This window comes from Mirounga leonina, unplaced genomic scaffold, assembly GCF_011800145.1.
Source record: "Mirounga leonina isolate KUSES-001 unplaced genomic scaffold, KU_Mleo_1.0 Mir_201, whole genome shotgun sequence".
Classification (NCBI taxonomy): Eukaryota; Metazoa; Chordata; class Mammalia; order Carnivora; family Phocidae; genus Mirounga; species Mirounga leonina.
The window spans coordinates 13,074,123-13,218,301 of NW_023270504.1; the positions used below are offsets into that span (position 1 = coordinate 13,074,123).

General features: G+C 36.2%; 2 protein-coding genes and 1 pseudogene across 2 annotated transcripts in view; 1 reads left to right on the forward strand and 2 right to left on the reverse strand.

The window, feature by feature from the left end:
- Positions 1–12,140: 12,140 nt before the first annotated feature.
- On the reverse strand, positions 12,141–83,867 carry SLCO1B3 (solute carrier organic anion transporter family member 1B3). Its single transcript, XM_035028114.1, has 15 exons — positions 83,851–83,867; positions 68,902–69,050; positions 44,845–44,986; positions 39,217–39,349; positions 35,883–36,004; positions 34,455–34,601; positions 34,168–34,266; positions 32,638–32,868; positions 31,423–31,587; positions 29,568–29,763; positions 26,115–26,280; positions 23,526–23,710; positions 18,139–18,203; positions 15,226–15,343; positions 12,141–12,603 (listed from the first exon to the last, which is right to left on the reverse strand). The coding sequence occupies exons 1-15, from the start codon at positions 83,861–83,863 to the stop codon at positions 12,390–12,392; spliced, it is 2,145 nt and encodes a 714-aa protein (XP_034884005.1). The 5' UTR covers positions 83,864–83,867; the 3' UTR covers positions 12,141–12,389.
- Positions 43,741–44,124, forward strand: LOC118025601 (annotated as a pseudogene).
- A 14,578-nt stretch (positions 83,868–98,445) lies between the features above and the next one.
- Positions 98,446–144,179, reverse strand: part of SLCO1C1 (solute carrier organic anion transporter family member 1C1) — a 71,454-nt gene continuing 25,720 nt past the window's right edge. The window contains exons 9-19 of the mRNA XM_035028119.1: positions 131,593–131,717; positions 128,275–128,421; positions 126,433–126,531; positions 124,170–124,415; positions 122,988–123,152; positions 114,212–114,407; positions 109,982–110,147; positions 106,949–107,133; positions 104,133–104,197; positions 100,388–100,505; positions 98,446–98,842 (exon numbers count right to left, since the gene is read on the reverse strand). Of these exons, the coding sequence (XP_034884010.1) occupies positions 98,620–98,842; positions 100,388–100,505; positions 104,133–104,197; positions 106,949–107,133; positions 109,982–110,147; positions 114,212–114,407; positions 122,988–123,152; positions 124,170–124,415; positions 126,433–126,531; positions 128,275–128,421; positions 131,593–131,717 (1,735 nt within the window). The 3' untranslated portion in view covers positions 98,446–98,619. The remainder of the gene's footprint in view (positions 98,843–100,387; positions 100,506–104,132; positions 104,198–106,948; positions 107,134–109,981; positions 110,148–114,211; positions 114,408–122,987; positions 123,153–124,169; positions 124,416–126,432; positions 126,532–128,274; positions 128,422–131,592; positions 131,718–144,179) is intronic.

The following is a 144,179-nucleotide window of genomic DNA, read 5'->3' on the forward strand; positions in this document are numbered from 1 at the left end:
TGTTTCTCCCTGGGCTTCTCTTTCTCTCTCTGTCTCTCATGAATAAATAAATAAAATCTTAAAAAAAATAAAAAAATAAATGTACTCCTATTATTATTTTGTCATTTATGGATACAGTAAAAGGATGAAAGAATTTTAAAAGACAAGAGGCCCTATTGATGATATGGGGTTTCTGGTTCAAGGGAGTAGAATAAGGAACCATATTTATCTAATTCTTATTTTCTCTCCATACTCTCCAGCCCACTTAAATAATAGTCAATACGTAAATCATTATATAAATCCATAATGGTGAGGAGATTACAGGAATGGAGGGTGGGTGAAGTGGGTATTAATATACTATGGTTATATATGTGTAATATAAAGGGAATGTGAATTCCTCCAGGGATAGAAGAGTGGAAGAAGGTATAATCTAGAATGCAGTCACAAGGACCCTGGGATGTAGGTAGGAGCCTCTGAGTTGCAAGTTCAAACACCACCAAAAAAATTGGTAGCTGCACGGAAAATAGACCAGTTAATTGAAAGACTGCTTAAAGATATTTTGAAGACTAATACGATTTCCTGAGTGATTAGATGTGTCATATGAGAAGAAGGCAACTGAGAGGAGAAAGACTGGGTAGGTCAAGTCTATAAGAGTTAAGTTTTGGAATTGTGGAGCTTGAGATTTCATTTCTGGTTATATTAAAAATAACCATGACTCAACAGAGAAAGACATGTATCATATGATCTCACTGATATGAGGAATTCTTAATCGCAGGAAACAAACTGAGGGTTGCTGGAGTGGGGAGTGGGGTGGAAGGGATGGGGTGACTGGGTGATAGACACTGGGGAGGGTATGTGCTCTGGTAAGCGCTGTGAATTGTGCAAGACTGTTGAATCTCAGATCTGTACCTCTGAAACAAATAATGCAATATATGTTAAGAAAAAAAAAAAAAGAAGAAGAAGAAGAAGAAGGTAGCAGGAGGGGAAGAATGAAGGGGGGGAAATTGGAGGGGTAGACGAACCATGAGAGACGATGGACTCTGAAAAACAAACTGAGGGTTCTAGAGGGGTGGGAGGATGGGTTAGCCTGGTGATGGGTATTAAAGAGGGCACGTTCTGCATGGAGCACTGGGTGTTATGCACAAACAATGAATCATGGAACACTACATCTAAAACTAATGATGTAATGTATGGGGATTAACATAAGAATAAAAAATTAAAAAAAAAATAACCATGACTCAAGACAGGAGTATTGTTGAAACATGAGAGAAGAGCTAATCATTGGAAATGAGGAATGTAACTCAGGGTAGGTGTGATTGCAGCAGTGAGGTACAGTTGAGTGTTAGAGTCTGACGACAGGAAATTTGGAGTTCGTGGGGAGGAAATGGGAAGAATCACCTGGAAGGTAAAAGGAGGAACAAGGACTTACCCTATTTCCAGAGACTTGTGAGAAAAAGGAAACAGCACCACATAAGCAGCTTTTGGGGTGAGGAGAGGAAGATGGTGGCAGAGGAGGAAACCTTTGGCTCATCTTATCCCATGAACACAGCTAGATAACTAGCAAATCATCCTAAATACTCCAGAAATTGGCCTGAAGACAAATAGAACAAACTCCACAACTAAAGGTAGAGAAGAGGCCACATCAAAGAAGGTAGGAAGTGCAGAGATGGAATTTAGCGGAGAAACAGATCCCAGGTGCGGCAGAGGGATAAGGAGCCATGTTCTCAGAGAAGGGCGAGATTGAGAGGATTGAACAGGGGGATGGATGCACAAGGAAAATGTTTTCCCAAAGCCACTGGCTTGGAAAATGAGGCTAAATTCTGTGAGTTTTTGCAACCAGCAGGGCTTGAAGACTGGAGTTTTAAAGGTCAGCGGGTTTGGCTGGGATAGAGCCCTGAGGGGCACTGTACTGCTCCTGGAGAGAAGGTAGGTAAACAATACTCAGGCAGACAGTGTGGAAACAGTGATCTAAAGAGCACCTGAGGCACACAGTGGGAAAATGATTTGCTCTTCTCAGAGGTTGTCCCTGAGAGGCAACATTCATGGAGTTGCCTCTCTGGGAGCAAAGGTGTTGGCTGGCACCATTTCCCTCCCCCACCCCTCAGCATAAACACAGAACCACTGCAGGAGGCCAGTTCAGGGGGACCACTGGCTGCCTCGTGTGCTAACACCAAGTCCCACCCCCCTGCTCTCTGGCAGGACTACTTTTCTCAAACTTGCCTCAGTCCCAGGGCAGCAGGCCCCTCCCCCCAGAAGACAAGCACAAACCCCTGCCCACAACACATCCCCTGACCAGAGAGTTCTGCAGGGCCCCAGTTATTGTGGAGTTTGTGTCAGGTCTCATTTCACAAGCAGACCAGAGCACACCTAGTTAAAACTTGCCATATTCTGGCCAGGGACCAAAAACTGCCCACAATAGGCAAGGAGAACCTCTACAAACAATTGGCCTGAAGGATAGAGCAGCCAAAACACAAGAGCAGAGTATATGCAGCACATACCTGAGACACTCCCCAAAGCACAAGGCTCTGGGCACCTCATGACCTCTTCATTAGGCCATTACTTTCAGAATGAGGAGACCATAACTGGCTTTTCAAATGCAGAGAAGGTGGCAGAAACTTAGACAAAATGCAAAGACGGAGGATTTTATCCCAAATGAAAGAACAATATAAGGCCATGGTCAGAGATCTAAGTGAAACAGATATAAGTAACATGCCTGATGGAGAAATCAAAGCAATAATCATAAGGATAATCACTTGGCTTGAGAAAAGAAGAGAAGACATCAGTAAGACCCTTACAACAGAGATAAAAGAGTTAAAATAGAATCAGAGATGAAGAATGCCATAAACAAGATTGGAAACAGGCTTGAGGCAATGAACAGCAGGCTGGAAGAAACAGAGGAATAAATTAGTGACCTAGAAGACAAATTAATGGACAATATGAAGCTGAACAAAAGAGAAAAAGAAGAGTTATGGAACACGAGAATACACTTAGGGAACTCAGGGACTCCATCAAACATAATAACATTCATATTATAGGAGTCCCAGAAGAAGAAAGAGAAAAGGGTGCAGAAAATTTATTTGAGGAAATAATAGCTGAAAACTTCCCTAATCTGGGGAAGGAAACAGACATCCAGATCCAGGAAACAGAGAATTCCCATCAAAATCAACAAAAGCAGGCCAACACCAAGATGTATTGTAATTAAATTTGCAAATTATAGTAATAAAGAAATAATCTTAGGGGCGCCTGGGTGGCTCAATTGGTTAAGCGTCTGCCTTCAGCTCAGGTCATGATCCCAGGGTCCTGGCATTGAGTCCTGAATTGGGCTCCTTGCTCAGCGGGGAGCCTGCTTCTCCCTCTCCCACTGCCTGCCATTCCCCCTGCTTGTGCTCTCTCTCACTATCTCTTTCTGTGTGTGTGTCAAATAAATAAATAAAATATTTTAAAAAAGAGAGAGAGAGAAAGAAAAAAAATCCAGTCCTAATTGAGGGAAGAATAAAAGCAAACAAATGTAAGAATATGTCCTTCACTGTGAACTACAGATATATTGGCAGAAGCTTGCTAATTGGTAATCTTTTTCCAACAACAACAACAACAAAAAAAAAAGAAAGAAAGAAAGAAAGAAAGAGTTTTCTGAGAATGTATGTTCTGCTCTTTTTTCTTTCCTTCCTGAACTATGGATATTAGACCTTGAGAAGCAGCAGCCTTCTTGCAACCAAGAGGCAACAGGCATAGGAATGAAGACAACATTTGAGGAAGGTGGAGCAGAAAGATAGCTAGAGCCTGGTGACCTGATGTGGTGCTGAACACCTGCACAAGCAGGGTCAGGGCTAAGTTTTGTGGAGTATTAAGCTTCCAAAACTTGAGAGGAGAGCTTATATAAGAAAAAAAAATTCAAAATTATGAATACAAAATGAGGTTAAAAGGGGATATTTAGAATGAGAAAAAAACCACAACAAATTTGATGTCATATGCTTCAGGACACAATCATGAAAAAAAAAAACTACTGCAAACATTATAGTTAAATAAGAAATATTAAAGCTTTCCTGCTGAGGTTGGGAGTGAGAAGATAATGCTTGTTATCATCATTTCTATTTAACATTATACCCAATGTCCTTGTCAGGGAAATAGGAGGGGAAAAAAAGAATCAAAATTTGTAAGGATAAGAAAAGAAAAAATAAATCATCAGTGACAAGTTGTGTAAGCAGAAAATCCAAAAGTTACTACAGATAAACTGTCCAAACTAATAAGTGAATTTTAACAAATCTCTGGACACACAAAATCAAATGCAGCTTTTCATATATCAATTGCAGTTAGTAAATGATATTGGTAAAGCATACTATGTAGTATAGCATCCAAAAAAAACACACAGTTGAATCCTAGGAATAAATCTCACAGCAAGTATCCAAGACCTCTACCCTCAAAACTACACAAGAGTATCCAGAGAAATTAAGACTTATATCATGTTTTTGGTTAAAAGATTTAATATTATAAGGATGTCAGTTCTTCTGAAATTTATCTACAGATTCAGTGAAATCTCAAACAAAGTCCCAGCACTTTTTGAAATGAGGATATTGCCAAGATTTTTTGACCTTTACATAGAAATATAAAGGGCCAATGCAATCTTGAAGAAGAAGGGAGATGGAGAAGCTCACCACCAGATACTAAAATCTATAAAACTAAAGTAATTAAGGCAATGTGGCATTGGCCACCAATCTCCCATCCCGGGTGCCACCCACTCTTCCTGGCACTTGCTGGTGCCACTCTCTCTCTCTCCCTTGTGGATGCTTTCTTCATTCAGAATCCAATACTATGTACTGGATTGCTCTCCTACTTGGAAACACTTCTGAAGTTCCAACACCTCACATCAGACCTCTGTCCTGCTTCCTCCCACAGAGATGTCTTCCTCTCCCTGTTCAGGTTCTGACACCCATGCCAGAATGCCCCATGTGTTATTGCCCTCTTTATCCCTGTGATGGTTAATGTTATATGTCAATGTGGCTAGGCCACAGTATCCACATATTTGGCCAAACATTATTCTAGATGTTTCTGTGAAGGTATTTTTTAGATGAGATTACTATATAAACCAGTAGACTTTGAGTAAAGTAGATTTTCTTCCATAGTGTGGGTGAGCTTCATCCTACCAGTTGAAGGCTTTAATAACAAAAGACTAAACTCTTTTTAGTTTAGACTAAACTCTTAACCAGTTTTTAGAAGAGGAAATTCTGCCAGCAAACTGTCTCTGGACTCAAACTGCAGAATAAATTCTTCTTGGGTCTCAAAATTGCTTGCCTAATATCTATGCATATTCTATTGATTTTGTTCCTCTGGAGAATCCTGACCAATAATCCTTCCTTGGATTCTGGCACCCATGCTGATCTATCCCTTTTACACACATTATCTTAACACTGCTTGTGCTCTTGGGCTTTCACATGCTACTCAGTTCCCTGTATGTAGTTCCCCTCAATAGCTAACCGTTTCCCCCATCTACCTACATATCTACTTGCTTGGCCCCATCTAATGGCTCAGGATTGAATTATTCAGTTAGAAAAAAGACAAGACTAAAGAAAGAAAAGAGAAGGGAAGGGAACGGGTGGGATGGGAAGAGAAAAGGGGAAAAACACAATTGAAAATTTGATAAATTTTGAAAAGTGAATATTATATTGGAATAACATATATTTAGAGAGTAGATGCATATTGCCAATTATATTTTCACACTAAGTTTACATATGTCTAGGGTTATATTAATAAATGCTATTACAGAATATTGTGGCCTTGAAACTTATTTCATATTATCTCCTGCTCTAGATAGACACAAAGAGTTTATTTTATTGACTAAATATTTAAAATGTTTTTCATCTTGTTCAACCGTATAGCAAACACAGGAGATCCTGGAAGTGATTTTAAAATTTATGATTTGTGTATCTAATTTTTAAATTTATTACTCAAGAGATTTGTGGATCCAACAAACAACTGTCTGAATAGATTGTTTTTATGTTTTTAACCAATGCATTTACTTTACTTCTACTTTTTCTCAATGTTACAGCCCGCTAATATATGTATATACACAACGCATATAAGACACAAATTATAGAAATGGCCCAAGTAGTTAGAAAGATCTGTTAGAAACAGTGCTATTGAAGTAAAGCCTGGTGGGTGATAAAGGCTAAGTATAAAATCTTTTTGCAATTGGCCCTAAGAAAAATTTAAACAAATGTTACTTAAAAACAAAATAAAAGAAAATCACAAGACTCTTGTAGCACTGAGATGTGTATAATTCCTGTTGAAGTCAACTTCCAAATAAAATTATAATTTAACTGATCCCAATGACATGTCAAGCTTGGTACATTAAAAATTCTTTCACCAATATCATTTTTGATAAGTAAATGACAGTGACATAATTTACTTGACAGGGAGGAAAGGATGGCAGCGGGCGGGGGGTGGGGAGGAGAGAAAGAGATACATTCTTCCTATCAGTAAAGATATACCTATTGTTCTAAGTTTCTTAGAATAGGCTAATGTGTGGAAAAGATACTTAGGTGGCTTTCACATAAGTGGAAAACCTCATTGTTTTCTTAATTCTGTATGTTTCTTTTAGACATGGAAGAAAAATCACTTGCAGGCCTAGTGTAGTACACACCTAATAACTTCTAACAAGTTGACCACATTGGATATATTTGTGCACTCATTCAAAATATCAGATGTATTTGCAAGATTACACCTTTTCTTCCACCTTCATCCTTAATGGCACTTTTATTTTCCTTATCAATTGTTTAGAGACCTCCTATTAATGAAAAGATCATATTAAGAATATGGGAGATACGGCTAGGACAACATCACTAGAACTCTTTATGCATAGGTGCTAGGGGTAAATATTTGAGTTAATAAAATCAGGCCCTATTTTTTTTTTAATTCCAGTCTTTAAAAGAAAAAAAAATTAACTGAGAAGATAGAAGGAGCTCAACAGAAACAAAATAAATGCCTTATTGCCTGATGACTTGGGCTGGAATGAGTTACTTTAGAAAAGATATATCTCAGGATGGTAGATGTGCTGAGAATTGTTTACCAAGTAGATAAGTTACTAGTTATTGGAGAATCTATTGACTAGAATCACATGAAGAAAAGGAAGAGAAATACTCTCAAATAATCCAAGAGGTCTTGAAAATTCATAGTTAATTGAAACACATTTTCTTTTATGTCAAAGGAATAAAAGTGAGACTTCCAGTTTCATTTCAGGCATGCACAGAGCAGGAAAGGTGTTGTACCCACAACCGTAAAATTAGAAAATGCAAATCATAACTTTTCTCAAACCCATCAATGAACCAATATTATTGGACAAGCAGCTAACTGGAAACCTGGAGGAGAGGCTCCTTCGGGAAGAAACAGAATTTGAATATTTACTCACTTGAGGCAGAAGCCACTCAATGCCATATAAGTTAGTAAAATGATACAGCTAGAAATGTTTAATGAGTAGCTAAAGATCAAGTGTGGGTTGGCATGTGAAGGTGGCTGACAGAAGGGGGTTTACACCTCTTTCAGGTGATTCCTCCACGAGCCCCACCAGGCAGTGTCAGAAAAGATTAGAGAGAATCTTGAAAAAGCACCAATGGTGCTGGCTAGGGGAGAACAGTAGCCACTGTTCAAATTCTACCTGAGTATCCCCTTCTTCCTCTAAGTAACAACAGCCTTTCTCTCCAGTGGGGAAGGGCAACGAAAACTGTAGCTTAGGGGTACTGATGAAAACTCCTGTGTTGGGAAGGGAAGCAAGAAAGACAAGTTTCACTCCTGTGGGAGGGGCAAGTCACCCCCAAGACCCAGGTTCACAGAACCTGCCTCAGTCTCTCTCCTCACCCTCGCCCTGGTAAAAAGCATCTGGTAAAAGTAAGAGTGGAATATAGCTGGGAGACCTGCAAGAGACTGATTGTTTCGGGGTAACAGGGCAAAGGAAGAACCAGATCTATATAGGGAGTAGAACTCTAAACACAAGATTTCCCTAGAGGAATTTGAAGTCCTTTGTACATTGAGGGTAACTATAGCAACAACAAACTTCAAACCCAGCTCTTTTTTTTTTTTTTTTTAAGATTTTATTTATTTATTCATGAGAGATAGAGAGAGAGAGGCAGAGGGAGAAGCAGGCTCCCCGCGGAACAAGGAGCCCGATGCGGGACTCGATCCAGGACCCTGGGATCGTGACCTGAGCTGAAGGCAGACGCTTAACCGACTGAGCCACCCAGGCGTCCCAAACCCAGCTCCCTTTATACAAACCCCACCCTACAGTCCTACCAGAAGGAAAGATGCACTCATTTACAGATGTAGAAAATATTTACCTCAGTATTGACTGTCCTATATTACATTTATGGTCTTCAACAAAAAATTATGAGACACAACAAAACCAAACAAAACATAGTCTGAATAGACAAATCAATCTCAGAATCAAGCTCAGATATTGAACAGATTAATTAGACAAATGATTAGACAGGATTATTAAACAAATGAAGACAATTTTTAGGGGCATGTGGGTGGCTCAGTCAGTTAAGCATCCTACTCTTTATTTTGGCTCAGGTCATGATCTCAGAGTCATGAGATCAAGCCCCGCTTCTGGCTCCGTACTCAGTGTGGAGTCTGGTTGGAATTCTCTTTCCCCTTTCCCTCTGCTCCTCCCCCTGCTCACTCCCTCTCTCTTTAAAAAAAAAAAAAAAAAAAAAGATATTTTTAAATGAATGTGACTAAAAGTAAAATTTTTGCATAAAGTTTAAATGTATAGAACCATTATTAATATCAATCCTACACAGAGACAAAAGATATTTTGGTGTTTATAATCTTGCTTTCCTGTGACCTTTTCTCTTATTCTCTGAATATTCATGTTCTTCATTTCCACTATCAAAAACCTGATTCTTAAAAAAGATTGGAATTTCACTCACACTGTAAAATGACTGATAATATGTAATCTCTTCCAATTCAAAGGAGACAAAGTTTTAATTCAAAAGAATAGACTTCTAATGACAGAATTTGGGGCAACCTCGAGTTTAACATTGGAGATTGGTTTAAAGTAAAAGATCTATCTATGGGTTAGTGGTCAGGAATGCTCCACAGTGTTGCTAAAAGTACACCGCTTGCATAATGATCTTCAAATTGGATTTCTTTTATAATTAATTCTCATTAATTTTGTTTTGGTAAAATCTCCAGAAATACAGATGTTGAGATTGAAACAAGGAAATGGGGATGGTCCCTGTGGAGAGACATGGACATTTTTATTCTATAATAGTATTTATTATAGTGTATATGTTTAAATGCCTATTTTTCCACCACTTTTGTGAGATCCCAAAGAACAAAGACTCTGTTTCATAAATGCTTTTATTTCCTGTGCTTAGCACATAGATGGCAGTCAAAAGACACTTTTTAACATTTTAAAATGTGTTTTTTCATTTTAAAATAGTGAAGACAATCTTCAAAACATCTGAAGCCCTCACTGTCTATCCAATTACCTTAACGCAGCCTTAAAATGTTTGCATGCATGTTGTTTTCAGTTCTTATTTATAACATTCATAATTTTATGACTGGAATTTTTGGAGTTCACTTATTCATTCTTTCATTCATTCATTCAAAATAATTGATAAAGCATCTGCTCTGTGTCAGCCACCAAGCTGAATTCAGGGAATAAAATAGGTAAAATGTGTTGTTTCTACCTTCCTAGAGCTTATGACTGGTGGGCAAGACCAATAGTTAACAAATAATCACAAATAAATATAGAATTACTATTTTGCTAAGTGCTATGTTGCTTCAAATATAACTGGAGGATTTTTAAGCAGTGAAGAAGTCAGAGACATTGAAGGAATGGTGATTGAGCCTATATCTGAATGCTGAGAAGCAGTTAATTCAGTGGAAAAAAGAGCATTTCAGGAGGAAGAAACATCATAGTCAAAGGCCCACTGCATGAAAATGGATGGGAATATGAAGACATGGTGCAAATAGTCTTCAGGCTGTATACTCAAGTCTTTCTTCATAGCAGGAAGGCATTCTGCAACTAAATCTTTACTGCTTCTTTTCTAAATCTGATTTCCTCTTCAAAAATATCAGATTTCCTAGTTTGGTGCTTGAGCTTGTCCTCTAAATTGTCTACCTTTTTCATAATTTGTTTCTTTATCTTCTTCCTCCACATTTTCAGATTTCCAAATGTAACTTCTTTATCATTGATTTGTTTTTTTGGCCATTGTCTTCTTTTAACCTTACCCAATGTGTGTTTTAATTACACTCTTGTATTGTTTTGCATCCTTGAAAACTTTCTTTATCTTACTCATATGTCTGTTGAATCCCCACCCCCCTTTTGTTTCCCCCTAGGATTTGTATACCTGTTTAATAAATGCCATTGAATTAAGGATTAATATTTGTTCTGGATTCTTGGATTCTGAAGTAGATCAAATAATCTGAGGCATATGTTTTAATGTTCTTTTCCTTCACCATACATATCACATTTAAAAATATAAATTTATTCTTTTAATTTGTATCATTTTATAACATTTAATTATTTAATTTAATGTTCTTTCCTTTAAAGTGTAAGCTCCATGAGATAACATCCTTTGTTTTCTTTACTATATTTCATTTTGCCTGAAAGATATTTGATACTCAATAATTGTTGAATAGATAAATATTCAAGATGTTGCCTTTTTTTTTTGCAATGTTTTAAAAAACAGCTTCAAATTTTTCTCTATTTTCTGAGATAAGAGCTCATCAGACTTGTAACATAGTAACCTAGCATGTTGGTGGTTTTTCCAAATCTCTGCTTGTGGAGTAATGAATCCTTTCTCAGGGCTACAGCTTGAGAATAGTTTAATATATATAACATCTAAGCTAATTCTCAGATTCTAGCAAGCATTCATATTTTGTGACTTTGCTATACTCAATAATATCTTCTCCTATCTTGTGGCTTTCTTTTCTGTATCTCTTTATCAGGGGCACTATACAGATTTTTTTTTTTTTTAAGGAGATGTCCAGGCTGCATGACAAATGTTTTGAATCAGAATCTCTGGGTTGGGTGCACAACTGGTTTCTTTTAAAACAAAAAGTTTCACAGGTTGTTCTAATGCCAGAAAGTGTCTTTTAACCTAATGAGTATAAAAACTACAAGTTTTAGCATTCAGTATAAAGCTGTTGTTATCTAACAAATACAATATTCAAATATTTGTTCTCATCCACTCTCCTCTTGTCCTATTTGTGGGGATGTGAAAGCTGTCTCTTGGTGCACCAAAAACAACACACACACACACACACAAATATGCAATTGAGAAACAGCTGGTAAATTATCTTGTACAGACACCATGTCTTCCAGGGAGCAGACAGATGGAATGAAGACACATCTTTCAAATGGGCTTTGCTTTCTCAAGTTAATGTCAGTTTTCTTAATCCACTTCCATGGTCCTGAAAGAAACTTAACACATTCCGTAATATGTTGTTTGACAATCATAGCTTGCAAATTCTGAATTATCTCTATTTCTCCAGCAGTATTTTAACGGAAGGTTGGAAGAAGATGCATCATGGGCCTCTAGTTGAATGCAATTTCAAATTATAAATTAATAAGGTCTGTGAAAGACATGACTTAATACATGAATGACAAATGTCATCATAGTATTAAGGTTCTATCATACTAACTTCATGTTTGAGTAACATGGGCCAAACTGGCTTAAAAAAAGGTATTAGGCTTCTCTCCTTATTTAGTTTATTAATTTCTCTCCTCCCATTCCCCCTCTATTTTCTAGTCAGTGGTTTTATTGAGTTATAATTACTTGAGCAAATATTTTTTCTTTTATTATATACTGACCATAGTTCTCACTTTATTTTTTTTTATTTTTTTTATTTTATTTTATTTTTTTTTAATGGCGAATGCCCTCCTATCCTGGCTAACAGGAGGGACTGCGGTCTCTCTTTTATTTTTTTATTTATTTTTTAAAATTTATTTATTTTTTTAAAGATTTTATTTATTTATTTATTTAAGACAGAGAGAATGAGAGAGAGAGAGCACATGAGGGGGGGAGGGTCAGAGGGAGAGGCAGGCTCCCCGCCGAGCAGGGAGCCCGATGCGGGACTCGATCCAGGGACTCCAGGATCATGACCTGAGCCGAAGGCAGTCGCCCAACCAACTGAGCCACCCAGGCGCCCCATAGTTCTCACTTTAAATGTGTATGGATCATGTGTCTTAATCTTTACCTCAAATGCATAGCCATACCCTAAGCAATGTATACTGTCATTTCTTTTCATTTATAGTCTATTTCATTATTATAAATTCATAGGAGATTTACTGTACCACCATAAGTGTGGGAGAACTGTTAGTGAAAGACCAAGAACTGCTCAAAATACCATCTTACTAAATTAATACAATGTTGGTTTACAACACAACAACCTAATTTTTTTTTCTCCCCTTACATATGTGTTTCATTGTCTGTTTTGGCAGAAGGTACAAAATATCCATCATTATTTAGGGATTCTAAGTTTGCTTCATTTGTATCTTTTCTTCCATTTTCTGATGCCTTGGTATCTTTTCCTTGATATATTTTCTTCATAGTGGAAATTAATACAACAAATAAAATAAGTGCTGAAAATCTTAAGCTCTCAGTCAAGCCCGTGAAGGTATTTCTGTGAAAAGAGAAAAAACTCAATTTTCATGTTAAAGTATTTGGAACAATTTATAGTGTTGCTCTCCAGTATGCAGAAAATCTTAAAAAAAATGATGTTTGAAATTATACATAATAATATTAAGGTAGCAATTCTAATAATTTATTTTATTGACACAGAGGGGGATTTTAAATTATTTTAAAAGGAATATTAAGCCACAGAAACTAAGGGTGATTAATGATCTACCCAATGTTTTCCATAAAAGTAAGGTATATTTGGGATGTTTAGCTTTCTCAAAGGCAGATTAGTTCACGTGTAATGGAAACAGATTATAAAGGAAATGAATTGACTGTGAGATCACCAAACTGAATCCATACAGATAGGAGCCAAAGTTTAGTTTACAGGCTAAATACAGTCCACAACTTCTGTCATGTGGCCTACTGGAAGTTTTAATGAAACTATATTAAATTACCTAGCACACATGGTCAATTCTTGTGGTTCTTAGCTTTGGTTGCACATTAAAATCATCCAAGGAGATTTTAAAAATCCCATGCCCAGGCCACACAGCCCCTGAGCAATTAAATAAAAATTTCTGAAGATGGGACACAGAAATTTGTATTTTTTGCTCTTCGGGTGATTATAAAGAGCAAAAAAGATTGATAACCACTGACCCAGTAGCTTAGGAAGCACCCAATGGCCTAATGACATTGTTAACTAAATGTAAAAAAGCTTTATGCAAAACAAAACAAAACAAAACAAAAAACCTTGAACAATTATTAGATTTAATTGAAGGTGAATGGAATTATATAATTTTGAGCTGTTTAGGTTTAATTTATTAAAATTACAACATAAGGTTGTGGTGTACCAAAAATAACAAAAGAAATATTTTAAAACATCAAGTATATTTGTCTCATCCTTGGGTTATGTCAAGTAGTTCTACCCCAATGTTAAATTTTCAGAATTTCCATTGAAAATAGAAAAATTACTATGCACTTCTGGTTATGTGACTGTTGCTGAGAAAACTTGAATAAACTGGGTTTAGATTTAGGATTGATATCATAATGTAGATTTCCACTCCTTGGAGTAGGAATTGATTATATTATTTGTCTTTGTTAGATAAAATTAATGAACAACTATCTGGTTACCACAAAATATTAAATCCAAAAAAATCATAAGATGACTATTTAACTTTTTGCTGTTTCTTCATTGGGGAACACACCGCTCTTTTTAAAAATTCCACTTCAGACAATCTTGAGGCAATTACTTGCAAAGTACTTTAGACGATGAATAGAACTAACCAAAAGGAAAGTGATAAGGGCCATGAGTGAGCTTCAAAGTGTTAAGAGTTCTAAGAATGTTAGTTACTTGTAGCTGGTTGGAATGGTGCAAACTTCATGACAGAAGGTCATCTAGTTGGAATCATACAGTATATAGCTTTTTCAGACTGCTTTCCTTCATGTAGCAATGTGCATTTGAGATTCTGCCTTGTCTTTCTGTAGCTTGATAGCTCATTTCTTTTTATTGTTGAAAAACATTCTGTTGTATGAATGTATCACAGTTTGTTTTTCCATTTACCATGAAAGACCATTTTAGTTGCTTCATTTTTTTTTTGACATTTATAAATAAAGTTGCTATAAACATTCATGTGCAGATTTTTGTGTGGGCATAAGTTTTCAACTTATTTGGGTCAACACCTAGGAGCACAATTACTTGACCATATAGCAAGCCTATGTTTAGTTTTTTCAGAAACTGTCAGACTCTTCCAAAGTGACTGAATCATTTTGCATTCCCACCAGCACTGAAAATGATTTCTTGTTGTTCCACATCCTTGCCAGCATTGGTATTGTTTATTTTTTTAAGAGCTCTTTATATATTCAGGACATTCGCCTTGTGTCTCGTTATAAGTTACAAGTTCTTTTTCCAGTTTATCTTTTGTCTTTGAACTTTGCTTAAGTTTTGTGACACAGAGTTTTAAAAATATTTAATCATTTTTTTTATACCATGGTTTTAGGGGTTTGGGTCATACTGAGAAACACATTCCTACTTCCTAGATAATTAAATGTATTTCTGCCACAATTTTTTCTAATACTTGAAGTTTCATATTGTAAATTTGTGTGTTTGATTAATCTCCAATTAATTTTTTTAACATTAAGGTACCTTTGCAAGTATTTCTTTTCTAGATAACCATCCAGTTATTTCCCTATGAACAGAAAAATATAGAAACTTTTTTTTCTTTTTTTCCCATTGACCTACAACCAAAGCCCCAGCATCATTTTGTGTCTTCTTAGAGAAGCCAGAGGTCATTGAATAGTTTTTTTAGTATTAGGAGAGATTTTAGAAACAACAAAACAAATTTTGGTACAAATCCCAGATCTTTTTGTTATTAGCTATATGATTTTAAACAAGTTACTCATTCTCTTTGAGTCTTTGTTTCTTCATATTTAAGGAAAAAGGAGAAAAATATCCATCTCCTGCAGTTTCTAAGAGTATTAAAATGAGATACCATGTTGCCTGATACAATACTGAATGCAAAATTCATTAAAGGGTGACTATAATTATTATTATACTGAAAACAGCATTTCATCTTTTAAGAATATAGTCAAAGGAAAAATCAATTAATAAAATATATTTATGACAACTTACCCATATAATGGGGAATCATATATCCTGCAAGACCCTTGTTTTCCACAGCTGCTGGTTGACCATTTCATACAAGCTCTATCAATCAGAGCCCCAAAATATATAGGAGCTGGAATTCCTCCTGCAATATGAGATGAGAAAAGGTCAATCCAAGGAGTAGGTTTCAAACATAACTGGATGATATTCCACTTTGATACATTTTAGATTAAGTAAAAGTTGAAATTCCATTGTTTTGACCTAAATTTACTCAAGAATTGAGACTATTAGGAATCTTAAAGGCTCACATCACATGTAGTAGCATAGATATCTGCTATCTCCCTCACCCCGCCAACACACATAGGAAAGAGAAGAGGGGACATTAAATGCCCATATGCTCTGTTCTTCTTATAATTACCAACTTAAGCCTAAGTGGCAAAAAAGAGAACGTTGTCAGTAAAACACAGAAGTCATGTTGGTTCATATATACTTTTCCTAGGCAAGGAGAGCTGGAAGTGTGGGGATAGAATTACAACTTCACAGAGAAAGGAAAAACCTCTCAGCTCAACTAATGCAAAGTCAGGAGAGTTTTCAACCCCATTTTTAAGAAAGCTAGCACTTCCTTCCCCAGAGAAATACAGGCCCAGCTTCACAGAATACTAGGGTCTTGGCAGGTTGTCCTTCTTCCTTCGCTAAGAGCTCCACTTCCACCTTGGTGTCATGAGAGCCCACAATCTTGCATTTTCTTTCCATTGATTGTGTGCATTTTTAATACTTCCTCGAAGCAGCGTGGTTTGTCCAAGCTAGGGCCTGTGGCTGAATTTTGTTTCTGTTAATGTTCTAATCACAATGATACCTGGGCATCTAGTGGTCTGTGCCTAACCAAATTTTTATCTGTAGCATATGATTTTTCAGAATGCAAGTCTTTTTAGAAACACATATGTTGCCTTATAGCGGAAGTACCCATCTGGTTACTGCTATTTTAATAAACTCTGAGATACACTCCTAGTTCTAAGCATTGGTAATTTGACCAAAACTTTAGAGACATGCTGGTAGAGATCTATATTCCATAGGGTAGATCTGAAGTGGTCATGATTTTACTTCGTTCTTTTTGTATTTCAGTGAATGACTTTCAATTTTTATTTTGTTATGTAAAAAATGGTAGTGATTCATATTTCAAAATTGTACTGATTCCATTTATTTCTAAGTCTCAATTTTTCTGAGAGTTAGAAATCTGAGATGACAAAAGACCGGTGTATGGGGCCAAAGATATCTGAGAAAAACTGGTACCAAGAAAATGGGTGAGAGATTTACAGCTTTGCACAAATCACAGTCACCCTTTGAAAAAATGAAAAATACAATACCACTGGTTTGACCAAACTTAATTCATTAAATGTTTTAGGTAGCCAACTTAAGTCATTACTAGAATTTTAAAACTTCAAATAATTTTCCAAATATCCTTTTCAGTTTAATATGCTCTATAGACCTCCCACAACTTATGCATGTGTTGTATTTGAGACAATTTTTTGGGGAATTGAAAGTCTACTAGTCAGTATGTATTATTTCCAAAAAGTAGTTAGGTTTTACTGTGCCATATATTGGACATATCAAAATAGTAAGCTCACATTTAGGATGGCAAAATTCCTTTCTTTCTCTTTTATGTCACTAGAAGAATTTCCTCTAGTCTCAGTCTTATTTCAGCATCTAAGGGGGAGTCCTAGATCCCCACATTCTATTTTCATCTGCTAGCTTCTGTGGCCTAGCTTCTAGGAGAGAGGCATCTCCATTGTATCTGGAGGCAAGGAACTGCCAGACAGACAGAGCTGCAAGATTAGAGAAGGACAGAAGAGAAGGCTGGAATGACAACTAGAGTGGAATCCTGCAGCACCTCCATCTTCTTCTCTCCAAGCCCTTCATATTTCCTCCTTTACCTTTGAGGATCTGTGGCCTTCTCCCCAAATATACTTCTTGGACAACTTCTCCAATGCACTTAGCCAAAGAGTTATGCTTCTTTCTTTTGCTTGCAAGGATCCCAGGGATTGACCCCTCCCACTTCCTTTCCCTTCTGCCATCAGTGGTTGCCTCCAAGCCATTGTCAGTCTTATACCCCAATCCCTAGGTGAGTGATGCTCTTTTCCTACTTCCCAGGAATAAGTATATTATTGTTAATAAGTCTTACAAAGGGGCATGCACAGGAGTTAGGTTAAAAGTTATTGTGCTAACAACAGAAATTTCTGTAGAATAAACAGCAAATGACAAGGGAAAAACGATGATGTCCTAAATCTTGTACTAATCACCTCATTTGAATATTTAGAAATAGAACTCTTACCTCTGAAGTCTACGGCCCTACTGTTTAACAACAAAAAGCACAGTATCCTGAGCTTTCTTTCATTCAGAACACTCCCTTAGTCCAAGATGCTCAGTTCTACAGTTTAGTTCCCATTTCCTCTTGCATTTTTAACTTCTGATAAAGATTAGCTTCCCCAGCCTTAGAGAAGTGGGCAGTGGGAAGTGGGGCAGCAAAAAGTCTGCTTGTTTCACGCAATCTCAACCTGACCGGATTCCCAGGTCTTCCAAGCTGTTTTGGGCATTACACTCTTTACGTAGAAGGCTCTCCACTCTGCCTATGGGAAGTAATATTCCTAAGTCTGAAAGTAGAAAAACTTTGGACATCACCTATCTTTGTGTTAGAAAGAGCATAAAACAAATATTATGACTTCTTGTTCTACTTAAAGATTGACTTTAACTAGAATTAATGATCAAAGTCTCTTTTAAGTTACTTAGTTTTCCTCATTATTTTTTTATTTACCACAAAAAATAGCAATTATTTTTAATTATACATTGAAAAATTTCTTATGACTGGAAATTAATTACACCCAGTCTGTGAGCTTTGGTATGAAAATTCATATCTTAAATTTTTAATCTGTATATTTAGCATACCTAATGCTCGTATAGTTAGTGAATGGAAACCCACCGCAAGGGATTTCAGTTCAGGTTGAACAGTTCTGAAATAAGATAAAGGCAAAGGCACATTAAACATCTCCAAAATACCAAACCACGTTCAATATTAAAACATTTCTCAGTGGTATTGTTCTTCATGATCAGATGAAAACCCTCAAGTGAATGCCTGACATTATTTCAAGCTTTATTTTCAGTTGTTTTAAAAGGTGAACAGCTGAGTGATAATTATTATTCTCTTATTTACTCAACATTTTGAGATTTCAAGATGGTTTAACATTTTCACATTTGATCCTTTGAAATCCTATGAGTGTGTGGTCGGAACAGACTTTATTATGACTACAAAGAAACAGATCCCATGTGACCCATTCAGTTGACACAGGCCATACACTAAGGCAGATACCTTTATTGAGGTCTTGGTATGAGGACTTTTACCATCTCATTTCTGCCATTGCTACTAACAACAAAGTTCACTAATATGATCCATGAACTATGTAATATAACCCGGAGTGTCAAAAAAGATACTTGTATTCTAGTGTCTAGTGTATTTAAATGTCATTTTAAAGGGAGCAAGCATATTTGTATCCTCTCTTAGAAATTAACTCACTCTTGCACTTAGAAATTGTTTCCATAATTCCATTTTTCTGTGTTCAATAAGATGATGACATGACCATGTCATTCTGTGATATCCCTGGGATAGCCTAATACGTATCACGTGAAATGAATTATTCAGCAGCGGTGGCAGGATGGGGAGGAGGTGACTGAGTCTCAAAACCCCTGTTTTTTTGGAAATATTTGATTAAGTGATACAAAAGTGGTGGTGGTGGTTGTTTTTTCTTGAGCTGTTTGGATGACTGTATTTGTTCATAGAAATAAGTAGATTTAGTCATTCAACAAACATTTGCTAAGTGACCCCTGGGATATTCCATGCTAGTTCTTCTTCTTGAATAAAGAGATAAATGGTGTTTCATATTGACTGCATGACTTGGAGAAGTCATACAACCTCTCAGCACCGTTTTCATATTCCTGGGTCCCTGAGCTCTCACCCCCACATGATTTAGATAATTCTTTAATCACACCCAGTCTCCTGCTCCTTTTATATCCACTCAAACTCTTCCATTTTGTCCCATTACCAAAAATCCTTAGATCTTATGTTCTTAGGAACCCCTTCACTTTCTTGTTCTAACAAAGCCTGGCTGCCCCCTGATGGTTCTCTTCCCATGCAACTCTTTCAAATAAGGGCTGTTTTTCTCTGTAGTCTTACTGGGTCTCAGTGTAGATGTCCTTCTTGCTCTTTTTTTTTTTTTTTTAAAACACCTCCAGACCCTAGTGCCTCCTCTGAAAGATTTCTAACTCCCCTCAAGTGGTGTGTCATTGTGATATACCATTCCCTAACCTCCTGGCTATAGTATCTGTAGATACTATAACTACAGATACTGGTATCTTGATCACCACTCCCATCATTCCTTGGGGATTTTAGTACTAGGCTGTCTGTCATTTTTTTCCAAAACTATATCTGCCACTTTTCCTAGTTATTATAATAATCCATGTAGACCATCCTCCAATGCTCTGGCCTCCAGGTTTCCTGACCTCTTCCCTCCTTTGGTCCTACCTCACCTACCCTTGGTCATGCTACAAAGTACACACTTCCCTAATTCTCAGTTTTGAGCACTCCCTCACCAGAAGCACCTCTCAACTTTTAAATTCACTCTCTCCAATAAACCAACTCCAACAAGCCTCAGCCGCACAGGGCTCTTCAGGCCCTTGACACTCCCCACTTTGTCCGAGGTAATCTCCATTTTCATGTCCTCACTTTTCTCACCATGCTCTCTCCTTATAATCATTCCTTTCATATTCCCTGGACTTTTCTGTTCTTCCCATCCTTTACTGTCCCAGGCAAGCAAAAATGCTTTCATCCAACCCCTGCCTTTTCTGCACCTATACCTAAAGAACTGCTGGCTGGAGGAAACCATTCAAATATTCTGACTAAGCTCATTTTAAGCACAAACCCTCAGAGCCTCCAGTACAATCCGACTGTATTTTACTAGTCTGTTTTCACAGTTTATTCTCCCAGCCTTTAAGAGGACTAGTTTCCATTTCCTGATCTCATCTCAAACCTTTTCTTTTTTTCCTCCTCCCTCTTAGCTGATTACCTTGCTTTTTATCTAACAGAAAAAGTAGAAGCAATCAGAACAGAATTTCAATACCCTTGCATGACTAAGGCTACATGTGTATCATTTTATTTTTACCCACATAGATGACATTCCCTTCCATTACAGAGTAAACTCTGTGTACTTGTTCATATCCCTTTTAATCTTCCCCTTTAATTGTTCCCCCCTCTTAACTTCACTATCAGTTTCCTTCATTGCTACTGGATAATTCTCATCAGCCCACAAGCATGCTACAATATCTAGTATAAACAGAAATCTTAAGGCCACACCCCTACTAACTTACCATACCTTTTCTCTGCTTCTTTTTATAACACTACTAATATAAAGAATTTTTCCTACTGGGTATCTGCACTTCCCTTTCTTGCATTTTCTCTTGCATCCTTTGCAAAATAGCCTTTCTTTCCCCCCATCTTTACACATTATTTTTGTTAAGGCTAGCGGTGACCAGCACATAATGAAATCCGGTGATGTCTTCCTAACTCTTAACTTCTATGACCTACCCTCTTGGTTTTTCTCCAACCTCATGGGACCTCCTTCTCAGTTTTCTTCAACGGATTCTCATCCTCCTCTTGATTTCTGGAGTTGGAATGCCTGGATCTTGGTTCTAGAATCTTGTTTCTATCTGTACTCAGTCCTTAGAAGATCTCAAAAGTGCCATGGATCCAAAATTTATGTCTCCAGCTCTAATATTTCTCCAATAGGCATCTCAGATTTACAGGGATAGAACAAAGTCTTCTCCACTTTCTCCAAACTACCCTTCCTTAGTCTTCACTAATTTGTTCAGCAGTACCACCATCTTCTCAAAGCTGGGCTAGAACCTTGGGATCATCCTTAAACTTTTTTTCTTACATGCCACATTCAATCTATCAGCAAATCCTATTGACGTTGCCTTAAAAAGAGAACAAAGACTGAGACTCATAACACTTTCTATTTCCTTTACCATCACCATCCTCAAACTCCCATCCTGTGAAGAACTATCATAGCCTTCTGTTCTCCCTGTTTCCATTCTTGCAGCCCAAAAACTTGTTCTCCACCCAAAAGCCAGAGTGATCTTCTAATTGGATAAGTCAGTTGTATAATTCCAATGTTCAAATGTCTCTGCTGGCTTCTCTATACAATTAGAATAAACTCCAAAGTTGTTACCGTGCCCCACAGGGTGTACATTTTCTGGACCATGCTCTTCACCTGTCCCCATATCAGCGTAGCTTGTACATTCACTTTTTTTCAGGTCTCTGATCAAATGACTTCCAATGCACAACATCTGAATTAGTACCATTTGCTTGCCCCCCTCTTATATTCTTAAGCTGATTTATTTTTCTTCCTAATGCTTAACACTTCTACTTTATACATTTACTTGCTTATTTATTTATTGTTCCTGCTCTTATGCCCATCCAGTCCCCCATCCCTCACTGCCCCGGTAGCTAGTGGAAGCAGGACCTTTATCACTTTGTTCACAGTTCTGTCCTTAGCACCTATAATTGTGCCTGACACACAAAATGAATAGACTGAATGAGTGAATATCATCACTCCTGCTTAGTCTAATTTTAATAACAGCCTTATGATATAAGCATTGGAAAATCACTAATAGACTGAGGTTTATATTTTTATTCTACAGTCCGTTTCACGAAAGTTTTCTTTCAATAAAATCAAAGGCTGGTGAGAGATCAGTAAATGTTTTTGCCAAATGGTAATGTTTACCTTAACCATATAAATGACATTAACGATGAAACAATGATCTCTAAAACCCTCTTTCACCCTGCAAAAGATTTTAAATTAAAAAGTTAAGACTTTTTGAGATAAAGCTAATACTTTTTTGAGGGAGGATTTTTCTGATAGTTAATGAAGCTGTACTTTGGCAATTATGTAAGACCTCTTTTTGAGTAGACAACATTTTATATTAAGGTGGAAATATAGCCGTAGAATAAATTAGGAAAAATAATTTAACAAGATTTTGGGTCAGAGTAGAATTAAACAACTGTAGACTCAGTTTACTCATGTATACTCATTTTAACAGGGCTTAACCCATTTGTTTTCTTTCCCATCCATGTCAATCTGTTGGCTGACGGTGAACTTATAGTCAACAACCTAGGTCTTAAAAATATAATTTAGATGTTAACCTAGGCCAGCATATTTACACATGCATGTCTTTAAGACCTGCCTGCAAATTTTTGTATGTTTTCGGTTTTAGGTAACTGAATAATTAACTTCACCAACAAGGCTTGTGTTATCTGCTCCCTTCCTAACTCTCCAGTCTTATCTTATGTCATAGCCCTCTCAACTCAGTATGTTCCAACCAGCCAGTTTCTTTTCACTTCTCAAACACTCCAGCTCTTTCTGGCCTTGATGCATCAGTACCTAGACCCTTTTTCTGTACAGTTCTTCATTTTGCTAATGGTAACTTCTTCTCTAGACTTTTAGATTAAATGTGGATTTTTTTTTTTTTGAGAAGTCTCTGAGTCCTCTTCCTCACAGCTCCTCACCTCAATCCTAAATTAGGTTTTCCTCTTTATTCTCTTTAATATCACTCTTTTTCCTTTCTAGTACTAATGACAATTTGTAATTATGTGTTTATTTTAGTTCTGTTTTTCTTACATCAGTCTTTCCTGTCATACTCTAAGCTGTATGAGAACAGGTACTGTATCTGTTTTATTCACCAGAGTATTCTTCAAGCATGGTTTAAGTATTTGTCTAATCAGTGAAGAAAGGAATAAATTCTGCTCATGTTATTTTTTTCTTGTCTATGAGGATATTTGAGAGACCAGGTCAAAGCTATTTTGAGGGTATATTAAAAGCTTTAGAATTTTATAGACTGGTTATATTATACAGTCTGGTTCCTAAATGTTTTCTTTCAATGAAATCAATAGTTGATTCACTCTGACAGGCCCATCCTCGTATAAGGCATCTCAAAATTAGAAGTTCTTATAGAATCACAACAGAGATTTTTTTTTTTTTCACAATTGAAGCAATTATCAATCAGTCTATGTCACAAAATTCTTAGTAAGAGGAGAAAGTATGAAATTTTATCATTAATTATGACATTGTGGTATCACAATAATCCTAAGTAAATGCATTCCTAGAAAATTAAAATGTAACAAAATACAAATTTGTGTTCCAAATATGTTATGGAAAATATGTACATTATTAGGTGTGTTTATAGTCTAATATACATAAAAACGCTTTTTAAAAAGTCATACTTACTTAAAAACCAGCAAGACAGTTGGGGTGCTTCCCAATGAAGAGAAAAAATAATTCAAGACTTGCACCACTGAATAAATATAAAATTTTTTTGTACATTGACTATCTCTTGGGCATTCACCCAAAGTCACCGAATTATTTTTGTTCTGGACACCAGTTACTTCCACACAACTACAGTTATAAAACACCTAAAAAATAGTTTTTGAAATATTGCAGAATATATTTAGAAGATATGACTGGACTATGAATACATTACATTTCATTATATTTAAAGAAGTCTCATCCATTCAAGCTAAAATATTTACAATGTTTGAAGAAAGCATTCTGAAAATACAGTTGTTTAATAGTTGAAAGGCAAAATAGTTTCCTGGATTCCTCTCTAGACAAAAAAATGCAATTCACTATTAACATTTAACTTATTCCTAAATTAAAAATTAGGAAAGGATAGAAAAAATTAATGTTTGAAACTCTGTATATAATTTCTCATTAATATAAATTCTTTTTAATAATTTTCTCCCACTCATTTTTACTTTCTATAAAAAAATCTAGTTACTCTTTTTAACAGTCTTACCAAGTGTCAGGAACAGGAAGGGAAGGGAAGGATTACTCAGAGAATCCAGAAAATATAGTTTTGTGGGGGGCAAAACTGGCACTAGAGCTACTCATTAGAATGGGGCAGAGTCTAGGGGAATAGGACCTAGGCAGGGGTACTAGAATCCTACTTTGACCCACAAACACAACATCCAAGAGCATAATGACAGATTATAAGATATATGATGTTATTACCAGAGAGGTTCAACACAACAGAATACCCTAATGGGTAGACCACAGAAGGGGAAAACTTAGGAACAAATGATTTTAGAGATTTAATTTGGCAAGCAGTTTACTTAGATAGGTGGTTTTAATAAAATCTGTTTTGAGTCTAGGCTAAACTAAGGTTTAAGGGAAGCTTAAACCTGTTAGTACTTTATTTACCGAAGGAAGTAATTTGAATCCATACTTATCTGATAATCAAACTTTACTTTTTAACTAGGAACAATATGGATGAATCCTTTATATATCAAGCCTATTGACCAATAAACCCAAGAACATTATTTTGAGCAATTAAGAAGGGATGATTTATTGCTAAGGATTTGGTAAAAGAACTCCATAGTGGTCCTCAAATGGTATAGTCATTTCCAGTATTCAGAAAAATGTACACAGAGCTCTCTTAGGATTCTAATATCATGTCTCCTCCAGGCCTTCACTAATGGGCCAAGTGGGACCATGGATTAAATGGGGCACTATCAGTGAAAGGCACTAGACCCATGAATATGAGATATGGGTTTTTAAGTACGGTCCTTGGGTCACATTTCTGCAAATTTATGGCCTGGCTTCAAAGAATCCAGGTGCTTTATTCTTCAAAGTTCTCAGTGCCCTTCAACAATACAATTAGTAGGATTATGGACCAGAAAAAGATGTTAAAGTTTGAAAATCAAAGACAGAACTGTGTGGTAGAGAGCAATGATCATAGCTGATTATACTGCTAATGTTGGTGATAGGAAAAATGGCCCAGGATATGGCTCCCCAACTTTGTGAGATATTCAGTAGATTGGAAGTGAAATAGGGAACATGATACCTGATCCCCAGTTCATGATACCTGAAATAAACTCAGGGAATTAGGAAGAACCCATAGTTTGCATGGAAGGGAATATTTTGAGTGAAGAAAGAAATGGCATTTCTATGGAAAATGTTAGGAACAGATAGGCAAAAGATGAAGTTATCCTGGATAGAAGTTCTATCCTTGGGGAAATCAAAGTTGGAAGCCAAGAACTGGGACAGTCAAGTGAGCATGAAGCCTTGATTAATTTTCTGGAAAGTTAAAAATGTAGTGAGCCTAAAGATAAACTTGTCAGAATCTATATGCAAAATTGCATATAGATTATTGTCCTGGAAATGAAGGGAGTGCTGACAAGTGGTTGGATCAGGACTTTCCCCTAATTTCTAAAGGAGTAAGTTATCTCTTACTTTTTATTTATTTATTTATTTATTTATTTATTTATTTATTTATTTATTTAAGATTTTATTTATTTATCTGAGACAGAGAGAATGAGAGACAGAGAGCATGAGAGGGAGGAGGGTCAGAGGGAGAAGCAGACTCCCTGCCGAGCAGGGAGCCCGATGCGGGACTCGATCCCGGGACTCCAGGATCATGACCTGAGCCGAAGGCAGTCGCTTAACCAACTGAGCCACCCAGGTGCCCCAAGTTATCTCTAATTTAACCTAATTAGTAAAATGCAGCGCTTCCTAAGGATTCTAAATGCATTTAAATTCCAGAAGGTCATGTTCTCATAAACTCAAGGAGGAAAAGTGGGAGTAATCTCAAATGAGATTTAAGCAACAGAAAAACCTATTTGTGTTTCAAGCAGGATTTTATGTGAGGCTTTCATTTACACAACTTCACAGCCATCACAATGACAGAGAATATTAGGAGTCTTTTTCTATTCTCTTTTTACTAGAGACCTTACTTATAGAAAGATTTGATAAGTAATTGTTAAATCAAATCTGCAATGTTGATCAAGGAGAGAAGAGAAAGTAAAAACGAATACTCACCATAGACTTTTTATTGCCATTTGAAGATTTGCATCCTGCTAGACAAGGTGACATGTAAGTTATTCCATTGTCTCCACAGACTGGTTCCCAGTGATTTTGATCACAATTGCAGTCTGAGTTGCAATAAGAAAGTGGTACATTTATATGAGATGCCACTGGATTATTTCTGGAAATATAAGGTAGACACATATCAAAAAGAGAGAGAGAGAGAAGGAGGGAAGAGAGGAGAAAAGAAAAAGAGAGGGAGGATAGGAAAGGGAAGCCAAGAGAAAGGAGGAAAAGTGGGAGGGCATTAGGAAAGGGGAGAGAAGAAGAAAGAGGGATGAGGGGAGGAGAGAAATAAGGAAAACAGTTGGGCTTTAATAAGACAGCAAAATTTGATGAGTGATGTTGTCAAAATGGCATTTTTTAATATAGTGTTTATTAACTTAACACCTCCCATCTTTACCCAAACATAAAGAAAGAGGATCCATAAGACTTATATAAGAGGTCCTTGTGATCTACCAAGAAATTACTCATTAAACAAGTCACTTCATTTTTCTGAGACTCAGTTTCTCTTCAATAAGGTGATAGACTAAAGTTCTTTCCAGCTTACTGTAAAGTCCCATGAATCTGTGTTATTTAGTTTGACTCTTTAAATCTATATTTCAACTACATAAGAATTTCAGAACTCCTAAGGATCAATTTTTTTAAAAATCAAGAATAATAAAATCAGTTGAGAAAGATTAGAAAAACTCCATACACTTTTTAAATGAAATGACAACATACTTTATAATGATTGACTGCAAAACATGGATATATTTGTAAAATATAACCTTATAATATGGTTAAAATTAAAAAATGGATTATTTGTATAATTTTCTGCTTATAGATTATTAAAATTATTCTTTTGTTTTTTGTAAAAATCTTGATAATAATTGAGAATTGATAAATTATATTTGAATAAGGAAGTAATTTACATGAAGAAGTAGATTCAGAAATTCAGAAATTCTATTACCAATAATTTTACTAAAATGCATCTAATACCTAATTCTGCTTGGGAACATACAACTGGGAGAGGTTAAACATAATGATTAATGACCAAGTCCAGACATTGCCATCAGATACTCCTGTGCTCACATTAGTTCTGCCACTTCAGAGTGTTGTGACTACTCTTCCTAAAATCAGCTCTGCCATTTGTAAGTCATAGATAATAACATCAACCGCATAGGGCTATTGGGGGAAAAAATTCATATGGCAGTTCTCAAAATTTTGTTCTCAGTAGCCCTTCATACTCTTAAAAGTATTGGGGATCTCAAACATTTTTTGTCCAAGTGGGTTATATATATTGACATTGATAGCTATATAATCAGAAATTAATACTAAGAAATTTTAATACATGGGGTGCCTGGGTGGTGCAATCATTTAAGTGTCCGACTCTTGATTTCAGTTCAGGTCATGATCTCAGGGTTGTGAGATTGAGCCCCATGTTGGGCTCCGAGCTCAGGGGGAGTCTGCTTGGGATTATCTCTCTCCCTCTGCTCCCCCCACCTCACTCATGCTGTCTCAAAAAAAATTTTTTTAATACATGAGAAGACACAAACACACATCATTAGCCATCAGACTGATGTTATCATCACATTATTGTAGCCTTAGAAAATATCGCTATACACTCATGAGAAAATAAGAATGAAAAGGCAAATACTATCCTGGTACTATTATAAAAATAGCTTAGAATGTGCTGAGCCTTCAATAAGGTCTCAGGGACCCCTATAGACCCTCAGATCACATTCTGAGAACCTCTGTACTAATTTATACTTTAAAAACTTACTCCTGTTACTAACACTTCATAAATGCTAAATACAACGATTCTGTAATTTGCTATCATTAAACTATGAGTTTCATGAAGGCAGTGATCTATCTCATAAATCTTTTTGACCTTTAAGTAGCACTCAGTAAAATTTTACTGAATGGAGAGAATCCTATACAACTCCAGCTGCTTTCTTTTGAATAGATGGCACAGTTATTATACTTGTTTTATGGAACTGGCTCTAAAGCCACTCTAAAGCATGTCTGACAACTTGGGAGCCCTTGGAACTACTGATGTGATCTTTGGAGTCATTGTGTGACTTCAGATAAGTCACAGTTCCCCTGGTTCTCAACTAATAAATGAAGAGGAAAAAAGGGGTTTGGGCTTCATGATCTTTAAGGTGCTTTTACCCCAAAAGTTCAATGTTCTAAGTATTCTGTATTTACTGGAGTGGATAATGGTGGATAGGAGTAATTACCAACAGTCAGTATTAGGAGAAAGCTGAGAGATAATTCAAGACTAGGTTGACAGGTCTCCAAAATAGGATGGTGTTTAGGTAAAGAAATGTGGGGAAAATTGACGAGTTCAAACTGACATCTCAAAGGATCCAGAGTATAAATGCTCAGAGCCAACAATAAAGAGCACTAGGTATCATAGTTATTCAACTGTAATCCAAGGATCTTTCCTTGTTGTCTGAATGTGAACCTTCCTAAGCTTAAATTATTGGCTATATTCAAGAGATGATAAGAAATCTGTACCAGAATCCTGCCCCTAATTTGGGGTAGAACTACAGTACTAGGAATACTTCACAATACTTGATAATAATACAGAGTAAAGGTTTTCTATGGTCTAACATACAATTATATATAGGATATTTATTAACTCTACTGCTAATAACAATATTAACAGAATAAATAGCATTAGCTTGCAGAAAAGGAGAATTCAGTACAATATAAGAAGTGTTTTCTTATAAAGGTACTTGTTAACCATTAAAATTAATGGCAGATAAAAATTGCTCAGTCACTTTTGGGAAATGTTATATTCCTCTTATGAAGCATCCAAAATTGTAGCAATCAAAAAAAAAAAATACTAAAAGTTTTGGAGTCTAAACCCCCCAATTTTTTTTTTTAAGATTTTATTTAGTTATTTGACAGAGAGAGAGACAGCTAGAGAGGGAACACAAGCAGGGGGAGTGGGAGAGGGAGAAGCAGGCTTCCCGCCGAGCAGGGAGCCCGATGCGGGGCTCGATCCCAGGACCCTTGGATCATGACCTGAGCCGAAGGCAGACGCTTAACGACTGAGCCACCCAGGTGCCCCTAAACCCCCCAATTAAAGTCAGAATCTTAACATTGCTAGTCAGGTAATCTGTGTATCTCTGTAAGCCCTACTTTCCCTATCTATAAAATGGGGGTAAAAGTACCTGTCTGTCATTGTAGGCACCCCATAAAGGATAACTATTATTATTACAACTTATATAGGTTTTCTTTTAGGAATAAAAGGAGAATTTTTTGAGATCTTAGGAAGTAGATGTTTTAAGATTTTGTAAATTGAAATTTCAATTAAAAGAAAGTTTAGCTAAGATTGCTATATGCCCTGTTTTCCTTATATTCTTTTACATTTGATAGTTCATACATTTTGTAACTAATATATTGATATATACAAACCCATCATAGGTCAAAGTTAGGCCAGCAACTGATCTGTTTTCACAAATTAATGCAAAATTTAATAGTTGAAATATGAAGGCCAATACATTGGTATAAAATGATAATTTGGCCATTCCAAGCAAGGTAAGTTTGAATTTTTTAACGATATATCCTCCTATAAATATTCCAGTTGCAACAGTTGGTAAGGTTAAGCTTCCTAGAAATAAGGAAGAGAAAAAAATTGTGATTATACAAATATGGTTATTCTGAAATATCTTTATAAAGGAAACACAGAATGCATCAACTAAATTCATCCCATCTTATTCCTTAAGTAGCAAGCTAACAGCTCTGGATGGAGGTAGGAAACCAGTGTACCACATGGGAGAAATGGAAATAATTTCTTGATGCCAGTGCTGAGGATTTGGGTTCCCCAATAGCAGAAGTCAGTGACTGAGGATATTTGAATGTTTTAATTGATGGTTTTTATGAGGGACTTTCTTTTTCTGGAAAACAATAAAATATCATCTTCCTGCCTATAAGGCTTGCATCCTACCATCTAAAATCCTTTACACACTGAACACTACATCAAAAACGAATGATGTACTATATGTTGGCTAACTGAACATAGTAAAAAAAAAAGAATAAAAAAAATAAAATCCTTTACATTTCCTCAAAATGAAGAGTTCTAATCCTTAAAAACTCATTCCAAATTTGCCCATCACTTTAAAATTAACTACTAGATTTAATATCTCTTCTTTATCCAAACATACCTATGCCCTGTGATGATAAACAGGCTTAAATATGGTATTAAAAATGATTGACCCCTAGTAAAATTTTCACTGTCCTACAAGAGTTATTAAAGGTAAAGATCCCTCTAACAACAACAACAAATTCAGGCTGGGAACCTGATTGGAAGTCAAACTTGACTCTCATAGTTTAAATTTTTATCTTGAGCTCAATAAAAGTATCTAACAGAATTATTATTTTCTTAACTTATGACCTACTCACATACCACTTGATAAATTCAGTTTAATTTATCAAATATTTACTGAGTTTCTACAATGTGTTGAGCACTGTACAGGGTAATGTACTGCCCTTAAGAATCTCATATTATACTGGGGGTGAGAGAAGAATGATATAAGAAAACCATTTCTTCATAAGCAAGATTTAATATGTCATTGGAAATACATAATATAACAAAGTAACTCCTAAAATATGATACTTGTGGGGGACGCCTGGGTGGCTCAGTTGTTAAGTGTCTGCCTTTGGCTCAGGTCACGATCCCAGGGTCCTGTGATCAAACCCCACATCCGGCTCTCTGCTCAGCAGGAAGCCTGCTTCCCCCTCTCCCACGACCCCTGCTTGTGTTCCTGCCCTCGCTATCTCTCTCTGTGTCAAATAAATAAATAAAATCTTTAAAAATAAATAAATAAAATAAAATATGACACTTGTCTGAATTACATAGACATCAATGATGTGTTTAAGTCAATTTTTCTTTTGTCCTATTTTTTTGTAAGTAGCTGAGTCCTGATTCAAAGTGCATGAATTAGGAAATCATAATGATTAAATTACAAAAGGATTTGTCTCAGGATCTCAACATTATAAAATCCAGTTATGCAGATACTATATCTAAATGTTCCATTCGCACACAACTTTCTTTTAGAAATTCATCTTCTCAAAAATAACATGAGATGCAACCTCAAATGCAGAGCAATGATGATATTATGAGATCAACAAATTTGATAAAACTTGCAAGAGAACAATTGGAAATTATATTTACTAAAATATAAAATTGCCTTCACAACAAAATGTCACTTGAAACTCAATTACTTGGTAGTATATGGCTTATCAAATAAATATAAATAATGTGTCTTACCAAGCAAAATGTTAGCCTCAGATGTTGAGTAACCATACTGTTGCTCTATGTATTTGGAGACATAAGTAATAACACCAATATGGCTACTGGCTAGCACTAATGACAAACACTGTAAGATAACATATAGGGGATTGGTAAGGATGCATTTCAAGGACTGGAAAAAACCTATAAAAATATAAAAATAAGATATTATAATACAGCTTAAATATATGTTAATATCTTTATTTTATAAATGTAATAAAAGTTATAGAAGACTGAAAATTACCTAAACATATAACACAGAAAGTCAGAGTACCTACAATCCTACTGTCAACAGTTTTTTATATTTTTTCCTTCATTTTTCCATATGTACATTAGTATCTACTCAGTTTATTTTACTGCAAAATGAAATCATACATACATGCTGTTTTGCAACTTGCTCAGTTCACTTCGTATTTGGTTATTCTTATCACTCTACCATACAACTACATATATCATTAATTCATTAATTCATTCATTCAACAAATATTTGGTTTTCAACTAGGTCCCAGGCAATATGCTAGGTGCTCAAGAAACCAAAGTGAATAGACATGCAATGTCTCTTATTTGTTAGCACTTAATATTGTTATGCTAATAATACAATTATTAAGTAAAAATTTACCTTGAAGACAGTATAATCCAACACAGAAATGAGAAGACTAAAGTTAAAAAAATTATAAAGTTTAATTTAGTACCAGGACTCAGATCTGTTTCCTGGTAGACTTTCTACTATAAAATACTGTATCAGCAAATCTGGCAGTATTATAAATCACTTTTCTTATGGTGCAAGGAAAGGAGGAGAATAATAATGTGTCTCAGGTGACATTATGACAATAATAGTACAACAACTTGTGCCTACAAACAGGTGTGTAAAAAATTCATAACTTCTGTTTGTGGCAAGAATTTTGTGATCTGGGTCTATAATGAGAAGGTTAACTAACTGTAATGGAAGTTAAAAGTGGAAGGAATTTCTTAGAAAAAATAGGAGTAAGTATCTGAGTCTAGCAAGACGGAACCAGATGTGGTTATTTAGAGAGGGATGACATAGACTTTGAAATATCTCTCTCTATAGATCTCTAAAGGTTTCCATCAGATATGGTCAGAACTAATCTTTCTATCCAATGGCAACTAAGAAAGAGTTTCATCTACTTTCACTAAAATTAATAATTCCAAATTGATATAAATGTGAATACTTACCACTAATATTTTCACTAACATTTTGCCCATGGTTGGTCACGTCAGCCATGTGAGTCCTTTCCTCATTTGTTTTGAGCAAATCCAAAGATGTTTCTTTCTGTGATTTATCCAGATTTTTGGGCAGGAAAAAGAATGGTATGGAAGACATAATAGATAATATTCCAGCCACAAGGAAACCAAGCCACCAAGCACCAACCCAGCGAGAGTCCTTAGGAGTTATTCTGATATTGCCTAGAATGAAGAATTAGAAGCAGTCAAAAAATCATTTTGAAATGCAATAAATTTTGAGCAATAATAATAATGATTGCTATCCTTCATAGATGAAGAAAGTAAACTATATTACATCAATTCTGAGATGCTATTTTTTTATTTTAATCACACTTCATCACACAAATAGCAAAGACTATTGAAAAAGTGAATTCTTTTTTTAATTAATTTTTATTATGTTATGTTAATCACCATACATTACATCATTAGTTTTTGATGTGGTGTTCCATGATTCAGTATTTGCATATAACACCCAGTGCTCCATGCAGAATGTGCCCTCTTTAATACCCATCACCAGGCTAACCCACCCTCCCACCTCCCTCCCCTCTAGAACCCTCAGTTTGTTTTTCAGAGTCCATCGTCTCTCATGGTTCATCTCCCCCTCCGGTTTCCCCCTCTTCATTCTTCCCCTCCTGCTATCTTCTTCTTCCTTTTTTTTTTTTTTTACATATAATGTATTATTTGTTTCAGAGGTACAGATCTGTGATTCAACAGTCCTGCACAATTCACAGTGCTCACCATAGCACATACCCTCCCCAGTGTCTATCACCCAGCCACCCCATCCCTCCCACCCCCCACCACTCCAGCAACCCTCAGTTTGCTTCCTGAGATTAAGAATGCCTCATATCAGTGAGGTCATATGATACATGTCTTTCTTTGATTGACTTATTTCGCTCAACATAACACTCTCCAGTTCTATCCACGTCATTGGAAATGGTAAGATTTCATTCCTTTTGATGGCTGCATACTATTCCATTGTGTGTGTGTGTGTGTGTGTATGTGTATATATATATATATATATATATACCACTTCTTCTTTATCCATTCATCTGTCAATGGACATCTTGGCTCTTTCCACAGTTTGGCTATTGTGGACATTGCTGCTATAAACATCGGGGTGCACGTACCCCTTTGGATCCCTATATTTGTATCTTTGGGGTAAATACCAAGTAGTGCAATTGCTGTATCATATGGTAGCTCTATTTTCAACTTTTTGAGGAACCTCCATACAGTTTTCCAGAGTGGCTGCACCAGCTTGCATTCCCACCAACAGTGTAGGAGGGTTCCCCCTTCTCCGCATCCCCGCCAACATCTGTCATTTCCTGACTTGTTAATTTTAGCCATTCTGACTGGTATGAGGTGATATCTCATTGAGGTTTGATTTGGATTTCCCTGATACTGAGTGATGAATTCAATATTTGGAAAAATGGTGTCCTATACTTGAAAAACATTATTATGTTACCTTGTTCTGATTATACTTACTGAGATCTTCATATCCAATATCCACGTATATTTTAGCAAACAGAGATGCCTGTATAAAGCCAATGATTGGACCAACCATTGATAGTGCATGCAAAGTACCTGAAAATATTATAAAACAATTTTATCAAATGCCAAGAATACATGGTTCTTTTGCAATACATTTTTAAAAGTAACATTATACATGTCTAAAAATACTTTTTAATAAATAAAAGAATGAATGTAGGAACACTATTATTTCAAGAGTGGACCCAGGAAAGTAGTCATAAAACTAATTTTCTGTTCATTACCTAAATAAAAAGAAGAATGTCCTTCTTCAGCAAAATCATCAATGTAAGAAATCCCCAAGGGTACTATGGGGGTTTCCCCAATTCCACGGAGCATATTACCCAGGAGTACATATATCCATATATATGACCCAGATTCCTTTTCACAACCTATGTAGACAAGACAGTGTTTTATTTTAAATATTAATTTTAGCATTCCTATTAGAAACTCAACTACTTCAACTCCTTAATTATTTAAGATTTTTTGCTTTTTCCTAATTATAAGAATGATTCATATTCATGTTACAAAATTTGAAAATATACAAAAGCAAAAAGTAAACAAGTAAAAATTAAATTATCTATAATCCCACCAAACACAGAGAGTTGCTCCTTGTGTTTGTTATATCTTCCACATTTTTAGTTCACATAAAAATATGCATATTTACGTACATTATATACTTAAATGTCCAGCTCATATTATAACGTACTTTTACACTTAACACCATATTATGTCAATTTCCCCATGTTTTTAAGATTTTTTTTATACCAGAATTTTAATAGTGGTGTTCTGAATAAAAGTTTTGTACTTTATTTAATCAATCCTTACTTTTTACTCATGAAATATTTTTTTTAAGACCTTATTTATTTGAGAGAAAGAGAGCAAGCATGAGTGGGATGAGAGACAGAGGGAGAAGCAGACTCCCTGCTGAGCAAGAAGCCTGCCACGCTGCTAGATTCTGGGGACTCCAGGATCATGACCTGAGCTGAAGGCAGAAGCTTAACCAAGTGAACCACCCAGGCATCCCTCATGAAATATTTCTAACTTTCCGTTCTATTAAACAGGAATGCCACAGCTATAATTGTAAATAAATCCTTGTGCACATTCCTGATTATTTTCCTAAGTCAGTAAAAGTAGAATCGCTGATTTAAGCATATATGCATATTTTTGTTCTTTACTATATTGAAAATGTACTTTCAAAGAGTTAGAAACTTATATACTCCCAGCAATGCATAAAATGTCTTTCCCTCTACGTCATTTCTTTTTATTTTTGATAAAAATAGGTAGAAAATATGTTTATTTTTAATGTTTTTCTAATAGGTAGAAACATCTAAAGGTAAAAAATATTATAATCATAATTTGTGTCTCAATAGGTAAAAAATCTTTATTTAGTGTAGTGTTTTTCATAAAATTACATTTTTTACATATTTATACCACTTCCCTAATTTAAATGCATATATTCTTAGCCAATTCCCTACTGAAATATTCTTCTTTTCTTATTGTTCTTTATATATAATATATATTAACATTATTTTTTCTTACGTACATAAGATGCAAATGATTTTCCTGTTTGTTTTTTAGTCACTTTTGCTAATAAATATCATAATCATTTTTACAGATATAATTGAGTTGACCGGTTTTAGAATATTTTTAGTGACACTATCAGTTCTTACCTTTTTCTACTACTTCAGGTGATGTTCTATTGAGTAACAAATTCTGATCAAGTGAACAGGTTGATAAGCTTGATGTTAAATTTTCTGATGGGTCAGTAAGAGTTTCTTTAGAGTACCTGTAACTGTAAGAATATCACCAGATTTAAAATTTTGCTTACCTACTGAATAGTTATGCTTTCCCAGAGATACAGAGGAATTTTCCCACTTTAATTGCATGATTTTCTTCTCTAAATGATCAGAATCCTTTTTGTCAATTTCCCAGCCTGAATTTTAGGGGACGTGATGGGTAAAAATGAAATGGGAGTGCCCACTAAGAAATATTATTCAATACTTCCCAGGAAAGGTGGATTATCATTCTAGGAGTGCTTATATTCGTTCAAGATATGAAATACCTTGGTTTCATGTTTTGTTTAAAAAATAAATAAATAAAACAACCCTGCTAACTGTGTCTATCCATCCATTTGAATTATCTTCAAAGGTGGTCACAATCTAAACTTCCTGGTTAACTTTCTGATAATACTTAATGAATTTTAGAACAGCATTTTACAAGTCAATCTACAAAGCATACCAATTCATCTACATTTTTAAAAAGATTTTATTTATTTGATAGAGAGAGCATGCATGCGGGCCCACAAGAGAGCACAAGCCAGGGGAGGGGGTGGTGAGAGGCAGAGGGAGAGGGAGAAGCAGACTCCCCGCTGAGCAAGGAACCTGATGCGGGGCTGATCCCCAAACCCTGGGATCATGACCTGAGCCAAAGGCACACAATTAACCAACTGAGTCACCCAGGTGCCCCTCATCTACATTTTTTATCAATAACCTGTCTGGTTTTCTTTCTTAGATACTCATACCCTTCTCCCTCCCACATACACTCAAATGTCTGACTCTACAAAACTTAGTTTTAAAAAATTCTAGTCCCCCAGTTCGATGAGGAAGAACTTAATAACAACAGAGATGGAGCTAGAATAGGGATAAATGCTGATCCCAAGATACTGAGGTACCCTGTGAGCTTCAAGGGCAGCCTACTGCAGACCAGGCATTATGTTCAGCTCTAGAGAACTAGAAATAAAACACACAGCTTTTGTACTTAGGGTATTATGTACTCTATAAAATAAACATATATCATAAAACATGTGATAAATTTAATATAACAGGTCCTGAGTTGTCACAAAGGAAAAGGGGATGATTAGCTTTCCTTGGAGGTGGGAAAGGGGGTGGATTACAGAATTCACAATGAGGATGACATGTGAAATAAAAATTAAAAATGGATAGGAGCAAAAACAATGGATAGGAGCTTAACAGGTAGACAAAGAAGGAAAATTATTCAAGGTTGTAGAAACACCATGTGCAAAAATAGAACGTATTATGGCACATTTGGAAAACCACAAGCCTAGAATGTGGTTCTCCACCCTGAAGAGCAGTGTTAGATGAAGCTAGAAAGACAGTGAAGATATATGTAAACGAGTTTAGATATTAATCCATAGACAAGAGGCATTCAATATTTTCAACTATGACCAACAGTAAGAAATACATTTTGCATCACACCCACAACATATACATATGCACACACATTCACAAATACATGTACAATCAAAATAAAAGTTTCACAGAACAATATTTGTTCTCACATTGTATATTCTTCTATTTTATTCTATCCTATACTCTAAAAAATTGTTGATTTCAATAATCTGAATTGATTTATTGGTCCACTCATGGTTCAGAATCTGATGCTTGAAAAAACACTATAGAAAATAGGGAGTTTTCAGCAGGAGTAAAATAATTAGATTTGTGTTTTAAAATGAATATTCTAGTATAGAATATGAATTAGAATGGAGTTGAGACTGAAGGCAAAAAGTCCAGGCCAGAGATGTGGGAAGCTTCAATGAGGTTAGGGACAATAGGATGAAAGAAGGAAACAACTTTGACAGATAGGAGGTAGAATAAGCAATATTTGGTGACCATTTGTCATGTGTGTCAAAATAATGAAAGAATCGAGAATGAGCCCCCTTGACTTTGGTTTGAGTTCCTTTGGCTAAATGAATCATTATTGAAAGAGTGAATGTGACAAATCTGAGCTGGTTTTGGCACAGTGATGAATTTAGTTTTGAACATATGGATGGGAAATTCTTATCGGATGTTATGCTGGCGATACCCATGAGGTGATTGATTATATAGATCCCGAGTGTAAGAAAAAGTCAATGTATGTGATTGCTACATTTAATGCACATACTTCATACAAATACTCTAGAATGAAGTGAAGAAGATTGGAGAGAGAGCTTAGGGGATAGTGACATTATGGTGTCAGCAGCAGAATAAAAGGGTGGGCATGACGAAGAAGCCACAAATATAGGAAATAAATCAAGGAACATAATATAATGAAAATAAGAAGCAACAGTACCAGGAAGAAGAAAGTATTTATGAGGGTCAAATAAAGGGGGGATAGGGAATTGCTATGGTAACCAAAAGGCATGACTGTTGGCTTTGGCAATGAATAAGTAATTAATATCTTTAGCAGAAACTGTTCATTGTCTCTCAATATCCATTCTTCTCTCCTTCCAATGTAATAGAAGATGGGATTCTTAGCTAGGAGCATGGCAATCTGGAATAAAGTCTAATTATTCCAATGTCTTTATATCTGAATGTGAGATGTAACAAAGTTCTGGCCAGTGTGAAGTTAGAAGTGTTATACTTCTGAAAATACTTCTTAAGCTCCAGCCAACGTGCACTGTTTCTTCTTGTTCTTCTTCCCTTCTTTTATCTTGTTGCGTGGAACAACATTGCCACAATTTGGAACGTGAGGTTGAGGCCATGCAAGGCAGAACAATACAGTAAAAAGAAGCAAGAACCTATCATGCTTGGTCTGGCTACATTAATTTTTTTATGTGGAAAATAAGCTTCTATCTTATTTAAGCCATCACTATTTCAAGTTTTCTGTCATTAGTATCCTACTCTAATTATATTATACCATGACCTTAAGAAGAATACTCTCAATGGAAATGATAGAGGGTTAGGTGATGAACTTTTATTGAATATAAATAAAATCTTGTAGGCAAAGACATGAAGTAAATGTTATACCAAAAAGTCATAAAAAGTTCATTTATTTCCCGTGAAATTGTATACTGTACTTTGTGCTAGTCATATCTCAAAGTCAATGAAAGCCATGGCTGATAAAGCAATAAGTTACTTATAACATAGAAAATATACTTCATTTCTACACATGATTAGTGGGTATTCTTCTCAAAAGATGACTGCTTATTTAAAAGAAAAAAATGAAGTTTTACCATTAATTTACAATTAAATGATAATTAATGACATAGAACTGTTTAACACTTACTATCCCATAAAGAAATGTGGTAAAGCAGTCAAAATACTTCCAGTTCCCATAATGAAGCAACCAATTCCAATTATCTTTGGTCTGTGTAGTTTGGATCCAAAGTAACTCACAAATACAATCACAAACAAATTTCCTAGAAAGAGAATAAAATTATTTTGATATGATTCACTATCAGAAACATTGCCAGTACAATTTTGTGTCCAATAGGATGGAAAGCCCCAGATGAATACAAATAAAGCATAAGATATGGTGCCTTTCCCCAAAGGTCATATAATTTAATTGAGAAGATGAAACCCACTTACATTAAACTACTCACTGTAAAGTTGTATGATGTTAAGAAGAAGAAGAACGAAATTTAGATAGGAAATAAAGCACTTGAATAAGTTGGCAATATTAGTGAAGCAAAATTTTATTGAAGAATTTGGAGTTGACTGAATTTTTATTTTATCTTATTATGTTATATTAACCACCATACATTACATCATTAGTTTTTGATGTAGTGTTCCACGATTCATTGTTTGCATATAACACCCAGTGCTCCATTCAATGCATGCCCTCTTTAGTAGCCATCACCAGCTAACCCATCTCCCTAACCCCTCCCCTCTAGAACCCTCAGTTTGTTTCTCAGAGTCCATAGTCTTTCATGGTTTGTCTCCCCCTCCGATTTCCCCCCCTTCATTTTTCCCTTCCTACTATCTTCTTCTTCTTCTTTTTTTTTTTTTTTAACATATAATGTATTATTTGTTTCAGAGGTACAGGTCTGTGATTCATCAGTCTTACACAATTCACAGCGCTCACCATAGCACATACCCTCCCCAATGTATATCACCCAGTCACCCCATCCCTCCCACCCCCCACAACTCCAGCGACCCTGTTTCTTTCCTGAGATTAAGAATTCCTCATACCAGTGAGATCATATGATACCTGTCTTTCTCTGATTGACTTATTTTGCTTAGCATAAAACCCTCTAGTTCCATCCATGTCATTGCAAATGGCAAGATTTCAGTTTTGGGGTTTTTTTTGATGGCTGCATAATATTCCATTGTGTGTGTGTGTGTGTATATATATATATATATATATATATATATATATATATATATATATATATATACCGCATCTTCTTTATCCATTCATCTGTCAATGGACATCTAGGCTCTTTCCATAGTTTAGCTATTGTGGATATTGCTGCTATAAACATTGGGGTGCATGTGCCCCTTCAGATCACGACATTTGTATCTTTGGGGTAAATACCCAGTAGTGCAATTGCTGGATCGTATAGTAGCTCTATTTTCAACCTTTTGAGGAACCTCCACACTGTTTTCCAGAGTGGCTGCACCAGCTTGCATTCCCACCAACAGTGTAGGAGGGTACCCCTTTCTCCGCACCCTCGCCAACATCTGTCATTTCCTGACTTGTTAATTTTAGCCATTCTGACTGGTGTGAGGTGGTATCTCATTGAGCTTTTGATTTGGATTTCCCTGATGCTGAGTGATGTTGAGCACTTTTTCATGTGTCTGTTAGCCATTTGGATGTCTTCTTTGGAAAAATGTCAGTTCATGTCTTCTGCCCATTTCTTGATTGGATTCTTTGTTCTTTGGGTGTTGAGTTTGATAAGTTCTTTATAGATTTTGGATACTAGCCCTTTATCTGATATGTCACTTGCAAATATCTTCTCCCATTCTGTCGGTTGTCTTTTGGTTTTGTTGACTGTTTCTTTTGCTGTGAAAAAGCTTTTTATCTTGATGAAGTCCCAATAGTTCATTTTTGCACTTGCTTCCCTTGCCTTTGGCGATGTTTCTAGGAAGAAGTTGCTGTGGCTGAGGTCGAAGAGGTTGCTGCCTGTGTTCTCCTTTAGGATCTTGATGGACTCCTGTCTCACATTTAGGTCTTTCAACCATTTGGAGTCTATTTCTGTGTGTGGTGTAAGGAAGTGGTCCAGTTTCATTCTTCTGCATGTGGCTGTCCAGTTTTCCCAACACCATTTGTTGAGGAGACTGTCTTTTTTCCATTGGACATTCTTTCCTGCTTTGTTGAAGATTAGTTGACCACAGAGTTGAGGGTCCATTTCTGGGCTCTCTATTCTGTTCCATTGATCTATGTGTCTGTTTTTGTGCCAGTACCATACTGTCTTGATGATGACAGCTTTGTAATAGAGCTTGAAGTCCAGAATTGTGATGCCACCAGCTTTGCTTTGCTTTTCCAACATTCCACTGGCTATTTGGGGTCTTTTCTGGTTCCATACAAATTTTAGGATTATTTGTTCCATTTCTTTGGAAAAATGTTGATGGTATTTTGATAGGGATTGTATTAAATGTGTAGATTGCTCTAGGTAGCATTCACATTTTCACAATATTTGTTCTTCCAATCCATGAGCATGGAACATTTTTCCATTTCTTTGTGTCTTCCTCAATTTCTTTAAGAGTATTTTATAGTTTTCTGAGTACAGATTCTTTGCCTCTTTGTTTAGATTTATTCCTATGTATCTTATGGTTTTGGGTGCAATTGTAAATGGGATCGACTCCTTAATTTCTCTTTCTTCTGTCTTGTTGTTGGTGTATATAAAAGCAACTGATTTCTGTGCACTGATTTTATATCCTGCCACCTGACTGAATTCCTGTATGAGTTCTAGCAGTTTTGGGGTGGAGTCTTTTGGGTTTTCCACATAAAGTATCATATCATCTGCAAAGAGTGAGAGTTTGACTTCTTCTTTGCTGATTCAGATGCCTTTTATTTCTTTTTGTTGTCTGATTGCTGTGGCTAGGACTTCTAGTACTATGTTGAATAGCCATGGTGATAGTGGACATCCCTGCCCTGTTCCTGACCTTAGGGGGAAAGCTCTTGACTGAATTGTTTTTGACTGGGAAAAAATGCAGAAAATCTTCCTGACCTGAGAGAAAGGTGTTCATTCAAGCACTTATTAATTCACTCCTACCATTCTTTAAATTCCTATTAAGTACCTGCCATAGTGCTAGGAGCTAGAAATATAAAAAAGAAAATAAACTAGTATTTGTCCTCCAGAAGTTTATATACCAGTGATAAAAATTAGTAGATGAACAGAGGTGCTACTAGACAACAGAAAGGAAAAGCTTAAATTAAGTAGGGGCTACAGTAAAGTTTCCTGGGGGGAAGGTCACTTGAGATGTAATGTAGAGTATAAGTTATTTAGATTAACAAGGAGCAGAAGAGCATTCCAAGTGGAAGAAGTCATGACCAATCTGACTCATCTGGAGCTACATATTTAATAACAAATAGACAACAACCAAGAATTACTGAACTTTTGATGGGGGGAAAAAAGCATGTAATAAAAGCACCAAAATGAACTGGCAGATAAAGTAACCCATGGAGAAAACATTAAATAAAGAAACTAAAAAGAGGAGAAACAAAAAAAACTAGTTAGTCTCTCTAGAGGTGAAAGGGTAGGTTGCATCCATAACATAAGAACTGGCAGACAAAAAATAATAAGAGAACAATAAAGAATTTTTGTAAATTAAAAATACTATTAAAACATGTACATCCTGAGACCTGATAAGATGGAAGGTGGTATCAGAGAAGACTGATGGAACATAAAGCAAAAAAGTAGAATTTTAGACAGAAAAAGTTAAAGGAACAAAATTGTGAGGAAATTTAATAATCATCTTATATATGTTTCAGAAGAAAACAAATAAGAAAATAGAGGGAAAGAAACAAATTTAATAATAGAAAATAAATTCCCTGAGTTAAAGAAAGACCTAAGCTTTCAGATACAAACTTCTATATTTCTCCAGCATTAAGTAATGTAAAATAAATAGTTCTGATATATGTTGGTAAAATTTCTGAAATTCAGGGATAAAGAGGAGGTGCATGACAATGACATTGACAATGATTTCTTATGTGTAACACTGAATATTGTAAATCAGGTAAATATTTTAAATGTTCTGAGGAAAAATTATTTTGAAAATTTAATGCTATAATCAGACATTATTACTTGAATATAATGATAAAGTAAATACACTTTCCAACAAGCAAGGGCTTAGAAAATATGTTATTTCAATTATTTCCATGCAAAAAATAACTACTTTGAAGATATACTCCACAAAAACTAAAGATGAGATTTGAAGTCATAAGATTCAATTAACAGTGGTAAGCAAAGAAACTAGTAAAACCTAAAACCATGTCTATGTAATTGCTGTTAAATAGCTACAAAGTTTAACAAAAATATTAAGAATCCATTCCTCAATAAAAAGAGACACATACTGAATTAGAATTTGGACTAATTAATAGTCCAAAACTAAAACTTTAGGTAGTTTCATTAAATCTTGGAGGTGGAAGAGTAAAGGATATGCAGGGCATAATAACCTCTTAATCATAAAAAGACAGAATTCATAATAAAAAAATAAATGGGTCTTCCTTTATGCAATTATTTCTTAAAATATTCAATAGCTAATATATTTTTAAATAAGTTAACAACAAACTTATTTGTAATTAATACAACAGAAATAATTTTGAGTCCCTTCAAATCATTAAAAAGTCTAAAAAGGGCCTAAGATGGCAGGTACCATGAAGAAGGGGGCTGAGAAGATGTCAATGTTATTTTTGAAGATCAACAAAAGAAAAAAAATTTGCACTGAATACAAGTAGAGCTGAAGGAAGAAAGAAGTGAAAAAGAAACAACTCTAAAATTTAGAAGATGCTTGTGAAGACATCATGCTTGCAGATAATGAGTGCTTAATGATACCTGACCAAATTGGTGATGTTTTCATTAGCCATTCTCAAGAAGAAACATAGGAAATGTTAAAAGTAACAAGAAAAATTTGTAAGAAGAAATTGATGCCTGAGAATCCAGAGTGGAATTAATCCAGGGGGTGTTAGCAGATTCAGTTATATGCAAAATTTGGGAGCAACATAAACCTTGAAGCTGATGAAAGTTAAACATTTTATAATACTTTTAAAAATTTGTTTAATAAACTTGAATATTATTTAAAAATTTAAAAAAGTCTATAAGGGGGGAGGGCAAAGGTAATGAGCTACCATTTCATGAAATAAGAGAAAATATTATCTAATAATTACATAAAACCTCACTGTTATTAGAGAAATCCAAATTAAAGACAACAAAGCAATATATTCAATGTTAAAAAAAAAAAAAGTTTCACCCCAAATTTTATACCCAGTTAAACAGTACAAACCTAACAGAGATTGCTTCAAAGCTGTTCCTCCTTCTCAAATCATTAGAATCATAATCTTCTCCCCAACCTTTAATTTTTAATTAATTAATTTATTTTTTGTACTAGGACATCTTGAGAGAGGGAAGGTACAGCCCTGCAAAGCATTAGTTTGCAAGCAGTGAGTTGGTATAGATCAAGGTCTCTCAACCTCTGCATTATTGACATTATGGGCTAGATAATTCTTTGTCGTGGGTGTTATCCTGTGCATTGTAGGATGTTTAGTGGCACCCCTAGCCTCTACTACTAGATGCCTATAACAATCTCCCTCCCCTCAGTTATGACAATCAAAAATAACATCAGATATCATTGAATTGTCCCTGGGGGGCAAATTTACTCCTGACTGAAAATCAGTGGTGTAGAGCTTGTATGAACAGTTTTTACCTCTGCAAATCTTGTTACTAATAATAAAAATAGAAATAAAAATTACCAATTTCAAAGCCTCCATCAATTAAGCCAGAAATCGAAGATGATATGTCAAATCTCCTTTCTATTTGAGTGATGGAACTTTTCATGATGACTCCACCTAGTCCCTTACACATAAAGCTCAATGACAGGGCTACTAAGAACATCTAAGAAAAAGCAGAAAGAAAGGATAAAATAATTAATAAAAAGACTATAATGCTTATATATGCAATGAATTAAAAATAACTTATCTTCTTTACTTAAAAACATTATTTTTATCATTAAAATCATACTCAACTTTCCTCTATACCAACTGGTACTTCCTAGTCCTTTTAACGTTATCATCACTACACTGATAAAGCATCATTTTCTAACTTGTTTACAACATCAGATAATTAGAGTACAACAGTCAAGGCTGTTTTTTTCATTTTATATTTTTAACTGATTTTTAAGAAGCTAGATAATGACCTGAGATGGTGATGATGATAAGCTATTCTTTATTCCCCCCATGAATCATATAGACTAACTGTGAGGGGAGTGGCTAGACATTCTCAAAGATGGCATTTCCAGGAAGTCAGCTGGAAAATGGAACTTTTTTTTAAATTTATAAAACCTCACTATTATTGGAGAAATCCAAATAAAAATGAAAAAAAAAACCAGTATATTCAACATTCTAAAAAAATACTTTAGTGGTTATAGATATTTTATTTTCAAATTCATTTTAACAAAATGTGTTGGTTCATCCTTCTTACAGCCCACATTTATACCCATAAGTGAATTCCTTTTACATCTAACATTAAAATATTATTCTGCTATGGACTATATGTTTGTGTCCCCACCAAATTCATATGTTGAAACCCTAATCCCTAATGTGATGATATTTGGAGAGAAGTCCTTTGGGAATTAGGTCATAAAGATAGAGCCCTCATGCTAGGATTAGTGTCCTTAGAAGGGCTTACTTCTCTCTCTCTCTCTGCTTTGTGAGGACACAAGAAGATAGCCATCTGAAAATGAGGAAGTGTTCTCACCAGAACCCAACTATGCTGGTACCGAGATCTCAAGACTTCCAGCCCCCAGAACCATGAGAAATAAATTTCTGTTGTTTAAGCCACCTAGTCTGTGCTATTTTCTTATAGCAACCCAAGCTGATTCAGACAGGTCTTTCTCATTACCTCCAATACCACCAGTGGTAGCCACCATCATGCATAGCCTGGAGCATCACATTAGCCTCTTATTAGATCTTTCTGCTTCTGCTCTCATTCCCCTTACAGTCTCTTCTCAACACAATAACTACAAAAACTCTTTCAAAGTAAAAATTAGATTATGCCACCACTCCCTGTTTTCCCATCTCCCTCTTAGTAATATCTAGTCTTTCCAATAGCCTACAAGGCTCTAAATGATCTGTCCTCCCCTGATTATCCCTTCCCTAAAAATATTCCATTTTACCCTTCTGATCTCATGTTCTGTTACTCTAGTTCTTGCTCATTCCTCTCCATCCACAAGAGCCTTCTTGTTTTACCTTGAGCATTCCAGGTTTATTATTTTGACACAGGTTCTTTGTTCTTGCTTTTCTTCCTTCGGGGAAAGCTCTTCCCCATAGTTATATCCTTATCACTCACTCCCTCACATCCTTGAGGCTTTTGCTCAATGTAACTTTCAGAGTGAGGCTTTCCTTACCCATCCTATTTAAAATTACCACTTTCCCCTCACAATATATTTTATGTCTGTCTGTCTGTCTGTCTGTCTGTCTGTATGTAATATATGTTGCCCTCACTATAACTTTCATTAGGGTAGGATTTTTTTTTTCATCTGTTTTGTTCACTGGTATATCTCTGGGGCGTAGAACAGTGCCTGCCACAAAGATGTTTAAAAATGTGTTGAGCTTTTGTCTAACTAGAACTTACTATGTGTCTTACATAAGGTTATGCTTGGAGAAGGAGATAAAAGGCCCAATACAGCCCTTCCATGGCTGGAAAAATGTGTGTACTTTCCTTCCCATATATGGAACTTTTAATGAAGTTGAAAGGGCTTGAGAAAAGTTGTAAATGTTACAACTTATTATAAATAACTAAGAATTCTTATATAAGATATAGGAAGTCATCTAAGAATGAAACACCAAAGGTAGAAGGGTATCAAAGCCAGTTTTGCTAAGTTGGTAAAGGGAACAACAAGACTCATAGGAAAAAGATATTAAATTTGTCCAGAGAGATTAGACAAAAATTATGAAAATTTTCTTCAAGGACAGCCCATTCTGACATATATAGTATCATTACTATCTTTACATTATAGAACAGAAAGGAAAAATTTCCAGTTCTAATCATTTTTAAAAAATCATGTATTGACACCAGAAATTAAGAAATGGAGATGGGATGGGGCACCTGGGTGGCTCAGTCGGTTAAGCATCCGACTCTTGATTTTGGCTCAGGTCATGATCTCAGGATTGTGAGATCGAGCCCCATGTCAGGCTCCATGCTGGGCGTGGAGTCTGCTTAAGATTCTCTCTCTCTCTCTCTCCCTCTGCCCCTCCCTGCACTGTCCCTCTCTCAGCAAGATGACAAAATAGGAACCCTCAATCCTCCTTCCCCCATGGATCCATAGACTTAACAACAAACTGAATATCTCTGTGAGAAATCCAGAAACCATTTAAAATATTTGTGCATCCTACACAGTGGGAAGCCAACCTCACAAGTTCAGTAGGAAAATCTGTGACACTCCAATTTTCTTGCCAAAGCCTTCCCCCAGCCAAGCATCATTGGTGCAATTGGGACAAAATCCCCAACTCCCATATTCTGTCTGGGGAGAGAAAGGAATAGAACTTATATCCAATGTTCTGACTTGTATGGAGGCAGCATGAGGGACCAGTTTGTATTCAAGTACTGACAAGAGTGGATGGCCACATTTGAGGGTCTCAGAATAAAGACAAACCATGAACCAGAATATGTAGTACCATGGATAGACACTAGATGGAGCACCAGGATTGTAATTTACTAAACCAGGGAGGGTGCAGTTATTTTAGGCACCAGGCAGAAGCCCTTAGTAGACACCAGCAAACTTCTCCAATTGCGCAAGGAGGACACACATCCAGAAGAAACTTGAGAGATCTAGACAATCTCTAGCTTGGCTACATAGTTAAACTCATCCCTGTACAAAACCACAAAGTCTGAGAGAGTTGGCTGATTTTCAAATGTCAAAGTTCCAACAACAAAAAATAATAAGACATATAAAGAAACAGGAAACCACAACACATTTAAAGGAGGAAATTAAATCTCCAGAAATTGACTCTAAAGAAATGGAGATACATGAACTGCCAGAAAAAGAATTCAAAATTACCATAAGGATATTCAATGAATTAAAACACAAAATAGATATACCTCTAAATGAAATCAGAAAAACAATACATAAACAAAGTGAGATTATTAATGAAGAAACAGAAACTTGGAAGAAGAACCAAACAGAAATTCCAGAACTGAAGAAAACATTACCTGACTTGAAAACTTCACTAGAGGAGCTCAAAATTAAACTTGACCAGACAGAAAAAGAATTAACAAACTCAAAGACTGGGCCAAGAGGGAAAAAAAAAAATGAATGAATAAATATGAAGAATGTAAAGAACCTATGGGACACCACCATCAAGCAGAACAGTATTTGCATTATAAGAATACCAGAAGAAGAAGAGAAAGGGGCAGAAAAATTATTTAAAGACTACAGCTCCAAATTTTCCAAATCTAAGTAAAGAAATGTACATGCAAATTTGATAAATTCAAAGAAGCACATCTAGGGTAAATGTAATGAGACCGACACAAAGATACATCATAATCAAACTGTCAAAAGTCACAGACAAAAAGAAAGTCTTGAAAGCAGTAGGAGAAAAGTGACTCAACACATACAAGGGAATTCCCATTAGATTATCATCAGATTTTTCAGCAAAAAAAACCTTGCAGACTAGAAAGGAATAGAATAAAATATTCAAAGTACTAAAAGAAAAAAGCTGCCAACAAAGAATATTATATCTGTCAAAACTGTCCTTTAAGAATAAGGAGAAATCAAAGACTTTCCCAGATAAGTCAAAGCTGAGGGAATTCATAACCACTAGATCTGTCATACAAGAAACAATGAAGGTTCTACAAGTTGAAGTGAAAGGATGGTGAATAGCAACACAAAACCATACCAAAATATAATATTCCCTAGTAATGGAAATATAAAATACAATACAATAATACATTTGTATTGTCTATAGAGTATACATAAAGGGAAATGAAAAGAGAATCAAAATACATCACTACAAAAAAAATTAAACACAGAGAAACATCAAGAGAGGAAAAGAGAACAAAAAATTTTAAGACAGAAAGAAAACAAATGACAAAATGGCAATAGTTCTTTCCTATCCATAATTACTTTAAATGTAACTTGATTGAGTACATTAATTAAAAGACATAGACTGCCTGAATTGATTAAAAAAACAGGATTCAACTACATCCTGTCTACAAGAGATTCATTTTAGATCTAGGCACCAAAAAGCTAAAAATGAAAGGGTATGTAATAAGCTGAATATTTCTGTCCCTTCAAAATTCATGTTGAAAACCTAATCATCAAAGAGATGGTATTAAGAAGTGGGGCTTTTGGAAGGTTATTTTGGAAGGTCTCTGTCAAGCGGACAGAGACCCCCTGAATAGGATTAGCATCCTTATAAAAGAGACCCCAGAGGGCTCTCCTGCCCTTTTTCCATCATATGAAGACACAATGAGAAAACAGCCATCTATGAATCAGGAAACAAGACATCACCAGGAACCTAATCTGCCAGCACCTTGATCTTGAATTTCCCAACCTCCAAAACTATGAGAGAGAAATATTTGTTATTTAAGCCACCCAGTCTATGGTATTTTTGTTATACCAGCTCAAATAGGTGACAAATATTTTATGCAAACAAGAACCTAAAAAGAACAGGGATGGCCATACTTTCATAGATAAAATAGTCTTTAAGACAAAAACTATCACAAGAGACCAAGAAGGACAGTACATAAAGAAAGAAGGGTCAGTTAATCAGGAAGATATAACAATTATAAACATATATATGTAACTAAAATTAGAAAACTCAAATATTTGAAGCAAACATTGACAGAACTATTAGTAGAAATAGAAACATATTAAAAATAAGAGAATCAATACCCCACTTTTAATAATGGCTAGAACAACAAGATAGGAAATCAAAAGGGAAACAGAAGACTTGAACAACACTGTAAGCCAGTTAGACCCAATTGGACATAGACATTTATAGAACACTCCATCTATCAGAATATACATTGTTCTCAAGTGCACATGAAACATTTTCCAAAACAGACCATATGTTTTTTTTTTTTTTTAAAGATTTATTTATTTATTTATTTGAGACAGAGAGAATGAGAGACAGAGAGCGCATGAGAGGGGGGAGGGTCAGAGGCAGAAGCAGGCTCCCTGCTGATCAGGGAGCCCGATGTGGGACTCGATCCCGGGACTCCAGGATCATGACCTGAGCCGAAGGCAGTCGCTTAACCAACTGAGCCACCCAGGCGCCCAAAACAGACCATATGTTATGTCACAAAACAGTCCTAACAAATCTAATAAAATTGAAATCATACAATGTATTCTCTTTGACCACAGAAAAATCCACAAATGTGTGGAAATTAACCAATACAACCAATAGATCAAAGAAGAAATCAAAAGAGAATTTAGAAACTATCTGGAGACGAATGAAAATGAAAGCACAATGTACCAAAACATATGGGATGTCATAAAAGCACTAGTAAAAGTGTATAGTGATAGATGATAACATTGAAAAAATAGATCTCAAAACAACAACCTATCCTTATACCTCAAGGTCTAGACAAAGAAGAAAAAACTCAACCCAAAGTTACCAGAATTAAGTAAATAATAAGGATTTTAGAGTAGAGATAAATGAAAAAGGGAGTAGAAAAACAATAGGAAAAAATCAATGAAACTAAGAGTTAGATTTTGAAAGAATCAACAAAATTGACAAAAACTTAGATTAAGAAAAAGAGGAGACTCATAGCTAAAATTAGAAATGAAAGAGGAAACATTATAAATAATGTCATGGAAATTAAAATAAGTTATGAACAATTATATGCCAAAATATTGGGTAACCTAGAAGAAATGGATAAATTACTAGAAACATACAACTTACCAGGAATGAATAATGAAGAAATAAAAAATCTGAACAGACCTGTATCTAGTGAGGAGATTGAAACTGTAATTAGAAACTTCCCAACAAAGAAAGTCTAGGACAGGATGGTTTCACTGGAGAATTCTACCAAATATTTAAAGAATTAATGCTAATGCTTCACAAACAGTTCCAAAGAATTGAAGAGGAGGGGATACTCCCAAATTCATTAAATGAGGCCACATGACCTGATATCAAAGCCAGACAAAGACATCACAAGGAAAGAAACTACAGACTAGTATCCTTGATGAATACTGTTGTAAAGATTCTCAACAAAATACTAGCAAACAGTAATTAACAGTGCATTAAAAGGATTATACATCATAACCAAGTGGAATTTATAACTGGAATGCAAGTCAGATTGTTGAAAATCCTACTTATGAAAATCAATCAATGTAACATATCACATTAACAAAATGAAGAATAAAACCACATAATCATCTCAATAGATGCAGAAAAAGCATTTCACAAAATTCAGCTGTCTTATGATAGAAGCACTCAACAAACTAGGAATAGAAGGAAACACTGAAAACTTTTCCTCTGAGATCAGGAACAAGGCAAGGATGCCCACTGTAGCCACTACTACTCAACAGAGTACTAGAAGTTCTAGCCAGAGTAATTAGACAAAAAAATAAAAAATAAAAAAATAAAGGCATACAAACTGGAAAAGAAGTAAAATTATATTTTACCATATTATTTATTTATAATTTATATTATTATTTGTTCACAGATGACATGAACTTATTTGTAGAAATCTGTAAGGATTCCACACAAAAAAAGCTACTAAAACTACTAAACAAGTACAGCAAAGATACAGGATAAAAAACTAACACTCAAAAATCAGTTGTGTTTCTATACACTGAAAATAAGCAATCTGAAACAGAAATTAAGAAAAGAATCCTGGAGGGGGCAGAGGAAGATGGCGGAGGAGTAGGAGACCTGGATTTCGTCTCCTCTCAGGAATTCAGCTGGATAGGGATCAAACCATTCTGAACACCTACAAACTCAACAGGAGATCAAAGAAAAGAATAGCAACAACTCTCTCATCAGAAAAGCGACCACTTTCTGGAAGGTAGGACGTGCGGAGAAGTGAACCCGAGGCGATTTTCAGGAGGATAGATGGCGGGGGAGGGGCCTCCGTCGGCCGCTTCTGGCAAGTGATAGAACCATGGAGCACAAAATCGGAACTTTTAAAAGTCTGCTCCGCTGAGGGATGTCACTCCAGTGGCTAAGTGGGGGGTGGAACCCTCGCGGGACAGTGTAGTCTCAGGACCCTCGGGGTCACAGAAAGACCATGGGTGCCTGAGTGCAGCAGAGCTCCCAGGTATAGGAGCGGGGAAGCTGGCTGCAGAGACAGAGCCGAGGAGCGGGCTCTAAGCTCGGGGTTGCCATAAACCGTGATCCGGAGCACAGTCGGGCCACTGCTCCTCCAGCAGGGACCCAACAAGCGGCAGATCCGGGGAGACTCCCCTTCCTCCCCCGGGAGGAGCCACGCGGGAGTGCACCGCAGGGATCTGCTGGGGTTGGAGACTCCACATGGGGTCGAGCACCAGAGATAGAAATGCTCAGTCACAGGCCGGGTGAGCACGGAGTGCGGCCGGAGACCAGGGAGACGTGAGTGACTCACTGCTTCTCTCTGGGGGCGCACTGAGGAGTGGGACCCCGAGTTCTCAGCTCCTCCGGGGTGGAGATTGGGAGGCCGCCATTTTCACTCTCGTCCTCCAAAGCTGTACGGAAAGCTCGCAGGGAACAAAAGCTTCCGAGAGCAAACCTGAGCAGATTACTTAGCCGGGAGAGGGCAAGGGCGGGGCAATTCCGCCTCCAGCAAAGACATTTGGGAACCACGGCAACAGGCCCCTCCCCAGAAGATCAGCGAGAACAGCCAGCCAAGACCAAGTTTACTGATCAGTGAGAACAGCAGAACTCCAGCACTAGGGGAATAATGTCATATTCTATCCCTTCATAGTAGTTACCCTTGTTATTGGCATAAATATATAAGTTGTTCTCTCTTTAAAATTTTGAGATAGTTTCTTCTAACAGATCAAAATATACCCTAAATCTCTAGTGTATGGTTTTGTTCTACTCTCCTGCCTGATCACATTCTCTCCCTTTTTTTTTTAAATCCTCTTCTTTCTTTTTTCAAACAACTTATCAATTCCTTTTATAAAATTTTTTATAATTTTCATCTTTACAGTCATATTCCATCCCTTCATCATATCAACCCTTATTTTTGTACATATATAAGTTTTTCTTTCTTTAAAATTTTGGGAGGCACTTTCTTCTAACAGACCAAAATACACCCAAAATCTAGTGTGTGGCACTGATCTATGCACCAGCCTGATCATATTTGACCATATTCTGTTTTTTCCTTTTTGTACTGTTTGTGTTTGTTTTTATCTTTTTCTCTTTTCTTTTTCTTTTTCCTTTCTTTCCCTTTCTTTTCCCCCGGCTTCAGGTCTTTTCTGATTCGTTTAAAGTATATTTTCTGGGGACATTGTTACCCTGTTAGCATTTTGTTCTCTCATTCACCTATTCTCCTCTGGACAAAATGACAAGATGGAAAAAATCACCTCAACAAAAAGAACAAGAGGTAGTACCGACTGCCAGGGACCTACTCAATATGGACATTAGTACAATGTTGGATCTAGAGTTCAGAATCATGACTTTAAAGATACTAGCTGGGCTTGAAAAAAGCATGGAAGTTATTAGAGAAACTCTGGAGAAATAAAAGAGCTAAAATCTAACCAAGTCAAAATCAAAAAGGCTATTAATGAGGTGCAATAAAAAATGGGGGCGCTAACTGCTAGGATAAATGAGGCAGAAGAATCAGTGATATAGAAGACCAACTGATGGAAAATAAAGAAGCTGAGAAAAAGAGAGATAAACAACTACTGGATCATGAGGGCAGAATTTGAGAGATAAGCGATACCATAAGATGAAACAACATTAGAATAATTGGGAGCCCAGAAGAAGAAGAAAGAGAGAGAGGGGCAGAAGGTATATTGGAGGAAATTATAGCAGAGAACTTGCCTAATTTGGGGAAGGAAACAGGCATCAAAATCCAGGAGGCACAGAGAACCCCTCTCAAAATCAATAAAAATAGGTCAACACCCTGACATCTAATAGTAAACTTACGAGTCTCAGAGACAAAGAGAAAATCCTGAAAGCAGCTCGGGAGAAGAGATCTGTAACCTACAATGGTAGAAACATTAGATTGGCAACAGACCTATCCACAGAGACCTGGCAGGTCAGAAAGGACTGCATGATATATTCAGAGCACTAAACGAGAAAAATATGCAGCCAAGAATACTATATCCAGCCAGGCTGTCATTGAAAATAGAAAGAGAGATAAATAGCTTCCAGGACAAACAAAAACTAAAGGAATTTGCAAACACGAAACCAGCCCTACAAGAAATCTTGAAAGGGGTCCTCTAAGCAAAGAGAGAGCCTAAAAGCAACATAGACCAGAAAGGAACACAGACAATATACAGTAACAGTCACTTTACAGGCAATACAATGGCACTAAATTCCTATCTTTCAATAGTTACCCTGAATGTAAATGGGCTAAATGCCCCCCATCAAAAGACACAGGCTATCAGATTGGATTAAAAAACAAGACCCATCAATATGCTGTCTGCAAGAGACTCATTTTAGACCCAAAGGCACACCCAGATTGAAAGTGAGGGGGTGGAAAACCATTTACCATGCTAATGGACACCAAAAGAAAGCTGGGGTGGCAATCCTTATATCAGACAAATTAGATTTTAAACCAAAGACTATAAAAAGAGATGAGGAATGACACTATACCCTACTTAAAGGGTCTATCCAACAAGAAGATCTAACAATTGTAAATATCTATGCCCCTAACATGGGAGCAGCCAATTATATAAAAACAGTAGAACAGATCAACGAAACTAGGAGCTGGTTCTTTGAAAGAATTAACAAGAGTGATAAACCCCTGGCCAGACTTATCAAAAAGAAAAGAGAAATGACCCTAATCAACAAAATAATGAATGAAAGAGGAGAGATCACAACCAACACCAAAGAAATACAAACAATTATAAGAATATATTATGAGCAACTCTATGCCAGCAAATTAGATAACCTGCATTCCTAGATATGTATCAACTACCAAAACTGAACCACGAAGAAATAGAAAATCTGAACAGACATATAACAACTAAGGAAATGGAAGCAGACATCAAAAATCTCCCAACAAACAAAAGCCCAGGGCCAGATGGCTTCCAAGGGGAATTCTACTAAACATTTAAAGAAATTAACACCTATTCTTCTGAAACTGTTCCAAAAAATAGAAATGGAAGGAAAACTCCCAAACTCGTTTTATGAGGCCACCATTACCTTGATCCCAAAACCAGACAAAGACCCCATCAAAAAGGAGAATTACAGACCAAATATCCTTGATGAACATGGATGCAAAAATTCTCACCAAAATACTAGCCAATAGGATCCAACAGTACATTAAAAGGATTATTCACCACAACCAAGGGGGATTTATCCCTGGGCTGCAAGGTTGGTTCAACATCCACAAATCAATCAATGTGATACAATACATTAACAAAGAAAGAACAAGAACCACATGATCCTCTCAATAGATGCAGAAAAAGCATTTGACAAAGTACAGCATCCTTTCTTGATCAAAACTCTTCAGAGTATAGGGATAGAGGGTACATACCTCAATGTCATAAAAGCCATCTATGAAAAACCTACAGTGAATATCATTCTCAATGGGGAGAGCTTTCCCCCTAAGGTCAGGAATGCAGCAGGGATGTCCACTATCACTATTCAACATAGTATTAGAAGTCTTAGCCACAGCAATCAGACAACAAAAAGAAATAAAAGGCATCCAAATCGGCAAAGAAGAAGTCAATTCTCACTCTTTGCAGATGATATGATACTTTATGTGGAAAACCCAAAAGACTCTACCCCAAAACTGCTAGAACTCATACAGGAATTCAGTAAAGTGGCAGGATATAAAATCAATGCACAGAAATCAGTGGCATTCCTATACACCAACAACAAGACAGAAGAAAGAGAAATTTACAATTGCACCCAAAACCATAAGAAACCTAGGAATAAATCTAACCAAAGAGGCAAAGGATCTGTACTCAGAAAACTATAAAATACTCATGAAACAAATTGAGGAAGACACAAAGAAACGGAAAAACGTTCCATGCTCATGGATTGGAAGAACAAATATTGTGAAGATGTCAATGCTACCTAGAGCAATCTACACATTTAATGCAATCCCCATCAAAATACCATCCACTTTTTTCAAAGAAATGGAACAAAGAATCCTAAAATTTGTATGGAACCAGAGAAGACCCCAAATAGCCAGAGGAATGTTGAAAAAGAAAAGCAAAGCTGGTGACATCACAATTCCAGACTTCCAGCTCTATTACAAAGCTGTCATCATCAAGACAGTATGGTACTGGCACAAAAACAGACACATAGATCAATGGAACAGAATAGAGAGCCCAGAAATGGACCCTCAATTCTATGGTCAACTAATCTTTAACAAAGCAAGAAAGAATGTCCAAAGCAAAAAGACAGTCTCTTCAACAAATGGTGTTGAGAAAATTGGACAGCCACATGCAGGAGAATGAAACTGGACCATTTCCTTACACCACACACAAAAGTAGACTCCAAATGGTTGAAAGACCTAAATGTGAGACAGGAGTCCATCAAAATCCTAAAGGAGAAAACAGGCAGCAACCTCTTCGACCTCAGCCACAGCAACTTCTTCCTAGAAACATCACCAAAGGCAAGGGAAGCAAGTGCAAAAATGAACTATTGGGACTTCATCAAGATAAAAAGCTTTTGGGGGTGCCTGGGTGGCTCAGTCATTAAGCATCTGTCTTCGGCTCAGGTCATGATCCCAGGGTCCTGGGATTGAGCCCCACATGGGGCTCCCTGCTCAGCGGGGAGCCTGCTTCTCCCTCTCCCACTCCCCCTGCTTGTGTTCCCTTTCTCGCTGTGTCTCTCTGTCAAATAAATAAATAAAAATCTTTAAAAAATAAATTAAAAAAAAGCTTTTGCACAGCAAAAGAAACAGTCAACAAAACTAAAAGACAACCGACAGAATGGGAGAAGATATTTGCAAGTGACATATCAGATAAAGGGCTAGTATCCAAAATCAATAAAGAACTTATCAAACTCAACACCCAAAGAACAAAGAATCCAATCAAGAAATGGGCAGAAGACATGAACAGACATTTTTCCAAAGAAGACATCCAAATGGCCAACAGACACATGAAAAAGTGCTCAACATCACTCAGCATCAGGGAATTCCAAGTCAAAAGCTCAATGAGATACCACTTCACACCAGTCAGAATGGCTAAAATTAACAAGTCAGGAAATGACAGATGTTGGCGGGGATGCGGAGAAAGGGGAACCCTCCTACACTGTTGGTGGGAATGCAAGCTGGTGCAAACACTCTGGAAAATAGTATGGAGGTTCCTCAAAAAGTTGAAAATAGAGCTACCATACAATCCAGCAATTGCACTACTGGGTATTTACCCCAAAGACACAAATGTAGGGATCCGAAGGGGTATGTGTACCCTGATGTTTATAGCAGCAATGTCCACAATAGCCAAACTGTGGAAAGAGCCAAGATGTCCATCGACAGACAAATGGATAAAGAAGAAGTGGTATATATATACAATGGAATATTATGCAGCCATTAAAAGGAATGAGATCTTGCCATTTGCAATGACGTGGATGGAACTGGAGGGTGTTATGCTGAGCGAAATAAGTCAGTCAGAGAAAGATATGTATCATATGACCTCGCTGATATGAGGAATTCTTAATCTTAGGAAGCAAACTGAGGGTTGCTGGAGTGGGGGTGGGGTGGGAGGGATGGGGTGGCTGGGGGGTAGACACTGGGGAGGGTATGTGCTATGGTGAGTGCTGTGAATTGTGCAAGACTGTTGAATCACAGATCTGTACTCTGAAACAAATAATGCAATATATGTTAAGAAAAAAAAAAAAGAAGAAGAAGAAGGTAGCAGGAGGGGAAGAATGAAGGGGGGGGAAATCGGAGGGGGAGACGAACCATGAGAGATGATGGATGCTGAAAAACAGAGTGGTCTAGAGGGGAGGAGGGTGGGAGGATGTGTTAGCCTGGTAATGGGTACTGAGGAGGGCACATTCTGCATGGAGCACTGGGTGTTATGCACAAACAATGAATCATGGAACACTACATCAAAAACTAATGATGTAATGTATGGTGATTAACATAACAATAAAAAAATTAAAAAAAAGAATCCCATTTACTATAGCATTGAAGGAATAAAATATTTAAGAATAAACTAAGGAGGTGAAAGACTTATATGCTAAAAACTACAAAACATTGCTAAAGAAATCAAAGAAGATCAAATAAATGGAAAGACATTTGTGCTAGTAGATTGGAAGATGTAATATTGTTAAAATGTCCATGTTACTCAAAGTTAAAATGTTCATACTACTAAGTGGGGGTATGCTGATGATCAAGGGAGGCATGTTAAACAAGGGAAGATGCATGTTTTCACTTATTGAGTGAGTGGGATACCCAATTAACCTCCTGTCAGTTTTCCCTGGGACCTCTCTTCATCCCCTTATCAGTGTCTTTGCCTTTGATGGACCCTTGATGGACCCTGCTTTTCAGTTTTCTTCTCTTGCACTTGTCTTGGACTAGGATTTCTTTCTAATTCCTTTTACTATTTACCTTTCAGAAAGCCCTCATGATTTTGGATTTACAGAATATATCACTTCTTGTTTTCTAGCAGAGAAATGAGTTACTTTTAATACCTTTTAGATTATTCATTAGAATTGGAGGGAGGAAGAGGTGGCTTCTGCCTTATGCTCAGTCTGCTGTGAAGAACTAGAAGGCTTCAAGTTTTGGCTCTCTTCTAATGAATAAATAGAAAAAAAATGTTATCAGGCTCTCCATCAAACTCAGATGCCTAACACGTAATGAGCAAAGACTCAATAAGTGTTTTGGGGTTGTTGGATAAATTATTATTCCCCCAATTCAGATTATAAATCTGGTACAGAGTCAACATGTAGTGAAACCTCTCATTTCTTAGTTTCCTCAGTTTTTCAATGGAGATAATTATAGTAAAGTTGTTATGAGGATTCATTTAAATAACATATCTAAAATTCTTGACACAGGGCTAGCCACACAGTAAGCACTGATAAATGTATTTTTATCATCATTATGATCTACCATCAACCAGTTTTTAGCTTTAGGTTCATTCAGATCCAAACAGGGCTTATGATCATTTAGCTAAGCACAGTTTTATGCCATATACTATTACAGGTATTGCAGAATCAGTAATGAGCATATTGACAATATGATTTATTGATTATTGAAGAAATAGAGAAGTGAACTCATCTAAATGCTGACCATCAAAGCTCTCATTTGTGAAATCAAAGAGGAGAAAACTTCAGAAAGTAATAGAATATCTCATTAAAGCAGATATAAATATAATCAAATATAAACCCTGTCCTGTATGAGAGGAAATTCCTAGAAGTTCAGAGAAAGCTTTTTCACAGTTCGTATCTTCAATCTTAAAAGGAAAATTAGCTCAATATAAGAGAGACTCAAAAAAGTAAAAATCTCACGGTATAATTCTAAACTGCTTTTTTAAAAAAGGAAAAAGTTCACTGAACTCTACCTCTGAAACTAATAGTACACTATATGTTAATTAATTGCATTTAAATAAAATAAAATTTTAAAAATAAAAATTAAATTAAAATTGAAAAAAGAAAAAGGTAATAGATGTAAACACATAGCCATAATAGAATCTCTCCAATGGACTGGGATTTTAGAAGGATATGAAATGAGTTAATATAGATAGATTTATAAATGTGCTTTCTTCTTCTTTTTTTATTCTGTTAATCCCCATACATTACATCATTAGTTTTAGATGTAGTTGTTCCATGATTCATTATTTGTGCATAATACCCAGTGCTCCATGCAGAATGTGCCCTCCTCAATACCCATTACCAGGCTAACCCATCCTCCCACCCCCCTCCCCTCTAGAACCCTCAGTTTGTTTTTCAGAGTCCATCGTCTCTCATGGTTCATCTACCCCTCCGATTTCCCCTGCTTCATTCTTCCCCTCCTGCTACCTTCTTCTTCTTCTTTTTTTTCCTTAACATATATTGCATTATTTGTTTCAGAGGTACAGATCTGAGATTCAACAGTCTTTAAATGTGCTTTCTTTTAATCAAACTATAACCCTATGAGATGGGCAATTTTAATCCTGTTCCTAATGCAGGACTGAAGTGCAGAGAAAGAATGATACGATGATTTTCTCAGAACTTAAAAAATCAAAAGGAATAAGAAAGCTGAAATCTTTAGTGAAAAACATTAAAAGGCCTATGCCATGAAGTAGAGAACTTAAGACTGAAAGATTTCAAAACAGAGATAAAAATGTTCACAATTATCAAATGGATATTAAAGTATCACAGGTAGAAGGAGATAACCCATTCAGGTAAGAGATAAAGTCTATATTTATCTACAATCATAGCAAGTAAGTCCATCATACTTTTTGGCGAGAGTTCTGGAATTGAAGTCAGAAGACAGTTCCAAGTTTCCATTTTGCCAGAGGTACAGTCATGATTAACTCAGTTAACTCATTTGAACCTCAATTCATTTACTCAGCAAACCATTTATTGAGCAACTCCAATATGGCAAATACTCTGCTACATCTTGGAATTGAGACAAGTGCAGAGTAAGAAGGGCAGTAAAAGCTGGACATAATAAGTGCCCTAAAAGAACTAATAATTTCCTGGGGCAAAAACAATAAATAATGCCAGCATAATATAATGAATACTATAAATGTATAATGTCATGAGTACATAGGAAAGATGATTAATTCTGTTTATACTGGTTAAAGTTTCTATAGGTGTGGTGACATTTGAATTAAGTCTTTAAGAGATAATAGCAACTTAGAATTTGAAGAATAAACATTTAAAACAAAATAGGAAACACATGAAAAGCCCAAGTAGTGAAAGAACACAGATAATTTGAAAAACAAAGATTATCTGTGTGGGTGGAACATAAGGATAGAAATATGCCAAACATTGGGAGATGAAATTGTGTTTTTACTTTTTTTATTTTTTATTTTTTTAAAGATTTTTATTTATTTATTGAGAGAGATAGTGATAGAGAGCATGAGAGGGGGAGAGTCAGAAGGAGAAGCAGACTCCCCGCTGAGCAGGGAGCCCGATGCGGGACTCGATCCCGGGACTCCAGGATCATGACCTGAGCCAAAGGCAGTCGCGTAACCAACTGAGCCACCCAGGCACCCCGAAATTGTGTTTTTAAATGTAACATAAGGAAATTAAATTTTAGAGGGCTGATTCCAGTATCTGTGTAAAAGATGGACTTAATAACAAAGAAATTTGTTCGAAAGCTGATTTCAGAAAAAAAAAAAAGCTAATGGCTGGAAAGAAGGAAACAAAAGATCACAGACACACTTTGGAGACGTTTAAGATGAGAATCAACAAGATGTGGGGATAAGGGAAAATGAGTTTTCTGAGTTTATTTTCTAAGTTTCTAGTTTGGATAACTGTATGTACTAATATTGTTATTTGAGTTGAGAAAAAGAGAAGTCTTGGGGTTAAAAACAATGAAATCATCTTTTCAAAAGTCAAGTTTGAGATTCCTAAAAATAAACATGCATCAAGTAGACACAAATGGCAGGCTTGGTGCTCAAGAGAGAGTTTTGTCTGGAGGCAACTGGGAAGAGTTGTATAATTAATCCATTTTCAAGTTTATTCCATTAAATAATCTCCTGCCCCACTGCACCCTCACTTTTCCATAACTCTTTCCATAACTCACAAACAAGTGAGTTGTTTACATTTGCACAAATCAAATCCTATTTTTTGCATCACTCCTCTCAAGTATCCTGAGCCGGCTTATGTTATTCTCGTTTTTCAATTTTTTTTTTCAGGGTTTTGTTTCAGACTCTCTTTTTTTACTCCACATACCCTTTACACAACCAATTGTCATTGTTTTTATTACCAGCTAGATGCTGATGATTACCAAACCTATATCTTGAGCCATGATTGCTTTTGCTGAGTTTTACATTGCTTTTACAAAGTGCTTATGTTAGAACTCCACTGAGGCTTTTGATTGCTATGTCCAGATCTCTCTCTTCTTCCTCCTTTTTCACCTCTTCTTCCTGTGTCACTACCTTCTACCTGCTGCTCAAGCTAGAAGCTGCACTATTCTGGGTTACATCCAATCAATTCCCCAGAGTTAAAAATTTAACCTTATAAATATCTCTCTTTTGAACATGCCTCACTTTATATTTCTACTTAAATGACCATCATTTCACTCAGATTACCACCTTTTCTAACCGGCATCTCTCTTTCCTCATTGTTACCCTTTTCACACTGCAGCCAGGGTGATCTTTAAATATGTATAACAATTTCCACTTCCAAAAGAGCTCAGTAAGTTCCCACGAAACTGATCCTCCAGCAAATAACAATTATAAAGTCTAAGGGGAAACCAAAAACCACCTGGAGGAAGACATGGGAGGACAAACAAAAGCAGTCAGACTCTGGATAGGCATTGATACTTAGAAGAAGAAAATGTGTAAGATTAGTTTCCCATTCTTATGGCTTTGTGGCTTTGAGGTGAGGCCACAGCACCTTCAAAGCTAAAACTCTTAGGACGACTGGGTGGCTCGTCCATTGAGTGAACTACTCTTGACCTCTACTCCAGTCATGATCTCAGAGTCGTGAGATCGAGCCTGCTTAGGATTCTCTCTCTGTCTCCCTCTCCCTCTCCTCCTACCCCCTGCACTTGTGCATATGTGCTTTCTCTCTCGGGGGTAGGAGGGAAGCAAAAACAAAAACCCCGTGGTTCTTTTAGCCTGAAAAATGAAAAAGAAGAGTTTAGGTTAACCACAGCCACCTAAAAGTTGGGGGGAGAATCTTATAAAGGAGAGATCCAGAGAAGGTAGGTGGGGAGGGGGCAGCTGGGATGATAAGAAGTCAGGCAAAATTAGAAAATAGGATGAGTATACACTAATTAAATATTTGCTGGAATTTAATCCTTCACTGTTTCCATTTTTATTCTTAGAGCTCTTATTTTTTAAAAAACTTTTTTCCATGTTAATATGATGATATGAGGCACTGTTTCAGCTAGTTTTACTGAAATGCAAAATTATCATGAATAAAAATTATTATTATTTTTAAAGATTTTATTTATTTATTTGACAGAGAGACACAGCGAGAGAGGGAACACAAGCAGGGGGAGGGGAAGAGGGAGAAGAAGGCCTCCTGCGGAACAGGAGCCCGATGTGGGGCTCGATCCCAGGACCCCGGGATCATGACCTGAGCCGAAGGCAGATGCTTAACGACCCAGGTGCCCCGAATACTACAAATTATTATTTGATCTTTTTTTGTTTTCAGTTATCTCTTGAAAACTACATCTAATGTTTTTCTTGCCTTTTAGAATCAAGGAGGGTTTTTAAATTAATCTTAATTCAATAATATTCGTAATGTAAAATTATTATGCTACTTGCTTTACTGAAATAAATTTATTTTTTTTTCTCGTCTTCAAATAGTACTGTTGCTTAGAAGAATTTCTAGTTAGGATGCCTTGTGAATGAAGAAAGTAACTGCAGATGTGGTAGAAATAGGAAGAGAACTGGAATTAGAAGTCGAGTCTGAAGATGTGACTGAATTGCTGCAATCTCCTGATAAAATTTTAATGGAAGAGGAGTTGCTTCTTATGGATAAACAAATAAAGTGGTTTCTTGAGAGGCAGTCTACTCCTGGTGAAGATGCTATGAAGATTGTTAAAATAACAATAAAGTATTTAGAATATTATATCAACTTAGCTTAAAGCAGCAACAGGGGTTGAGAGGATTGACTCCAGTTTTGAAAGAAATTTTACTATGGGTGAAATGCTATCAGATAGCTTGTGAAAGGAAGAGTTGATCGTGTGGCAAACTTCACTGCTGTCTTATTTTAAGAAACTGCCACAGCTGCCCCAAACTTCAGCAACTACCACCCTGAACAGTCAGCAGCCGTGAACTTTGAGGTGAGACCCTCCACTAGCAAAAAGATTATGAATTTCTGAAAGCTCATATGATGGTTAGCATTTTTTAGCAATATTTTTTAAAATTAAGGTATGTACATTGTTTTAGGGATAATGCTTTTGCACACTTAATAAACTACATCATAGTGTAAACGTAACTTTTGTATTCACTGAGAAACCAAAAAAAAAAAATCATTTGACTCCCTTTACTGCAATATTTGTTTTTTATGGTGGTCTGAAACTAAACAAAATATCTCTGAGGTATACTTGTACAAGATTGACAGAAAACAACACTGTAGCTATAGTAAATCTTCCCTATCAATAATAACTTGAAATGTAAATAGGTTAAACTCCCCCATCAAAAGACATAAAATGGTTGAATGGATAAAAAAGAAAAATAAGACTCAACTATGCCCTGTCTACAAGAAACTCACTTTAGATTTAAGGACACACAGAGGCTGAAAGTGAAGTGATGGAAAAAGATATTTGATGCAATTGGTAACCAAAGGAGAACAGGAATGGTTGCACTGATATCAGACAAAATAGAACTTAAGTAAAAAAGTCACAAGAAGCAAAAAAGGATATTATATAATGATAAAAGTGTCAATTGACCAGGAAGATAGAACAATTATATATGTGTGTGTATCCAACATCAGAGTGCCTAAATATATAAAGTGAACATTGACAAAACAAAACAGAAAATACATATGGCAATACAGTAGGAGCCTTTAATACCTCATTTTAAATAATGGATAGAACATCCAGATGGAAGATCAATAAAGAAATGGAGAACTCGAACAATACAATAAAGCAAATGAACCTAACAGCATACATAGAACATTCTACCTAACAACAGCAAAATACACATTTCTTTTAAGTCTACACATATCTTTCTCCAAGATATATCAGATGTTAGGTCACAAGATAAATCTTAACAAATTAAGGAGGACTGAAATCATACCAAGTACCTTTTCTCCCCAAGATAGAATGAAACCAGAAATCAACAGCAAAAGGAAAACTGGAAAATTCAAAAATACATGAAAATTAAACAACACATTCTTAAACAACAATGGGTCAAAGAAGAATTCAAAGAAGTAATTAGAAAAATACCTCAAGACAAACAAAAATGAAAACACAACATACAAAACGTTATGGAATGCAGAAAAAATAGTATTGAGAGAACTTCATAGCACCTACATTAAAAAAAAGAGGAAAGATCTCAAATAAACCATCTAACTTTACATGCCAGTGAGATAGAAAAAGAAAAAAATTAAGACCAAAGTTAGTAGAAGGAAGGAAATAACAAAAGTCAGAGCAGAAATAATAAATAAAATAGAAAAACAATAGAAAAAAAACAATAAAACTAAAAGTTGGTTATTTGAAAAATTAAAAAATTGACAAACACTTAGACTAAGAAAAAAGCACACTCAAATAAATTTTACAAAAGACATTATAATTGATGCCACAGAAAGAAAAAGGATTGGGCTCAGTCGGTTAAGGATCTGACTCTTGATTTTGGCTCTGGTCATGATCTCAGGGTTGTGAGATCAAGTCCCAAATTGGGCTCAGCACGGAGTCTGCTTAAGATTCTCTCCTTCTGCTCTTCCCACTCCCTGCCTGGTGCACCCTTTCTTTCTCTCAATCTCTCTCTCACAAAAAAAAAGAAAGAAAGAAAGAAGAGAAAGAAAAGAGAAAACAGATCATTAGAGTCTACTATGAAAAACTACTACTATGAAAGACTGTTTTTTAGAGACTACTATGCCAACAAACTGGATAACTTAATAGAAATGGATAAATTACTAGAAATATACAATGTACCAAGACTAAATATATAAATATATAAAATAATATACAAAGTGTGTATACATACATATATATATATACACACACAGTATATTTTTTCACAAGTTTTAGAGATTAGGACCTGGACATCTTCCTTTGAGGGCAGTTATTCTGCCTATCTATGAAATCATTAGGTAAATGGCAAGGAGGTATTAAGGTTGCAAATAGAGATGCTAATCAGAAGACCTTAAAGAGATTATCCTGAATTATCCTGGTTAACCCAATATGATCACAAGGGTCCTTTAAATGTGAAAGAGGGAAGCATAGAATCAGTGTTCACTTGATGCAGTTTGAGAATTACATGACTGACCACCAGCTTTGCATATGAAAGAGAGACTTGAGGCACAAACTTTGGGCACCTCCAGAAGCTGGAAAAGGCAAGGAAATGGATTGTCACCTAGAGCCTCCTGCAAGGAACATAGCCCTGCCAACACCTTGATTTTAATACACTGTGACCCATTTGGGACTTCTGAACTTCAGGACTATAAGATTATTACAGAACTGTAATAAATTAATTTTTAAGCCATTAAAGGCACACATGTGCACACACACACATATACATATGTGTGTTTGTGTGTCAGTGTCAGCTGATGATAAATGCGATGAAAAAAATAAATTTGATCAAAGAGGTATGAGTAGGAAAGGGTATTTTATATGGGGTGGTCAAGGATGAGGTAATGTTTAAACAGAAATGTGAATGAAATGAAGGAGCAAGGTATCTGGAAGTAAAACATTCAGAAGGGAAATCAGCAAGTACAAACTTCTCCAAGTCAGAAGTTTGCTCAGCATTTTTGATAAATAGCAAAAGTCCAATATGGCGAATGGCTAATATGGAAAGTGAGTAAGAGGAAACCAGCAGGATATGAATACGACTGATGCTTACATAAGGGGTCGTTATTCTGATTGTTTTTGAACGGGGAGTGGCAACGAAGGCAAAAGGGGGGGACTTTTACTTTTGCCTTATTATTTATGTTTTTTGATGATGATGCATTACTATTGCCTTGTTAAGAATTTTTATTACAACATAAAGGTACAAGAAATCTGAAGCACAGAAATGACAAATGTAAACATGAAGAATGTATCAGCAGGGTTTATATGATGTAGTTGGTTTAGTCCAAAAATTGAGGGAAGGGTAAGAAAAAAATCAAACTGTGCTGTTGTTATTTATTTAATTTTTAAAATTTAATTTACATTCAATTAATTAACATATGCTGTTGTTATTTTAAGAGGCCTATTATCTATTTGCACTTTGGTACATTTCTGAGTTTGCAATACATGTCAATAACAACATGTATAAATGTGTGTGCCCACACACATAAACAAATTTAGGAATCCTATGGTTGCTTGATATTGAATTACTTGGTCTGAAGGTGAATTTTTAAAAATACAGAATGAAGAAGATCACTGAATCCCTACCTACCAGAATATTTTGATGGTACTAATATTATAGAAACCCACAGTTACTATAGAGGTGTGGAGTAGAATTGAGAGCATGGGATTTGGAATCAGACTGCCTAAGTTCAGATCTTGGCTCCACCACCAGCTTTGGGATTGAGAAGGATTCATTTGCCCTCCCTGTATCTTAGTTTTTTTCCATCTGTAAAAGAGAGATAATAGCATCTGGCGGTGGAATTGTGGTAAGGAACAAATCCACTAAGAAGTATAATGCTAGGACAGTGTCTGGCATATAATATGTGCTCAATAAATGTTAGCTTCTATTGTTATTCTAGCTCTCCGGTCTTGATCATTAGACTGCAATTAACGTATTTTATGCATACTAACTTGCAAATATGCTACAAGGGAGCATTCTGGCAGTTTTAACTGTTTCAGCCAGATTGCTCTCACTCTACTATGTGATCATTATACTTTGAGATCACTGTAACCCTCAATGTTTAAAAGCAGAAAGAACCAAGCACACCATATTACCTTAGACTTGCATTCACCATTACCTTTTACTTGTGACTGCTATTCTGCTTAAATATTACTCAGATCTTTCATCAGAATAGACTAATCTCTGAAAACAAACATGTTCTCTGGACAAAGTTAAAAGGGACCTTATATAACATTATTGCAACTGAGTCTGATTCCTGTGGTCTTTATTCAGCAATTAAGACTACAACTTTGAGGAAAATACTTAATATATTAGTAAAAGACAGCCATAATTAATTTTTTTTTTTTACTTCTTCAAAAATTCCCTATGGGGTTTTAAAGACTTTGACTTGGGTTTAAGGGTTTTCAATTTCAAGCTGGATGACGTTAGGCAAACTTTTCAATTTTCCTGAGTCTTGGTTTCTTCAACATTGTGCTCAGGGAGTACTTCTTTCTGTCAATGAAAACCCCAATACAAACTATATCTTTTAATGTCTTACAGTTGTAAGACAAAATCAAGACACAAGATTATTACTTTTACTAACCTGCATTTGAAAAAATTAAATGGCTTTCCTAAGTCAGTAATTAGGTGTTTGGTTCATGTTTTTGATTGTTATTATAAATCTCTTTTGTACCAGCCTCTATTATTTAAATTATTAGAATAACAAATGCTGTTCTTCAAAAGAAAAAAAATTAATAGGTCAAGACCACAAAGTGATTCATAAAACTAATGAATCTGCTCTCTCTATAGGTCAATTCCAAGATTTTTTATGTATTGCTCATTATACAGTAACTTATTTTAATGAAATTAATAAATATCTTTTGGTCCATCAAGAACCAAAGAGAAGATATCAAAAGATTTCTAAATTTTTTAACATTAGTAAGCTCTTAGCCATCAGAATTATCACCAAAGAAATTCCTTTTTCAGATTTAAAGACTTTTTTAAATCAAGATATAGATCATTCTGTTAATATTTTAAGATATGCTTTAGTTGGAAACTCTAATTTGAAATACAATGTTCTTTTCCAAAACTGGTTGTTTAAAAAAAAAAAAAACCCTCCACTTATTTTAGTTTGGAAACATGAAACTATTCCTACCTTGAATCTATTGCAGCATCTAGTTTCCCTTTCCTTTGGAGGTATTGCTTCTGCTGTCTTTTTCAAATATTGATTTGAGTCCATCATGGAACTACCGATATCATGTGAGTGTTTCCAACTGTCGTTGTTGTTTGGTTTGAAATGATCACCTATTCAGGAAGAAAAAGGAGAACTTATTTCACTTTAACAATATATGATTCAAAAATTAGAAAAGCTGCAAGGTTGCCCTCAATCAATCAATAAACCCACTAATACTCATTCAGGGTCTTTGATGCCCTGAGCACAAGACTAGGTAAATGCTAGACACAAAAGGAGGGCAAACACACACACACACACACACACACACAGACACACACAGTGCTAGCTTTAGGGGGATTATATTTTAATTGGGAAGATAGATTTATGAAGAAAATTTGAAACAAGTAAATAACATAGAGTCACATACTAGATAAGAATTTTAAATCACAAAAATTTTAAATATGTTTTACGTATCTACATTATAAAATTTAGGAAGGCAAATATATGTTTAATTCATCTTTATACTTTTACAAAGTGCCGAAGAGTGCCTTGCACATAGTAGACAGTCAAAATGGGTAGAAAAACAATGTAATGAATTATAATTATAGTGGCTGAGCCCAGAAGATTTCGTGGAAGACATATCTCGAGAACCAGGTTTGAAATGCAGGTTGAGTTTGGATTTGCTAAAGAGAGCAAAGCATACTCTAAGTACCTCTCAGACTCTAGCCATACTTGACCTTACCACCATCACGATCCTACTTTATTTTAATTTTGTTCATTTATTTTTGAAGAGAAAATGTATGCAGTTGAATATATGTAAAATATATGTAGTTGAAAGTACAAAATATCAAAAAGACATATCTTAAAAATTCTTCCTCTAGCCCTTGCCCACCCAGCATCCAGTTTCTTATTCTGAGGACTAATTTGAGTTTTCGGTGACTATGATCCAGAAATATGATATGTATTTTTAATTAAATACATAATAGTTTCCTTTTTTAACACAAATGGCAGCAGACCATTAATACTGCTCTCTACCTTTTTATGCTACTTTATATACTTTATATTTTAATAAATGACTTCCTCAGTTTTCTTATGGTTGTAGTTTATCCTATTATTCATAATATATCTAGCTAGTTACATGTTGATAAACATTTAGGTTGTATCTAATTATTTCATATTAGAATATTTTCTTAATATGTCATTTTATTTATGTGTGATAATATCTGTAGGACAAATTCTTACAAGTGGAGTTTTGAGGTCAAAATGCAAGACAAATTATAATTTTGTAAGTTATTAAGCCTCTAATTTTTAATTTTTATTTTTTTAGGTTTTTATTCAAATTACAGTTAGTTAACATACAGTGTAATATGAGTGTCAGGTGTACAACATAGTGATTTAACATTTCCATACAACATCTGGTGCTCATCACAAGTGCACTCCTTAATCCCCATCACCTATTTAACCCTTCCCCCCACCCACCTCCCCTCTGGTAACCACCAGTTTGTTCTCTATAGTTAAGAGTCTGTTTCTTGGTTTGCCTCTCTCTCTTTGTTTTTTCCCTTTGCTCATTTGTTTTGTTTCTTAAATTCCACATATGAGTGAAATCATATGGTATTTGTCTTTCTCTGACTGACTTACTTCATTAAGCCTCTATTTTAAAGACTAGTAAAATTAGCAATTTGTTCCTTAGATTTGCTCTTTCATATAGAATAGTGGGTTCTTCACTGAGGTTTAGAAAATGTATTCTTATTCATACATATCTGCATAACACATACTTATGTATCTAAGATATTTATATACAGAAACACACATAAGCATAGATAGATGATAATTAACAGGGCTGTATAATTACAGTTGATTCTTATTATTTGCAGTACTTGTGTTCTATAAAGTTGCTGCAAACAATTAGCGAAACCTGAACATTGTTCTTAGGGGAAATACAGAGTTAGGTTCCGGTATATCTCTGATCACAGTATTTTCATCAACCAATCAATTTATAACCTTGCTTCATGTGTGCTTTTGTTTAAAGACATCTAATTTAAATATATTGTTGATCCATTAATTTTAAATTTGTGACTAACAGCACTGTACAGCTCATCCCTGAAGGAGGTGTCTGGAGCTCATATATTCTTTCCATCGTGCGCATCACAGCCTTCTTGCACTTAGGGACACTGGACAGCACTTTACACTATGCTTGGGAGCTGTTCAAACAGCAAAATCATCCAAAAAAAAGCACAAAAATAAAAAAATATGGCACTAACTAGACTGTAAAAAGGTCACTTGTTTACAATATGAGAGCTAAAACAAGGAGGCAGAGCCACATTTTGTCTGACCTCAACTGGGACCATGTGTGTTGGACAATTCTGATTTTTTGTCACTCTGTACAGGCATATGAATGACCACAAAAGAGCAGCATTGATTTTGGGGTTACAAATAAATTTTAGTGAGAAGGCAAATTCACAAATACTGAATCCATGAATAATGAGGATCAACTATATATTTTATGTGTTAATTTATTCAATAAGGATTGAGTCCTTATATTACATATAAAGACCATGAATATATATAATGCCAATTTAGTGGATGATATAGAATACAGAAATTATAAATATTTAAAGATATTATCACTTGTGTATATAAACATATGCATCAATGCAAAAATCCACATCTATGTACATCTAAGTAAATCCTAGTTATTCCACTTTTTTGCATGTACTCCAAACATGCCCCTACCTATTCAGTTACTGAGTGGAGTGAGGAAAAAATCACTAGCTGGGTGGTCCCAACGTCATAAGCAGTCCTTTCATAAATTTCAAGTTATTTTTTTCATGAGTACCTCTTTCTGTATCTTACCCCAGAATTTAAATGTTAGAAAGTCATTTTTTACCACTTAATTCTATGAATGCAAATCTCTCTGAATGATTGACATGGTGTGTCTATGCCCTTTAGCTTAGTTTTGTTTGTTTGTTTGGTTTTGTTTTTTGGCTACTGAACAAGAACTCTTGAAGGCCATTACCTGACCAGTCTAGTCCTGTTTACTGCAATTGATTAAATGCCAACTATCCTGTCTTTCAGCCTTCTTCCTGTTTTATATCTATCATATCCACCTTCAGAATCTTTCAGAGGTCCCCAGTAGCGAACAGAATAAAATTCTGATTTCCTATTTGAGATGCTTTGCGAACCAAACCCAGCCCTTGTTTTTAATCTTATTTCCCAACACACCCATAAGCTCTTTCAGCTGTGTGGAACCAACTCTCCCTAGAATACTCTGCCCTTTTGTATGTCCTTCTTAACCTATAATGTTCCTCCTCATCTCTTGGTTGTAATTCTGCCCCAAATCACCCTTCTTAGATATTTGTCCAGTTACTCCCAGTTGAAAAAAACCTCTCCACACTGTTGCTCCACTAGAGAATATAACTTGTAATATAGTCATTAATTTTCCCTATTATTTCCACTACTTTCCCAGACAGGTTACTATTCCACACCTCTCTCCTAGATATTGAGAAAAACTATGCTGATAAAAAGTGCGAAATGTAGGCACTTTCCCCCCTCATTTCTGAGAAAGGTTAAATGGTAATAAGTGACTCCAGAGTAATTACAAAGTTGGAGTATCAATTTAGGTTTGGCTCTAAACACCACACTTTCTATTTCATCATGGCATTTTAAGCCTGACTCGGAGATTTTAACTTATTTTTCTCTGGACATATTTTTTTTCTCAGAGTCCCAAAAAACTGACATTTAAATGAATTTTGGGGACACAATATGTTTATAAAATAGGACCACAGGCATTCAGACATAGCACTGCAATTCTTCCTTCAACAGAACAGCCCAGTTCTGCTTAGTTTCATTGGGCTGGAGAGGGAGCCAAAATCTCACCAGCCTCTCTTTACCTGTGTCAAGCTTTTACTGTTTGAGAGACCATAGAAAAGCAGTGCAAGCCAGGTGACCCAGTTTGTACTATGCATCCACGAAACCAGGAGGGAAAAAGAGAAAACAAATTTACTTACTTTTTAGACCTTTTATGGGAGGACTTTCCCCATTTTCTACCTCCCTTTGACAATAACAATTGTCTTATAAGGGTAGCCACCTTCCTGAATTGGAGAAGGGAACTAATATTTATTGAGTTCTTAGTTTGTGCCAGGAACCATGCTGAGCAATTTTTTTTTCTCATTCAATCAAAGACAGAATTATCTAGAAAACTTCTTTCTTTTTACTCACCTTGAGTCAGTCCAATGAGTTGAAACAGGAAAGTAGAGGTGGGTAAGTGACTTTGAGACACATCCCATTTCTTGATGTTTGCTAACTAACTCTCTACCCCATATTATCCAGTTAAGATGGAATAAAAAAAATAGGGAATAAATCTAATTATTCCATGTAGTTAGTGAAAATAGTTGCCTTGTGATATATTTTGAGAAGGTGGCCAGAGATCCTTTTTTTTTTTAAACTTGAAGTTCCAGTTATCTGGAAAGTAATAGGAATGGGGTTTCAAACTTTATTTTTAAATTTCAATGTCTTATTTTCTGTATTTTTAAGAGTATATAAACCTGAGGCTCATCTATCTCCAGAAGGAATACTTAATGAGCTTTAAGGGCTTACACATAAGTGTGTAGAAGACACAAAGCATAAAATGTGTAAAATTTATCATAGCCATCAAAACATTTTTCCCCTTGAAATCTATGGCAGATTCTCACATAGAAGAAACCCTGAAATTAGAGAATGTCAAAGGTTCTTACCTGGACTTAGAATCCCACAGCAGTAGCTATAAGTCCATCCTTTATCTGTTGTTAAAGCCTCTCTTTAAATAGTTAGCTGGCTTTTTTTTTTTTTTTTTTTTTTTTTTTTGCCATCAGTTCAATGATGATTAACCATCTTATTAGGTCATTGTCCTAGTCAGAAGAAAATTAACTAGCTATTCTAACAGTCTGTTCCAGATGCTGGTATTTTAAAGTTTATATATTTTGTGCTGGTCTGTCTGTTTATAACCAAAACTACAATTGGACCCCTCTGGTTGGTTCTTATTATGATTTCAAGATGCCCATCAGCAATAACCATCAGGGAACTTTGAAAAAATAAAGGTTTATTTCTTATAGGACCTGGAATTTACACAGCATACATGGGGCCACACAGCAAGGTCATGGGTAGAAGGAGAGAGTACAAAGCTTGGGGCTCTACTTTTATTGGGGTTGAGGTTAGGGGCTTAGGGTTTTACTGGGTCACTCTCACTGATGAATTTAAAACATAAGAGTCAAAACATAAAACTCAGGAAAAGAAAAACAAAAATGACCCGAATCGTCAGTTATTGAAGTCAACCAAGATTGCTAAAACAAAGATGCCTCAATGCTGGGGGCAGTGGCCTGGCTCCTTATCTATAGTCAGTGGCTGACAGTGTATTTATTTGAGATAGCCCTCTTTGAAATGAATGCTTTGGCAATCAAAGCTTAAGCCAGACACGTGTATTACAAAAAAGAAAAAAAAAAAGAGTTTACACTACATTATATTAATAATTTCTCAGAATTTATCAATTATTTTTATGTAAAAGTTTAATTATTAAGCTTTGTTGCTGAGAATAACATATTTGCTTGAGTTGGTTGCATAATATTTTTTCCTTCAAAATTAAAACAGATTATCCAAGATATTTAAAACTCCTCCAAATAGAAAAGAATTCAAAACAGTTTTTTAAATGTGTCTACAGGTTCCTTTAGCATTTAAGATAAAATATGTTCTTTTTGGGGGTGCCTGGGTGGCTCAGTTGGTTAAGCATCTGCCTTCGGCTCAGGTCCCTGAGTCCGGGCTCCCTGCTCAACGGGGAGGCTGCTTCTCCCTCTCCCTCTGCTGCTCCCCCTGCTTATGCTCTTTCTTTCTCTCTGTCAAATAAATAAAATCTTAAAAAAAAATGTTCTTTTTGCTTGACAGTTTGGTGCAATTCTAATATGGCATTGATGAGTACTGGCTATTATATAGAGAACACTGTATGTATGTGTGTATATGTATATGTATATACACACACACATGCACATACACATGCATATATAGCAATGTGAGGATGCATATATGAAAACATTACCCCTTAATCACTTCTTTTTTTAAAGGTTTTATTTATTCATTCATTCATTCATTCATTCATTCATTTATTTATTTATTTTGAGAGAGAGAGAGAGAGAGCATGAGTGCATGAGTTGGGGGAGGAGGGGGAGAAGGAGAGAGAATCTTAAGTAGGCTCCATGCTCAGCACAGAACCCAATGCAGGGCTCAACCTCATGACCCTGACATCATGACCTGAGCTGAAATCAAGAATCTGACACTTAACCGAGTGAGCCACCCAGGTGCCCCAACCTTAATCTCTTCTGTAAGACAATTGTTTGTACAGCTGTAGCAATATGTATTTAAGTTCTATATCTCAGTTATCTGATATATTTGTTCTGTCCTTGTTTATTCTTGGAAGTACTGGAATCATGGGAAGAACCAGAGATTGTGGAGAGGTAGAAGGGGTTGGGAATTCCCTAATTTCCCAAGGAAGGGGAACTGGGAAATGTAGACCTGGGGCAAAGAAAATTAAGGCCTGGGCTCCCAGGTAGTCTCTTGCTGAATCAGAATCTATAGAAGGTCAGCATGCATCCCCCACACATCCCACTACCCCATCTCAAATCTCCCCACAAGAGATTCTGATTCAGCCGACTAAAGATTATGTGGGTTTTTTTTTTTTTAAATAAGCACTTTGGCTATTTTTTTATTGAACTCTAGATTCTGAGAACCATTACAGCAGAACTAGAGAACACTGTCAGGACATTATGGCCTTCCCTATTATGCAGAGTGGAAATCTGGCTTAGGTGCTCCCACATTAGTGATTTTCTTTTCAAATTTCCATTCCACCCAAGGTTCCTCCCAAAACTTTGTTTTGGGATAGCTATATAAAAAGAATGAAGGTAAAACAGAACAAATTAACTCAGAACATTTCTAATCCCTAAGCTAAAGCCTTCTGGTGAAATCCTAAAGTGTTTCCAGAGGTCAAAGAGCATTCTCTGTGTTCTTCCTTCCGCATGATGGTTTAAATATTAATTAGACTATTTTTGTTAAACTTGCGGAGAAGTAAGGTGGTCAGAAGAAAAATGCTAAAATAGTTCTTTCAAGATCCATATTATGGTAACATCCATTGGTCAAGAAAATTGTAAAATTTGCTAAAAATAATCTAGTGATACTTATTTTAGAGATAATTGGTACAGTTCTGATGACATATCATGGTCTTGAAATCTGATAAACTTCAATGCCAATTTGTCTCTGCTACTTGCTAACAGTATGAACTTAAAGTTATTTAAACTTTCTAAGCATCAATATCCTCATCTATAAAGTACAAAGATAATACTTGGAGTAAGGATTAAATAATGTATGTAAAGTGCTTTACAGTACCTGACATCATAGTTCAATATCTATTGCCTAATAGTTCAATATCTACTGCCTAATTGTATGACATTTGTGTATTATAAATATTTAAAGCCATTAATTAATATCAAATTAATAAAAATAACATCTTAAGACATGTGCCTGCCAGTTTTTTCTGACAGTTTTTATTGCCAGAGTTCTCAGGTGGGTGCTACAGGCATGCTTCCAGAGGAAGCCTTCAGGCTCAGAGCAAACATGCTGCCACCTGTCTACCCCACTTTCCTTGACAGCAGTCAAGAGGCAGCTCTAGGAGGCTAGGTACTCCTGGAAAGAACCCAACATTTCTCTACTTACTGATGCTAAAGGCCTGGCATCATCATGATTAATCTCATCATAACCATTATCTCTGTAATGTTAGGCACCACCATAAGAAGAAAGGAATTTCCTGATTACTCTCATCACCTCCTGTCTAATCCCCTTTTGGCTCTGCACATCCCTGTTTTTGCCTCTCCCAGTCCTGAACTGAGACCCTTCTCTTGAGCCTCTTGGAACTTAGTGGTTAATCACAAGTAGAATTCCCTTTACTTCAGCCTCTTTGAAATTTTTGTTGTTGTTGTTCATCTCTTGCTCTAAATTAAACCTGGCCCCTTCCCTGAAGCCTGCTTCTCCTGCTGCTGTGATCAATGGGGGCTGCGCTATTCTCCATTTTGCTCCCTACCAGATGGAACTAGTTTTCAAGTTGCCTTACGTTGCTACTTCTTTTCTGTGTTGATACCTGCTTCCCTCAGAATCTATATTTTTGAATCTCATATCAGTGGAATCATCTACCAATCCTTAAATCACTCCCCCTTATTCTATGACCATTTTAGCTCTTGGTTCAAAGCCAATCTCTCAAAATATTAATGTCATTATAATTATTGGTGATTTCCATGATTGTGAAGATAATCCTTTTAGTTCTCTGGCTTCTTGGTTTTTTTAACCTTCTCTTGTCCAGTGATCTTTCTTCTATTTAGTGGATATATCCTAGACCTTGTCACATGAAAAACTTCAACTTCCCCGTGAGATTAGTTTCAAGGATTGGTTTACCACTGTCTATCTTTCCAGCATATTCTCTGTAATACCCCAGATGCAACCATGTTTCACTAATCAGGATCTATATAATCCACTGGTTGATTCTACCACAGATTTCACTGCTCCTTGTTTCCTGTCCTCATTTTCATGCATATCTGGGTTAAATTTAGTGGTCATGGTAATCACTTTTTTTCCATATATCTTCAAGTCATTAGTAACTTTTGCATCATTTTAATTGCTTGACAAAACTACAACCTTGATGAACCCCATCTCTCAGACTACCCTGTCCATTCATCCATGCTACTGACTGGGGTTGAAGAAAAGCCTCAACATGTTAACTTTAAATTTATGATTAAGAAACTCAAATGAGCCTTTCATTTTGCATAGGTATTATGCTGCATTTTCCTAATTCATGTCACCTTGTTTTCTGACTATTTTATAACTTCACATCTCTCCTCAAAACTCTAACATATCCTCTCCTATCTTTACCTTCTGCTGATGACTATTTCACGGACAGAAAATGAAGAACAAAACTTCCAAAAGCTCCTTCTGTCACATTTATCTACCTATAGCATCAGCACCACATATTTTGCTTTGATGAACTGTCCATGCTAAAGCTAAGACCATCCTCCATTTGTGCACACAGATCGTCTCTCTTGTGTTCCCAAGGTTATCAATTTTCCTTCTCTAAAGAAATGTTCCCATCAGTTTATAAACATGTTCTCACTTTCCCACCTTCAAAAATCCCTCTTTTGATACCATTCCAAGTATTGTCCTATTTCTATACTATTTTTATTCAAAAAAAACCCCCAAAAAACAAACCCAAAAACTTCTCAAAAGTCTTATCTAGAATATTGCTGTCTATTCATTTTCTCACATTCTTTCTTGAGTACACTCAATCAAGTTTATACCCCCAACTCCATTCAAACTACTCTTGCCTAAGTCATAAATTACCTAAATGCGGTAAGGTAATGGCCTTTATCTGACTTGAACTGTTAGCCATTTTTCAGAGCTGAATATTCCCTTCTCCTGGAAACAGTTTTCAGGACACTATCCTTTGTGGTTAACTCATTGGTTATTCCATTTCCACCTCATTTATTAAATATTTTATATACCTTTGGTCTCTTAATGGCAATGTTTCAGGATTTAATTCCTACTTATTCCATGACGGTTTTATGAGTCACTCCCAGTTTTTCCATGACAACCTCAGGATTCAACCATTGTATTTTCGTGATCTCATCTATTCTCATATCTTTAATGCTCTCTATATGTTGATAATTCTAAAGTTTTTACCCCTGGTCAAAACTTTACTCTTGAGATTTTTCCTCAGGATTTTACATTTTTCCATTGCCTGTTCACCATCTCCTTTCAGATAGATAATAGACTTGTGATACTTAAAATTTTTAAAGCTCTTCCCCTCATCTTCCCTTCCCAAATCTCACTCCTCCTATGATATTCCTCATTTCAGTCAATTGTAATTCTATCCTTCTAATTGTGCTCGCATGCATTCATGCACGTGCACACACACTCACACACACAATATTGGAATCATTCTTGACTCCTCTCTTACACAAAACATATCAAGCTTTAATTTCAAAATATACCTAGAATCTAACTGTTTCCACCACTACCACTACCTGAATTATTGTGACACTCTCTAATCTGTATCTCAGCTATCTCCTTAAACTCAGCAATTCCACTCCCCCATGTAAACTTCACCACAGAAGTCAGAATCATCATTGTAAAAACAGGTCATATCATGACACTGCTCTGCTCAAATCCTCCAATGGCTTCCTACATCACTCACCGTATAGTCCAAAGAATGGCCTTAAGGCTTATAAGATACAAACCCCATATTCAGAGTATTTGTACTTGCTGTTCTTCCTATTTTTCCCCAGATATCTGCATAGATCACTCCATCACCATCTTTTAGTACCCACAGAAATGATACCTTTGGTCTGACTTCTTTTATTCAACCTAATTATTGTGAAATTCAACCATATTGTTATATATGTCAATAGTTCATTCCTTTTTATGCTAATTAGTATTCCATTATATAAATACATTACTGGGGCACCTGAGTGGCTCAGTTGGTTAAGCATCTGCGTTCAGCTTGGGTCATGATCTCAGGGTCCTAGAATCGAGCCCCGAATCTGGCTCTCTGCTCAGCAGCAAGTCTGTTTTCCCACCCCCTCTCCCTCTGTGATCTCTCTTGCTCTCTCTCAAATGAATAAATAAAATCTTAAAAATATATATATTATAATTTCTTTATCTACTCTACTGTTTATAGGAATTTGAGTTGTTTCCAGTTTTTGGCTATTACAAATAAAAGTGTTATGAACATTTGTTTATAAGTTTTGTGTGGACATATGCCTTCATTTCTCTTGAAAAATGCCTCATAGTGGAATGCCTGGGTCGTATGGGAGGTATGTATTTAAGTTTTTAAGGAATTGCTATACTGTTTTCTAACATAGCTATCATTTTACATTCTCAACAGCAGTACATGAGTTTTGTTCCTCAACCTCTTCACCAACAATTGATATGAATAGTCTTTTTAATTTTATTCCTTCTTGTAGATATGTAGTAGTATCTAATTCTGATTTTAAATTTGCATTTACCTCATGACTAATGATGTTGAGTAACTTGTCATGTGCTTAGTTGCTATCCCCATCTCTCTTTTGGTGATATGTCTGCTCAAACTTTTTGCCAGTATTTACTGGGATGTTTGTCTTATTACTGAGTTGTAAGAGTTATTTAGATGTCTTCAAACAAGATCTGTGTTGGATATACGTTTACAAAGATTTTCAAGTCAGAACTTGAAAACTTTGATGAAGTCTAATTTATTAATTTTTTCTTTACCTTTGTGCTTTTTGTGTTCTATGTGAAAAATCTTCACCAAAATCAAAGTCAATAAGGTTTTCTCATCTTGTTCTAGAGGTTTTATGCTTTTAGATATTACATTTAATTCTTTACTGCATTACTGAATTACTGTTGGTATAAGACGTGAGACAAGGGTCAAGATTTGTTATTTTGCCCATTGTTATCCAATTTATTTAGGATCATTTATTAAAAAGATTATTATTTCTCTACTAACTTGATTGGAATCTTTATAAAATATTGGTTAAACATAAATGTGTGGAGCTATTTCTAGACTTTTTATTCTGTTCAGTTTATCTTTATATTAATACCATACTATCATGTTTGCTATCACTTCATAATAAGTCTTGAAATCAGATAATATAAGTCTTCCTGCTTTGTACTTCTTTTTCAAGAATGTTGTGGCTATTCTAGGTCCTTGACACTTTCATATACATTTTTCAATATGCTTGTCAATTTCTGAAAAAAGCTCTGCTGAAATTTTGGTAGGGATTGCAGCAACGCTATAGATCAGTTTTGGTATAATTTTTATCTTAGCAATAATGAGTCATACAATCCATACACATGATATATCTCCCCTTTGCTTAAGTTTTCTTTAATGTCTCATGACAGTTATGAATTTTCAGTGACAAGTCTTTCACATATTTTGTCAAACTTGTTAAGCATTTACTATTTTTATACTATTATAAATTATACTATTTTCACTTCCATTTCTGATTGTTTAATGTTAGTATATAAAAATAAAACTTCTGTATGTATATTGAAATTATATCCTGCAACCTTACTAAACTCACTTGGTAGTTCTACTGGATTTTAAAATATATATATTTCTTAGAATTTTTTTTTTTGAGAGAGAGAGAGCATGAGCAGGGGCAGAGGGAGAGAGAATCTTAAGCAGGCTCCAAGCCTAATGAAGGGCTTGCTTTCATGACCCTGAGATCATGACCTGAGCCAAAATCAAAAGCCAAACACCTAATCGACTGAGCCACCAGGTCCCCCTATTTCTTAGAACTTTTAATGTAGATTACTATGTTGTATGCAAACAAAGACAGTTGCACTTCTTCCTTTCCACTTTGGATGCTTTTCCCCCTGCCTTATTGTACGTCTAAGACCTGCAGTGTTATTTCTGGACTACCATATCACAAAAAACAAAAAGTGACAGCAGGGCCTTGCCTTTTTCCCAATATTAGGGGGGAGGTTTTCAGTCTTTCACAATTAAGAATAATGCTAGCGGGCACCTGTGTGGCTCAGTTGGTCAAGTGTCCAACTCTTTATTTCAGTGCAGGTCATGACCTCGGGGTGGTGAGATTGAGCCCTGCGTTGGGCTGTGTAGAAAGTGCAGAATCTGCTTGAGATGCTCCCTCTCCCTTTCCCTTTGCCCCTCCTCCTGCTCTCTAAATAAATAAATAAATACATAAACAAATACTTATTTTTTAAAAAAAGAATGATGTTAGCTGTAGCTTTCTGCACATACAGGCTAAAGAAATTCTCTTCTATTTCTAGTTTGCTGAGATTTTAAAATCACTAATAGCTTAACATTCAAAAGTCAATCAAGGTAATTCATTGCATCCGTAGAATAAAGAGGAAAAAAACCCTAAATTTATATTATCATCTTAAAAGATGCAAAAAAAATGCATTTGATAAAATTCTTCATTACTCATGATAAATTCTTGATAAATTCTTGATAAATTCTTGATAAAATTCTTGATAAAAATCAGATAAATTCTTCATTACTCATGATAAAAACTTTGCAAACCATAACTAGAATTTCCTTGAAGTAATGGAGAGTGTTAATCAGAGTACCTATCATCTATATATCTACTATATCTAATCTATATAGTATCATCTATATATCATCTATATATCTAATAAAAATATAATACTTCATTATATTTTTATTAGACATCAATGTACCAGTGGATAAAGAGAAAAGAGGGGGGCCAATAAATTGAAAGTCCAATGAGTTAGGAAGAAGGGTATATGGAGAGTAATTGAGGGAATGAGAGGAGGAGGAAAAGTAGAAATCTACATTTATTATTTTTAAGCAGTTCCAGGTGATGATAAATACCAGCTACAAGATGGGGTGACTGACGTGAAATGGAATAGATTTTTCCCACTGCTCAGCAAGGCATAGAACTTTTACTCACAGTTATTTATCTGTGTTGAGTCTTCAGGGTAGTGCTATGTAAAAGCACTTTCTCTGACGATGAAAATGTCCTATACGTGTGCTCTCAGGTGTAGTAGCAACTAGCTATGTGTGGTTAGTGAGCACTTCAGACGTGGCTCATGTGACCAAGAAACTGAATTTCTTATTTTCTTTAATTTAGATATAAGGAGCCACATGTAGCTAGTGTCTGCCTTACTGGATAGCATAACTTCAGGCTATCAGTCTGTAACATGGCTGAGGCGCAGCAGAGGGAAAAATGATCTTTTCCTACGAGTGTCACGGAATCTTGTTTACACCATTTCTAAGGCTTCTACCTTTAATCTAACTCTTTCCAAGACCTGAAATACCAAATCATTAGGCTATTAGGAAACATAGGGGATAGGCAATGCCCTATTACTTCTGTGTTCTTATATGATTCCTCTCTTCTTCTCTTTTCTCTCCCTTTACTTTCCTGCTGTCTCTCAAGATCAAGGATCAAGCACAATATCAGAAACATTATAATCACTAAATATGTGGTAGCTATATAATAGACCTTTTCTGATTTTAAACAATACTATAAGGAATATATTTTTATGTAAATATTTAAACATTATGATTACTTCTATGGTGCATACCCTAGAATCAAAATGACCAAATCAGAATACAGGCTTTCCAAAGGTCACTTTTCAAACTGCCTTCCAGAATGATTCTATCAGCAACACTGCCTCCAAATATACGGTGTCTCTTAATTCTTATCCACCAATCATATATTCCTTCAATCTTGGACAATTAATTGCAAAATGAAATCTCACTGTTTCATTTTTGCACTTATTTGATTATAGATTACACTCATGCTAATTCTGTAATACTTTATGACAGAGTCCGCTAATATATTTCATATGATACAAATCTTCTTTCCCTCAACTCTTTCTAGGTCTCTTTGGCTCAAACTCAGAATAATATTTTTCACACTCAAATGGCAAAACCAGTATAATATTTGGTTTTCTTTTTTTTTTTTTTAAGATTTTATTTACTTATTTGAGACAGAGAGAATGAGAGACAGAGAACATGAGAGGGAGGAGGGTCAGAGGGAGAAGCAGACTCCCTGCAGAGCAGGGAGCCCGATGCGGGACTTGATCCCGGGACTCCAGGATCATGACCTGAGCCGAAGGCAGTCACTTAACCAACTGAGCCACCCAGGTGCCCTAATATTTGGTTTTCTGTAATAGAAATCCTAATTAACCTTGTTTTCTGAAAGATTCTAACATTTCTGACAGTAAAATAAATATTTTTCTTCCCCTGGAAATTACAACTTTCCTAGAGAATTCTCAAGCTGTTTGCTCTCACATGATGTAACAAAGACTAGTCACAATCCCAAGACTGTCTTTAGAGCAACAGAATTCTCCTGTCCTCAACTACTGCTAACCCTGAGTCCCCTGAAATTCCAGTCATGCCCTTACCTCCTTGGATCATCTTGTTCCTTTTCCTCAGGCCTCTCTAAGTGGGTTCTGTATCCCATGGACTTCCTCCTGGATTCAGATGTCCTCTGAGATACCTTGGTTATCTGTAGCTACCTAACAATTTTCATAAGACAACACACTTATTAGTTTAATCACCCACTCTAGAAGGTAGGACCAGAAAGAGCTGGTTAGTTTCGGAGTAAAGAAGGCCTAGGTAGGCAGGAGCAGACATTATGCATGTAAATCAGAAACAAATACAAAAATCCAAGTAGAAATTACCTGTGTGGTCCTGATTATGAAATTCTCCAGCCAGTAGATAGAAGTAGACTCCTATCGGTAAAGATGAATACTATAAACAGTTCGTTCACACATCCGAGTAGTCAGCACTTTACAGTAAAAGCAGCCCTCATTCTCCAAGGATCAGCTCTTTCTTGAGCAATATTTATACAGTCACTAATCCCTATTCAAAGGAGATTAGGGTCCTTCACAAATTTAACCCATGCCTGGGATATTACATTTCCACATAACTTCAGGTTAGGTGAAGTAAACATAATAACTAAAGAGGAAAACATCATCTGAGGTTTCTAATGCTAATAGGCTAATCATGTTTAAATGAAGTCTGTTCTTGTCCTATCCTCTAAGAAAGGCAGTGCTACCTGGTTTAGTGTCAGGAAGGCAGGACTGGACAAAGAAGGGCAAATTCACAGAAGCAAGAAAAGGAGTAAGGGGAAGGGTGTACATGATTTAGTAGAGGGGATAATGTGACCTGTGAGCTCCATGAGGGCAGGAATATATCTCCGTTGGGCTAACACAGTTCTGGATACCTAGTGGATATTCATCAAATATCTGTTGAATGAAACAGTGAGTGATTAAATAGAAGTTCAAATGGTGTCTCTTCTCGGGATTTGCTATCTCAGCTGTGTCCCTTGTGAAATTCATGTAATGTATAAAAGAAACTTGAAAGGCAGTGGAGAATGATGATGGGGGAGGCTGAATAATGGCCTCCAAAGATATCTGTGTCCTCCTCTCCAGAACCTGTAAATGCTTACTTATGTGGCAAAAGGGACTGTGCAAATGTGATTAAGGATCTTAACACGGGGAGAGTATCCTGGATAATCCAGATTGGCCCTAAATGCAATCAGAAGTGTTCTTTAAGAAGGGAGTAGAGGTAGGTTTGACTGCACTCAGAGGAGAAGGTGATGTGGTGCTAGAAGCAGAGACTGGAGCTATACATTTTGAACATGGAGAAAGAGGCCAGAAGCCAAGGAATATAATAAGTCACTAGAAGCTGCAAAAAGCAAGAAAACACTCTCCTCTCAGAATTCCAAAGGAGCTAGCCTTGCCAACACCTTATCCCAGTGAAACTGATTTCAGACATGTGACTTCAACAGCCAAAAGAGAATAAATTTGTGCTGGGGCAAACCACTAAGTTTGTGATACTTTGTATAGTAGCAATAGGAAAAGAACACAGGTGGTAACTGCCTTCTTCATCCCTCATCTCTCTTTCTCTGCTGTCCTCCACTTATCTACTCCTTCAAGAGACTATCAATAGTGAAATGTTCAATTAAGGGTTCTTGAATGTTGTACACACAAATCTCTCATGAGTGGGGTTTGTGGTAAGTGTTGCTGTACTATCTGCAGGAGTCAAGGCTCGTGGGTGGGGTCCAGGTACCATCCAATGGGCTGGCATTTCTACTGTTAACAAATACTCTAATATCTTTCCACTTTCCACTTGGATTGTGATAGTAAATTACTTTATTTTCTCTTGGTCTTGGTGCCTAAAAGGATGCAGCTCACGTATCTCCAACTACACGAACACAATTGACCAATGGTTTCATGAAATTTAATCTTATTTTGTTATTTCCTTCTTGGAGGACAAATACATGTGATATCCTGAACATATTCTCATTCCTTTTCTTTATCATGCTCCACTTTAGAAATGATCCTAGTTGTCTAGACCATTGACCATAGTTCCAATTAGCCCATTCTTTTCCAAGCAGTTGAATCTGCTTCGTTTACTATCACCACAGATCCTTCGAGATCCTTCTCCATATTTGTCATGCCAGCTTAAACATAGTATCACTCACTCAACCATAGATATTCTATTTTCCCCATGGACTCCAACTGTTATTCTGCCCATCCTTGATCACTCTGGAGATAAAGTTTGATCAAGCTCCTTGAAGGAGAAACTCAAGTTATAGTTGAGCTCACAGACTGAATACAGACTGCCTAGGCTTCAAGTCCAGCTTACCCACTTAGGAACCCTGTGACCCAGTTAAGTTACTAAACCATGTCTCACTTTTCCTTATCTGTTAAATAATAATAATGCCTGCCTTATAGGTTGTTGGGAAGATTAAATAAGAGAAATACTTGAAGTATTTAAAACAGTTTTGGCCACAAAAGGTCACATTTTTTCATATTTCCAGTTATATGAGAGGTCCAGATTAGACAAATTCATAAAGACAGAAAGTAGATTAGTGGTTGACGGGGCAGCAGTAGGGGAGAAAAGAGTGAGGAGTGACTGCTAATGAGTAATGAATATTTTTTTGGGGGGGGCGATAATGTTCTAAAATGAGTCAGTGATGATGTTTGCATGATTCATTCAATATATTTAAAAACCCACCGAATTGTAGACTTTAAAATAAGGAATTTTATGGTATGTAAATTTTATCCCAATTTAAAAAACAATGTGGGCACATTGTGTTGGCTGTTACTTTAAATTATTATTGTGGTCAGTGTGTCTGGTCATTCTCTCTTACATTAAAAAGAGGTGCTGCCCCAAAATGCATAGATTGAAGCCCTAACACTCAGTGTAACTGCTTTGCGAGATTATGCTCTTAGGAAGTAATAAAGGTTAAATGAGATCATAAGGATAGGCTCCTAATCCAATAGGACTGGTGGCTGTATAGGAAAGGAAGATAAGAATGTCATATAATTTTAAGAAAGCAATCAGAAGGCAGATTTGAACCCAGGGTTGGCTCTGTAGACTCTTTGTGACTTTGTGAAAATTAGTTAACCTCTCTAAGCCTCGGTGTCCCCCTCATCTGTCACACAGGGATCATTGTATACATATCTAGATTGTTCAGATCATTAATTGAAGTTATATATTTATGGGAGCACAATGCCTGTACTTAGTGATTGATGAAAAATAACTATTAATAGGGGCACCTGGGTGGCTCAGTCGTTAAGCGTCTGCCTTCGGCTCAGGTCATGATCCCAGGGTCCTGGGATCGAGCCCCACATTTGGCTCCCTGCTCGGCGGGAAGCCTGCTTCTCCCTCTGCCACTCCCCCTGCTTGTGTTCCCTCTCTTGCTGTGTCTCTCTCTGTCAAATAAATAAATAAAATATTTTAAAAACAACTATTAATATTCTACAGAATATTTTTGGGAACTAGGGTATAATAAAAGAAGAGCGATAAAATAGTAACTAGGGGGAGCTCTAAGATCAAGAGGAGTTGTTTCTCTTTGTCCCGTCTTTTTTTTTTTTTTTTTTTTCCTTTAATAGCTGGAGAAAAAGGAACTTACCATCTAGTCGGAAGGCAATATAAGATTAAAAGGCTGGAAACTGAAGCAGCACTTTATTTCAGACCCATCCTGTGTACAGAAGTCAAGTGCTTTAGCTACCTTGTCCCTCCAAGCTGGAGTAATAAGAGGCACAGAAATAACAGGTAGGAGGAAGCATTCAGGAGCAGGGCCACAAGAGCCGCCACTAATACCCGTGGCTATCTGACAAATTCCTAGGGACTGTAGAATGTTTTGATGAAGGCAAAGAATCAGGGCGGCCCTGTTGTGAGAGTGACCGCATTCCCTGAGGTATGGTGGAGTGGACAGGAGAGTAGGTGATGTGATGTCCATGTGTAGATATGGCATTTTGCCAGCTCCCAGGCAATCCAGACCCAGATTTCTAAAGGCAAATACTCCATTTACAAATGTACAATAAACACTCATCACATGCAGAATTGCAGTAAACTACTTTCAAAATGGCCAGGGTTCTGGCAGGTTTGTTGGTTGTTGTTTTTTTTTTTAAATATGCTTTTCTGAATAAGGCAAAACAGATGCACTTGTTAGCCTCCTGAATACTTTTCTGTTTTGGAATTGGAATATTTCACTACTTTGGATTTTGCTTATGAAGCATGGAGTATGTTCCAATCACACTGGCCTTAGGCATGAAATAAATCAATGCCTGAATTTTTAAAATATGGATTTAATCCAAGCCAGACCTGGCCTTAAGCACTATATAACCTAAGATTGGGTTGTACTGATGTGGGAGACTGAATGTTAGAAAATGCAATCTGTTAAAGGGTCTTATGTGTAGGTGCACCTGAATAACCTCAGTAGTAAAGCCCAATTAGTTATAAATAATACCTTAATAAATAAAACCTTTCTATAAAAATTCATCATGTAAAACTTTTGGGTCGAAAGTTTGTTAGCTTTCAGTATGTGGTATCTATTTACACATTTTTTTTTAAGGGACAAACTGTTTTTTTTAATGGAGAAGAAGTCTTCTACACCTCCAGACTTTTACTCAGTTATCCCACTTCTCTCAATTCTGAATGTTTTATTCTTTCAGTCACAGTCTGTGCCAAGATCATTACAGCGGGGGACAACTATTTCTTGACACATTGTGGAACTTGCAGGCAATAAACAAGTTAGCAAGAGGATATATATATGGAGGAATAACTGCTATAAAGAGAAATAAGTAAGATTAATGGAATAGAAAGGAATAGCACATCCTATTTTAGATAGGGTTTTCGGGAAGGTCTCCAAGGGGCTGATGTTTGAACAAAGAGTGAGGGGTCAAGTCATCGGGGGCAAAATGTTCCAGAGAGAGGACTCAGGAAATGCAAAACCCTGGTATACAGAGGCTGCTTGACGTGCTGGAGGAACATGAGGGAGGCCTGAGTGGAGCAGAGTGAGTGGAGAGGAGAGGAGGAAATGAGAGATGAAAGGTGTCTGTGCTTAAGTTATATAGGGCCTGGGAAGGCCATGGTCACATGAAATATATATATAATGCCAAAAATTATATGCTGGATCAGTGTGGGTGCTCTATTTATAAAGTTATCAGGGTTTCTCATGCCAGTTTTTATCCCAGGTTAGTCTCCTTTGAACTTCAGCGGTCTTGAATCTCAACTCAGTTCAGCCAATGACAGGTATTGGTGGTGAGTCAGGGTGCCCAGCTAGCAACCCCACACTGCTAGTAGGTAACGTGACTTTGTGGACCATGAGAACTTTCACTTCTGTGGTCCTCATCCTCCTATCTGTTAACTGATGACTTCCGAAACCACTTGCAGTGCCAACACTCTGATTACTATGCTAGTATGCATTCTGTGTTCCTTGGTCAGCCCTACTACCATTGTGGGGTTCTCTGCAGTACGTGAACTACCAGATATAAATACATATATATTTTCACAAGTCAACCGCTTTAGCCAGCCTAGAAATCTATGCTAGAGAGAAAAAGGAAAAATGAAAACAACAACATAGGCAAACTAATTTTGTGGTTAAGAAAGAGGCAAACACTGAGGACCAGAGTTGAAAACTTGATTTTATCAAAATCAAAACTGAACATCCTGGATATATGGTACCCTGTATCATACCACTATTTCTGCTGCTTTGGGGCTTTGAAGAAATTTCAGCCACATATGGTGAATGTCAAGAGCACTAGATGAAGCATCGGAAGATGTGGGTTTAAGCTCCTGCTCTTTAAAACCTGACACTACAACCTTAGCAAGTCAGGTAAACTCATATAATCCTCTTGTAGGCTCAGATTTTTTTATAATGGAAAGAAACACTAATCTTTATGTGGAATTAAAAAATGCATATACTAAAATGCTTTGTAGACTCAGAAGAAATATGCATTTTATATAAATGCAATATATATAAGGATTATATATAAATGGTCTCTTAGGTCTCAATTGGATATTTTTGGGAGCTGACAAAATAATCTTGAATTTATCTAGAAGAAAAAAATGAAAATATTTAAGAAAACTTGAAAATGAATCATATGAAGGAAGGCATGAATTGTCAGAAATTAAAATGTATTTTATGTATTTTCATACTTTATGTAATTCTTATACAATGTGATCCTGAACAGAAATAGGCATCTAATGAGATTAGAAAATCCTCAGACACTCATAATTTAATAATTTGTAAAGTTGGAGAATATGGACTACCGAACACATAGTATTAGGACAAGTGGCTAAAAGTCTGTCAAAATAATTAGGTTATTTATCTCAAAATACCATATCAAGGGGCACCTGGCTGGCTCAGCCACTACACTGTGGAACTCTTGATCTTGGAGTTGTGAGTTCAAGCCCCACGTTGGGTGTAGAGACTACTTAGAATAAAAAAATAAAATCTTAAAAAAAAATACATCAAAATAAATCCAGATATATTAAATATTTTTAGAAACTAAATCATAAAACATAGATCAATGCAGGTCATCATATCACCATAAGGTAAGAAAATTATTTTAAGCACATATATATGTAGAATCTATAAAGGCGTATATGATTGTAAATTTTTTTAAATATTAAAGTCAAAAATCACATTAAACAAAATTTAAAATTAAGCTCCTGTTACTGATTGGACTATGTTCCCCCAGAATTCACATGTTGAAGCTCTAACCCCAGTATCCCAGAATGTGACTGTATTTGGAGATAGAACCTTCCAAGAGGTGACTAAGTTAAAACGAGGCCAGTAGGGTGGGCCCAAATCTAATCTGATGATGTCCTTATAAAAGCAGGATATTAGGAGAGAGGAAGATACACCAGGGATGCACATGTATGGAAAAAAAGACCACGTGAAGACATTAAGAAGGCAACTCCCTGCAATCCAAAAAGGGAGCCCTCCTGGAGAAAGCAACCTGCCAACACTTTGATCATGGGACTTCTAGTCTCCAGAACTGTTGGAAGATTAATTTCTGTTGTTCAAGCCACCCAGTCTGTGTTATTTTATTGTGGCAGCTTTAGCAAACTAATACAGCCCCCAAATTAGAAAAATTAGTACACATGGAATACATTCATGGTTAGTATCATTAATAAAATAACTACCAAAATCAATAATATGCAAGGCTGTGAACACAACCTGTAAGAGATGTGACCAGTAGACATACAAGTTTTAACACACTAGCAAAAAAAAAAAAAAAATGAAAATGAAAATCAAAACACTGAAATGCCATTTTTAATTTATAAAATTGATAAATTGGTGAAGATTAGGACAGCTAATTTTTCAAATGCTGTTTGTCTTTCCCTTTTGGAATGCCACTGGTTAGTATATTTGAGACATTCTATCTCTAGGAATCTATTTTAAAGAAATAAATAAAGATAGCCAAAAGGGTGCATGCTTGAAATTCTCCCTGTGGATTTGTTTATATAGCAAAGGCAAGACACATAAAAACAATTTATTAATAATTTAGGTCTTAAATCTTTGGTTACATTAGTAAAACAATCTTGGGATTGTGAGTAGGAGATGGAAAGTAAAAACAATTTTGTGTAGTTTTATTTTTAAAGTCAAACTGTAGCTCTATTGAGGTAAAATTGACATATAAAATAGTAAGATATCCAAAGTATACATAATGGTGATTATTAGATATAAATATATACTGTGAAAGAATCCCCCGTTTAGATAATTAACACATCCATAACCTCACTTTTGTGTGTGAGAACATTTAAGTGCTACTGTCTTCGCAATTTCAATTATACAATACAGTGTTACCAATGATAGTCACCATGTTTATAAGCTCCTCAGATCTTATTCATCTTATAGCTTAAAGTCCGTACCCTTTTATCAACCTCTTCCTATCTCATCCACCCTCTAGCCCCTGGCAACCACTCTTCTGTTCTCTGATTCTGTGAATTTTTTGGGGGGGCGGATTTCACATGTAAGTGATACCATGTAGTATTGGTCTTTCTCTATCTGGCTTATTTCACTTAGCATAATGCCCTCAAAGTCCATCCATGGTGTCACAAATGGCAGGATTTCCTTCTTTCTCATGGCAGAATTGTATTCCATCATATAGTAGATATATACATCTTCTTTACCCATTCATCCAATGATGGACATTTGGGTTATTTCTAAATATTGTCTGTATGAATAATGCTGTGACGAACATGAACATGGAAGTGCAGATATCTTTTCAATATCCTGTTTTCGTCTCCTTCGAACATATACCTAGAAGTGGAATTACTGGATCATAGTTGTATTTTTAAATTCTTGAGGAACTTCCATACTGTTTTCTGTCGTGGCTCCATGAATTTATATTCTCACCAATAGTTCACAAGGGTTTCCTTTTCTACACATTCCTGTTATGCCTGTTACCTCTTGTCTTTTGATGATATCCATTCTAACAAGTGTGAAGTGATATCTCATTTGGTTTTGATTTTCATTTCCCTGATGATTAGTGATATTGAACACCTTTTCATTTGCTTGTTGGAAATCTGCATGTCTTCTTTGGAAAAATGTCTACTCAGTTCTTCTGACCATTTTTTAATTGGATTGTTTATTTTGTTGCTGTTGAGTATATGAATTCTTCATATATTTTGACTATTAACCCCTTACTAGGTATATTATTTACAAATATTTTCTCCCATTTTGTAGGTTGCCTTTTCATTTTGTTGTGGGTTTCATTTGCTGTGCAGAAGCTTTCCAGTTTGATGTCATCTCACTTGCTTATTTTTTGCTTTACTTGCCTTTGCTTTTGGTGTCAAATGCAAAAAATCACTGCCCAGATTAGTGTCAAGAAGCTTACCTCCTATGTTTTATGATTTCAGGTCTTAAATTTAAATCTTTTTAAAATAAAATTTAAGTCTTTTAAATTTAACATTTTATTTATTTTATTTTTAAAAGATTTGTTTATATGAGAAAGAGAGAGAGCGAGCATAAGCAGGGGAGACAGAAAAGCAGACTCCCCGCTGAGCTGGGAGCTTGATGTGGGGCTTGATATGGGGCTTGCTGTGGGGATTGCTGTGGGGCTCGATCCCAGGACAAAGGCAGATGCTTAACCATCTGAGCCACCCAGGCGCCCCTAAATTTAACATTTTAAATGCTTAACCTTACACAAGGAGAGTCAATAGAAAGCATTTATTATTTGATTTTTTGCATTTTTAAGAAGACAAAAATAGTATTAATGCATATTTTTATAATTTTTGGATAACTTTTGGATAACCAACTGTAAAATACTTTTCACATTGTTAAAGAAGTGGCTATAACTTCCATATTGTTAGTAGGAATTAAAAGCAAAAATATAGCACAGATAGCATTTGGAAGGATAACAGAAAATACAAGGAAGGAACCATAAAACAAAATGGAATAAATAATATAAAAGAAGGAAAACCAAACATCAAGTGTGACAATTAAATATATTTGCAAATAGACAAAATTTTAGATAAAGTAAAAAGAAAATCCAATTTTATACTGTTAATAAATTTCTAACCTTAAACAGAACACAAAAAATTAAAAAAAAAAATACAGGCAGGGCCAAAAGTACATCAAGTAAACATAATCAATAATGACAGAAGTGGCAATATTATTATTATAATAACATTAAAAAATTATTAACTATGATAACAAATTTTTAAAAATCAAGTCTATACATTATAAAGACATAATAGCTATAAAACACATTAAGTTCTATAAATGAAAACTTTTGGAAAAAATGGAAGCAATTCACAAAACTCATTCAATTATGTTGAAAGATTATGATATACAATTAGTCTCAAGCTTTAAAAAACAGGAAAGAAAATAAGTATCAAAAGATGTGAATGGTATAATTAATTGGTTTGCTTTGGTAAATATCTATTTAATATTGTCTTTTATAATCAATGAACATACTTTATTTTCAAAACCTGAACTTAATATTCATAAATCAATTTCTTTGGTTTATGTCCTCAATAAATTTCCAAAAGGATAAATTGAATAGGCTACATTCCCTAATTATAAATGTGATTAATCTGAAAAATAAAAGACAAATTTAAATTAAAATATCCAAACAGAGAAATTTTAAATCATTTTCTTTTCAGAGCAAATAGGAATTTTGAATCAAATAGAAAATCCAGAATGTATTTGTAAACAATTGAGGAAACATCTTTGGTACGGCAGCATGGCAAACCTTTTAATTATATACAAATTTTTACATTAAGAGATATTAACGTTTTCATTACTAAGCTAGAGCATATTGTTATAAACCTACAAATCAAGAATTTAGGTAAAGATTTTTTTAAACATGCCTAAAGAAAGCAGAAGGAAAGTAAGAAATAAATATTAATTAAAAATAAATAAATGTTAATTAGGTAGCAGAGAAACAGAATCCAAAAGCCATTTCTTTGAGAATTCAATAAAGTAAGACCCTGTCAAGCAAAATTCACACACACACACACAAAAACCCCAAGTATAAAACTAGGAATGAGAAAAGAATATAAGCTTACTTGCTCTAATTTTACAAAATTAAAAAATCTTTAAAGAATCTGGAAGATTTTTCTAGAAAAAAACACAAATTTTCAAAGTTGAATCAGTAAGCAGATATTTTTTAAAAAGCTACAATAACCAAACAAAACTTTTCAAAGTATTATTTCTTTAGAAGGCTAAAAACATTCTTTCAAGTGTAAAAGGAACAGATACTTCCTATGCTATAAAATCTGTTCCAGAACTTTAAAAACAAAATAGCTTTCTAGTTAATTTTATAAAACTGCATAAGCCTGATACCAGAAGCTGACATATAAGATAGCAAGAGATTTATAAAGGAGGAGGATAAAATTGTGTTTTCCTAATATACTGCATTGAAAATTACCTAGGTCCAAGACTTGTTAATAAAAAGTGGATTTAATGCCAAATAAGTCTGCCAAATAAAGATACACATCCTCTTGAAGAGATCAGCAATGCACATCATCACATTAAAGATTCTGCACTTGTGTGAGAGTTATCATTAACTCAGCATATTCCAAAATTATTCAAACATAAACACTTTTTTACATTATACTTAATATTTAAATGTGTTAATGTACCTCTAATGCTTGATTCATAGTAGGTCCTTAATATATGTTTTTATTCCTTTTTCTTTTTTCCTAATTGTGAGATTTTGTGGCTTCACCAGTAGATGGCATCGATCTTAATCATAATCATTCAGGCTTTTCCTGTTGGAATGTTCACAGAGCTGATGAAATATGTTATCATTCTCAACAATGTAAAAGTAAAGGTACAGGGAACAGAAAGGAGATGAGAGTTTGGAGACATCAAGAGAAGGGAGGAAGCTCTAGGGTCTTCATTTTGCAAAAGGTGGGGAAACATGGTTTGTGTTTATTGAATGAGAAATGGAGGTATTGAGGTGACATTTGAGGAACTCAGAATAGTGACCCCACTATGTACTAATTACAGGGGATGAGAGGCATAACTCCTAATCTATCAGAGTAGACAGTCAATAGACCCTGTCCAAAGTTGATGAGTCAAGAAGTGGTATTTGCATATTATTATTTAAAGATGTGGAAGTGACCATCAGAAAAACCAACAACCCAAACTTGCAAGAAGTAATTGCCTTTGAGGAACAGAAGTGAAGTTGGGGTGCAGGACTGTTACTTTTCATTTTAAATCATTCTGCATCATTTGATTTTCTTTAACCATGTGCATATTTTGGTATGTTAAAACTTTTCCAATGTAGATATCCAAAATTATTTTTAGCAAAATTAGTGGGAGATAACAATTTAGGGTATAGATTAATACAGGCATAACGTGGCTGTCCAAATCTGATAAAACTCAATGTAAATCTTGGCTCAACCAATTACTGAGACTTGTTAGCTTCGAATAAGTCACTAAAATTCTCTAAATTTCAGTTTCTTCCTCTAAAAATATCAGTAATTATACCTAACACAAAGTTATTTTGATATTTGAAATTGAGATAATGTGTCTAAAGCACTCAGCACACATATAGAGGGTGCTTAATATTGTCATACTTACTAGTTGTTATAAAATTATTAAAAATGATTATTGTTCTCAAGGATATGTTATAGTCGCTGTATTCTATCAATCACCCTTTATGTATGACTGTATAAATCTGTAGTATGTAAGTGGAGATTTCTTAAATGCTAATGGTCACAAAAGTTCTTCTAGTTGTTTTTCAGAATTTTAGAGTGCTTGTTTTTATTACCTGCTTCAGAGGCATCATGATGTAATGGAAGAAACCAACATCAGTTTGCCCACCTCTACCTTGGCTAAGTCATTTAATCCAATTTCAGTCACTCCATTTGTAAGATGACATTGCTGGAGATTCACCTGTCTGAAACTTAGAGTGAATCAGATGCTCATTTGAGGTGCTGGTCACTCTAGAGGCCATGGCTGTGGAACAAGAGAAGAAAGTGGCCTATTGAATGTGGGGCAATTGCGGGATCCCACATGTCGGTTAAGGTCTTACCTCTAAATGTCTTGCCCTGGGGCTGAGGGAATTTTTTTGACCTTTGAAATGAAGTTTGGTTTGTTAGAAAAAAAAATTATTCATGTGCTTTCTGAGGCATAAAAAGCCTGCTTACTTCTGTCAGATGAATTTACTCATCCAAAATATCAGGGTTCCTCTTAGTAAATTCAATTCCCCACTAAATGATACCCTCATATGCCATATTACTGAGTTTAGAATATATAATTTCACTGTCAAATTAATGGCAATGCATTAAAAAAATGCTTCCTTTTCACTGGCATCCAGTACTTTTATGAAAAAAGATCAATCAACTTTCATGCCAATTTTTCTTTATTTTTCAAGTTACTCAAGAGTAAATTGGATAGGATTCTGTTTAGAAATTTACTTGCAAAAAAGCTATTTTTCAGGACATTGCTACAGAAAGCTTTGAAAAATAAAGAGGATGTGGGAGACAGGATGAGGACCTTGAATTTTAATTTCATCTCTACAAAGAAAATTCTTGACAAGCATAGTCACTCTTGCACTCGGTAAGTATTTGTTGTGGGTAAGACTGATATTGAGATGACAAAAAGAATTCCTGCTCTCAAGTTAACACAGCAGCCGCAGGTCTGATGTAGGCCTGCTGGAAACAAAACACGTTGATTTTCATTTTCAAAAATAGTACAATATGGGATAATCTTGCATCACTAACTCAAATAAAATGACAAAATTAATCTACATTTAAAGGAAATGTCCTCTGCTCTCCATCCCCAAACTTTCCATCTCCAGTTTTTTCCATTCATATTTACAGGATGGGTATATAATGGAAAAATGAAAAGACAGTAAACTATTTTGTTTGTACTATTTGAGCCTTCCACCGATGAAGACTATTATTGCATTTTTGAGCTGGACCTTCTTGTTGGACTTGGGCTCCTAGACACTCCTCAAACAAACTTTTTGTTGGGAGTGTCCTGATTGCGTGCTCTGTTTGTTGTAGAGGCTGCTACGAATTGTGGTACAATTTCGAGACTCCACTGGGGTGGTCTCTACCTTAAGTCGGCTTTTCTTAGGAGGCCCAAGCTCCTGTTACCCAGCTGTTGGAGGAAGAAAAATGTAGTAGATAATAGAGCTAACGATGGAGGACTGCTGAACTTATTAGAGCTCCTCAGAGGAGCTCCAGGAAGCCATCAGAGAGGAAATGCCCAGAAATGAAGAGCTATCTGGCAGGCTGTAGCAGTGTCAGCCCCCTGCCCAGAAGCCCTTCGACCCTGTGATGGGTGCCAGAACCACACCAGAGCACCCAAGAACCACACCATCACTCAACCCGTCACCTCCTCATTCCTGTTACAACACCTAAGCTTACTGCAGACTTTCAGAAATTCAACTTCCAAATGCATTTTAGGATCACGTCATGTGCAATGTCTAGAGCAGCTTACATACATTAAAATACGGGCAGTGTTGGGCGCCTGGGTGGCTCAGTTGGTTAAGTGACTGCCTTCGGCTCAGGTCATGATCGTGGAGTCCCGGGATCGAGTCCCGCATCGGGCTCCCTGCTCAGCGGGGGGTCTGCTTCTCCCTCTGACCCTCCTCCCTCTCATGCTCTCTGTCTTTCATTCTCTCTCTCAAAATAAATAAATAAATAAAATCTTAAAAAAAAATACGGGCAGTGTTGTATAAACAGTATTTTTTAATCCACTGGATTTATAGAAGGACAATGACACATGTTAATAATAATTTTATTACTTTACCACCATGGTCACTTCAAGTGTCACACACGATGTACACGTAATGGATGGCAGAAGAGCTAATAATCCAAAATTTGAATCCTCCAAGATCATTTGCCCCTATACATTTCTGTATCAATTACTGTAGTCCATAAGAAAGGAAGAGTGTGAAATTAAATCTTTCTCCACCTATTCTGGCTCTATCCCAACATCTTCATTAAGGTCATATTTGAAGGAGGACAAGATATAATTTGATTTTTTAACAGGACTCTCTTCCCCTTGACAAGTATTTTAGTTTAGAAATTACTTTATATATAGCCATTAGACTATTAGAACAATTGTTCTAGGAATACAGCTAATATATCAATGGGCACAAGGCAAAATCAGGCAGAATGAGTAAATAATATAAGGGATTTGTATAAATAATATAAGGAAGATTTAAAAGGTTTGGGTTAACTTTATTATCCACATTTTCTGTATTATCCACATTTTCTGTAATATGTTTAATTATATTTGTTATTAGGTACATTATCTAATACCTAGGGTCAAAAACAAAGACATTTTTTTTGAAAGGAGAAAAACAAGACACATTTAAAACCCCTTTGATTGAAATCTATTTGTTTGCACGATTTCCAGAAATTAGAAAACATGACTTCAAGTCATCATTTTTCTAAAGCTGTGTTTCCTTGCCTGGCCAGTTGTTGGGTTGTAGCAAATGATCACTTGTAGTACAGTTTTCCTTCCTGATTCTTGTAGACACCATTGTTCCTTCTGTCTTGGTTCTGAAGCTTCTATGTTTTGAAACACAATTTTTCTTTAAAGTGAAAAGTACTGCAATACTTAGGAAAATGGACACTGTGCCCAGCATCACAGTTAGTCCCAGATATATGTGTCTAAAAGAAGAGAGAAACTCAGTCATAATTAGTGCAACTATCCAACTCTAAAATGGGAAAGGAAGGTAATAGTATCATTCCATAAATAGCAATACCAAGAAAATCAATCTGTCAATGAAACCAGCACGAGGATGTTTTTTCTTAAGAATGCAAATTCAGTGGCCATAAAAGACCTTCTGTGAACATCTGGCAGACTATTGAAGGCAGCATGCTAATATAAAGCGACCTCTTAGTGGTGCCATAATTTTTAGTTACTACTAATTACATAATCAGTTCCATCCTCTCTGTAAATTATTCCCTTAGACCAGATGACCATATGCCTATTTGCCCAGAACAGTCCTAGCTTATGCTGGTGTTGTCCCAGTGTACTTTTTAATAGTGCCCCTTTTCACTCTCAAAAGTGTCCATGTTGAATGATAAATTATGTGGTTACCCTATCCTTGAAACTTGCCCAAATGCATGTCTACAAAAAAACTGCAAGAAGCAATGTTAAGGGAGACCCAGAGCTCTTAGTAGAGCAGAATGACTTAAGAATTAACCAAAGGTTTAAATCACTTTCTTAATGAGAAGCCTTTAGTTCTTAATTCTATCATAAAACAGGAAGGTATGGAAGGACAGGATGAATGATTTATTCTGGTCATCTTGTATACATACTCAGCCTCTGATTGAAATACATTGTCTTTACATTAAAGTAAATGCCGCCTTAGCAAATTGAGCAAAGCATAAATTCTACTCATAGGTCAAGTCCCTTTCAAAGACCAAAATAAATTTCTCACATAACATCAAAGTTTATTAAATCAAACAAACTTATTTGAGATGGTTGGCTCAATTCACATCCAACTTCCAACTTACACAGTTCAGTACCAAGCTTATTTCTCCAGAAAATGCTCAGATTGTAGGAAAAAAAAAAAAATCCTTCCTGCTTTTAAGCCACTGAAGCATTGCTTTAAGCAATAAGGGGACTAAATGTTTGATGAAATGAACTGAATGATGCCATAGTGAAAAAGCCATGCCCCTCAGCCCCATACACACTCATACACACAGAAAAAGCCTTTTACTTTTATGCATCTCAAGTACTGGAATAATTGAACATCAGTTTGGCAATAAAAGCTGGACAGATTTAGAGCCAAATCCAATCCTTGCCCAGGGGGATTATATCTGACGTAAATGGGACAGTTTGGCTCAGTTTGAAAAAGAATAGAATTAAACCCAAAATGTGACCTAAATTTAAATGCTTTGGAGCTTCAGAGAATTACCCACTTGTGTGCATAAACTTGCAAAATTCTACTGTATTCTGGAATCTTTTGTGAATTTTATTTAAAAAATGATTACTCATTTAAAATGGGAGTTAAGATTAGGAATGGGGAAAAACTGAAAGATATAGCCAAATACATAATAATAAAATTATTCTATAAAATAGAACTCATTTCTTGGTTAGATGATCCTTTTGCAGTGAAACTCCATGAGGAATGATTACTGCCCACTTCATTGTGCAAACCTGTAACGTTTTAGCAGGGAGATGCAGGAACCAGTTTGATACAGTACCTGAAAGCATTTGAATCATATAATCGGCAGGAGCCTCTACGTCCACACCTTTTAAATCCCCATTTGAGGCATGAAGTGTCAATTAAAATTCCAAAATACACGGGAGCTGGGATTCCTGCTGTGAGAAAAACAAACAATTGCTGCTAAAAATATATACCCATCTTTTTGATTATCCTATAATGAATGAGTCTCTGGAACCACCTACTTTCAAACTAAAAACAAACTGCTTTGGGGAAAACAGGTACCTGTAGAAGACCAGAATATGCTTCCTCATTGTATTTCTCTGGCATAAACGTTATTTTGAGAAACAGAAGGCACAGAAGAAGCTGTGAAGACAGAGCCTAAGTTTCCTTTTTGTAAGGGAAACTAAGATTTATAACAGAGGTCTCCATTTGTAAGGGTGTCTACCTCTCTGTACCAAGAGAAGGATTCCTAATCCCAAGAGGCTTTTATCAAAGGAGAAGGCACCCACCTAAATCTCCATAACAATTCTAACCCTTGTTTACCTTACTTTTCCTGGTCACCTTCCCATTACTTAAGAATGGGTTTTACTTATTTTATGCTATTATCACTTTTTTATTGTGCTGAAAACACTGACTTCTAATGATATTGACATAATCTCTTATTTGCTTTATTTTAAAATACGTAATAGTTTCAACATAACTATACCAATGTTAGTATTAAAGATACGACTACACAATGCAGTGAAGTTATGTGGCTTTGGTAATGATTCTGCCCTTTTAAATCTGTTTTTCTTTGTGGTTATGCCTCTTATATGATATATAGCTAATTTCAGTTTGTTTTAAGAATGTCTTAGTTTCTTTTCATTGTTTTTTTTTTTTTTAAGATTTTATTTATTTATTTGACACAGAGAGAGGGAATACAAGCAGGGAGAGTGGGAGAGGGAGAAGCAGAACTCCTGCTGAGCAGGGCTCCTGGGATCATGACCCCAGCCGAAGGCAGACACTTAACAACTGAGCCACCCAGGTGCCCCATATTGTTTTTTAATTACATAAAAACTTCATGATTTCAGTTTTTAAAAAATATTTATTTATTTATTTAAAAGAGAGAGAGAGAGAGAGAGCTCCTGAGCGTGGGTGGGTGGGGGGGAAGTGGAGGGGTGGCAGAGAGAGAGGGGAAGAGAATCTTAAGCACCCTCTCCACTGAGTGCAGAGTCTGACACAGGGCTCAATCCCAGGACCCTGAGATCAAGACCTGAAAAAACTTTGCATGATTTCAAATTAAAAAGTAAATCAGAGTTACATTTACAAATTCTACTTTCCATTCTGTCTTCTCTTACTTTTTTCCTTCCTTCCCTTATACGTAACTACCACCACCACCATCAACATCTTTTTAGTTTATACTTCCATTGTTTCTTTTTTTAAATGTTAGCAAATACCTTTGCATACGTGTATAATATTTCTACCTTTCCATACTTCTTACACCAAATGCATCATAGTATGAACATCGTTCTACATTTTACTTCACTTCACTTAAGGGCATAGTCTGGAGATCCCTTGGTAATATAGACTATTGTGTCCCTCCAAAATTCATATGCTGAAGCCCTAGCCCTAATATAACTGCACTTGGAGATAGAGTTATTAAGGAGATAAAGGTTAAGTGAAGTCATAAAGGACTTTAATTTGCTAGGACTGGTGTCCTAATCAGAAGAGGAAAAGATACCAAAACTCCGTCCCTCTCCATATGTACACAGGGGAAATCCTTGTGAGGACACAGTGAGAGGGCAGCTGTCTACAAACCAGGAAAAATGGTCTCAGGGATCTCACCAGACAACAGGGCTGTTGGTACCTTGATCTTGGACTTCCCAGCCTTCAGAAATGTGAGAAAATAAATTTCTGATGTTAAAGTCCTTCAGTCTGTGGTATTTTGTTATGGCAGCCAGAGCTGACTAATAAACTTGTGAACATTAGAGGGAGATTTTTCCCTATTCATCCTTACAGCTGCATAGGAATCCATTATGTGGGTTCACTAGTTTATTCAAATATGTCATATTGATGGACAACTAGACTGTTTACAGTCTTGCTATTATACATAATGCCACAGTAATTAGACATCCATAAAATTTTACTTATTTCATAGTTTTGCTAGCAAGTTTTTGGTATTAATTTTTAGAAGTGAGATTGCTAGGTCAAAAAATAAATCTAATCTTAGTTTTGTTAGTTACTGCCACATAACTCTCCATTGAGGGCTGAGACCATTGAGAAATTTTCTCAACAGCAGTGTGTAAGCATATCTATTTTTCCATACATTGCAAACAACATTTGGTAATTTGCAAATCTGATAAGCAAAAAAAATTCTCTCAGTATAATTTTAATTTGTGCTCTCCTTACTATGAGCGAGTTTGACCATCTTTTCATATATTAAGAGGCATTTACATTTTTTTCCATGAGATGGCTGTTCATACCTGTTACGCATTTTTCCATTTGGGTGTTGGTCTTTTTGTTCTCAATACTTACGGGCTCTCTTTATAATAGGGGTATTATAAATAGTCTTTGCATAAATTGCAAAAAATAATTGTTCCCAGTTTATCATTTGCCTTTTGACTTTGCTTAAGATAATTTTGCCATTTTCAAGTATATTTTTAGTTTTATGGAATCAATTTTATGAATCATTTATTTTTTAACACTTTATTTTCTTATTTTTTAAATAGGCTCCATGCCCAACATGGGGCTTGAACTCACAACCTGGAGGTCAAGAGTCATGTGTTCTACTGACTGAACCAGCCAGGGGCCCCAGTGAAACATTTCTTTTACTTGAAATCTTTTTCTAGTGTAGGTTATATCTTTATCTCCAAAAGGAGGTAGATATAGGAACCAATTCCAGCCAGAGATATACTTCAGGCTCAATAATCTGACATTTTTCTAAGTAATCTCTGTTTTCACATTGTAGAATTAGAGCCAGCCATAATGGGATAAACTTCCATATTTGCTGCTTCCCCAGTTTCATCAGGATTATACTGTATCTTCGTATATACCCATTTTATATCAAGATCTATTTATTTTCAGATTTTTTTTAAAGATCTGAGTTTGTTTTTCTCCCTGGCAGTTCTTTTCTGTTAAACTACAGAGGAACATTTGTGATTGTTTTGCTTTATTCCTTAGAATATAAACTTTGTAGGAACAGAAAACTTACCTGCCCATTAACTCTATTTTCTATGGGTTCTAACTAATGCATATTGAAAAATCTATTAGTCAGAAAGAAACATTCCAATTACATTTAAAAAATTGTCAACTCATAGTCATACTGTTTTGATTGTATGAATGAACTGATCTTTCTACCAAATGATATATCCCAGCATTGAGAGTAGCTCAAAAGAATTCCTTCCATTTTAACAACTGAAGAAATTATATTAAGGCTTCAGCCTTTCTTACTGATTTCATTTCTTGCTTTCCTCTCAGAGGGCTCCTTCATAACAAGAATAAACTTTTTGACAATAGACCAGTGCTGGAAGAGACAAGACTGTCAGACAAAAAATGTCACTATTCTCACAAAATCACTTCATAATATCACAGGCCCAGCATTGGCTCTCAATTTCTAGAACAAAGGAAGGGAGAAGTTGAGAGTGGGAGGGAGGGAATAAAGAAATGAAGGGAGGAAGAAAATAAATAGGGACCTAACCACCTATATTATTTAGTTATGCGTGATAATTCTGTAAAAATACTTAGAAAAGTATTCAAAACACATTTGTCATGGCTACCATAATTAAAACATAGATTATACTTACCAAGAACTCTTATTGCTAAGGTGTAGATACCCAGGGCAAAAGACTTAAATTGTGGCTTAATGCACCTAAAAACAACAAAAGCACTATAAAGAGAATATAGTCCATTAAAGCAAATAGTAATGTTAGTGATAATCTGCTTATCACATATGAAATGTTAGAATTCAAATAGCATTTATGGAAAACCCATAGTGTCCTAGCATAGGGCGGGCAAATTATGTAAATCCATGTGCTATTAGATGCAATGCATCAAAGAGTTTATAGTTAATATTTCCAAAATGTAAATCACCTCTACAGGATATATTCAGATGGTATCGGATAAAGTAAAATTGTAAGTTTAATTGGCAAAACAACAAAGATTCACAGAAAAAAAATTCTAAGAAATTTGAGGCAACAATAAGGGATCAATAAACTATAACTAATTTTTGTAGCTCTTAGTCTAAAAGCACAGGACCATGTTGACCCGAGTTGATACAATTATAATTGCTGTGGCATGCTAAGTGTTTCTGCTAAATAGTGGGGACCTGAATCTAGCAGGCAAGTGCAAGAATACCTAAAATAACAAGGGCATCCTTAATATGACTGTATAGCTTTAACTAAGTGGCCTGTCGATTTTAATGGTAATAATCATGATCATATTATAATAACTATTGAGTGTTAACCAGGGTACTAATTTCTTCATGTGTATAATATCATTTAATCTCTACTTTAAAAGAGGCAAAAATCACAACTTTTCTCCTTCAATCTAAGGACATCTCCTTCTGACATCAAAACACAGCATGGTTCATTTGAAGGGCTGGTGGTGAAGATAATTCTTCATCTAGGACCCTGAATAAGCACTTGGCCCAGGCGACTACTTGACCCAGTATAAGATGTGGAAGAAATAGACACCCATGAAGAACAATCCTGGTTTGAGAACTCTGGTGCAATGCTCTCCATATCATACTCCCATTTGAAAACATAATATCTCATGTTTTCCTTAAGCCCTTTTGTGGATGTTAGGTCCTATTTTCTGTTTATTTTTCCTAATCATTTTCCATAATATACTATGGGAAACCATAGATGTATAGAATACTTTTGATTAGCTTCATTTTAGAATAATGTGATATTCATCCTTCAATATATGAATTAATTTAAAAATCACCTAATCATCTCATAAAATATTAGTTTCCAATAAAATTTGACTTTTTAGGTTTAATAATTTTACTAAAATTTGTAATATTTTTAGATTATTTTATCAATTGTATAATAGTAATATTTGCATGGTTAATACCATTAGGAAGAAAATTTTATCACTGACAATACTAGTTACAAAACTACTATTTTAAAATTTGAATTTATGTGCTTTTTTATAGAGATCTATGATAGGAGAGTCAATAAAAAATGTTCAAACATAAATTATATTACAATAGAAGAGAAGCCTACAGGGAAGTTGAATTAAGATATAAGCACAAGAAGAAAAAAATATGTAACATACTTACTGTAAAAGATTTTTTATGTAATTTTAAATTAGGTGATATTGGTTATCTAATCTGTTTCCTAAATTCTCACTGATTACATTTAAGAGTGATCTACATTTAAAATTATTATATTTCTGGGGCGCCTGGGTGGCTCAGTTGGTTGAGCGACTGCCTTTGGCTCAGGTCATGATCCTGGAGTCCCTGCATCGAGTCCCGCATCGGGCTCCCTGCTCGGCGAGGAGCCTGCTTCTCCCTCTAACCCTCCCCCCCTCATGTACTTTCTCGCTCTCTCAAATAAATAAATCTTTAAAAAAAATAAAATAAAATAATTATATTTTTAAATGTAAATATTTATAATATACCGGAAATCAATGCTTACTTACTATAAAACTTAAGATAAATTTTTAGATGTCCACTTAACAATATGCCAAAGGGGTACACAGTTTTAAAAATTCTTTTAGAGTTTTATAAGCAAAAACACTTGGAATCATTAACATATATTCATGGATTAGAGAACTCAATTGATTCAAAAGTTATGAACAACCCCCCCCACACACTCATATAGATAATTCTAGTCAGAACAAGAAAAATAACCTACATAATAAAATAATAAATGTGAAGCATTGTGATATTAGATGAGTCTTTAAGCTATCTTAAAATTTTATCACTCATAATTCAGTGAAACCATGCTTAATCTAAAACACAATTAGCCTAAGGGCACCTGGCTGGCTCAGTTGGTAGAGCATGTGACTCTTGATCTTGGGGTTGTAAGTTTGAGCCCCACGTTGGGTGTAGAGACTACTTAAAAAAATTTTTTTTAAAGATTTTTATTTATTTATTTGACAGAGAGAGACACAGCGAGAGAGGGAACACAAGCAGGGGGAGCAGGAGAGGGAGAAGCAGGCTTCCTGCGGAGCAGGGAGCCCAACGTGGGGCTCGATCCCAGGACCTGGGATCATGACCTGAGCCAAAGGCAGACACTTAACGACAGGCGCCCCAGAGCTACTTAAAATTAAAATCTTAAAAAATAATAAAAAACACATTTAGTCTTCACTGGATAGTATTATCACCATAATTAGAAATAGCATATTGTATTTTTTGAGGGGCTATAGTGTGATACAGGCTCTCTAGACCAATGATTTACAAAAAGATTTTAACTAGAAAAACTTCTATTCAACCATATTTTTGCATAAAAACCCAAAAATGGGAAGAGTATAAAACTAGAACAAGGACATGGGTCAAGTTCCCTGAGAGAGCTATAAGGAATCACAATTCTCTAGAACAGAATTTGAAATCAATGTTTTAAATGATTATAATATGTCTTGCATTAAAACTGGGGCAGGGAGGATCAGTGCTCACCTCAGAAGCAGTATGTATCCAGGTATGCCGCCTAGAGATAAAGTATAGGATGTGATGACTGAAATGACAAGGAAATACAGAAACATTTTGGGACATCCATTATCTTTCTGACACCTGCCCACCATGCCTGAGGAATTTCCTGACTTTGAGGCTGCAATCCCCACACAGGTACAGTTATAAAATATCTGTAACACAATAGAAAAAATTCCAATTATTGAGGTAACCTCTAAATACAACTGAAAATACGTATTTGTTTAAATAGACTTTACAATATAGTATACGTGCAACATATAAACAATAAGGTAAATATTCTTTTATTTCTCTGTGTTAAGGTATAGTGAGCAAAGTGAAATCTATACAGATAACATTTTTTTTTAATCCAAACAGCAGATGGTCAAACTACCGACCCTACCAAACAATCTCCCAGTAAATCCTAGTAAATCCAAACATACCTTATCTCCTTCTCTGCCATTTCCAAGCTTAAGCCACCATTATTTCTTGCCTTGGTTATTGCTGTCATCTCTTTATGCTCAACTTATTTCCACTCTTATCCAGCTATCATTTGTTACCCACACAGTAACCAAAGTGAGCCTTTAAAAATGGCAGTCACTATTCTCAGCCTTCCAATAGCTGCTTATTATGCTTATACAAAATCCAAAATCCTTATAGAGGCTTACACACTATGATGGAACTCCTGGATCCCCCTCTGATCTCACGGCTCAATCATCTTCCCCTCTCCCTCTGCTTCAGTGGCACACGTGGGTTTCCACTGTGCCCTTGCCAACCCTCAAACATGGTAAGTTTACCCATGCCTTATAGCCTAGCTGTTTTCTCTGCTGGGTAGCTCTTCTAGATAGCTGTAAGGCTGGTGCACACACCTCAGGTCTCTGCTCAGTTCGTTAAAGAGGACTTCCATGATGATCCATTCAAAAAAATACCCCCATCTCTCCATCCTTTATTCTAACTTACCTTTTCCTTACAGTGCTTATCATTACCCATTAGAGTATTATATAATCATTTGTTTTTAAACTATATATCCCCACTAGAATGAAACCTCTGGCAGAAACTGTCTGCTTTCTCATCATTGTACATGTAGAGCCTAAAGTGGGTCCTCTTTTTAGGCACTCAATAAAAATTTGTTAAATAAATGCACATAATTTGAGGATATGACTTTTTAATGGTAACTAGGAAAAAAACCCTGAATAATAAACCTCAACTAAATCTTGGACAGAGAGGCAAATTTTATAATCCCTCATTAGTTTATTTTTGTAAATATCACAAAAGAGTTTGTGAATTTTTAGTTAAACAGTGAAATGAAGCTGGCATTTCCTTTCCAAGGAGCAATGTTGATCTTTTTTTTTTTTTTAATGAATGTCAGATAAAAAGCTTTTGAACCTTGACCTTGCCTCTTATTAGATACATGAGTTTAGGCACATCAGTGCCTCATTTCTCACATGAGGAAAATAAAGTAATAACCAGTCACTTGAAGACCATGATATTTAAATCCCCCCCTTTTTTTAAGCACCTCTCTTAGTTCCTGGCATGAATGCCTTCGGTAAGTGAAGTTCCAGGTAAGGAAAACTTTCAAGCAGTTTAGACAAAAGAGTAGAGGCTGAAAGAAAAGGAAGGAGGAGGAGGAGCAGGGGAAAAGGGAGGGGAAAGGGATGGGAAAGGGAGGGAAGGAGAGGGGAGGAGAGAGGAGGGGAGGGGAGGGAAAGGGAGGGGAGGGAAGGGAAGGGGGAAAGAGAGAGAAAGAAAAGAGAGAAAGAGAAAGAAAGAAAGAAAGAAAGAAAGAAAGAAAGAAAGAAAGAAAGAAAGAAAGAAAGAAAGAAAGAGAGAGAGAGAAAGAAAGAAAGAAAGAAAGAGAAAGAAAGAAAGAAAGAAAGAAAGAAAGAAGGAAAGAAAGAGAAAGAAAGAAAGAAAGAAAGAAAGAAAAAGAAAGAAAGAAAAGAAAGAAAGAAAGAAAGAAAGAAAGAAAGAAAGAAAAAGGAAGGAAGGAGAAGAGAAAAGAAAGAAAAGAAAAAAAAAGAAAAAAGAGGGAGGGAGAGGGGAGGGAAAGGGGAATGAAGGTCAAAAACTCAGTTTCAGTTGGGTGGGTAGTCCTCTTCACTGTTGCTGGAAGCCAGTCCTTTCTACTCTGAATAAAATGTCAAAGTAACAATAAACAGAGAGAAAATCAACTTGTTACTCTACATCTACAGAAGTCTTTGCCTAAGCATTCTTATCTAGTTGATAAGCATATGTAAATAGATGTGTGGGTTAATTTTCAGCCCTCTAGGACTGTCAAATACAGACAGATTTCATCAGCACAAGTAGACAGCAGTCTGACCACTAGCCATGAAAACAGAGTCCAAGAGGTATGTTTGGTGCAGAAATGTAAAGGTGTGACTGGAGAAATGAGTCTAATGATTTAAGTACATAATATCTTCCACAACTGATTTCTTACCTTTATTTCCAACCTCATCTCTGTCATCCACCCTATAGAACTCCTTCATTCCAGCCACCTACTCTTTTCATTACTGCACACACAAGCTTGATTTCTCAGGCAGAGTATCTGGAACTATCAATCTCCTCAAAATCGAGCTCATGATCCCTGGGTCTAAACCTCTTGGGCTAGACTTTCTAACACTGGCCTCTATTTGTCCTGTCCCTAAAACCTCCCAGTACCACTGGCCTTGGGGTCAGAAGAAATGGATCCCAATGCAGATCTTATCATATGATCTTATGACTGAGACTGTCTCATCTGAGGCTAATATTCCTCACAAGCAAAATGAGAGAACTTCACTACATCATTGCAAGTCTCTTCCAGCATGTTTCATGATCCTAATTCTTAGCCTAATTGTTTAAACAATTCTAGTCCACTAGCGACGGAGATGTTTCCTATATCCATATAAAAGAACAAGGGTAGAGTAAGAGCCAGAGCTGCTACCAGTGTGGTCTGCTTCTGGGTTGGTCCCTGAGCTCCCAGAGAGCTGTGCAGTTAGTTACGTGGTAGAGAAGACACCACAGGCACACACATTAGGGATTCCTTACAAGAGTTTTTCCACTCCTGGTGGAGGTTTGACAACCAGCAAGACATGCCGATGCGTATGTGATTCCATTTTCACCACACACAGGTTCCCATTTTGTCTCTGAACATTTGCATCTTGAGTTGCAATCTGAAAAGAGAGCTCGTTCATGATAAGAGACAGGTTTGGTTCTGAAAAGAAATGTAACAGTATAAAATATTACCTCTTAGCAAGCAGCACCCTAATATCTTCAAAAATCAGTGTTCTTGAGTAATATAAATGGCAGTGCCAACGGAGTTTGCCTTTTGGAAACACAAGTGTCATCAGAAATGCCAGTTTCTGATTATCAAATGTGAGTCTACTATTAAGAAGCTTTCTCTTGAAAGTTATCTTTAGAGGTTTACACCTTCACATAATATCCAGTTCTTGGTTTATGGTTTTTACTAAAATCGACGATCTCTAGGATCTTCTAATACATTTCTATGCAAAGATGTAGGAAAGTGGCTAACAAAGCGGAAAAGTAAACTTCTAGAGCAACTAATGACATTACTTAAATGCATTGCAGGCAGTGTGTGCATGAGCATGCGTGCTTGCGTGTAAATTTCCTTCACAATTGTCTCGGCATCAGTAGAATGGGCATTGCTGATGGTGCAGTAAAAGAAAGAAAACAGTCAAGTAGTCAACATTATGTCAACAGACTTCAGTTTGGAAGAGCTACACATCCTATTTGTGTCTTACTAATAAATGCATTGCCAGTTCATCTAACTTTTCTCTGTCTCAAAATCTCCCACTCTATGCAGCTCTTCCATATCTCAGGTAATTCTTTCTGATTCTCTTGCACATGCTTTTTCAATGACTTACCCATTCATTTGTTCATGTGTTCAAAAATTTTGTGGAAGCCTTCTAAGTGCTAGCTTTGGGAGGAGAGAAGATAGTTACAAATATGAATGAGACAATATTTGCCCTTAAGGAGCTGGCTTTCTGCTCTAACAGTTAACTTTACATAATTTTGATGGTCTTCTCTCTTTTCTCTCCCTGTCATTCTGTCTTACCTTCCCCCTTTATCTCTCCCAGAATTCCTTCTCTTTCACTTCTATTTCTTCCCCTCACTTGAATGACCTCATCCTTCTACTTTTATTCTCCTTGTTCCTTTCATATTCCTTTATTCTCTTCAGGGCATACTCATGCAATGGTATTTCTCTTCTACCTGTACTTTATTTTTCATCCCTTGGCACTCCATCATTCTTTTTTTTTTTCTCTATTATTTCAAATTTATTTACTTGATTATTCTCCTCCTCTCTCTCTCTTTTTTTTTTACAAAAGCATTTGAGGGACTTAAAACTGAAACAACAGCAACAAACCCCACGTGCATTGTCATGTACACTCAGTGAGGGCAGGAAGTATTTGTTTTATTCACTCCTGGGTCTCCAGCACCAAGAACAATTTGGGACATACTAGGTTAAGAAACAAGATTTCTGGTAAGTCAATCAAAGTAAAACACTATTTTATTCTGGAGGAAAATAAATGTCATTTTGGCTCCTCCTTCTAAGAGGTATGTCCTATAATGATTGCAATTATAATTTCTTAATTGATGGAATATTCCATCTAGTAGAACTGCTATGCATTTGGTTACCTCAAACATAAAAGCCACTGAGATGTCTCCAGACAGAATAAAAGGATATAACTAGGCCTCCTGAGAAGTCATATAGGAGTATTTCATTCTGTTCTCTTCTATAAGGCATTAATTGTTAAATTAATTGAGACTGTTTGGTAGTATCTGAAAGTATAAGTAAGTGCCTTTGAAAGCCTAGAATCAGGCCACTATGGATAGTGTAGGACTGGGATCTCAGAAGGTTACTGTTGAAAGAATTTCGGGGGAGATCTAGGCCAACTTCTCATTCGGCAGATCAGGAAAGTCAGGTCCAAAGTGGGCAAATTACTGGCTCAAATTCACAAGGTTTATTAGCAACAAACTTCAAAATGAGAATTCTTCCAGGCCCCTGGATTCTAAATTTCTTGTCTCACATCAAACTTACTCTCATTATCCAGAAGAAAGGTTTCTTCCATTACCATATCTAAAGCTGTCTACAGGGTTCCTGTTGAATGTCCAGAATCAAAACAGCCTTGTGGAACAAAGCAACTCAGGATAATCCCCGGGGAGCATATTGTATTCTATAAAGCCAATTATTTTATATTACTAAAAGTATGTTAAATTTATCATCTAGGACTATCTTGAAGCAGAAATTAATTGCATATATGTTTTACAAAGGATGTGTTGGCAGAGTTATTTAAAATTTTAAGATAATTTTTATCAAATATGTCAGAATATTTATACTCAAATGGGATTTTGCTTTCAAAAGAGTCATGTAGGGATGCAAGAGCTTTTTCCAGGGATGTTGCCATTTCTTTGGCTGCTTCCAATAGCAAAGCTACCCTTAAAGGTTAAATCTTTGCCATTGTTGGGAATATTCTGAAAAACATGGAAAGCAATTTCAAAAGAGGAGTTTTAGAATGTTTCAGATGATGAAAGCATTATTGCAATGCAGTTGTAGTCTTTTAAGGCAACTGCTTTCAAAGGCTAGTACTCATGCAATGAATATATTATCTTTTATTTGTTTAAAAATATTTAATCATTTATTGTGTGGGTAAACTTTTAATGAACCTCAAAACTTTGCCATTGTTGTCCGTCTATGTGTTTGCTTTTGGCTTAGAAACACGATGATGTTGTAGAAAGAATATTATACTTTGAAGAGGTAATTGACCTTTCTAAACTCAGTTTCCTTTAAATGAGGATAATAAAACTTACCTCATAAAGATGCTTTGAGGATACAAGTGAGATAATGAAAGTTATGGTGTTTTGTAAATTGCAAAATACAAAGAATTTTACCACTGTCCACCTACCATTAGGATCATAGGGACAATTAAAGACAGCAGAGGGCTTCTACTCTCTCCAGAATCTTCTTGCAATTCCTGCTTACAACTAACGTCCTTAATCTACATTGCTGACGGTTAGCAAGGCAACATTACTACACTCAGTTAACTGGTAACTGGTAACTGCTTCTGGTAACTCCCAGAAGCAACAGTATATAAACTTCTCAGTCACTAGTTTTCTTGGACTTTTTAGATGGTAAAAAGTATAACTAATACTCACTTAAGAGCAGGAGAAACCAGGTTAATGAGGGTGATGGAGATTGGACTATGGGGACAAGACAATGGAAGGAAGCACAGGAAGAAAGCTGGAGAGCAAGCAGTAAATAAGCAGCAGCTAAACTAAGAGACACAGATCATTAGATCAGGAGCATTGGCCTTTGAGCCATAGGCAGAGTTTGGACAGTCACGAAGTGCAGTTAGTGTGGTAGGCCTGGCACGCAGTAGTGGCTCAATAAGTAATTTAAACAGATAATATATAGCTGGGTGGAAGAACGAAGACAGCTGTGTCTGGGAACTCATGTTCAGAGGTAGAGAGATGGCAAGGACTCTTGAAAGGAAAAGACAGGGTAGTTCCTTCAAGATCCAGCTTTGTATTAAGATGGACAGACCCTGGAACCTAAGAAAACTAGTCATCCACCCCATACGAGATGGCATAGGTCTGAAAACATCAATAAATATTCTCTTGACCAACTGCAAAGAGCTAAAGAGAGCTGTTGTGTGGTTCACCAGGCTGAGGAATAGCATTCTCTCCTGAAACTTCACATGATTTGAGTACAACAAAGACTACAAAAAGTAGCACAGAGACCTTTCCAGTTATCCAAGTGTTCAAAGAAAAAAAAAAAATACAATTGTTTACAAATGGCACATTTCTTTTGTGCCAGGAAAGTACTAATCACTTCCATGTATATTATCTTGGTTAAATCTTACAAAATTCTATAAGGTAGTTATTATTCTTATTTTTAAAGTGGAAAAATTTGAGGTTTGATTAGAGTAAATGACCTATACAATGTCACTTCATTAATGATGGACAGAGGCAAGATTCAAGGTCTGTGTTTTCCATTGTCAGGTTGCCCTATATAACGAAGATAGAGATGCAATATTCTTAATAATTTCTCTTAGGCAACCAAAATCAAAGGAGATGACAGATTCTGGTGACAGTAACAGCTCCCATGTCAAAGTACTGTCAGCTATTCCACAATAAAACTTTAATTCCTTTCTCATATTTACGATGTTCACAATCAAATTATCTTATTTTGAAACTCTATCAATAATTAATTTGATTAAACAAGCCAATCACCTCAGATTACTTAATGAGTGAACCTACCCTTGGTAGGAGACAGTTAGTCCTGCCACATCAGAATTTTCACAGCCCAGTGCAAACAGGGAAAGGAACAGGAGGTACCCAAGAACAGATGATCCCAAGTAGAGTTTTGCAGCTCCATACACACTGATTCTGAATTTTTTCATAACTATCCCCCCAGAGAATATTCCAAAGGCCACTGCAGGTATGTTGATGAGCCCTGAGGAACAACAACAACAACAACAACAAAATATATATATATATATATATATATATATATATATAATTTTGTGCATCTCTAAAAGAAATCTGAGTGTACTGACATAAACTTTCTAAGAGATTATACAAAACTATATAATAGTTCCTGACAAGTTATTAGACTGGTTGGTCATTTTAAGTTATAGAAATATTAATTCACTATTATCTACTGACATATCAAGAGATTTTGATAAGTGTCCAGGTTATAGATAATGATAGCACAACTGAGAGTCTCAGAAGTCTGCCTAACTTGTCTAGCACAGAGTTTAAAATCAATAAACACTGAATTAATCAATGAGTCAACGTCTTTCTGGTCTAATCCCAGGATTAACAGGTACAAGCAAGGGGCAACTAGGTGATAGTTAATGTTCTTTAAGTTTATGCATGAGAGAATAATAGATACATGGAATTCAGGGAACAAAAACACAGTTTTGGTTCTTTTTTTCTAGCCCAAACAAAATTTATTTTTATAGATTCTTAGTTGCTTAGTTTGGTATCTTTCCTAACAACCACAACAACAAAACAACAATAACAAAACAATGTATTATTTGACTCTTTTTGTATTTACTAATTGCTTATAATGTACTAACCACTCAGGTAAGCATTTGATATATCTCTCACATTTATCCTTCACCACAACCCTAGTAGATAGCCATATTGTTATTTTCACTTCAGACAGCAATTTATTCATGGTCATGGTTAGTAAGTGTTAAAGCCAGATTTGACAATATAGAGTTGATGTCAAATCTCATGCTTTTCTTTCTTTTTTTTTTTTTTTTAAGATTTTATTTATTTGACAGAGAGAGACACAGTGAGAGAGGAAACACAAGCAGGGGCAGAGGGCAAGGGAGGAGCAGACTCCCTGCTGAGCAAGGAGCCTGATGCGGGGCTCCATCCCAGGACCCTGGGATCATGACCTGAGCTGAAGGCAAGTGCTTAACAACTGAGCCACCCAGGTGCCCCAAATCTCATGCTTTCAATCACTACATTATACTGTCTCTCCTCCAAAGAGTTTGGAACACAGGATTCTTGATAAATAGATGTACCATCTCACTAGTAATCAAATAAATGTGATTTTAAAACAACACTAGGAAGAGATCCAACAAAGTGGTTGAGAGCTTGGACTCCGGAGACCTAAATACCTGGTTTGGACCTCAGTCCCACACGTTAATAGCTGTGCAATGGCAGGTGATTCTCTGAACTTCTATAAACCTGTTTCCTTACCTATAATATGGAGCAAAAATAGTGCTGAGGTGACTAGCATGAAAAGTTCCTAGCACAATACACGGCACAAAAATATCATTCAATTAAGTTGTTACCAGCATTTCAATCTGTCAGATTCACAAAGGTGAAAATATTGGGATGGGTCGGTAGAGTGGAACATGTCTGTGTTAGAAAAGGTGGGAAAAGTGGCTCTTTGGTGACTTCTTGGTTAGATTCTAAATTGGTAAATGTTAAAATTAAAATGATCACATTAGAAATCAGACGAACCATGAGAGACTGTGGACTCTGAGAAACAAACTGAGGGTTCTAGAGGGGAGGGGGGTGGGGGGATGGGTTAGTTTGGTGATGGGTAATTAAAGAGGGCACGTATTGAATGGAGCACTGGGTGTTATACTCAAACAATGAATCATGGAACACTACATCAAAAAAATAAATTAATTTAAAAAATATAAAGATTATATTAAAAAGATTATAAAGATTAAAAAATATTATAAAAATTTTTACAAACAGTAAAAAAAAAAAAGAAAAGAAAAGAAAAGAAGAGGAATCAACCCACCTCGAAGGGGGCAAGATCACAAAATTGGTGAAATAAAAAAAAAAGAGGAGGTGCCAGTTTTTTCTTTCCCAGCTAAACTGAGGTTTGTGGCTGTAGCAAGTGGCAGAGATGAATGTATCCTGGGCCCCTAAAGAGCCAAATGTCAAATAAGAGGAAACTGATTATTATTTACTTTTAAAAAGAGAGCATATAATGGAAAATAATATAACAAACCTGGCTTCTCATGACCCGAGTTAATAAATGCTAACATTTTCTCCCAATTTTTCTGATTTTTAAATATGGAGATATATAAGACAGATTCCTTCTCTGTTCCAGATTCCATCTTCCTTCTCAAGAACTAACCATTGCCATGGATTTGATGTGTGTCATTTAAGTCCCTATTTTTACATACACATATTCATAGTACTTGACTTTGAATCTCCCTCTCACAGACCCAAGACTTACACAAAAAGGGCAGACTGAGTCCTATTCTCTCTTTCAATTCTATCTCCCAAAAGCAGTTTGTAAAAAAAACACATCTTCTGAAAACTAGGTTCTAAATTGAAACCTTGAGAGAATGTGCTTAGAATTTCATTTATTTTGTAAAGTACCAATCCAAACTTGGGACATAAGGAGTCATAGCACAAAGGATACCCTTTGATACCCTTTGTAACTTCATGCTGTGTGGGTTTCCACTAACTTTTCCCCATCCTGATCTGGCCTAGAAGAACCTGAGAATCAAAATGGGATGATTCTATGGGTATTGCTCCCTCAGTACAGAATGTTAAAAATCAGGAATATCCTCTCTTGACTGATCTCCTCTTAGAGGCCTGTGTTCTCTTGAAACTTCCAGAAAGTTTCATGTATTCTCTTGCCTCTAGTCCTTTCTACACAAGATATCTGCTTCATCTGACCAACGTCCTTTCAAAACCCCACCCCTGTTTCTACATTTTCATCTTTTAACACCTCCTTATTCTTTTGCTTTTGATTTAGGTATTGACACCTTCTCCTAGAAGATTTTCTTCTAACTCCAAGATAAGGTTTGTTCTTCCAGAGTTCTCTGGACTTCTCATAATTAGAGACTTCTCACAGCTTCCACCAGCTGTATGGTGCCTCCAAGGACATCTCTAGCATCAGGGTGCACAAGTTGGTCATCAGAAGCCCCTTTCCACCTCCCTCTGCCTCTGGCCCTTGTACAGGGTCCCATAGACCGCAGTCTTGGTCCTTGTCACAATTACCTGTTAGCTTATCTGGTTTGCACCCCTCACCTACCAAGCTCACCTTCAAAGCAAAAACTGTGCTCACCATTATATCTTGTGCTCCTTGCAGTTTTCCACAAAAATGTGCTAAACGACTAAACTTTAGTTTATCCATGTATAACATTTCTCCTGGATATTTTACTTTCCTATTTCAAGATAAATGAATTATAACATGATTCCGTAAAACAATAGTAGTACATTTCAAATATACTGTCAGCTTGATTCCCCCTTTCAAATTCCCTAGGATCTGTAAGCTATCTATGCTGGGCCAAGTTGAGTTGATAGCAGATTTCCTAAACATTAAATGATGTTTCCTCCCAAATCTTCTCTTCTTTCACCCGAGGCACTTTTAAGTCAGCTAATGAAGTAGAAATTTCACTCTGATTTCTTCATTACACACTTTTTTTCACTCACACCGTAAAATGTGCTGTTCTTAAAACGTTTACCATCTAAATATTCCAAGTTGTAATTTACACCAGCATCCACAATTTGTTTCAATTTACTTTATGTACTTCTTTTGAATTTAATATATTTACTCAAATAACAGGAAAGCTAGGAGAAATTTAAGAGCAAATATGTTGTTTTACTTACGTATACTCATTCAAGCTGAAGACCTTATTCTTTGTTACTGTTCGAAACAGGAGTTATGAAACTTGTGTAAAATATTTTAAGATGGACAGCACAGTTACAATATAATTTGGGAACTCTGATTCCCATAAAAATGTATGATAGCCTTAGTCATTAAAATGAAATGGTAATAAGTTATAATAATAATAGTACTTTGGGATGTACTTAGAGCTTCTCTCCAGCAAAGAAAAATTCTGTAATAAATAATGGACCTTCACAATATTACACTAATTTTATAAGATATAAATATTAAGATTTGAATTTTACCGAGAGAGAAATGCAGGGAAAGATTTATGGGATTTTCACACTCATGTAGCCAATTGGGTGTAGACAAAGAAGTAAACTTAGCCATCTTTCTTGGGTATAATAAAAGTATTTTTGTCCTCACAAACTAAGATTGTTTTCCATTATCTCACAGATTTTTAATATAACAATATAACTTGACCTAATTCTAGAACACATCGTAACACATAATTTGCTCTGCTAGCTTAGCCACAAAAATTAATGTTTTCTATTAATAAGCAACTTTCCCCAAATAATTATCATAACTTTTCCTTATTTGTAACTTCTGCAAGAATGGAGAATGATAATCATTGTTGTCAATGAGAGACAATGTCAATGTATCATGTCCACTAGGTATTGTCTTAATAAAAAAAAACTCCAAGAAATTAAGAAAAATGACTAAATAATTGTAATCTGTGTATTAAGAGGGAAACAAAACATAAGATCATTTTCACATAACTTAACAGTGATAGAAGAAGCTTTAAAAGAGGAGAAAAATTCAGCTATCTAAACTTCATCCAGTGGAAATTGCAATGGGGAAAAAAAGACCCACACACTCAAAAAAGCAAAATCATTTTGCCATATGCCTCCTAGTCCCTGAATATGAAACATTTTTGTTGCTTATTTTTCTTTAATTTTCTTTGCAAAATTAAAGTAGCTAACATGAGAAAATATTATTTCTAAACTTTAGAAATATGGCCAACATAGCAAAACATGTACAGCAAAAATAAATCATCATTGTAACAACTGGCCCTTGAACACAAGGAAAATTTGTTTATGCTTTCCACCATGTCATGTCAAATGTCTTCTCTGAGAGCAGAGGGGAAATGTGCTTTCATCGTGCTTCTCTCCCTTATTTCATCACAGAAAGGATCATTCTTTGTAGCCTCCCCCACCTCACCCCCAAAAAAATGAAGGAGAAAAAGGGAGAGAAGTATGATAGAAGAAGAGAAAGAAGTGAGAGAAGAGTATTTATTGAATGACAGCTGTATACACTTACAATGCATTTTATAGGTCTTATTTAATCTCTATTTTAACCTAATGATGCATTTGTTTTCACCATTCTAAAGATAATCAAAATAAGTGTTATGGGTATTGACTCATTTTCCCACTTACTCTTACTGTGCTTTTTTTCCATACTTAATGTGAAACCAAGATACATTCAGGAAAGAATCCTAGTTGTAATGATTGAAATCATTAGACACTATTACTTATCTCTCACAAAAGTACTTGAATTATCCATAGACATGACATGATAGAAATTATGAGGAATCAGAATTTTAGGCAAACTTTGATAGAGGAGTCAAAAAATTCTGATGATGAGCTTGGATCTCAGGGACCATCTGAGTGTACAGAGAAGGATTATGGTTAAAAGAAATCAACTGCCCACAACTTAAAAAAGAATTATTAGATTCTTCTTGTCAGTTTTCCAAAAATAATTATGTCCAGAGAGGAAATATAACTCAGGGGAATTAATTTTATTCCTGGCTACATCATAATGTATGTATGCAATTAGGCAGGCCACTGAATCTCTCAGAATTTCAAGTTCTTTCATCTGTGCTAATTTTCCTTAAGAATAATTTTATGGCAAAAGTGTTTCATTTATTATCTACCCAATAAAGGAATGAGATTACATATAATCTCATTTTCTATTATAAATACCTTTCCCCAAACAATGCTCTTAATTTTCCTTTATGAAATAAATGTTTTTAATTTGAAATTAAAAATGTATTTATCATTCTAGTGACACCAAAATCAAATGCCCTCAAACTCTAAGTGTTATGCACATGTTGAATAATAAGAAATAAACATACACTTAAAGATGTGTCACTTCATTGCAATTCATGGGGGAAAAGATGGCTTTTTCATTTTGATAATGAACCTTGACCTTTTCCTTCACATTATACCAAAAAAAAAAAAATTGAAATGTATGATAACCAGAGTCACCTGGGTGGCTCAGTCAGTTAAGCATCTGCCTTCCACTGGGGTCATGATCCCAGGATCCTGGGATCAAAATCTGCATCCAGCTCCCTGCTTAGTGAGGAATCTGCTTCTCCCTCTCCCTCATCCCCCCGCCCCCTGCTTGTGCTTTCTCTCTCTCAAATAAATAAAATCTTTAAAAACAATACACTACCTGAAATGTATTATAACCTAAATGTGAAAGTTAAAACACTTAGGCTACTAGTAGAAATATTAGGAAAACATTTTCATGGCCTTCGGTTTTGACCATTTCTTAAAACAGGCAATAAGATAGCACTAATGAGAAAGAAAAAGACTGGAAAATGGACTTGCTTAAAAATAAGCAGCTTACCATTAGGGGAATGAAAAGAAGAACTGAAGTCTGTGAGAAAATAGTTATAATACATATATTCAATAAAGAACTTGTATCAAGAAAGAAGTACCTACCCCTACAAATCAATAAAAAAAGAGACAGACAGCTCAAGAGAGACAGGCAAACAATTTGAACATAATTGACAATAGAGAATGTTGAAGTAACCAACAAGCCTGCAAAAAAGTGCTCAACATCATTAGTTATCAGTTAAATGCAAATAAACTGTAAGATATCACCACACCCCATAAGAAGGATTACAATGAAAAAGACTGACAATACTAAGTGTGATAGAGATGTGGAGCAACTGGAACATTCTTATACTTCTAGTGTGAGTATAAATTTACACAACCCTATTGTAAATGTTTTGGTTATATTCACTGGTTCTAAATATACATACTTCCTATGGCCCAGCAATTCTGCTCCAAGATACAGCCAAGAAAAACGTTGTGTATACAACCACCAAAATACAAATAGAATGGTCATGCAGTGTTATTTATAATAGTCAAAAGCAGAAAACAACCCAAATGCCCACCAACAATAAAATGAATAAACTGTGGTATATTCATGTGATAGGATATGACACAGCAATGGAAAAGATCAAACTGTTATACACAACATGAATAATCTCATAGGTTTCACTTTGACTGAAATCAGCTAGATACAAAAGAGTACATAGCATACTATTCCATTTGTATAAAGTTCAAAAACCAGCAAGGCTGACCTGTGATGACAAAGTTCAGGATAATTATTAGCATTGGGCAAGTGTATGGAACAGGAGGAGGTTTGAGGGAGCCCTCTGTGGTTCTGAAATGAGTTCCATGTTCTAGCTGATAGTTACTATACAGATTTTTGTCTTAACATTTATCCAGCTGAGCTACACATTTAGGGGCTGTAGAGTTAACTATTGTTTGTAAGTTATAGCTCAATAAACACAAAGGAGATTTTGCAATAAAATAAAAAGAATGTCTCCTAAGCTTTTATTTCTCTTCTATTCTTGTTAAAGTCAGTATAAAGCACTGATTGGCATGGAGGGGGTTTTGGGGGAATGAAACCTAAAATGTTTCTTCAGGTCAACCATTAAATCATACAATTAAATCAATTTGAACCAATTAATGTTGAAAGTAAAAGTTGAGTGGTAGAGCTTTAATATCTATAATTTAGCAGAATAGTCTGAATAGTCAATTAAATTAGCACCTACTAAGTGTCCATTAACCAGGATTCTTACAGGACAGTTATAGATTCTGAAATAAGCTCAGAGGCCTCTTCCAGAGACCGAGACATAGAACAATTTTAAAATATTTTATGAAGAAGAAATGTTTTTAAATCTTTGGATTTTCCTACCATTAAGGAATATGTCCCAAGGAATAAAATATGCCTTTAAACAGAAGCATTAAATGATGTTCTCATGCGATAGACTCTGAAAAACAAACTGAGGGTTCTAGAGGGGAGGGGGGTGGGAGGATGGGTTAGCCTGGTGGTGGGTATTGAGGAGGGCACATTCTGCATGGAGCACTGGGTGTTGTGCACAAACAATGAATCATGGAACACTTCATCTAAAACTAATGATGTAATGTATGGGGATTAACATAAGAATAAAAAAAAAAAAAGATGGTCCTACAACAGTAAAAAAAAAAAAAAATGATGTTCTCATGGACTAAAGGAGCTAATCCAGGTTTTAAAAGTATCCAATTACTTGGAGCATGATGTTCATGTATTTGCACATTCTGGTTCTTCTTCATTCATTTCTTCATGCTTTTCTTTGCCCTTCAATAGCTTTTTCATTGTTGACTGATCTGCTATGCTAGAAACACAGCCCTTTTAAATAACCTGAATACCAGGACTCAGGAAAGTCCTTTAACTCAGCAAAAACAAACTTTGTTTTGCAATGAACACCTTTTAACCTCTCTGAATACTCACTTTTTATGATCCTAGAAACTGTTCAGGTAAAAAGGCCACTGTTAGGAAGTTTTGGTTACACTTGAAAGACACATACCCAGGATCACAATCTCCTAATAAAATGCACGTTCGGTTTACATAATATTCTTAAGGTCACTCACTTACAGTTGTGAATAATTCTTGCTGCAAAATTGTACCACAGACAACCTCAGTATTTTAACTGGATTTTTTTCACTCTGCTAGATTTTTTTCACTCACTTTTTGACTTCATATCTAAAATGTCATAAATCACCTTCAGTCTAAACATGAGAATGCCTAAATGCCTAAGGGTTAACAAGATGCAGCTGATAGTGCCTACTGGCAAGCGTGAAGGACAGGTGAGCATACCGATAACAAAGTTGGCCTTAGAGGATGACTGCCCATACTGCTGCTCAATGTACTTGGGTTTATAGGTCACCATGCCAAACAAAGAATTGAACTGAACGGTGCTGGCACACAAATATAACAAGTACAGTGGATTTCCAAGGAGATTCTTCAGCGATGGAAGAAAATCTGTAAGACAAAAATAACATGGAGTAATTAAAGATAGCACTACCCTTAGCAGAAGACACAGCCTGGGCACCAGGGCAGAGCTGGCCGAGTCCCACTGCCACAGTTAGAGCGTGGTGCCCATATACACTATGGATATGAAGCATTGGCACACGTCAAGGCTGAGATCTGTCAGGTTCATATCTAGACACAGGCACTAGCTTCTACAGGCATATAATTTAGATTACACTTAGAGGTGTGAGTCAGACAGACACATGTTCCTCCCAATGATATGGGTAGAAGGAAAGAGGGACAAGAATACTCTCTCCCTGTGGAGCTGAAAGTCATTGGTAGGACACCTAGAACTTCAGTTTTCTGGTCTCTCCTCTTCAAACTTGCGTCATGGTCACAGAGAAAAAAACATGAACATTATCTCCGTTTAATTTAATGAACTTAATGTAAGAAATGAGCTTTGGCATTCTCCCTTCTTCCTATTATGCAGCTGAAGAGTTTGAAATGTGAAGATTTTTCTGTAAATATTGCTTGCTTGGCCCAACTGAGGGGGACCATTCTTTCTCATGGCCACTCTTTTTCCATGTGAAAGGAATTCATGTTAATATGTCTGGCCTTGTGCCCTGCACCACACTCACTCCTTTGATCAACAGTGGGAAGCATGCACTGACACATTTGTCAAATGACTGAATCTCATCTGTTAAAAGGCCACAAGCTCTGAAGATGCACTCTTTTCTGTCCACCCAGACTGATGCGAAGCAGCAATCCCAGATAGGAGCCATTGCCAGGTCTAACCTGTAGTGTAAGGGTGGGAATGTCAGCAAGGAATGTTACCAAAACTTTGGGTCATGATCTTTAATCCCTCTCCAGTAATAAAGCTGACTTTGTAATCTTCAATTCTGCTTCCTGTATAGTTTCTCAATTTTTCTGAACAAATGATGGGGAGAGAGGGGTATTATTTATAGATCCCTTACAGAATCTCGACAGGAAAACTGAAAGTGCTTCAAAATCAAGGAGAATCTGGCTCACCTCTTGCCATTTCCATTATTTTTGACTTTTCTCCAAGAGGTGTTTGGTATTCTGTATGATCATCCATAATAAACTTGGATTTTTCAGAGGAGGAATTGGAATCCTCTCTACTTCGGGGTCTCGGCAGACTCTTCGGTAAACACCAGAAAGGCAGAGCTGCAAGAAGACTTACAATTCCTGCTATTAGGTAACCCAGCCACCAGGCTCCTACCCACTGCGGATCCTTTGGAGTAATGGTTACATGATCTGAAAGACAGAGAGGATGGCTAAATAGCATATACAGCAAAGCCAGTGAGTTGAAATAAGCTTATTTTTTAAAAAATCCTAGCATCAGCTCTATCACATCATAAAAATACCTAATAATTCATGCATGATAACTTTCTAGTCTGAACATTATCATCATCTTGCTTTTTGAGGGAAACATGGTGCTTTTTTTCTAGAACATGATGCTTTTCTTTCTTTTTTTTTTTAATTATTTATTTATTTATTTGAGAGAGAGAAACAGCATGAGAGGGGATAGGGTCAGAAGGAGAAGCAGGCTCCCCGCTGAGCTGGGAGCCCGATGTGGGACTCGATCCCAGGACTCCGGGATCATGACCTGAGCCAAAGGCAGTCGCTTAAGCAACTGAGCCACCCAGGCGCCCCATGATGTTTTTCTTCATTTGTTCCTTACATTTAAAATATAGAGTCTAAATCCTGGGGGAGGGGGTCTTACTTTGCCCTGGGGGTTCTGCAGAGGGACCCCCTGGCCCATGACAGGAAGCAAGCACCTTATGAGGGAGAATTATGGGGGCTCTAAGCCTTTTGCCAACTCCCCCACATAAGCACCACTTGCATCTGGTCCACATATTGAATGTCTGTCCAAGATTTTTCTCAAAGAAAGAGTTATATCCTACACCCTCTGGTCCCAATCTAGTCTAAAACATTCAGAATGTTAGTCACTAAATGACAGTAATACTTCAGAGCTAATCTAGGTCTGAAGCAAGATTTGTATATATAAATAAAATGTTAATGTCTTATTCATCATCAAAACTTTATCTTTGACACCATTTCTTATTTGATGAAAAGGTAAGTAGTGATGCAGTTTTTTGAACCAAATCAAGTGTTTTTTTCTTCTTTTTTATATAAGAACCCATAAAACATATGATAGATCTACCTCCACGGCACTCTGTGAGAACAATGAAATAAACACATATCCTTTGACAACTAGGCCCAATTGCCACATTATACTTGGTAAAATGTTCACACTGGCTCATCACTGCATCTTCACTGCTTCCCTTAACAATTTCCCTCTGTACCACTCATCACACCTATGCTTTCTTATCTGAATCAATCTCCATGACTGGATTTTAAAACCTCAGGAAGTCAAGATACTCAACTTCCATTTTATTCACCATTTTGTGGTAGAACAGCACCTGGGATAGAATAGATGCAAAATTAATGAGGTTAATGAATAAATGAATGAATAAATAAAATTTTTAGAATGTGTCTTGTAGTTTATTTGATAAAAAAGAAAAATTGGTGCAAGAGTTTTTGCATTTAATTTTAACACATGAGGACTTCAAAATGCAGTTTCAGAATTTTTAAAGCTGAAACTTGTTTTCTTGTTTCTAACTGCTTTCTTGAATTTCTTAAAAAAGGAAGAAAAGTAAATGTCCATATCCAGGAGGTACATCTCACAAGGACAGGAACACATTAATAGCTATGGAAAGATGAGGTCCCCCATTTACTCCCTCCACAAGTACTCTCCCAGAGAATAAGGTAGACACACTCTAATATGCCTCCACCTGAAAAAAGATTTGTACAGTAAAGAACATATTTTGGTTGCCAGAACACTTTCAATTCTTGGTCTTCCTGGCAAGTCTACAAAATAGATTATCAATTGATGTGTCTGTCTTGTTATTACACCTGAACCAACAAGAGCCAACAAGAAGCCACAGTTTTTAGTCTTAACTATGCTGGAATGCATTTGAAGTGGCAAACCAGAAGTGAAAAAGGATACATCTGAATAACAAACCATGGGTCATCCAGTTCTAACCACTGCCTATTTTTCATATTCCATTTATTAAAGCATGCAGTGATTAGATCAATGACAAATTTTCAGTGGATTATTTTCATTTTATGAAAGATTACCATCCTGTAACTTTATGAAAAGGGAATTTGATATTTTCTACACCATCCCCGTTAAAAAAATTGCAGTGACATAAATAAATAAATAAATAAATAAATAAATAAATAAATAAATAAAAATAAACTTTCTTACCTAGGTTTACAAAGCCAGTGTCAACATACAGTTTGGCACATAATGAGCCTAGCAGGAAGCCAAAGATCGGTCCTATAATTGCAACCGTCTGCACACACCCTGCACCCAAAAAAAAAAAAAAAAAAAGCGGCATTTCTCCGCTTTTGTAAATTAATAAATTTTTAAACAAGAAATAGGAGTGAGATCCAGTTAGTAGCTGAAAATATCTCATCAACTCTTCATTTAAGTGTGTTTAATTTGTCAATTTTTCAACCTTATTGAATCAGGAAATAAGTCCTTCTCAGCTTTGGAAGAACAATGAACACTTGGAAGGCATTAATTACCTCTTAGTAAGGAAATAACACCAAGATTCTAAAGAAAGTAATTTCCCCCAAATGGAGCAAACTTTACTCCTTAGGAGTAAAAGGAGTAAAACAAAACAAAACAAAACAAAAACAAAAAAAACAGAATTATACTATTTTGACAGTCTTTCAAAAACTTTTCATGGTTGGTTAAGCATAAGAGTTATTTTGACATTAAAATTGATTTCTTCCACCTTAGACCAAAAGTGCATGCGTTCAGAGAGTCTGTGGGACCATGTGAGAGCAGTAGCTATGCAGATCCCTGAACACAGCCAGCCAAGGAGCTAGACCTGCGAGTACAGAGAGGTGCTCTTGGAAACAATCATGACCAGCCTGGGCAGCATTAACAGGAAACTAGAGCAGATTGCTTAAACAACACCGTTCCTGGGTATCAGAAATGTAGCTGTATGGCCCATCTGCCTTTTCATTTCACCACAGCTTGATGCACACATATCCCTGGCAGATTAATTTAAATTAAGAGGAGGAGTAAATGGCAGTTACCAGATCCTTTCTGGAAAAGAAGAGGTGGTGAAGAGAGAGAGCAGGAAGGGGACACCCTGACACCTGCATGCATCTCTTGGCTTGCAACCTTTCCTCCAGTCCCCAGAATAACTGCCTAGCACATGTGATGGAGCTTCTGTTCCAGGTCCTGATCTACGCTGCAGTTTTCCATCAGAGCAGGTAACCTGTTTTTAATCACAGCCTGCCTGACTGTAATGAGAGCCCTCTGGAGTTCTGTGCACATGGCCAGGGTAGAACTATACTGTGGAGCTAGTCCCAGCCCCTCTCAGTGAATTTAAATCTTGTCCTCTATCCCTTGAAGGCCAGGCCCTCAAAAGATCAGAGCCCCAAGAAATCAAGACTGATGTGTGAAATGGAGAAAAATTTAGTTTCCAAGACTCAAGAGGTACTCCATAAATGCTACTTAGATGCATCTGGCCTTGGAATTTGAGTTTGCTGGAGAGAGAGAGAGAGAGAGAGAGAGAGAGAGAATGATTTTAGCTGCTGCTCTCATCCTTTCTGTGTTTTTATCCATTCATATTTGCTATTGAGAACTCAGAATTCCTTGCCTACCCCTCACAGGAAGAAAATGCTTTAAATAGTCAGGGCTTAAAAGATGGGAAGTAGTTTCTAGGGCTCTGGAAACAAAATAAAAAAATGAATATAAATGACACCTAAATGCTTCAGGAGTACAGTTAACCCAGTAAAAAGAACCTATGAAATCTGAAGTCCAGGAAGATATTTGCACAAAGTCATACATCATGGCAGTTGATCTTCCAGTTATTTCCTTTTAATCTGATGTTCTTTCCCGAATGCAACTGGTCCTTCTAATTCAAGTTTCTTCATCATCCAAATCCTCAGTGTGGACCTCAGAAACGTGTGAACTCAAAAAAGGAACTGGATCTGAAGGATAAAACCTTCCATGCTCTATTTAGTTTGGAATGGAGTTGAGAAAACCAGGTACCCTGCTTCCCAAGAAGATGAATGAGGTAGGCTTTACCAATATAGAAAGCAGAATTGTCTTCACTGGCAAAATCATCAAGGTAGGCAATGCCTAGAGGCTGAATAGGAGTTTCCCCAATTCCACGAAGAAGGTTCCCCAGGAAAACATAAACCCACATGGAAGAGCCGGCATCCATTTCACATTCTTGAAAGGAAAGTGAATAAGAGGAATGAAATTAGGTCAGTATCAAAGTTAAATATTTATTCTGCATTTCTACAAGCTGTCCTAAAATTGGATTAGGATGTAAAAGTGAAATTTCCAATAGACATAATTTGATAGGAGTCAGAGCAAGTTTGGAAAATATTTTGGCTTCAATGTTTTAGGCAATGTAAATACCCCAGAGATTTTGATCAAGGAACTCTTTTGATTCTTCTTTCTGATGCCTTGCTTCTTATTTTCTCTTTTTTGTTCTATATTTACACTGAATTCTTTGAATTCCTATGCTCCAATAACATTCAATATCCTGTCTGAAACAAAACACAAAATTTTGAATGAAGGATTTTCTCCCCTTAATCTTTAAACTTTTCAATTTTTCAACAGAAATCACTTGTAATTTTATTGCTGATCAAGTTTTATCTGAAATCCAAAATTTTATATGGATGATACTTCAACTTTGGACAGCATCACAACTGTTTGACAGTGAATAACCATTTTTAGGGCTCATGTTAAGGAAACTAATTTCACATAAAAATTTAAAACCCTATATGCTTTAGTAGTATAACTCTTCGAACGGAAAGAACCTTTCGGCAGTCTTCTTAGAATGAAATTCAAAGCTAACAATTTTTAAATGCTTTTGTAGAAGTCATATCTTGATATAACCACGTGAAGCTGGAGAATTAACTCCCATATCACAAGTGAAATACACTTTGAAGAGTTTAATCACTTTAATAAAAGCGATAATATTTTCTATCTCCAACAATCACCACTTCTGAATGCTCCCTTTCTGTCAGGCACGGGGCTAAGTGATTGGCAGGCATTTTTAAAATTAAATTCTCCTAATAATCCTATGAGGTAGGAGTTATTTCCACTTATTAGTAGCCCTTAAAGTAAAATCTGAAGGTAAAATATGGGTTACTTAGAACTGAGGTGAATTCTCTTGTGCAGATGAGTCAGACTGTGTGACAGACCAGACTATCGTGTGTGTAGTCTGGCTGCTTCCTAACTCTGCCTCTTCTGGAAATGTGGCCAAGTGACCAAGCATTTTTTTATTTATCTTCTGTGGATTTCCATTCACTCCCCCCAAATATAATGTTAATTCCTTTTCTAAAAAAAAAAACCAAAAACCTAATTCTAATATCAATTCTACTCCTAACATTTGTGTGACCCCAAGAAGCTTGCTGGGAGGGAAGTCTTATAGATAGGGGAAGACATCTTAGATCTGTGCTTTCCAGTATAGTAACCACACACCACATGTGGCTACTGAAATGTAAATTAAAGTTACAGAACATTACAAATTCAGTTCCTCAGTCACACTAGCTATATTACAGTACTCAATGGTCACATGTGGCTAATGGCTGCTGTATCAGCCAACCTAGATATAGAACATTTCCACCATCGCAGAGAGTTCTGTTGGACAGCTCTGCTCTCCAGTGTTGTGGGGGGAATGGGAGTTGTACAGGGAGCATTTTTGGGAAGAGCCCTATATTTACCCCACTATCATTTTTAGGATGAACTTTGTGTCCACTATGGCTGATGTCCACATAAGTCTATGACTTTAAGGGAGCAAGACCTCATTTAAAGGAAAGAAAAAGATTGAGTTGTGAGTCTTATACTGTATACCTGTCTAATAACTTGTCTCTTCCCACTAAAAACATTTTAATTCCTGCCTCTAAACCATATGTTTCTCTTAATATTAAAGGTTTAAATATTTCCTAATTAGTTGTATTGCCAATTATATTACATCTTTTGTGATTATCAAAAACAAAAACAAAACATCTTCAAACCCTCCTCTTATACTCTCCTCTCCTTCCAGGGTGTTTTTCTACTTCTTTTCATACAGCGGGATGGGGTAAACTTTTTACATGATTACATCTTCCCTACCTCCTCCCCTCATATTTCTAGATTTCCTTTAATCCTCTGGCCCTTCCCTTCATTCAAATAACCAGACTTCAAGTGTTCACTGCTCAGGAAAAAGACATCTCAAAAGAAAGCACTGAGGATATTAGGGGAAATTAAATGTTTTATGATATAAATAAAAGATTTGCATGACTACCAGGTAGATAAAAGAGAAGCTTCCACACTGCCTATAAAGAAATCAATCCGGAGGCTAGGAGCAGGGAGTGAGGTGGGAGTGGTGAAGAGGAAGCGCAGAGTATGTCAATGCTAAAGGGCAGTAGAGAGAGGGCATTTGGGCTCCTGTCTCTGTAGCATCCTGGAGACATGGCAGACACTTGTGGGTAGATGTGTGGACTCCATGAGCAGGGAGAAGCTGTGCCACCATGGCCAGGTAGAGCCCAGGAAGGCATCAAGACCCAAAAGATGAGACGGTTGTACACTGTGGCTCTGCTTTTGACTCCTCAAAGGGTTTCCAGAGGATTCCCATGTTCCCAAGGGTGGCTCACACAATGCATTGATATGGAATATGGGTCAGCCATACGGAACTCTAGAGATTCTAACAAAATTCCCTGCATCCTGTCTTGTGTGGAAAAGAGAACTATTTCCAAGTTTCCGAGACTGTCACTTCCACATTAGAGAGAACTGCTGTGCTAAAAAGGACATAAAGGTAGACATAGGATGGCCTTAAAATGACATGTATGACCAAACACTGAGGCCAGAGGGATTTTAAATATCTAAGTTGACCAGGGACTGATAACACCAAGAGGCCCCTCCCACAACCACCCCCTTTGCTATTATGTAAGCTCCCCAGAATGTAAGCAACCCTTGGGGAAAGGGTGAAGGTTAGGGACAAATTGAGATTAAATTTTTGTCATTCTGATGAAAAGGGGATGGACACAGATTTTCAATTGAGATCGGGGGAAAAAATATATTTTATAGCTGAGCAATGGACTGAGATTTGTACGTGCCAAGCTAGTTTTATCCTTATTCGATGGCCCACCTTATTTGGAACCACTGGGAGCTTTTCTCAGTCACTGGCAATTAATGCCCCTTTCCATAAGATTTGAATCTCTGCATATTCTCTTAGGATCTCATCATATACTGCCTTATATTCTAGGACTTTTTATGACACTATAATAACCCAATTTAGGTAGTAAAGCTTTTGACAGAAAAAAAAACACAGAAATTTTTGTCCATCCTAAAGCACATATTAATTCTTTTTTAAAAGCTTTCTTAGTCAAGTAAAAAAAATCATCTTACCATCATTTCTTTTGGATTGTGATTTTTCTATAACCGAGAGAGGTAATTGACTGTCTGACTCCAAGAGACATGGAGAGAGGCTGAGAGTGGAATTAGAGAAAGGAGAATACTTTTCATATCTGTACCTGTACAAAAAGAATGTTTTCTTTACTACAGACTCATTTAACATCATGCTAAAAATATTATATGGACACTACATGACTCATTAGGGCACCTGTTTGAGTTTGCAGATACCCCTGAATCTGAATCACTAAAATCAAACCAGCATTTAACAACAATGACCCGAAGGTCTAGACAGCCAGAAAGTCTGCCAGAAAGTCTGGCTTACTGTTATTTCCACCATATCTGAACCAATTACCCGGTGTAGTAAAAGAAAATACAAGGGTTCATTTTAATGTAAAAATAATGACTCTAAATCACCTGCTCCCCTGATAAAAAGTATCCAACACTTGATAAAATCATGATTATCTCTAAGTCAGTGGAAAAGAAATAATTGAAAACTATGGTCTTGCACACTGGATTTAGAGTTGTAAATTTAGTAGAACAACTGCATTGCTGATTCTAGAGAACTGATGATGATATGTGGGGTTTTAGGGTTTAAGTTTTTATTTAAATCCCAGCTAGTTAATATACAGTGTAGTATTAGTTTCAGGTGTACAGTATAGTGATTCTACACTTCCTGCAACACAAGGTGCTCATCACAAGTGAACTCCTTAATCCCATCACCTATTTAACCCATCCCCCCACGAACCTCCCCTCTGGTAACCATCAGTTTGTTCTCTAGAGTTGAGTCTGTTTCCCTTCCTCCCTCTCTCTCTCTCTCCCTTTTGGTCATTTGTTTTGCTTCTTAAATTCCATGTGAGTGAAATCATATGGTATTTGTCTTTCTCTGGCTGACTTATTTCACTTAGCGTAATACCCTCTAGCTCCATCCATGTCATTGCAAATGGCAAAATTTCATTCTTTTTGATGGCAGAGTAATTTTCCAGAGTATAGCACATCTTCCTTATCCATTCATCAGTCAATGGACACTTGAGCTGTTTCCATAATTTGGCTACTGGAGATAATGCTGCTATAAACATAGGGGTGCATGTATCCCTTTGAATCAGTATTTTTATATCCTTTGGGTAAATACCTAGTAGTGCAATTATTGGATCATAGGGTTGTTCTATGTTTTTTTAAGATTTTATTTATTTGACAGAGAGAGAGAGAGCGAGAGAAGGAACACAAGCAGGGGGAGTGGGAGAGAGAGAAGCAGCCTTTCGGCTGAGCAGGGCGCTGGATGCAGGGCTCAATCCAGGACCCTGGGATCATGACCTGAGCTAAAGGCAGACGCTTAACAACTGAGCCACCCAGATGTCCCAGGGTTGTTCTATTTTTTTTTTAAAGATTTTATTTATTTATTTGACAAGAGAGATAGATAGCGAGAGCAGGAACACAAGCAGGGGGAGTAGGAGAGGGAGAAGCAGGCTTCCCACCGAGCAGGGAGCCTGATGTGGGACTTGATCCCAGGACCCTGGGATCATGACCTGAGCCGAAGGCAGACGTTTAACGACTGAGCCACCCAGGCGCCCCAGGGTTGTTCTATTTTTAACTTTTTGAGGAACCTCCATACTGTTTTCCACACAGTGGCTGTGCCAGTTTGCATTCCCACTAACAGTGCAAGAGGGTTCCCCCTTTCTCCACATCCTCACCAACACCTGTTTTTCTTGTTTTGTTGATTTTAGCCATTCTCACAGGTGTGAGATGATATCTCATTGTAGTTTTGATTTGTATTTCCCCGATGTTTAGTGATGTTGAGCATCTTTTCATGCATCTGTTGGCCACCTGTATGTCTTCTTTGGAAAAATGTTTATTCATGTCTTCTTCCCATTTTTAAATTGCATTATTCATTTTTTAAGTGTTGGGTTTTATACGTTCTTTATATATTTTGGACACTAGCCCTTATCAGATGTCATTTACAAATATCTTCTCCCATTCCATGGGTTGCCTTTTAGTTTTGTTGATTGTTTCCTTCACTGTGAAGAAGCTTTCAATTTGCTGAAACCCCAATAGTTTATTTTTGCTTTTGTTTCCCTTGCTCCAGGAGACATATCTAGAAAGGAGATGGCTGATATTAAAGAGGTTACTACCTCTGTTCTCCTCTAGGATTTTTCTGGTTTCTGGTCTCACATTTAGGTCTTTCATCCATTTTGAGTTTATTTTTGTGTGTGGTGTAAGGAAGTGGTCCAGTTTCTTTCTTTTGCATGTCGCTGTCTAGTTTTCTCAACACCATTTATTGAAGATACTGTCTTTTTCCCATTGGATATTCTTTCCTGCTTTGCTGAAGATTAGTTGGCCATATAGTTGTGGGTTCATTTCTGGGTTTCAATTCTGTTTCATTGGTCTATGTGTCTATTTTTGTGCTGGTACCATACTATCTTGATCACTATAGCTTTGTAATATAACTTGAAGTCCGGAATGGTGATGCCTCCAGCTTTGATTTTCTATTTTCAAGGTTTTTTGGGGGGGCGCTATTTGGGGTCTTTTGTGGTCCCATTTAAATTTTAGGATTGTTTATTCTAGTTCTGTGAAAATTGCTGGTGGTATTTTGATAGGGATTGCATTAAATGTGTGGATTGCTTTGGTTAAAAAAAACATTTTTAACAATATTTGTTCTTCCAATGTATGAGGATGGGATGTCTTTCGATTTCTTTGTGTCATCTTCAATTTCTTTCATCAAAGTTTTATAGTTTTTAGAGTACAGGTCTTCTACCTCTTTGGTTAGGTTTATTCCTAGGTGTCTTACTGGTTTGGGTGCAACTGTACATGGGATTGATTCCTTAACTTCTCTTTCTGCTACTTCATTATTTATTAACAGAAATGCAATAGATTTCTGTACACTGATTTTGTATCCTGCCACTTTACTGACTTTATCAGTTCTAGCAGTTTTTTTGTGGAGTCTTTCAGGTTTTCTACATGGAATATCACGTCATCTGCAAATAGCGAAGTTTGACTTCTTCCTTGACGATTTGCATGCTTTTTATTTTGTTGTTGTTGTTGTCTGATTACTGTGGCTAGGAGTCCCAGTACCATATTGAATAAAAGTGGTGGGAAAAGATATCTCTGTCTTGTTCATGACCATAGAGGAAAAGCCCTTAGTTTTTCTCCATTGAGGATGATTATTAGCTGTGGGTTTTTCACAGATGGCCTTTATTATATTGAGGTATATTCCCTCTAACTCTACTTTGTTGAGAATTTTTAACATGAATGGATGTTGTACTTTGACAAATGTTTTTTTTACATCTACTGAAATAATCATATGGTTTTTATCCTTTATTAATGTGGTGTATCACACTGATTGATTTCTGAATATTGAACCACCCTTGAAACCCAGGAATAAATTCCACTTGATCGTGGCGAACAATTTCTTTAAGGTATTGTTGGATTTGGTTTGCTAGTATTCTATTGAGAATTTCGGCATCCATGTTCATTAGGGATATTGGTCAGTAGTTCTCTGTTTTAGTGAAGTCTTTATCTGGTTTTGATATCGGGGTAATGCTGGCCCAATAGAATGAATTTGGAAGTTTTCCTCCCTTTTCTATTTTTTGGAATAGTTTGAGAAGAATAGGTATTAACTCTTCTTTAGATGTTCCTTAGAATTCCCCTGTGAAGCCAACTGGCCCTGGATTTTTATTCGTTTGGAGGTTTTTGATTACTGATTCAGTATCTTAGCTGGTCATAGGTCTATTCAAGTTTTCCATTTCTTCCTGTTTCAGCTTTGGTAATTTATTTATTTGAGAGAGAGAATGAGAGATAGCACGAGAGGGAAGAGGATCAGAGGGAGAAGCAGACCCCCTGCTGAGCAGGGAGCCCGATGCGGGACTCGATCCTGGGACTCCAGGATCATGACCTGAGCCGAAGGCAGTCGCTTAACCAACTGAGCCACCCAGGCGCCCAGCTTTGGTAATTTATATGTTTCTAGGAATTTATCTACTTCTAGATTGTCCAATTTGTGGCATATGATTTTTCATAATATTCTCTTGTAATTGTTTATATTTCTGTGGTGTTGGTTATTTCTCTTCTCTCCTTTGTGATTTTTTTAAATAAATTTTATTTATTAGAGAGAGAGCACACAGCGGGAGGGGGGAAAGGAGAGGGAGAAGCAGACTCCCCACTGACCAGGGAGCCTGATGCAGGGCTCAATCCTAGGACACTGAAATCATGACCTGAGCCAAAGGCAGACACTTAACCACTTTAAAACTGAACCACATAGGCACCCCTCTCCTTTGTGATTTTATTTATTTGGGTCCTTTCTCTTTTCTTTTTTGACAAGTTTGGCTAGGGTTTTATTAATATTAATTTTTTCAAAGAACCAGCTCCTGGTTTTATTGATCTGTTCTGGTTTTTGTTTTAGAGTTTATATAATTTATTTCTGCTCTTTATTATTTTCCTCATTCTGTTGGCATTAGGCTTCATTTGTTTTTCTTTTTCTAGCTCCTTTAGGTGTAAGGTTAGGTTGAGATTTTTCTTGCTTCTTGAGGTAGACCTCTATTGCTTTATACTTCCTCTTAGAATACCTTTTGCCACATCCCAAAAGTTTCCGACCATTGTGTTTTCATTTCATTTGTTTCAGTGTATTTTTTCATTTCCTTTTTGGTTTTCTGGTTGACCCATTCATTGTTTAGTAGTATGATGTTTAACCTCCAGGTATCTGTGGTCTTTCCAGATTTTTTCTTGTGGTTGACCTCTAGTTTCATATTGTTGCTCAAAAAATGTTCATGGTATTGTGAGTACCTATATGCCAGCAAACTAGATAATCTGGAAGGAATGAATGCATTCCTAGACATGTATCAACTACCAAAACTGAACCAGGAAGAAATAGAAAACCTGAACAGACCTATAACCACTAAGGAAATTGAAGCAGTAATCAAAAATCTCTGAACAAACAAAAGCCCAGGGCCAGATGGCTTCCCAGGGAAATTCTACCAAACATTTAAAGAAGAATTAATACCTATTCTTCTGAAACTGTCCAAAAAAATAGAAATGGAGGGAAAACTTCCAAACTCGTTTTATGAGGCCACCATTACCTTGATCCCCAAACCAGAAAAAGACCCCATCAAAAAGGAGAATTACAGACCAATATCCTTGATGAACATGGATGCAAAAATTGTTACCAAAATACTAGCCAATAGGATCCAACAGTACATTAAAAGGATTATTCACCATGACCAAGTGGGATTTATCCCTGGGCTGCAAGGTTGGTTCAACAACTGCAAATCAATCAATACATTAATGAAACAAAGAACAAGAAACATGATCCTCTCAATAGATGCAGAAAAAGCATTTGACAAAGTACAGCATCCTTTATTGATCAAAACTCTTCAGACTGTAGGGATAGAGGGTACATACCTCAATATCATAAAAGCCATCTATGAAAAGTCCACAGCGAATATCATTCTCAATGGGGAAAAACCGAGAGCTTTCCCCCTAAGGTCAGGAACACGGCAGAGATGTCCATTATCACCACTGCTATTCAGCATAGTACTAGAAGTCCTAGCCACAGCAATCAGACAACAAAAAGAAATAAAAGGCATCTGAATCTGCAAAGAAGAAGTCAAACTTCCATTGTTTGCAGGTGATATGATACTTTATGTGAAAAACCCCAAAGACTCCACCCCAAAACTGATAGAACTCATACAGGAATTCAGTAAAGTGGCAGGACATAAAATCAGTGCACAGAAATCAGTGGCATTCCTATACACCAACAACAAGACAGAAGAAAGAGAAATTAAGGAGTCGATCCCATTTACAATTGCACCCAAAACCATAAGATACCTAGGCATAAATCTAACCAAAGAGGCAAAGGATCTGTACTCAGAAAACTATAAAATACTCATGAAACAAATTGAGGAAGACACAAAGAAATGGAAAAATGTTCCATGCTCATGGATTGGAAGAACAAATATTGTGAAGATGTCAATGCTACCTAGAGCAATCTACACATTCAGTGCAATCCCTACCAAAATACCATCCACTTTTTTCAAAGAAATGGAACAAATAATTCTAAAATTTGTATGGAACCAGAAAAGACCCCGAATAACCAGATGTTGAAAAAGGAAAGCAAAGCTGGTGACATCACAATTCTGGACTTCAAGCTCTATTACAAAGCTGTCATCATTAAGACAGTATGGTACTGGCACAAAAACAGACATATAGATCAGTGGAACAGAATAGAGAGCCTAGAAATGGACCCTTAGCTCTATGGTCAACTAATCTTCAACAAAGCAAGAAAGAATGTCCAAAGCAAAAAGACAGTCTCTTCAACAAATGGTGTTGGGAAAATTGGACAGCCACATGCAGAAAAATGAAACTGGACCATTTCCTTACACCACACACAAAAATAAACTCCAAATGGTTGAAAGACCTAAATGTGAGACAAGAGTCCATCAAAATCCTAAAGAGATTTTGGCAGCAACCTCTTCGACCTCAGCCGCAGCAACTTCTTCCTAGAAACATCACCAAAGGCAAGGGAATCAAGGGCAAAAATGAACTATTGGGACTTCATCAAGATAAAAAGCTTTTGCACAGCAAAAGAAACAGTCAACAAAACCAAAAGACAACTGACAGAATGGGAGAAGATATTTGCAAGTGACATATCAGATAAAGGGCTAGTATCCAAAATCTATAAAGAACTTATCAAACTCAACACCCAAAAAACAAATGATCCAATCAAGAAATGGGCAGGGGCACCTGGGTGGCTCAGTCGTTAAGCGTCTGCCTTCAGCTCAGGTCATGATCTCAGGGTCCTGGGATCGAGCCCCGCATCAGGCTCCCTGCTTGCCGGAGAGCCTGCTTCTCCCTCTCCCACTCCCCCTGCTTGTATTCCCTCTCTCACTGTCTCTCTCTGTGTGTCAAATAAATGAAATCTTTAAAAAAAAAAAAAAGAAAGAAATGGGCAGAAGACATGAGCAGACATTTTTCCAAAGAAGACATCCAAATGGCCAAAAGACACATGAAAATGTGCTCAACATCGCTTGGCATCAGGGAAATCCAAATCAAAAACTCAATGAGATATCACTTCACACCAGTCAGAATGGCTAAAATTAACAAGTCAGGAAATGACAGATGTTGGCGGGGATGCGGAGAAAGGGGAACCCTCCTGCACTGTTGGTGGGAATGCAAGCTGGTACAACCACTCTGGAAAACAGTATGGAGGTTCCTCAAAAAGTTGAAAATAGAGCTACCATATGACCCAGCAATTGCACTACTGGGTATTTACCCCAAAGATAAAAATGTAGGGATCCGAAGGGGTACGTGCATCCTGATGTTCATAGCAGCAATGTCCACAATAGCCAAACTGTGGAAAAAGCCAAGATGTCTATCGACAGATGAATGGATAAAGAAGATGTGGTATATATATACCATGGAATATTATGCAGCCATCAGAGGAATGAAATCTTGCCATTTGCAACGACGTGGATGGAACTGGAGGGCATTATGCTGAGTGAAATAAGTCAATCAGAGAAAGACATGTATCATATGACCTCACTGATATGAGGAATTCTTAATCTCAGGAAACAAACTGAGGGTTGCTGGAGTGGTGGGGGGTGAGAGGGATGGGGTGGCTGGGTGGTAGACACTGGGGAGGGTATGTGCCATGGTGAGTGCTGTGAATTGTGTAAGACTGTTGAATCACAGACCTATACCTCTGAAACAAATAATACATTATATGTTTAAAAAAAAAAAAAAGAAGAAGATAGCAGGAAGGGAAAAATGAATGGGGGGGAATCAGAGGGGGAGACAAACCATGAGAAACTATGGACTCTGAGAAACAAACTGAGGGTTCTAGAGGGGAGAGGGGTGGGGGGATGGGTTAGCCTGGTGATGGGTATTAAAGAGGGCACATACTGAATGGAGTACTGGGTGTTATATGCAAACAATGAATCATGGAACACTACATCAAAAACTAATGATGTAATGTATGGTGATTAACATAATAATAAAAACTAATGATGTAATGTATGGTGATTAACATAATAAAATTTTAAAAATGTAAAAATAAAAAAAAAACAGAAAACATGCATGGTATGATTTCAATCTTTTTGTATTTGTTGAAGCCTGATTTGTGACCTAATATATGATCTATTCTGAAGAATGTTCTATGTGCCCTTGAACAGAATGTGTATTCTTTTGTTTTAGAATTGAATGTTCTGAATATATTTGTTAAGTCCATCTGGTACAGTGTGTCATTCAATGCCATTTTTCTGTATTTATTTTCAGTTTAGATGATCTGTCCATTGATGTAAGTGGGGTGTTAAAGTCCCCTACTATTACTGTATTATTATCAGTTAATTCCTTTATGATTGTGATTGTTTTATGTATTTGGTGCATCCATGTTTAGCACATAAATATTTACAATTGTTAGATCTTCTTATTGGATTTTCCCCTTTATTATGAGATAGTGCCCTTCTTTGTTTCTTGTTATAGTCTTTGTTTTAAAGTCTAGTTTGTCCGATATAAGTATTGCTACTCTGGCTTTCTTTTGACATCCATCCCTCACTTTCAATCTGCAGGTGTCTTCAGGTCTAAAATGACTCTCTTAGAGGCAGCATATAGATGGATTTTTTAAAATACATTCTGATACCCTAGGTCTTTTTACTGTTTACATTCTAAGTAATTATTGATAGATATGTATTTATTGTCATTTATCACTTCTTTTGTCATTGTTTCTGGAGATATCTTTGATCTTTTCTTATCTTTGTTACTTTTGGTCTCCTTTGCACTAAGAGTCCCTAATATTTCTTGAAGGGCTGCTTTAATGGTCATGAACTCCTTTAGTTCTTATTTATCTGGTAAACTCTTTATTTCTCCTTTTATTCTGAATGATGGTCTTGCTGGATAGAGTACTCTTGGCTGCAGATTTTTCCCATTCAGCACTTGGAATATATCATGCCACTCTCTTCTGACTTGCCAAGTTTGTTGAGAAATCTGCAACTAGCCTTATGGGTCTTCCCTTGTAAGTTAAGGACTTATTTTGTCTTTCTGCCTTTTTGTTTCTTTATCACTATATTTTGCAAATTTAATTACAATACATCTTGGTGTTGGCCTGCTTTTGTTGACTTTGATGGGAGTTCTCTTTAACACCTGGATCTGGATATCTGTTTCCTTCCCCAGATTAGGGAAGTTTTCAGCCATTATTTCCTCAAATAAATTTTCTGTTGTGTTTTCTCTGAGCTTTCTTCTGAGATTCTCCTTGCCTGTGGTGGACATTGGCCTGAATGTGGTGAGTTTTAACTAGGTGTGCTCTGATCTGCTTATGAAATGAGGCTTGACACAGCTTCTACCAGAACCAAGGTCCTGCAGAACTCTCTGCTTGGGAGATGTGGTGTGGGCAGGGGTTTGTGCTGGTCTTCTGGGGTAGGGACCCAGAAGGGACTGGGACTGAGGCAAGTTTGACTGAGAAAAGCAGTCCTGCCAGAGTGGGGCTTGGTATAAGCAAGTTAGGCAGCCAGTGTCTGCACTGTGATGCTTCCTGAGGGGGCTCTGTGTTTATGCTAAGGGGTGGGGGTGGGGGGAATGGCCAGCCAGCTCCTTTGTTTCGGAGAGGTATCTCTGTGAGTTCTGTCTCTCAGGGACATGCTCCAAGAAGAGCAAATAATGTCCCTGCTGTGCGCCCTAGGCATTCTTCAGATCACTATTTCCATGCTGTATGCCCCTGGATTGTTTGCCTGCCTTCCCTTCAGGAGCAGCACATTACCCTCTGGGCTCCCAGTGAAGCTTGCTGACCTTTAAAACTCCAAACTTTATGCCCCACTGGTTCCAAGAACTCATGAAGTTCAGCCCCTCTCATTTTCCAAGCCAATGGGTATGGGGAAAACGTTCTCCTTGTGTATTCCCCTGTGTGCTTCTCTTTCTCTTGTCCTTCTCTGTGACCACATCTCCCTCTCCTCCACAGCACCTGCAATCTGATCTGTCTCTTCCCTAAACCAGGTCTCTACACTTCCTACTTTCTTCAGTGTGACTCTTCTCTCCCTTTAGTTGTGGAGTTTGTTCTGTCAGTTTTCAGGTCAATTTCTGGAGTATTTAGGATGATTTGACAGTTATCTAGTGGTGTTCATGGGATGAGGCAAGCCTAGGGTCTTCCTACTTTGCCTCCATCTTCCTCTCCTTTGATATGTGGGGGTTTTGATCCATTTATCTGGATGGCATTGCTTTCCTCTACAGTTTATTGATCTGGCTCTAAGTTATTTCTAATTCCACCTTTCCTCTGAATGTATGGTTACAGTAACAACTGGATAGAAGAGCCATGCTGAATGGTAGCACTGTGATAATTCTCAGTTCCCCAGCCACACCCCCTCTCAAATTATCCTTCATGGGCCAAATTCTCTGCTCCACTGCATCCTCAGGGAAGCAGTACCTAATAAAAGGACATCACAACCTCATCTTGATTCTCCTTTTGTTCAGGTACCATGTGACTAAAGACTAGTAATCAGAGTAATATTTTTAAATATTAACAACCTACTCAGCCATGTAAGGAAGAGATATATTGAATTATTAAAATATTCAGACTGATAGATGGATCACCTTATATCAATTTTGCATAACCTACACCTCAATGGTTCCATGAACCCCAAAGAAAAAGAACATTTTTGTAGTATGTTAGTATCTAAGGGAAGAAGTTTATAGTTTTTGTTACATTTATCAAATGGTTCTCTGACCAAAATAGGTTAAGAAGCACTTACTGAGGATAACTGTTTTTCAGTTCTTAGCTATACAGGAGAATATTTGGCATTAAAATCATGATAAACATAATACAGACTGTTATAGTGCCTCAAGGCTCTTAAAATGAGTATCAGTAATGATTATGCAGTACTTTGAAATTTTTAAATTATGTGAGCTTTCTCAATTCATTCTATTAAAATGCAACTGTGTAAGCATAACAATCATTGAGATTTTGAATAAGTGGAATTTTATGCAAGTATCTCCTTTGTCACTAATTACTATATATGACACTCTACAAAAATCAACCTCTTCAAATTTCAATCTTCTTACTGGTAAAATAGCGATATCCATGTAATCTATGCCTATTTACGCTATGTTGGATAAAGAGACAGAAAAGTAATTGAACAGGGGACCAGTGGTTTAAATGTTTTTAAATCAGGGATTTTAGTTCTGACCTGGATTCAAACTCAGACACAATCTTGACTCTGATACAATAGTCTCCTAAATAGTCTCCCTACTCCCAAGTTTCCTCCACCAGACATTTTTTCAAGCAGCAGTCTGCATGACCCTTAAAAAAGTGTAAGTGAGGTCATGTCATTCTGCTCAAAGCTCTCCACTGGCTTCCCATCTCATTCCAAAAAGAAGCTGAAGTCATTGCCATTGTTTGCAACCTTACAGCTCAAGGTGAGGTCTGCAGACCAGCAGCATCAGCTGAAACCAAACTCTATGGGAGAGCTACTAAATCAGAATCTACGTTCTACCAAGAGCCTCAGGTCACACAAATGTCCATCAAAGTTTGAGAAACAGCCTTGATGGCTTCTCCTTTTCCCCTTTCAATTTTCCCCTTCTCATTCCACTTCAGCCACAGAGGCCTGGCCTCCCTGCAGTTCATCCACATGCCAGACTCCCTCTTGCAGCAGGAACTTTACATTTGTCATTCAGTCAGCACAAAAATCTCTCTTCCCCAGTTATCTGCAAGGCTCTCCCCTTCATCTCCTTCAGTCTTTCCCAACTGTTGTCATCTTGGTGAGCCATCCCCTGACAACCCTACCTTAAACTGCAATCCTCCCTCCCCACAACATACTCTTCATGTGTCTTCAGAAAGTTATTTTTCTCTATAGGACTTAACATTACCTGGCATATTATATCATTATTTACTTGTTTATTATCTGTCTCCTCCCCATAAGATCCACGAGAGCAGAGATTTTTGTCTCCCCTCTATCCCCATTACCTAGAACAATGACCAATATGTATTTGTTAAATTCATGAATCAGATGAGCTAACACATATAAAGCTAAACACAGTTGGGGGTAGGCCCTCAATAATTGATATCCATGGTAAATATTATGTTTTGTTGGACATTAAACGTATTTCTTCTAGGCAGACAGAGTATAGTAGTCTTTCAGAAATCAAAAAGACATTTTGGACAAGTCCCCAGTTCATGCTATGAAAAGTTGAAAAGAAGTTATTACAGTAATCCTCAGTAGACAGTAAATTTCATAGGTAAAGAACTGTACATATATATTTTTGTTTATTTCAATTTTTTCCCACAAAACTAGCCCCATTACATGGCACAGTTCCAGGAGAATGACAGACACTAAATAATGAATAAACAAATACAATTTAAACATATATAAAGGTAGTATATAAGAATCTGTCTTTGACTCTTTGGCATCCTTGATAGCCCTAACCTGGCTGCCTGTCTGGTCTTCTGATTTTCTTGTACTAGTATTTTATATTTGTCATTAACTTGAAGTAACAAAATTATTAATCTGAATGCAACACCTTTAAGACAAACCATGGCTGGTCTCTGGTTAAAACCAGGTGGCTTAATTATCTAAGGAGGACTGATAGCAAAACTTAACAATAATGACACAGCTACT

Bases quoted from the DNA above. Each gene is read 5' to 3' on its own strand.
- SLCO1B3 (XM_035028114.1), bottom strand. The intron at 44,987-68,901 runs GTAGGAATAGTT...GCTTTTTCTTAG, and splicing joins GATGCTGCAATAGATTCAAG to ATGTTCTTAGTAGCCCTGTC. The intron at 31,588-32,637 runs GTAAGTATTCAC...ATATTTTTATAG, and splicing joins TGTTAGTGAAAATATTAGTG to GTTTTTTCCAGTCCTTGAAA.